Below are 131,041 nucleotides of genomic sequence, written 5' to 3' on the forward strand. Positions count from 1 at the left end.
AGGTGGGGGAGCATCATCCCTGGAGGTGTTCAATAAATGTGGAGATGTGGCACTGAGGGATGTGGTCTGTGGCCAATACTAGTGGTGGGTGGGCAGTTGGGCTAGATGACTTTACAGGTCATTTCCAACTTTAATGACTGCATGATTCTAAGGTGCTTGCAGAACCTCTGGTGCTGCAGTGGTGTAACTTCAACTATGAAGCATGCTGTGGATTGCTCTTACCTATGGTAATAATAGAGGGCAGCAGATTCCTTGTGACAATACTGCATTGGAGGAGAGCATCCCCATGCCATGTTGTCCTCACTGATGAGGATGCTGTGCGGTGGAGGAGGACAAAGATGGGCTGTGTCTACATAGGGTGCTGTTTGTGCTGGGGTCAAAAAGGAGGTGGCTGCCACGACCCTAAGCATACACAGCTTGTGCTGGGCTCATGGGAGAACACATGAGAGGAAAGGTCAGCCTTCAGGCTGTGCCCTGCAACAGAGGGCTTTAGAGCCATAGGTGAGAACTGGGGAGCGTAAGAGGGAGGAAGTGCTGTTCTCTGCAGTGATAGTTACACCTAATTTAGTTTCTAAAAAAAGAAGGCACAAAGACATTAAACCTCTTATCATCCTGATGGAATAAATTGGAGGAAAAAAAAAAAAAACAAACATGGCTATTTGGCAGCAAATAGGTTTATTAACTTCTAAAATGGTGTGTGTTTGAATGTGATAGGGAAAGCAGCATTTGTCAGAGTGTTCGCTGCATCAAAAGATCAATTCTTCCTTTGAACAAACCTGGCTTCCAGATATCACCCACGTTGGGCAGGAGCTGGGCAGGGGGCTGTGAGCTGCTCGCTGTGCAGGAGGACCCATGGGTGGCACAGCTTTGGGTACAGCTGCTCTCCTGGGGCAAGAGGTTGGCTGTTCCCAAATCTCCTTCAGCTCCTTCTGTACTGCAGGGTTCAGGAGTGGAGCCCTATTGAGGTGTCTTCCTCTCTCTGTCCCATCACCCTGCTGCTGGCACAGTGTCCCAAGCCCACAGGGCTTTCCTGGGCACTGCTGCCCTCTCCCACCACAAATAGCACTGTCAATAAACTGGTGATGTTGTAAATATTCTAGGAGAAGCATCAGCTGGCTGCACATTGCAGAAGGCTCTCCATTTCCTCTGCTAATGCTCCACGAGAGGAATATAGTTTTCTGTCATGGAAACCAGCGCTCTGGTTTTTGGTCCTTTTATCTGGGATGGCTCTGGTTTTTCAATTTGCCACTTCCTGTGAGCTGTGTTCTCCCCTGGAAGGAAGCTGCTGAGTCCCACTGGCATGACACCCTGCTTGTGCTAATGATGGGATACGTGAGCTGTATCTCTCCAGATGGGCAAGTGACATCCCACACTGTGTTAACCAGGGATAGGCAGAAATGGGAGAATTTGCTACCTGCTTTCTCCCACCTCCCGGGGAGCACGCAGATACTTGAGGCATCTTTCTAAGCACCTATTGAGCTCCTTGGCTGTCTCGACATCTGCACATCGTCTAACGCAGCACTGTAATGCATAAAGCTGAAATTTCAGCCCCCTGCTCTGAGCTCAGCACAGGAGTGTGGGACACGGGGCTATCTGAAGCATATTGGATCTGCTGCAATTCCTGGTTTCTCCAGGTTATTTCCCTTCTCTGTGCTGCTATTTTCTATTTTATGGTTCATTTCGATGGGTTTTAAGGCACTTGAGGAAGCACTGACTCTTCTGCTCCGTATAGATAGCTCTCTATGGTGATTCTGTAGTGGAGGAAATAAAGGTCCCTAAGTACTTTGCTAGCTCTAAGCCAGTGTTTCAGCTTCTGTCTTTCCATGGCAGCATGTGCTGCTCTTGTGTATCCATACAACAGGGCTGTTGCTCTCCTGGGGAGAGAGTGGTTGTAGTGTGGCTGTACACAAAGGAGGGGAGTTGTGGGGCACTTCTGGCACCTCCAGCTTTGTCCCAAGCCCCACAGGATGGAAGAGCCAGGGCTGGGTGAGCCCTGCACTCAGCTGGAGCTCAGGGAAATTCAAATGGCAGCAGTGCTTGAAGGAGGAAATTGCATTGGAGTGGGTGTAGTCAAACATTTCACATCTGACAGTCCTTTTTCTGCACTGTCAGATATTGGTCTGTAATTAGCACTGGGGTTTCTGGTGCTGAATAAGCAGCTGTTTCTTCAGCAGTGAGGACTGGGATGCTCTATTTTGCTTTTTCAACTATAGCTCAGAAGGCCTGATGGAATGGAATGCTGCTTGTCCCACAGCTCAGCACCCTGTAGGGCTGGGATGGGCTGCTATTCCCATCTCACAGATGTGCAGGCAGGGGGAAGGCAGAATTACATCCCAATCCTATGAATCCCAGGCTTCAATTTCCAGACAGCTTTGTGTGTAACAGGATAAGATCACCCTTTTAGGAGAACTGTTGGAAGATCTGGATTTATCACTTCACTGCTATCCCATTACATCAGCTTTCTTCCCTTTTTGGAGGGGCTGGTGGGCTGTTACAACAAACCAGGGCAAATCCAAAGTGCATCTGCATTCCTGACATCCCATATACACTGCACAGGGATGTCACAGGGACAAAATGCCAGAGTTTGTGTCCACAGTTTTGCAGCAAGCAAGTGGGAGAGGGGGACAGCCATGGTCTTTCTTCTCTGGATTTACACAGGCAGGCACTGGAGCAGTGTCTGGTTTCTGGGGTTTGAAGATTTCTTCCCCTGTTGTCGTGGGAAGGGAAGCAAAGAGCCTTTGAAGGCTCTGAAACCCAAGCAGGGCTGCTGGGGATGGTGGCTGGTGGGCACATTCCTGTAGGGCTGCAGCCCCGGGCTCCATCCCAGCAGGGAAGGGGCTCTCGGAGCAGCGGCTGTGATGCATGCAAAGGGCTCCAGGGAAATGCACACATTTTTTTCCTATGAAAATATTTAAAAAGCATGAGAGAGATGGTCCGGGTGGGAAATACATCCTAACAGATGTGTAATATCATTAAAGCTGACTCTAATATAATCTAAGCCTCAGTTTTGTGTATTAATGCTTTGTTTATCTTTAAGCACAGATGGATATTTTTATTAGCATTACTTTGTTGATGCAGCTTCTAGAAAGGTTAGTCCGGAGGGCAGATGTCTGTGTTACGAGGCAGGCCTCATGCTGGGGTGACTAATCAGAAAGGTGCAGCTTTTCCATGAAATTTCAATTAGGAAATTAAACCTCATAAGCATGGGCAGCCCTGATCTGCTACTTAGCTCACGTGGCCAATTCAGGCAAGAGGGAAAACTCCTTAGGCCCTAGAGCATCCCATAGCTGGAGGGCTTGGCTGGCTCTGCACCCCACAGGGGTTAATTCCATCCCAGCTGCATGGCAATAGGGGGCTGATGGTGAAGTCAAGTGGGTGCTACAGGTGCTGGTGAGCCAGGGATGCTGGTAGCAGGATAGATGTTGTATTTCTGGGCTAATCTTACTGTGTTTTTTTCAGAGTGCAGCTCTGTTGCTGAATGGGGTGGTCTAGGGCTGTATGGGGACTGAGAGGCTTGGTTGAATGTCTGTGCTGGAAGAAGTGAGTCAAACCACTCGTAATCACAGAGCAAACTGGCTTTCTGCATCCAGTTGTCTCTCCATGAAGCAGGCTTCAAAACAAAATGCGGTGAAGACATTCTTATTAGATCCAGACCCTGATTTCTTGCTTGTGATAGAGTCCAGACCCATTACAGTCAATTGGAGGCTGCTCATTAAATTAGACCCTGCAGTGGGAGCCAAGCCCAGTTTCCTTAGAGATTTTGCAGTTCCTGCCTAAAAGGATAACACCTGTTGGGTCTGGGCACCTGCAAGCCCACAGCTCACAGAGCCTGGCATGTGTGCTGGTCCCACACAGTGCCCAGCATGGATGTGATGGAGGAAGTCATCACTACACTGGCTGGGAAGAAGAGGTGGATGTGTCCCATTGCCAAAAGGAATCCCAGGCCTTCTATTTTGACTTTTGCTGAGCAGGGGGAAAAGCAGTGTGGCCTTGAGGCTCCAAACTGAGCTCTTGCTCAGCATGATGGTGGCAGCCAGTGGGACCCCCATCCCCACCCTAACCTGGGACACCCATGTGAACATTCAGAGCATCATAATCCCTTCTGTGTAAAGAACAGAGCTGCTATGAGCACATTCAGAGGCTATAAATTTCACAAGAAACATGTTTCTCCTTACTGTAACTTGCTTAATTGTTAGTGCCTAAATATGACTGGTTTTGAATGCATGGTCCAAAATCAGTAGGAGAAATGCTTATTCACAGTAGTGTCAAGAATCTGGCTCTCTAGATATGGAACAAATAAAAGAGAAGCAAAGAGCCAGGTCTGCAGGCCCCACAGCTCCAGGCAGAGCTGACTGCCTCATTCATTTCAGCTGTGTTCTAGCTCTGCAGCCTACAGATAATATTTTAAGGAAGAATTTTGGAGATAATCAGCCTTGGTTTGAAACACTGCCAAGTGAAAAATCAGTATCTGTTGACTGATGCTGAGAGATGAGATGGAGTGCCATACTGCAGCTTGGAGTGACTTGGGTTGGAAGGGGCCTTAAAGGTCTTTACATCTTAAAGATCTATACAGATCTTTACACCTCTGCCTGGCACGTACCGTAAGAAGTTAAATCCTCCCATTCTGAGGCAAAAATGTATATTTTAAGTTCCTTGTCTTTTCCTCTCACTGCTTTCACGCTAAGCAGCCTGAGCATAGGCAACCTTTACCAGTTCAGCAGTTTCTGTAAAGATACAAACACGCATTAACAGGTGGTGAATGAAGCTAGCTTCCCTCATATGTTTTGCATCAATTTTCATAATCTACTACAAAGCTGTTACAAATGGACCTGCCAAGCCTTGCTGGCACCTTGCAGGATAAATGATGCGGATCGGGGCCGCCCGTGCCCACCGCGCCATCCGTGCGTGTTGTCAGCCCAAGGAACGTCTCTGCAAACATCTGTTGGAGTTTGAGGAGAGATGGCAGAAGGGGGAGGCGAAAGCCCCCGGTAATGGATGTGATTGAAGTTTTTGGGAACTCAGTGGGAGAGAGGAAGTGGGGCAAGGAGGGGAGGGGGGGAATAAGAGAGAGGGAATGTGCTGCCTTGCAGTCACTCATCGCTTGAGCCAGGTGATTATTAATTATCCCCATGCATTGACACAATTTGCTGGTTCTCTGGGTGGGTGGATGCTGTGCTTAGTCATTCTGGCATTTTTAAAGACGAATGAAGAATTATCTGGGATGTAGAGCCAGGAGTGAGAAAGATAAATAACACCAAGAAGCTGATTGCTGCCCGTCTGTCATAAAATTTCATTAGCTCTGACAGTCTGTACAACCTAAGCAACAAATGAATGCTAACAATGCTTCCTCTGTCTGCTCCCACATCTCACTTGTGTTGATCTGCTCAGAGGAAAAGCTGCCCAGACAAACCTCGAGGATGAAGGGACTTCTTGCAGGATTGGGATCGCACATGGAGCAGAACCATGGAGGGGATGCCTCCATTAGAGCTCCTTGCTGAGAGTGTTTCTTGACTGGGAAGGACAGATGCCGATCTGTGCAGTACCCAAGGGGATGGCTTTGCTGCTGGTGAGAACTGTTCAAAGTCTTCCAAGGTGGTTCTTCTGCTGGGGTAACACTTCTTTCCATTAGAAAATAATGGGTGAATGAAGTCAGATGGAGTAATAAGGATCCCTGCAGTACTCAAGTTTTAGGCAGTCTGTTTCCATTCCCTTGATTTGTACCAGTGCTGCTGTTCCAATGTCCTGACCCACATCATTGGCATTTCAGCTGGAAACCAGCAACGGTGGCCTCATGACTTGGCTGAAATATCCCTCAGCTCCTGCCCTGGGCTATCAGAACTGTTCTTCATTTAAGGACATGTAGGCAGCTGAGACAAGTTAGGGTTCTCCCACCTACAGCCATATGCTAGAGCCTCTGCTGCCCTTTTCATCTTTAAGTCGTAGGTAATGAAAATAAATATCATGAGGTCTGTAATAATGACATGGAATGGGATGTTTTGATCATATTAATTGCTCAGGCTGTTGCAATACAGGATCACAAATCAATGTTTCCCCAGTGGCTGTCTCAGACTCCCTGTGCACGTTTAAACAGATGTGACCTTGATGAGGAGAGATACTGGGGGCTTGAGGCAAGCTTGCAAGACAGATGAATGTGCTCTGGCAGATTTATGAGGAGTTATTCCTCAATGCAGAAAAGACTATCTTCTTTCACCTAAATGCTCTTCCAAAAGTGACTTTTCCCGTGTACAAAACACAAGCAATCTGCAAAGCTAGTGACAATGTCAGGAGGTCTTTAAGGAAAAATGTTTCCACGGGGCTGGAGCACAGAGGCAGCAAAGTGAAAACAGAGGTGTGATTCATTCAGAACAAGGTGTCCTCATTCATTTATAGCAGTTTGCTCTCCACGTAAAGGATATCCTGCTCGGACAGTGTGGGCACTTTCTTGTAATCTGTCCCTGCATCACAAGAGATCTTGGATTTCTTCCTGTGTAACTGAGACTCTTTCATTTAGTGTCACCTCCCGTCATGCCAAGAAAACCCACAGCAGCCGGTAGGGTTGAAAGAGGCGTCTGTAAACACATGTTTACTGAGACCACTGGTAAACCAGCCTCTGAGTCATCGCCTCCTCAGGCTGTATGTTTCAATTCTTCCTGGTCTCAGGCAATAACATCAGGCTTTCACTAGTTCCTGATGAAATTAGGGGCTGAATGCCCAAGTACTGTGTGTGTGTGTGTGATGGAGAACAAGATGGAGACAGGAGGTTTGCTTGGGGCTGGAAGAACATGTTTTGCCTCTGAAGCCTTATGAAAACAGCTGAAGTAAATCTGTAAACACTAATAGCAGCTAGGCCTTACAATGATAGGCTTGTTAGCATATTGAAAACCCCTTAATTGGCATCACGGCTGCCAGTCTGTGGGATGTCCAGGGGCCCATGTGGGCCCAAGGGTCTGGAGATAACCTTGTTGAGTTTCAGAGTCCAAGTGCTGAACAGGGCATGTTCTGCCCCATCCAACCTGGAGTTCCTCCCTCTGGGAGTCTTTTGCAGCTGCTTCTCACAGTGCCAGAGAGTTTCCGGATTTAGGCCTGGGATGACTTTGGGATAACCTCCTCAAGGTCAGTATTGACATGTTTTCATTAACATTTGGGATCATCATGACTACCCAGTCTCATTCCCAGCCTGTGGGAGTTATTCCTGTTTGAACCGCAGCATGGAAAAGCATCCCATCCTGACCTCAAAACTTCCAGTGATGGAAAAATCTGCCGTGGCTTTTGCAAGTTTTTCCAAAGATTAATTAGGGTCATGTTATGGTTTAACCCGGCAGGTGGCTGAGCACCACACAACCCTTTGTTTCCCACCTCCCCCCCCAGTGAAATGAGGGAGAGGAATGGGGAAAAACTCCTTCCATGTGATGTCGTATGGTATGGAATATGGAATATACCTTTAGCTAGTTTAGGTCAGTTGTCCTATTTCTGTTCCCTCCAAGCTCCTTGGGCCCTTCACTGCAAATGGCCTTGGCTGTGTACAGCATTGCTTTGCAGCAACTGTAAACATCAGTGTGTTTTCAACATTGTTTTTCTCCTAGGACCAAAACAAGGCATCATACCAGACACTGAAGAACACAGTTCTGTCCCAGCTGAGGGACAGGTCACTGCTAGGGGAAAAATAATTCACCTTGCTTTCAATCTACATTTGTTTAGCTTTGGCTTTCAGACCACCTGAAGAGAGCAGCTCTAAATGTAAGTAAGGGTAAGTGTAGTTGAGTAGATTCTTCCACTACCAAGAGGCTGAAGTGGATCACACTGGTCAGGTGTGAGACACCCAATTAATGTGATGGATAGGGTTATAAAAGGTGAAGCCTCTGCAGGACTAGGTACCCCTGTCAGGGAGGGAAGTGGGGATTTCCTGGCTTGGGGGGCTCTGACACACAGCTTTGGTTGGAAGAGGGCATCTGAGGTGCAGCTGTCATGAAAGAAGGGGGGAGAACTGATTGTCCCAGTGAGGAAGGTAGCAGTGCCTTGTGATGCGTGTTAGGAGGGAGAAAAATGGAGGAGATTAGGATGGAATGCTGCATGTAGGGCAGCCTTTCCCAGGGCTGTTGTGCTACCAATGCGTTTTCAGTTTTGCCTGCAGCTACCAAACTGCCTGGCAGCAGTAGGAAGATGTCTGCAGTTCAGCACTTGAAATCAGGGTACCAAGGGCAGCTGGAGGATTTGCTCTACTCCTCGTCCTGGTTCAGCCCTCCAGGGATCCTGAGCTGCAGAGTGGGATGCGGGGTCCAGGCTGTGGTCAGGAGCTTCATATTCATGTCATACAGACTTGGGAAAACTCCCCAGGCCTACAGGCTGGAAACAAGACCACAAAAAGCTGCGCTGATTTCACATGCAAGGTAGGAGACAGCTTCAGAAGCCTTTCAGTGCAAACCTCTGGTACCGGAGAGCTTGCCTGCACTGAGCTGACCCTAACACCATTCTGTCAAGGTGAAAGAACAAAGGTAAGGCAGAAACACTTCTTTTAGTGTACACTGCTTTAGCAGCACTTCCATTTTAGTGCAAAACAGCCCTGGGTCCCTAAAAATGCAGGATTGGATGAGATGGCTGCATCCAGGTGCTCCACAGCTGCAACCAAAGGGAAGATCTTCCTAACCACATCTGTAATTTGTTGACATATATGTTGCCACTGCAAGAAGCCATATCCCTTCAAAATCCTCTGTCTGATCTTAACTCATCCTGTTTGAATCCTGGGCAGCCCATTCCCTTGATCTGATGGAAGACTTCTCCATGTCCTGATTCCACTGTGCCATGATTAGAAATAGCATGACTACTGCAACAAAGAGCTCAGCAAGAGTCAGAACAACACACTGCATCAGGCAGGGGAATTTCATAAACTCAGCATTTTGTTTTTAAACTGCAACTGTCTCTAATTAACAACTTTTCTGCTCATGAAGGATCCTCAGTCTCTAACTGAGGCTACAAGTTCATCAAGTGAGGGCACTTGGTGCTACAGAAAGTCCTTCCTTACCATCACCACGCCTTGGATTTGTGAAAGTTTAATTATCACAGCAATCATTTGTCCAGTGTTGAAAAGCTGTGAGGACAGAAAGAAAAGTCAATAAGTTTGACCTCACTTCTGGGAGGGAAACTCCTGGGAGTCATTACAAGTCAACTGTGGAAGAATCAACACGCTGGTTTTAATGGATGAGTCTGAAACAAATTCTTTCCAGAGCCAACATTCTTCTGTTCTCCAACCCACACCCGAATGAGCAGAGAACTGAGGCCGTCTTCTGCAGTGAAAGTCCTCCTCCACCTCGGGTGTCTGAGCAGAAAGCAAGAGGAAAAGTGGAAAATAATTTATAGGACCAGAAGGGAAACCGAGTTTGTCAGTATTTCCTCAAGTTGCAAAAGCAGCAGCAATATATTCAAATGTGGTCAGATGTGACACGCTCATTTTTCTCACTTAGGTCCTGGTTCTGGAAAATGTCTCCGCAAAGCACTTCAGTGTGTGCTGATGTTCAGACCTGGGTGCGAACCCCACGCAGCCCAGAGGAACTCAAGCAAGTGCTTACAGATAAGCATGAATGCACTCAAGTGGTGTCCTGATTAGGGCATGTGCTTAAGTGGCTCCTTGAGCTGGAGCCTCTGGCTTTGAACAGGCATTCCCATTCTCTGTGTGTTATGCAGACAGAACTAACTAAACACTCGCTTGTTTTCTATAGCACTGACCATAACCACCTCAAGCACCAGGGCAGCAGACACGAGCAGGAAAATTGACTCTGATCATCCCTTGGGTCGTTTAACTAAAACACACATTTCAGTCGAGCCAAGTGTTCACCAGTGCTTTTCAACTCCCCTGGTGTCAAAACAATTAGCAGATCACAGCAGCACCGACTCGCTGGTGCTCCAGTGGAAGCATCTGGCCAGCACATGGAGACATAATGCCAGCACAGAGTGAGTTCCTCCTGCGATGCTGTTTGGGTGACTCTTCCATCACCAGATGGGTTACACAATTCAGATTTCTTGAAAGCAGATCACTGCTTTAATTCTTGGTTTGTCTAAAAGGAGGTGGATGGTGGCTTTGGGCGCTGTTTGCAGGTAGCTGCATGAGTTCTCACATCTGTGTCTTTAATACAAACTGGAGAATCAGCCTGGAGAAGGGAAGGCTGTGGGGAGAGATGAGAGCAGCCTTTCGATAACTATAGGGGGAATAAAAGAAAGAAGATGATGGATTCTTTAGCTGGGTCTGTTTTGCTGTCTGGGACAAGGGGAAATGTTTTCAAACTAAAACGGGGGATTTAGGCTGGAGATAAGGAGGAAGTTTTTTACGTTAAGGGTGATGAGGCAGTGGCACAGGTTGCTCAGAGAGGTGGTGGTGCCCAATCCCTGCAGACAGCCAAGGTCAGGGGATGGGCTGTGAGCACTGAAGGAGCTGTGGGTGTCCCTGCTTAGTGTAGGGGGTGGGACCAGGTGGCTTTCAGGGGTCCCTTCCAACTCCAACCATTCTGTGGTTCTATGATTCTATTATCTCAAATATGAATCAACATGATTCAAAATGGAACCTGCTAAGAGGCACATAAGCCTACTATTAATGGGTATTCTTCCTAAATCTGAGATTTCCTGCCTATTAATTGTACCCCATCTCACCTTGACAATTCCAGTAGGAATAATTTAAAGAAAATGCTCCTTTGTCTTCAGGTCAGGGGATGAAATCATAGCTATCAGATTGGGAATACGCTGTTGTGTGATAACAGCCTTTGCAAGGCATAACAGTCAGCTCATGTGGGCAGAGTTTGGGGCGCATTAATCCATCTGCCATTTTGAAATACTGCTGGGTGGCTTCAGTTTGTTCTGTCTCCAAAGGGGACACAGCTGCAGGTATCCTCCAGCATCTCCTGCCAAGCAGCCTATGAAAAAAGCTGAGCAGATAGCAACTCTTGTGAAATATATCCTAAAAAGCTGAGCTGCAAATACTTACCCAGCAAGAATTAGACACAGATAGATTGTCAGTTGGTCATAAAGCTCCCATTCAGTCAGAAATGGATTTCATTCATCAAATGCGTTTTTCACATAGTTTGAGATCTGGCTGAAAATGTTCCTTCTCATTTTATTATATGGCATTTATTAACACAGCTATTAGCTATGTTAATGCAACCTCAATGGTATTTTCATTGACTCCTAACAGACACTTATTGTGTATACCACACAGCAAATGTGACCAGAAGGAATCTGACACAACCAACCCTTCCTTTGCAATCAACGTGGGATCCAAAACAAACCTTCGGCGCTCCCGGCATCGCTGCCCAAGGAACCAGGCATCCTGCAAATAAACACTGAATTGCAAATCTGCGGTGAGTGGAGAATAAATCTGCTTCACCTGAAGTGGGGCAGAAAGTAGAGTTCAAGGCTGCTCCTGAATTGGTGGCCATAAGCCAATGCATTTCACGTTGGGGCAGCATAAAATGGTGCAGCTGGTGGGCTGACCCACGAGGTGAGGAGAAGGAGGCCGTATAACTTTTCCTAGAATGCCTGTGCCCTGCTGAATGGCATCCATCGGCATCCATCTGCCTCCATGGCCACTGCTGCACAGAGCCAGGACTGCAGCTTCCAAAGCACGATGCTGATCAACGCTGTTGGTCGGACGTATTCCCACAACCATTTTCAGTGGAGCTTGCTCATTTGCAGTCTGCAAGCTTCCTCGCTTGCCTTTCCATTTACATATTTTCCTGCACTCAAATGGTTTTCCCTTCGTGGTTTTTGTTGCTTTCTCTTCTTCCTGTGCGTGCAGCAGCACACCTTGCTCAGCCCCGCAGCAACAGCATGCCTGTTAGCTGCAGCTCCAAACAGCAAATGAAGGAGGTCATAAAATATGTGCACAGAGGAAATTCATTGCAGCATCGCATGCCAAAACATTTCAGATCTGATGTTGTGGGTGGTTTTTTTGTTGTTTGTTTTGGTTTTGTTTTTGTTATTTTAATTTAGAAAGCCATGCATGCAAGCACTGGAGTGCCATCTTTGCATGAAATTGCTTTTTTTCCCCTCCGTTGTCCTTGTGGTAGAACATCTGTTGTCTTACTGCTGTCCTCCATGGCTTTGGTGCCTCTCAGAGGCACCTGCATTATGCTGATGGAACACTTTCTGATATCTGTCTCTCAGTATTCCTCAGGGTTTGTCACCCATCACTGGGTTATCTCTTTCTGTCCCATTTCGTCATCTCTACACCTTGTCGTTTTGTTGGATGCTCCTGTCTTATCATCAGTGCAATGATGATGGTAGTTAGGAGATGTAAGTTCCTTTCTAGACCTCACAGTTTGAGACAGAAGGTGTTTGCATTATTTCCACTGCCTAGTTTGGCCATTAACTGGGCCAAAGAGTCATTGATGTTGACTCTTCCATGCACTGCACAGCACACGAGGGTGCCATGTGTGACTACTGAGGCAGCTCTAAGCATGAGCGATGCCATTTTCTTATGTATCATCATCTGCACAGAGACCTTCCACGTGTGGAAGAAGAGTTGCTTTTCCCATGCCAAAGATGGGGAAATCTGAGGTGTTGGGAAGACATTTGTCCCATAGTAGCCTTGAAGTTGCTCTGACAGTTGAACTGATCAGAATCCAGTGGCCCTTGTGTTGTTGGTGACGTGTCCCTGTTCTGTCCCCAGTGCCTGCTGTGCCCTCTTGTCACCTTCCCTCCAGAACACTCCACGTTCTGATGCTCTCCCTCCCTGCTGTCACTCCCCTCTGCTCCTGCTTTCAAAGCTGGAGGTTGCACTGTTTATTTTCTGTGGGCACCAGGTCAGATTTATCCCTAACAGAAGGCAACTGTTCCCAGTCCGTCCTTAGGTCTCCCTCTATATCCTGCTTCTGGCTTTCACATTGCTGTTTTCCAGCGTCTCTGTGTTGGGTGAGACTGGGATCTGTCTCGCCCGGCATCCTGTCTGGCACTGGAGGCTTCAGAGCCACAAGAAACCCCAAAACTGCACTGATAGGCTAACAACCCTCTTTGCTAGTGCCTGTACCTGCCTGGTGGCCATGCCCCATTGTGTCACGCAGGAACCAGGGCAATTTTAAATTCTAATCCTTTGGCACAGACGATGCAGCAGTTCTTTGAAAAGATTTACTGCTAATCTCTACGGTGTCTGTGACAAAGGACAGTTTCTCAGCATTACCTCAAATGTTAAAATATTAATGAGGAGAGGGTTTGGTAGCTGGCAAAGGTTCCTTCGCTAGCACTGGAGATGGGCTTAATGATCTCTGTGCCTTTGCTACTGCGAAATGAACACCTTACACAGGAGAGATTAGACAGACCTGACACCTTTAATAAAATATGGCCTGTATTTCTAGAGATGTATTTAAAGTCATTTAAACCCTTTAATGTTTTATGAAATAGCAAAGCTTTGTGTGAATCTATTTAGAATAGTCTTTAAGCGCTGCAGTAGGTTTTATTTCGACCCAGCTCCCATTGGTAACGTGCTCATTCCCTATATCATGTTTATATATATATAATTTTTTTCCACTTAGATGACTTTTTGAAATGAATAAAATGCTCATAAAAGGTGCATGGTTGATGGCACTAGACTGTAGCCGAGAGTTTCGGGCTTCCTATGTGAATCTTAAATCTCTGCTTACAGGCTGGGGCGAGCAGCCTGCTTTCCCACTGCCAGCCTGAGTTGGGACCCGCAAGTGGTGCCTAGGGGGCATGGGGACCTTGTCTGGACAGCTGTTCTTTAGTTACCTTCATGTGGGTTGGAGTTAAGGCAAAGCAGTTGCGATTTTTACAAAACCTACAGAAGCTATCTGGCTTAAGCTGCATTCCCAGAGCTCAAATTGTTCTGCTTAAACAAGGAATATTGTGTGCCCTGTCGTGGGGATCTTCCTCTTCCCTCCAGCAGACTGGGAGCAGAGCGGGTGATGAGGCTGTGGGTGATGGAGCACAATTCCCACGGATGCCCGATCACAATTTAGGGCCTCTGTCTCCACATGAGGGCTCCAGCAAGACCATTAATGCGTGCTCAGGCAAGCTCCTTCACAGTGGGACCAATTCCATCCATTACAGAATATTTTTCCAGGGCCAAGAGGATGCAGCTGGCCCTGCATCCTTCTAGGTAGAGGCGGTGCTATGGCATGGTGCTGATCCCTGGAGCACGCTGCAGAGCTGGGCTGGGGCTGCCCACATCCCCCTTGAGCAGCACGAGCCCTTGGGATGTTGGTGAAGCCACTCTGTTTCCCACACTTCTTTGAAGCTAGATTTGCATTACTTTTGCTTTTGTTCCAGTGCCCAAAGCGAGCCTCTTTTTTTCCTAGTGGGAGCTGAATACAGCATCACAGCCATACTTCTTTCTGGTGGATTGGCTAAGAAGAGAAGCTCTGTACATGGGATTTGATTACACCCAGCCAAGAGCTGAGTTTTGAGGCCTAGGAACCGTAGATGGGCACACAAATAGGTCAAAACCTTGTTTCTTTTTCCCCAGAAGGCACATTTGGTGTCCAGTCTGCAAGCACAGGTGACTTTAAGAGCAACTCCTGCCATTAATGCCCTTCTTGTTTTACTTTTTGTAAAAAGTTACAAGGATTTTTATCTAGGATAAAGAATGTATAAATATAGATGTGCAGATGGGGTTATAGAGAGCTGCTTTATGCAGGCACAGCCTCTCTCTTGGCCACAGCCTTTTGGGCCAGGCACGGTACAGTCTGTGGGTTGTAAACGTCATTGAGTGAGTCAGCAGCTTTCCCCATAAAACCATCTCAAAGCCTTCCCCTGTTGCTGCACATTTAATTTCCCCATTCAGGGGCCAGTGAGAGTAAAGGCAACCTGTGTATGGAAACTTTTAATTAAACTACAAATATAGAGTAGGGTCATTTCTGGTGGAGGTTTAAATAGTCGGTAGGAGAAGTGCTGAGTTGTGGGAGAGGAAGGCAGCGTTTGTATGCAGCCCTGGAATTTGTCCATTCATCACACAGTTGTCCCAGGATCCCAGAATCATTATAGTTGGAAAAGACTTCCAAGATCATCCAGTTCAGTCGCCCACCTATCAGCAGTATTTCCCAATAACCATGTTCCTGAGTACCACATCTACATGTCTTAAACACATCCAGGGACAGTGACTCCACCACCTCCCTGGGCAGCCTTTGCCAGTGCCTGACCACTCTTTCAAAGAAGAAACGTTTCCCAATATCCAACCTGGATTTTCCCTGGTGCAAATTGAGGCCATCACCTTTTGTCCTGTTGCTGTTACTCAGGAGAAGAGGCTGACACCCACCTTGCCGCAACCTCCTGTCAGCGAATTGCAGAGGGCAGTAAGGTCTGCCCCGAGTCTCCTCCTCTCCAACCCCCACAGCTCCCATCAGTCCTCCTCTGTTCGTGAACAGCAGATCTAGTGGAGCATCTTCATCTTCTCTGGTAGGCTCTCTTACCAGCTGAGCCTCATAATCGCCTTCCCCCTTCACACTCAATTTAAAGCTTTCTCAACAAGCCCTGCCACCTCCAAGGCTGGGATCTGTTTTCCTTTTCAGATAGGTGAGACCCATCTTTATCTATTAGGCCAAGCACTGAGTAAACCACCCCAGGATCAAAAAAGCCAAAATTCCTGCCATGGCACCAGCCTCTAAGCCGCATGTTTATCAGACAGGCTTTCCTATTCTCAGTATCCCTCCCTGCCACTGAAGGAACAGAGGAAATACAACCTGTACTCCTGCTCCATCAACTAACCGCCCCAATCCCCTGAAGTCCCTTTTGGTAGTCCTCAAGCTTCTATCAGCTGTTTCATTACTGGCAGCCTGGACTGTTAGTAAGGGGTAATAATCAGAGGGGTTTAAAAATCAGAGGGGTGAACCAGACCCAGTGTCTAGCGAGGCATCAGGCTTTCCTACAGGTAGGTTATGCTGACATATGGGGCCTTCTGTTCCCCTGAGAAGGGAATTGCCTACGACAGTTACCCTTCTTTAATTCTTGGTGGATGCAGTCTTGAGGCACGTAGTTGACTGCCTTGTTCTAAGCAACCTGGGGTGGACCTTCCACGGCAGCTGGAACTGGAGTTGAAGCTGATCCAATGGCATGTCAACATTGGCCGTGCCTCATTAGAAAACAGTTGTAAAAAGTTTTTTAAAAGAGAATTAATTCATCTTGCTTCTTTATTTTCCTACTCTTTGCTTTGGATTTTCATCACCCTTAGTGAGAATTTTAGGGGAAATTGTTTCTGAATGGCTATTTTCCAGGGCAGACAATTTCTCTTTTTTCTGTCTCTGGTGGAAACGTAGGCTATGATTTCTGAAAACAAGTATCCAAATTCTGGCTCCCAAACCCACAGCCTGATATGCAAGTTGAGCAATGGAGTGACATCCAAGGAGCTCAGCTTGTTTGAGTATCACACACTTCTGGAGGTGCATTGCAATGAGCTTTGAAGTCTCCAACCCTAATAGCTCCAGCTCAGCCTCCATGATGCAACAAGCCATTGAGAAATGGATCCATTGAGATTTCCTGCACTTTCCTTCATGACACTGACACTGTGTGGGTAGCGTACACCAGGTCACTATGTGGAGATGGTGCTGGTTTAGTTATCTTCTTTATGTGGGTATATATGGACACACCTATTATAAAATACATCAAAAATTCTGGTGGTGTTAATTTTTGAAATGAACAGTTGCTGTGCCATAAAGAAATGATTGACATTTCCATAGCCCTTCTGGTTACATACCTACATGTTTGAACTCGTTTTTACTTAAGAAAAACACTCCTGTTCCTATTGGAGCAGGCATTAGTATTCTCCAGCTCTGGCCTACAGCTTATCTTGCACTGCAAAGAGGAATTCAGCCGCTATCAGTTTGCAACTGGGATTTCTGTGTGAGCCACGGGACACCTTGGCCTAATTGAAGGTCATAGAGCTGGAAGGCAATTTGGCTAGGAAGGGACAAAATAATTCAGCAGGATGGAGAATGGATCTGAAAGAGAAATCTAAAAGTTAAGCAAACCAGAACCTGTCTTACATTTGGGAAACTCTCACTTTGCTTGAAAATAGAGCCCCTTTCCTGAAGGTAGAATAGCTGATTGTCTGCAGCTCACTGCTATTGCCAGGGATGAACCTGCTGGGGCTGGGGCTGCGATGTGATGGGAAATGCTGTGGATGCTCTGTGTTATCTAGTACAACCTGTTTCAAACCAGGTAGGTCAGGGAGTTTGGCAAACATACCATGTTAGGAAGGACAATCTTTCCAATGCAATCTGTGCCCCCCTGCACTGTTGGAGAGGTTGGGGCTGTCACACAGGGACTCCTGTGTCATGGCAAAACCTGGGGGAGGGCACAGCAATGGGCACCAGGTTGGCAGCAAAGTGTGCTGCGAAGGCAGGCTGTCACTGAGAGAGCTCACAGCTGAGGGTCTGCAGAGTAGAAAATGTAAATAGGGGTGTCCTTTGATGCTGTTGCATGAGGAAATAATCAGTTACTATCACTGTTATTTAATATAGTACCAAACTCTGCACGCCTGGCTGACTCGCTTCTATTCGTGGCGTCTGGAACAGAGGAACAATTTCAAGTGCATGTAAAGGATGGAGGTGGAGAAAGAAAAAGAGCTGAGTTTTAACTCCTTAGAGTAAAAATGAGAGAAGCTTCTCCTCCTGCTTCACCTGACCTGTGCTCCTTTCCAGGTGCCCTGCTGAGCACACCTAGCAGCAGGACAAAGCTGCACCAGTGCAGAAATGCAGTCTCTGGGACCTTCCTTGGTGCTGGGGTATGTCTGCTCTTCTATTTTCTTCTTTGAGACCTTTGAGCCCAAACAGCCCCTTCTGTCCCCTTGAAACACCTTCTGCTCCCTCACTGTGGAGGTGAAGGTCTGCCTTGCTCCTCATGGAGATAAGCATCACTTCAGTTTCTTCGGGATACAGCTGTCTCCACCTGTAGAGCAGTGATAGCAATGTTTCCTTCCCTCTTCAATTCAGGTATCAATGACCTGGACTGTGCCTTATGCTATATGTATAGCACCTAATGCCATCTGATTTGGATCTTGGCTGGCATATATAGGGAACTTAATTCAAATTCTATGGAGTGAGAATAAAAAAAGCCCTGGCCAAAGTCGGAATGTCCCCTCCTCGATACAGCCCATATATACAAAGCTTTGATTTGCAGAGCACTTCACGAGCATTAAATTCTGTTTTAAAACACTGTCATGAAATAGAGTGAAATAAATTGAGAGTTCTTTATTTAGGGAGGGAAAAAGTTTATGATAAAAAGCTGAATTTATAGTTTAGTTCTGAAAAGAACATTTATAAGGATTTTAAAAACTCCAAAAGCTTCCTAAATGCTGTATTAATGAAGGTCCCCTAAGGGACTTAAACTATGCAGTAGCCAAATTCAGGTCAGATAAAGTTGCTCTTAATGACGCAACCCCTTCAAGTTTCCCCAGGTATAAAATATCAGACTTAGACTACACTCATTTTTGCTGCCATAAGGAAGAATTGGTTTGGAAATACCAAAGATGAACTGTTCAGACTGCATGGAAAATTACAGAGGTCTCCTGAAGGTGAATGTGTGACCAAAAAGACCAGGCTACCACCACATATAAATAAGTCATGTTGGCTGTTTTGAAAACAAACAGTGCCTTGACAAACGAATGTAGGACTGGTGAATAAGGGAGGCTGGCCAGGGTGATTCAACTCAGTCCCCATACGGACCAGTAAAAAATACAGATCTGCCTTTATAAAACCTTCTTGTGTTGCTCTTAGCTGCTTGCTGGCACCCCGAGGTGTGGCTGTACCCCCATCTATGTCTCAGAGCTGCAGATAGGGAGATCCTCTGATTATTTGCCCTTAAACCCAGGACATTATATGCATGGGCCAACAGCTTATTGGAGAGAACACAGGATTTTTCACGGTATTTTTGGTGAATCTCAGCAAGTCTCGTCTCCAATCTGTGCTTTATTTCCCTCCTTATCTGCTAGCCTCCATGCTACTGATCTCCTGAAAGGTATGTGCTGTTTCAGAAGCTGTTCCTCCTGTTACAGTCACCAGTGTCTCCATCCAGAAACGTCACCCTATTCGGGTCATATGCAGATGCAGTTTGGGTTCCAGCACATTTTCTCATTCTAGTTACAGTGGACACTAAACCTGTTTGCACCCAGGCTGCATTTTTTTCGAAACAATTTGCAAGCCTGAATAACAAAGCTCCAAATCTTTATGTTTCTTCTTTCTCTTTTTCCTTTTACACGTATGCGGGGCATTTTTTTACCTTCAGTAGCTCCATACACTGCTGTGCAGTTCTTCTCAGCCCAAACATTGTGGTTTATATTTGCTAGAGAGGAGCACAGTGGCTGGAACCCTGTGCTATGAAAGCTTTGTGATCCATCAAGTGGATGGTGTAGGCTGCATCAGCTCCCTCCTTCCCAATTGCAGACAGTAATTCATTTTGGGGATATAGCTCTCAAGAAGCAACTTTTACAGGCTCCTTCTTTGCTTCAGTGGCATACAAACCTCTCATCCTTCTGTTCAGGCTGCACTTTGGCAGGGCTTCTCTCATAGAACAAGGACTGGATGTCCAATATTACTTGTCATGGCACAAAACACGGCTCTTTACACCTCAGAAGAATCATTAAATTACAGACTGGTAGAGCAGCCGGGGACAGAACGTCAGCCTCTATCAGTGAATCAAAGCATTCAGCTGCACTCACTGTCTTACATTTCTTTCCACTGGATCGGGCCAAGCAAAGCCAACGCTAATCGGTTGAGAGAGCTGCAAGTGTTTTGAAATACAGCAGATTAGGGAAAGTCCATGATTTGGGCAGACATGAATTATTGCGTGTAGATATAAATAAATATTGTTCCCAGCTCAGCCTCTGGCTCGTGTCCAACACGCCACAAATTCATCAAAAAATGAATGGGTTTAGTGTGTTAACAAGTGCCTGGCAGACTCTGAAAACTGCCCAGGGGGCACACATGCAGTGTACTTGACCAGCTACCCTCCGCTGCCAAAATTAACCCTTAGAATATGTTTGTGCTGAGCGGAGCCAGCCCACAGAAAAGAATGTGGTGTGTGCTTGGATGGTTGCATGACAGAGCTCAAGAGATGGAAGGTGGGTGTGAGTTATGCACAGCTTTCTTCAGTATCTGTGTGATAGCTGCCAGAATGAAATAAAGAGCCCTAGGTGGAGGAGAGCCCTTACCACAACAGGAACAGCCCACCTTGTTATCTACCGAGCAGCAGGGATGGCTCTGTGATAGCTAAAACTTGACTTTTTAAAACAGCGTTCTGAATTACTGAGGATCTCAAAATGGCTTATCTGTAGGCTGCCTCTTTCATCTCTTGCTATTTTTAATAGCCCATTATGAATCATTTTGATATGTTCATAAATGTTATCCTTTCTGCAAGTTCTTTGCTATGGTTGTCAACTGCTGAGCTAATGTGAGCATGGTTAGTTGGTCTGGGGTGTGAGAGCTTCAGAAAAATATCTGGTTGGCTGCATGATTTATAGCAACTCTGAGTCCCTGAGCATCTTGTCCATAAATAAGGAGAATGGGTGCTCTGCTTTTCTGTAATCAAGACATCCTCTTGCTCTCGCTCTCCTTTGTTTTGTTTAGCTGTAGGAGGTTTCTCTGGGCGTGGTTTGTCTTATGGTGTTTGCAGTCAATAGGACACGTGGTATTTCTCTAAAGAAGAGTTTTGCTGAGTCTTGGCCGCGTTCTGTGATTTAAAGATGGAGACACGCAAGACATGCAAGGCAATCGTTCCTTTTGAGTGAGTTTCCACTGAGTGTCCAAAATGCTGAGAAAGTTTCAGGCCGTGTCTGGGAGCAGCAGGGCTGAGGGCCTTCTTGCATCCCCAGCTTCTCGTGGTGTGGTTCTCATTCGTGACATGATGTCCTTGGAAACTGAACCCATTTGTGCACAAATTTAGAAAAATAAAAGATAAAAATACAAACCCTCCACAGTGAGGGGAAATGCTGGAGTTTCTCACTCTGCACCTGGGAGAGACTCACCTGGCCCAGCACCAGGATGGGCTGTGCTGACATTGAGGGGTATGAAGGAGAATCCCTGTGAGGAAATACTGCTGCCCTACGCCCCAGTGCATCCATTGCCAAGACTGTGATTGTCTGTGCTGGTTTGAGGTGGGCAGAAAGCCCTTCCAGTCAGACACACAGCCATCAGGTACCCTTCTGCCACCATTAAACCTCTCCCTAACCTGACTTTGGGTGTTCTCAGAAACTATAAAAAGAATAATTTATGAAATCCCCAGATCAATTATATAATAGCAGCACTGTGCATAATTACAAGGCTCAGGAGTGCTGTTACCCTTGCAAGTCAGTCATTTGCACTCATGTGTTTGGTGCTGCTATGACAGCAGAAGGCATTTTTGCTGAATCCAACAAATTCTGCTGCAGAACAACTGTCCAAACAAACTAGTGTTAAGTGGCTTGCAATGCTTCTTACATAAAGGCTTGGAATAGTACAGGGCAGAAGGAAGTCATGCAGAACGGGAAATTTGCTGGAAAGCTGTGAAGTCGGTGAGCCAAATAACACGAGGTACTGATCAAGCTGTGCTGATGTTACCAGTGTTCAAGCTATGGACACGTTCTACAAAATGCTAAAACCCCAGTGTGGGCAGGCACGAGGTGCAGGGCAGCTTCAGCCCCAGTGATGCAGCAGGCAGTTCATTAGGGATGCTTGAGTGTTAGCAAGTGGATCTAATCCAGCTTGTGTTTAACGTCATCAAAAGCATTTATTGATTGATATCAGTAAAAGCTGGATCAGGGCTTAAGTTTTTAGATGGAACATAAAGATGTGCAGAAATCCCAGCTGAAGTTTGGCTGAGTTTATTTAAAAGTCCAGAATCCACAAATGACATATAATTATCAAACATAATGTGTAAATATCCTGGCGTGGTTTTGCTGCTTTCTCACACACTGGGTTGGGCAGTAATTCAGACAGCACAAATCATCCCTCCCTGCCTTGGGAATGGCAGATGCCTGCAGGACCCACACTGGTGGGAAGGTTTAGGCAAAGGTGCTTTAGGACAACCATGCTGTTCTGCTGTGCAGTGAGGAAGAGTTGGTCAGGTGTAGAAAAAAGGGTTCACAGCTGCTGCTACAGCGTGGAACATTTCGCAAAGCAAAGCTCATCTCATGGTGGCCATCTCCTGACTCTCCTGGCCCAAGCATCCCTTCTCATCTGGGTAAGGTGGCAACAAACGTGGAGCAAGACTGCATCCAAGAAGCAGTAGAGAATGGGGTGTGTGTTGAGATGTAAAATGAAATCCATTTGCTCCCTCTCATTTTGGAGAAGGAACAGGAAAAATAGCCAGCAAAAGCCATGAAGGTTACACTGAAGTAGCAGTCCATCTAAGTGAGATGTTTTCCAGGAGGCGTAAGAAGCCGTAAGTGGAGAATTTACACCAGTGGAAGCAGAAGTGAAAGATGTGCTGCTTGGGCTTGACAGTGGATAAGTAGGGAAATGCATGGTTAATGGGACTGGTGGAGCCCATCAGTGCAAAAATCTTATTTTGAGGAACAGATGCAATAGCAACCAAATGCGAACAGTAAATCATAAGAACTGCTTCAAGAAGCTGGAGCCCACTGTGACTGAATTAGGACTGTTTGGGCATCGTTTGGAATGAGGATGAAGCTGAAGCTGTTTCCTGGCACTTGGCACACGGGGTTCATAAGCTCAGCCAGCCTCCACGGTGGGATGGCAGGCAGATGGGTGCTGCTGTGTCCCTGAACACGAGCACTGCTGCCAGAGTGCTGCCTACCTGGGCAAAAATGCTGCCAGGAGAAAAAAAATGAGTCAGAAACGGAGTCTTGCAATGTGGGTGCTGCAGGCAGGGGTCTAAACCTTGCCAAGGTAGAAGCTGTAGCGTAATGGGATGAATGGGAGAGCAAAGCACGGCTTGGTGTGAGAAGAAAAGAGTGATGGGCAGATGGACAAGAGGCAGAAATCCTGAACATCTCAGAGCGTACACTGATGAGGCACAGCACTGCATCACTCACAACAAGAGCTGGTGGTAGGCAGAAGCAGAGACACTGGTTGTGATGAGAACACTGAGCTGTGGCGCTGGGAGTCCTGGTGCTGTGCACATAGCGTGCATGGGACCCACGGCCAGGAGCTGCCCCTCCTGCACGGCTACAAGGATAAGGGAATTGTGAGGTGGCAAAAGCATTTGGGGCTGAAAAGCTGCGAGCACGTGCTGATGGGCTTTGTGCAGCTGATGGCCATATCTGCAAAGGGGACACACTGCAGACTGTGTGCTCGCTCCATTTGGCTGTCAGGCTGGAAAGGCCTTCCACAAAACAGTTAATGTGTGCACCGAGCACTTCCTGAGCATTTGCTGAGTATAAGAGATCAGTTATGCAAGCTGTTTCTTTAGTTTTAATCTGATTTCCTCCCTCTGCTCTTAATAAATCTTATTTTTATTAGATCTTCTGAGTCGTGGGCAGCTTGGGAATTTCACATAGATTTTCCAGGAAAAAAAAGACCTCTGAAAGGAGGTATGGGAAAAAAAGAAAAGAAACAGGGTCTCGAGATATTCAGGCTGCAATTCTCAGCTGAAAGAGCACAGGACACAGGTTCTTTACTTTAGAGTGTCATTTTCCGGGCAAAGAGTTGCTGGAAAAACCCATTGTTGATGCTGGCTGAGAACTTTTAAGGGATAAGGGGTATCACTGCTTGTCAGAAACGGCAATGTTTGGGTGAGTTAAGAAGGGATGGCTGACACGATGGGGGACTGCAGGGCGCCGTGCAGCTCCTGTGTGAACACGTGGCTTGTTTTTGCTGCAGAAGTCAGTGAAGAAACATGAGGGAAAATCAGACTGGATGTTAGGAAGAAGTTCTTCACTGTGAGGGTTGTCAGACACTGGGCCAGGCTTCCTAAAGAGGTGGTTGATCATATAATAGATAGATAGAATCATGTAATGGCCTGGGTTGAAAAGAACCTCAGAGATCATCTAGTTTCAAACCCCTTGCTGTGGGCAGGGTCGATGATCCCCATCCCTGTTCCCATCCCCTTTTGGATAATTATCTTAATAATATACTTCAATATACTTTTGGTTTGCCTGAGGAGTTCAGGCAATCGGACGATCTTTGCAGGCTCTTCCTGTGGAACTACTCAATGTTCTGTAGGTCTCAATGTGTCTTAAGGAGTATTTCCCTCAGCACAGTTCGTCCCCATTCACCTCGCTGCTTACTTCCCATTACCCACTCCTCTGCACCAGACTCGATGTCAACTCCAAATTGTATCACAGCTGAATTTACACCACTCGGCAAAGCTCTACCTAAGGAAAGGCTGGAAGTTTTTTTCCTTAGAGGAAGCTATTACAGCTCATAGTCCATTGCAGGTGGTGAGCAGGCTACGCAAGGCTTGCCAAAATCAGCATACCACAGGGTCAGCACGAGGCCACCTTGGACAGCTGGGAAGAGGCAGCAGTTCTGAGCTGCTGATTTCCTATGGTATATTTGAACTCTACTTCGGGAAAGAAACCAGTCTGGCACACCTGTTAGGAAAGGCTACTGAGCCCTCATCTACCAGGCCGACTCTTTCACTTGCTCTTGGAAGCTTCAGCTACACCAAAGCTCTGGGATTGGCCTCTAGCATTGCATGAGTTCTTCTTATCCTTTATTTCTGTGTTCCTAATATATTTTAGTGCATTTTGTATACCATTTCTTATGTTATGTACTGCAACTGGACCCCAAAAAAGCAAATTCAGTGGGGCTCAAGCTCATGGGGATGGAACTGCACTAAGCTACGGCTTCCCACATGGTGTATTACTGAACTCCACAACAGCCACAGCTCTGAAATGATCTGTAAAGGTTACCACAATAACAGCAGGATGCCATCTTATTTATTTTGCACTTGGCTTTTAAAGTTCCCTATCTGAAAGTACATCGAGTCTCTGTGGAGCTCTAACATCAATGCTGCATTCTATGAAGCAAGGAAAATATAATATTTTTACAGTTGGTCCTTAAATCAATTTCTGACAACAAATCAATCTCACAAGAAGCCTTGTTGGTGTTATGAGAAAGAGAAGGAGAGATTTTGAGATTAGGGTATAATAATAGTACGCTGTCTCCATGAATTTGCCCTTTTGTATATCAAACTATTGCATTTTGCTGCCGAGATCTAATTAAGCCCCACCAATCAGATTTATGATAGTGCTAATAGGAAAAAGGATCGTATAATGCTGTTAATATGTGCTCCGTAATTAACATTAATGGGAGTTGCGTGGTTAAACACCCCGTGCATCACCCCGAAAACGAACTTGTAGGTGCAGTGTTGATTTTATAACCTCGTAGAAGCAGCAGTAGATTCCAAGCAATCTTAGCAACTAGCCAAAAAAAAAGTCAGAGACGCCTCGGGAATCACTGCACCAACCAGAGCTCGCCCTGGAGCACTGAGCTGAGGCAGGTTCTCCTCCTGCAGCCTTCTGGTCATCCTGCAGCACTGCTACTGGGGGATGAGACTGTGGGACAAAGTGAGCCCAGTGTGGGTGCTGGAAAGGCCGTCTGTGCTTTCTAACAATCACAGTGCCTGGTGCTTTCTGAAGCATTCAGTATTTCGTGGGGGCAGACTGCAGAATTTAAGACCCAAACTCTTGCTAACAAGACCCAAAGCTTGTTCAGAGTCTTTAGGCTGAAATACAGCTCTGGCATTTGGTTACTTGTGTTCACTAAAAATCTTATTATTTTTTTTTCCCTACGATTAGCTTTAGTGGTTAAACCCAAACGGGTATGTGACATTCGGAGTTCCTTAAATCATCGTTATCGTTTCATAAGGAGGTATTTCTCTGCCTTGAGGCCCACGGATAACATTCTTCTTAATTAGGAAAGTAGTGTTTTACCCCTTCTCTACAGGGGTGCAATTTATTGCCCAAGTGAAAGGCAATGAAAATCATTAAACCTTAAATCTCAGCCCTGACACAGAACCCTTGCCTACTTCAACCTTTTCCTCCGTGACCCGAACTGCCCCAAAACCAACCAGCCATCCCAGCCCTCTATGTAGCCATTGTGCGTGTTTGCTACGTGGTGCTTATTTTGTTTTCGCAGGTGTAAATTTAACTTGAGACCAAATCTCTGAAAGTTACAAAAACTTGAGATGCAAACAGGAGTTGCGAAGTGATATATGCTGAGTGATGAGAACTCAGAGTAAAACAGGATATTAATTGTAAGAAATGTGAAGTCCTAATTTCTCCCCAGCTCCCCAAATAGATTAGAAGTGGAAATAAATGCTTCCAAGTAGGATATTCTTGGTGAATTAGAGTGAGTGTTTTCATTTTATCTTCCTAATAATGATTTAAGATGACTTTTGCATGAATTTAAACACTATAAAGAAATGAAAGCCTGGGGGGAAGACAGTTCTGAGGCAGATTTCCATGTTAAAATATTGAGAACCATTTTCTTAAACATTTCAGTGACTTATTGCCCACATCCCCTGAGCTTGAACTCTTAAGAGAAAACATTTTAAAGCTGTCTGGGGGTGCGATTATGCTTTACAGCTTGAGCAGTCCGAGCTGTTCTCCTCTCTTTCTGGTCAGACTGCAGCAGACGATGCTTCCGCGTGCCTTGCACCAGCTTTCAGCCAGTCAGACCTGCCCTGGGGGGCTCAAAAAGCAAAATGAGTGTTTTCCTCTTGAGGTCAGCAAGCTGAGTCTGCTCAGCGGATCCAGCAAGGATCAGCTCTGCTACAAGGCAAGGCAAAGCAGACTGCGCTGGGGAGCAGCACCCCCTGAAACGTGACCTCCTGCAACACGCAGCTGATTTCAACTCCCCCAAACGTCTTCAGCAGCTGAATACCAGCGTGTTTTGGATGTCCGTTTTAAACACTTGGGTGATGTTGTGAACAAGAACGCGCTCAGCAGCCCAGCTGCGATTCACCTTTATTTTTACTGCACCTCACTCTGGTCGTTCTTTTTCCACGTATGACACGATCCCCCCCCCCACACACACCGGAAGTGCCGACCCGGAAGTCATTTAGAGGTCAGAGCGGGCAACATGGCGGCGCCCAGGCGGTGAGAGGAGAGGGCGGCGGGAGCAGCGCGCGGTCATGAGTGCTGCCCGCTGCTGCAGCCCGCCCCAGGCGCTGGCAGGTACCTCGGGGAGGGCAGAGCTGGGGCCGGTGATGTGGTGGCTCGGGGGCAGTTGGTCGGTGTGTGCTCCCCGGCTGTCCCGGCTCCTGTGAGGTGTCTCAGTGCGGAGCGGCCGGGGCTGATTCTGCCCTTCGGGGTCGTGTCACTGCGTAGCGTTCCTGTGTGAGCCCGTTCTCATCTCTGTGAAGTTAAACGCAGGCTACTAACGTACAGGGCACAGGTCTCGTTGTCAGCGTCCTGCCTTGTGCCTGCTGCTTTCTTTTAACGCTGCTCGTATTTGAGATGGTTGTGGAGTGCAAGAGGAGGAAGACAAGTTTAGCAGTACGTGTTGGGGTGGGGTGGGTAAACTTGAAAGTAAAGCCCCATGGCCTGTGCTTCTAGCTCACCTGTCGGGACTCCTCACATACGTCTCTCCTGTCCCAGTGGCCTGGTTCCCATTTCTTGTGGTGCAGTGTCCCATCGAGTGACATGCTGCAAGCTGAGTTAAAGGTAAGAGGAGAAACTGAAACTTAATGTTCTCTTCATTTCTTTCAGTAGGGATATTTGTCTGGCACTTGAAGAAAGCAGGAATCCGGCAAGTCCCATGCCAGTTTGTGCACCTGTGCCGAGCACCTAGTGACAGACTGATTACATTTCAGTACTTTAACTTTCTCAGACGAATGGTAAGTCATGGAATGTATTTATCCCATATTTCTTATTCTTTAAATATCATAGTATCATAGAATGGGCTTGGGTCAGAAGGAACCTCAAGGATCATCAATCTCCACACCGCCTGCCACAGGCAGGTCCACCAACCTCCACATTTTATACTAGACCAGGCTGCCCAGCTCCCCATCCAACCTGGCCTTGAACGCCTCCAAGGATACAGCATCCACAGCCTCTCTGGGCAGCTGTTCGAGCATCTTACCACTCTCATAGGAAAGAACTTCCCCCTGACATCCAACCTAAATCTTCCCTCCTTCAACTTCAAACCATTTCCCCTTGTCCTGCTGTTATCTACCCTTTCAAAGAGTTGACTGTTTGTACGCTCCCTTTAGGTACTGCAGGCTGCAATGAGGTCACCCCGCAGCCTTCTCCTCTCCAGGCTGAACAAGCCCAGCTCCCTCAGCCTGTCCTCATAGGGGAGGTGCTCCAACCCTCTGATCATCTTTGTGGCTCTCCTTTGGACCCTCTCCAACAGCTCTCTGTCTTTCCTGTACTGGGGGCCCCAAGACCTGGACACAGTACTGCAGATGGGGCCTCACGAGGGATGAGCAGAGAAATTGAATTAATTTCTTATTTGTTAAAATTCTGTTAAGACAATCATTCATTTCTTATAAAGATGTAGAAAGTTGAGTACTTATTTTGGGGGGCTGGGGTTATAACAAACCTACGTGTACCTCTTTGCATATACCTGAATTAATCATTCATAAATCTCTGATGGTTTTAAAAATGCATTAAGAAAAATTTGCTGTTGAAAGCAGAAGGAAAAAGGGAGTTTGTTTAGAAGCAGTTCTTCGAGGTTAAGTAAATGTCATTGAGATAGTTGGGAAATGGAAAGATGCCTTTTTTGTATGTTGTCCAACCTAAGGAACTTTTTTTCTGTCCACAAAATAGGTGTGAAATTCAGGCTATCTCAGTCATGTCATCATAGGAAGTAATAATCATCAGGAAGACTAATGTAGCAGTAATATCGGTGATGATAACAACGTGAAGTTGACAAAAATATCTTAATTAATCATGTTAAAATTTATCATTCTGTCTAGTATGTAACACAGTACAACAAAGACCTCAGCCAGCGAGCGAAACCGAAGTCAGATTCAGTTGTGTCTCCATTCCGTGAGAGTCAACTGGATCAAGAAAGAAAGGTCATACACCAGATTACGCCAGTTTCACCTGTTCATCAACCTTTGTCTGAGTTGAGAGAAATTAAGGCAGCTGCAGAAATTGGAGACCCAGCCACGCCACTAACAGCAGAATCCAAAGAAGAAAGGCAATGGAGAGAAATGAAGCTACGGCTGGATGATCTGCCAGGAATTCTGGCACGTTTGTCCAAAATTAAGCTAACAGGTACTACTGGTTATTTTTTCACTTCTGTCCATCCTCTTCGGTATTTGGAGTTCTCTGCCATGTTAATGGTACTGTGTATGTTTTTCTGTGGTAATTTCCACTTGGATGACACAAAGTACCTGAATCCCATCAAATGTGTGCAGGGAAAAATAATTTAGAGCAAGTATTTCTTTGCCCATTCAATTTATTTACATTGAGGAGGGGCTTGCATTATATCATCAGCTAGCTTTTTGGGATCATAGGTGAATGTTGATTAAAAAAAGAAAATAAGGTAATACTGGATTAGGAAGTGATTTTATAGCACTGCATTGAGATAAGGCTTCTGGAACAGGCTGCCCAGGGACGTGGTGGAGTCTCCTTCTCTGGAGATGTTCCAGACCTGCCTGGATGCCGACCTGTGCAACCTGCTGTAGGGAACCTGCTTTGGCAGGGGGTTGGACTCGATGATCTCTGGAGGTCCCTTCCAACCCCTACAGTTCTGTGATTCTGTGATTCTTTTCTTAAGTTTACCATCCTTCTGTTCTTTTCACTTACCTTCTGTTTTAGTACAGCTAAATATTTATGGCATCATGTCATATTAACAGTACGAAGAAAAGACAATTTGAATAATTTTATAGTTTATAAAGGAAAACATTTGGGTGTGATCAGGTATGTTTTCTGAAATAATGCAAAACTTACCTGTGTAGTCCATAATGGAATTGTACCTTCAAAGCAGCAGTTCTAGCAATTGCCTTGTAGCCTAGCTACGTCTATTTATTCCAACAGCAATACACAATAGCTATAAATGATTTCTTTGCAAAGTGCCAGTGTTGTATGTAGGGGAAGGTAATGATCTGACCAAAGCCTTACATTTTGTCTCTATCAGGGCCAAGAACAGAAATATTGTTAAGTCCCTACTGTGGTGCTGTTTCCAGAGAATGAAATAGATTCTTGATAATAAAGCTGTTATTCTTTGCCATAACGGTTTGTTATAACAAAAATCCTGAATTCAGTTTACTTTCTGAACGTTTTTGTTCTGCTGTGTTTTCACTCTTTGTTTCCCATGGTGAAATTGTACTGATCACACACAGTGTACAATGGCTATTTAAATTTTCCTCTGCTGAGGAAGCCTTCTAGTTCTCAGTGTTGGTGAGACATCTCACCTTTTGGACTTCACTAAACTTTATTAATAGCCTTGGTGATTTCAGATTTAGGCATACAAAACTCCTACTGACACATTCATCAATTCTCAGGATTATTGCACTTCAGGTTTTGCAACAGCTTTGTGATGTGCAGTCAAAATTATTGCCTCTTCTTTCTGCATGTCTAAGTGGAAATCCTAAGTCACAGCTTGAAGCAGTGATTGAGCACCTGGGGGGAAGGCAGGGCCAACCCAAGGGAGCTCAGGTGTGTGCAATGCAGCTGAGTGACTGGAAGGGGTGGAACCAGGATGCAGCCTTTCCCAGACCTCATTTAATGGTTAACAATGCAGGTAAGGGGGTCTTGTTGGAGATCTCTCTGTACCCGAGGCCTTCCAAGGGTAAGCAGCTTCTTTCTTTTATTTCTGTGCCCACAGCTGCTGCATTTGAGCAAGTCCCCACTTGCTGCAGCCTGGGGCCTTGCTGTTTTGCTGTCATTGCTGTACTTTCCATCGTGTTACGGTGTGATACTGGTCTGTCTTCTCCCTACTGGGCTGTTAAATTTTTAGCAGTGTTTTGTTTTTGTAGTGCTTACCACAGATAATACATAAGTGCTTCATGAACAATTAGCTCTTGGCATCTTTTCAATGTGGTGATTTTGTTCAAGTGACTGTTTTATGTGAGCTTGAAGCCTGTGCTAGTTATTGAAGTAGGATTAAATTTAATAAAAAAAAAAAATTGATCCTCAATAATCCAGAATAAAAAGGTAGAATTCTGTGATAGAGCATTTGATTTATATGGGGGCTTAGGAGGAGATGAAAAATCAGCTCTTGTTTTAAATGCTTAAAACATACATTCTTAAACTTGCTGCTATTCCTTAGGGGGAAGCTCTTTGTCACAGGGGTGCTTCTCAGAGCTGGAGTTTCAACAACTGCCCTTAGATGAAAGAATATCTTTTTTTCTGGACTCTTTATGTAACCTCACTGTTGCTACCAAACTTCAGTACAGATTCTAGTAGTTCTTGTTTAAATGCTGAAGACAACGTTGCAGGAAACAGAATGCTGGTCTAAGTTAAAGTGTGGTGTGGTGTTAAAGTGTGGAAAGCTGGGGAAGCTGAAGGTTACAGAATTTCATTTGGTGAAAATCTGTTGTCTTCAGATGTGTGAGGGAGCTGAGGGGATGAGCTTTGCAGCTGTGAAGAAGGTATAAAGATAGAAGAAAAAGTTAATCTCTCTTTATGCTGTGATCTTTGTGTATTTGCAGGGAGACTTCATAGAAATTGGGGAGCATGAAATGAATTTGAATGAAGAGGGGTTTGTAGGAGAAGAGTTCTGTTGGTCCTTTGGGTTGTAGGATAGCGTGGGAGGCAAGAAGGAACAATATTGGGTGTAACGTGTGAAGCTAGAAATGGTTTTAGTTCTTTATCTGAGTTGTGTTATCATGTGGGCAGATCCATGTTCCGTGCAGAGTCTGGTGGCAGCGGTCTTTGGTTTATTTATTCCTTTTATTAAAGAAGAAAATAGATTCTCTGAGGTCACTTTTATTTTTGCAAATGGCACACAACCCAGTTCCCTTCGCCATGGAGCTCTGATAGATCTCATATCCCGTGTGTTGTTTTTGGCGGGCTCTTTATTTATACTCTTTAGAGTATGAAATAACAAAAAAAGCAAACTGCATCATGCTGAAATGGGACTTCCTTGTGCCCCCATCTTTTCCCGCTGCTGAAGTAAAGATCGTGTTTGTTTGTGTTCTGAACTGTAATTCACCTTTGAAAGGAAATGAGCTTAGTTATTACCATACCCTCCTGCCTCATGTAAACTATAGTTCATAGGACTCTGCCATTAGGAACTGCCTTCCCAACAGAGGAAGATTTTTTTTGTTTGTATTCCTTTGCCGTAAGAAATGATTAGGGGACTTTTAATTACTTGTTGTGTAATCTACCTTCTTGGGTTTGGTTTCCATCCTCTCCCATCCTTGCATTCTCTGCTGGCTTAACAGCTGTCTCTTACCATCCTGGCACTGAGAAGTGAATGCATCTGCCTGATAAGTGTTCAGAATTATAAATGTAATTGTTTTCAGCTTTATCACAAAGTTCACGTGGAGCTGAGAAAAGTAGAAAGAAATGTGGCACTGCAGTAATTCTAATCATTCATAATGTGAACACGTTAAGAATTTCAGGCTCTCTCATCCCCTTAAACTTCATGTAGTGTTTTCCCCTGTGGGTTGCAGATGAAAGCTGAAGTGAGCTGTGCAGGGAAGCTAAACTTCAATTTTGAATGTGGGGGAAGTGTGACAAAGGCACAGAGCATGGAGTGCCCTCCTTAGTGAGCTGTGCCTTGTGAACCTCGTTGTTGCTCCTGCACTAAGGGCTGCCTTGCACTTTGCTCTCCTGGTGATGAGGACTGGTTGGCATTACAGCATGTTGTGTAGTGCAGCTCTGAGGAGAGGGTGTGTATCATCAGTCAGTTGTAAACGAAATTGCTGGTTTCTGAACAGCTGTGGTGTTTTTATCTACATTGCAAGCTCATTGTGGGGCTGTCTTTAGCTTCTTTTGGGCTGTGCCTGGGATTGTTGAGTCCTGGCTCTTGCTTCTCATGTGGCTACTGTGATACCAACCTGCAGTTCTTGGTAAATACAGCCTAATACTCCTATGTTTCAGTTGTTTAATTACCTTTATCCCGTATTTTAATATACAGTGAACATTTCACCTCCTAAAACACGTACATTTGCATCTAGTGGCTGTTATACACATTTATGGATTAACGGCTTGCTTTTTACCCAGAGTCCTTCCTCCTAACGTTTTCAGATTTTATAGTATCGCATTGCAAAGCTCTTCTATTTCCTAACTCTTCAAAGCCATTTTAGAAACTTGGTAGTTTTTTTCCCCAAAATACACGTTAACAGTTAATCTGTTAACATATGATGAACACTTCTATTCTGATTACAGAAGCCTTGTTTCATATCTCGCTGACTGGCTTCTGGGCTGGGTTGCTTGCTTTGGTTCTGTGTGCCCAGCATCCGTGAGTACAGAGGCCTCTGAATGACTTCAGGAGGCCACTTAAGCTAGTATTTCCCAGGGCAGGACCAACTTCAGGTGTATCGTTCCTGACTTCATGTTGCTCTGTTCTAAAAACCACCCAGGGCTGGATAATAACCAGCTTTGTCCCTGTCCTTTCTGCTGAAAAGCTTCTTGGCGGATCTAACAGAAGCCCTCTTTTGCTTCCATTTAAGTATGTTACTATTTCTGCAAACACCAAGGAATCTAGAGACTCTCTAAAATTTGTTTTGCTGCGTTGCTCTGACTGAGGATGTGAGATGTTTGGTTGTCTCAGAGAGTTCAACCCATGATCCTATTCATGTTACACAAGAACGATGATCTATACCTCAGGAGAGAGTTCAAAAAGGCAAGCCTTGGGGTGCTCATACCTTGGTAATTCTGGAGTCATTTGTCATCTTTAATAGAGTCGTTCCAGGGTTTACCTCAGATCAGAATGGAACCTGTTGTGCTTTGTCATTGCCTGGGTGCTGTGTGTGCTATGGGCTGACTCGAGGGCTGGTGGAATCAGTGCTCCGAGGAAGCCCACGGATTTGTTTGGTGTTTGTTTTTAAGGCAGAGATTTATGGGTTGTTCTGCTGCTATCTAATCATTGGTAGCTCCTTCCTCAGGAAGGAAGATCTGGATGTTCCCAAATCAGGGGCCAGAATTCCTTGTGAAAAGAGAGTTGGAAGAATCTGTGCTCTTGTTCTCAATCCTTTTTTACATCCGTTTTTAAGAGAACAATCCTATTTTATTTACTAGGAAACAACCAGAGCTTATTAGATGCATTGCTTATGTATGGATCTGTCTGTATAGTAGTAGTGATCCTCCGGCACAGACACACTGAAGTGGAAATGAGGAATGGGGATGTGTGCTCCTGCCTGGCGCTGTGCTCGTTGACACCCTGCTTCATCCCTGCATCCGTCACCTATCTGCAAAATGAAGATGATGGTTATCCAGCTTTGCATAATGATTCTGAGCTTCTCAGCTGAGTTGCTGGGCTGCCAAGTGCTGGAGCATTGATGACTAAATAAGGTGTCTGTGTGTGCATGGGCTGAAAGTCTGCTTGCAGCTGCCCCAGCAAAAAAAAAAAAAATAAAATAAATCATCCATTTGCTTTAGTAGAGTTCCAGAATGTTTCTGCTTCAACTGAGGGCAAAATTCTTTAAATTGTGGTTTTAATACAGCCAGAAACATTGAGAAAGATTTATCAGTGTTCCTTGTATTGATTGTTAGAAGTCTGTTTTTGGTCCTAAATGTATCTTACAGTCCTGTCACAGTAGTTCTCATTCTCTGGTTATTAAAGCAGTAACTATTATCCTATCAAAGAAACAAAGCTTGATAGTGGTATTTTACCGGCAGTTACTACCAAGAAAACTAAAGAAAGAAAAATAAACTATTATTGCAGTTTTTCCATGCATTTTAAAGTTGCTCAACAGTGAGAGCTGATTGCTGTTTGCATTGTGGTATTGCAGCCGAATTTTATACGAGATGATTTGTTTCAAATGAGTGTCCCAAATTTGTTTGCCTCAAGAGTTGGGCTGTCTGTAGTGTGTGGGCTATGGTCTGCAACAAAACATAGATGGGCCTCCTTCTGCCTTTAGCTTCCCTGAAAGCAGTGTGTGACACTTGAGGAATTCCACCAGCTCTTGAGAGGTGCTCCCTTACAGGCAGTGTCCCTTATAGGAGTACCTAAACTCTTGTGATAGAACGAGGGAACTGTGTCTTAAAATAGAAATCCTTTTGCTTTTGTTCTTCCATGTGTGCTGGTGTGTCATCAGTGCAGGGACAGAAGGGAAATCTAAAGCTGAATTGGTTTGCTTTGGTTTTCTTACCCATTTATTTTGGCTTGGCTACTTTTTAATAGGAGGTAAACAAAATACAGTGCAGTGATTTGCGTGCTATAAATACAGAGTTATAAAGGCAGATTACACTGCAATGAAACTGAAAAGGAATGCAAGGAATACAGTGCACTGTAGACCTTTTGAATGTGTTATTGCTGGAAACACCATTATTCACTTTTTTTTTTTTTTTGCACCAGTGCATTAGCATTTTTGTTTTCATTTAAATTGAAGTTGTAGACAAACGTGCCTTGTTAATTGCTGGTGAAGATGTTTAAAAGATGTAAAGTTAGGTTTAGGTTGAGATCATAAGTTTAAATCCTGGCTTCTTTTTGAAGATAATGCCAGCTCTCATCAACAAATCTTGAAAGGATCGATTTCAGCTATTCTATAATAAGGTGAAGTTAATTTGGTCCCTAAAGCACTAAACTAACAGAGATTAAAAAACAAACAGTCAATGACCTCATTCCCTTGATGTGATCTCAGTTAAATATACTTTTCCTTCACCAAGAAAGTAGAAGAGTAAATTATTGCTTCTACAGTAAAGGAAAATAAACTTCTCCATGCAAAGGGACGTTTTCTTATTTGCTTTCAATGTGTTGCATTCAAACTGCAGGGCGATGAGACAAGCAGCAAGTCTTGTGTGCAGAGCACAGCCCTGGCCAGCCAAAGTACCTGTGTGTGAAGATGTGCTGCAGCCTCTTTGTAACAGGATCCCGATACGTTGCTCTGAAATGACGGGCTGAAATTAATCTGGAGAAATCAATTGGGACTTTAATTAGCACTGTAGCTGTGCTGTGTGAGGATCTCTGTGAGGTCAGTGTATGGAAATGTTACACTGACTGTTTGCCAATCTGCTCCACCTTTCCTCTTCAGTAAATGAGTTGGTGTTTTCCCATAATAAATTGGTGTAAAGTGCTCTGCAAGATAAGTTTTAATTAAATTCTTGTCTAGAAGTGGAAGGGTGATTTATTATGCCAAAAGATGAATGCAATCACTCTTAGCAATACAAATGCCACTGTTTTACTCTTCTCTTTTGGGTGTATTTTTTTAAAATTGGTTGTAAACCAATGAGTTTAATATTTTCTTGTATTCTCTGCTATGAAGGATGGGAGTTTAGAAGCTGTGGAAGCAGGATGCTGTTCCTCTGGCTCCTGAAGAATTGGGGTGCAGCACTCAGAAGCAACAGTCCTGTATGTCTGTTAGTCTGCCTGGGGATTACAGGCTCTTCTGTGATTTCACAGCTGCTCAGAGGGATGAGGCTTCATCACAGGTTCGTGGTGGCTTAGGAGCAGCTGAAAGGAGCAGAGGGGAGAGCCAGGTGTGGGGAGGCAAAGCCATGGGCTTTGCTTCTTGTAAGCCTTGCACTTGCAGACAGCTTGTGTAACAGCCATCCTGTGAGTCCGTCACGAGGCTAAGTCGTGTTTATACCAATATTAGATACATTATTATCATAATATTCGACTGCTGATGGATTTTAATAGTTGGAGGAAAGTTTTGATGAGCAGCAAGTCATCTTCAGTGTCGCTTTATGATTAAATCCTAATATTCTTATGTAGGCACAGTTCTGGGAAGCAGTGCTTTGCATGTACATCCTGCTGACAGATCCCTGCCGTGTCATTTACGTTTTCATCTCAAGTAACACTACTCAGCAGTAATCCCAGCATTTTCAGTCAGCAAAGGTTATTTATTTGTCACTTAACTATGGATAAATAGGAGGCTTTGTAAGAATTGGGAAGATGAGAACGTTTGGATTCCTTAATGCATACCTTTAATTTGAGGACTGGAACATAGTTACAAGCAAAATGTTTTTTAACTGCTTTGTTTAATAACTGCATTAATTTTTGATTGTAAGTTTTGAGGTCATAAGCAAGGAATTCAGTAAGTGCTGGCTTTTATAGTACAAGAAGTTTTTCATTTTGTAGCATTTCTTGCCAAATGCAAGTTTTGTATGACCTATTATTTAGGTGATTGCAGTATTAGGACTGAAACCTGGGTAACTTTAAAGATGTTTTTTGCAGTTATGCTGAAGTTATAATTTTGGATGACAAAACTGATCTGGATTTCTGTTAATCCACTGGAATTTGGACTTCTTTAAGTGTTGCTAACTCTGTGTGGTGATGTGGTTGTACCTTGTGTCTGAGGTGGGCATGTCCCATGGAAACAGCAGAGCAAATGCTCACGCAGCGAGGTTACTGAGTGCACCAGGTGTTGTTTACATTTCCCTGTACACTTTTTGGTTTTGTGCTCTGCTTAACAGACTTCTATAATTTGATATAAAATGCATCTCAGCTTGCAGTTTTCCTTACTGTTAGACTTTGCAATGGTAGGTGGGCTACTGGGAAGAAACATACCTCGTGTGTTATATGAGGCAATGCAATCCTATATCAATCCATACAACAAAAAGAACAGTGGTTTTATTCTCACTTCTAATTATATGCTTATGGGTCTGGGTTTCTCATGTCATTGCTGAATGTTCTTCCTCCCATCTTTGCCTTAGCTAAGCAGCATTGGTGTTCACAGTGCTTTGTTCTTGGAGCTGCTTCGATCCAAAAACAAGCAAAAAGTGAATCTGCGCTGGGATTCTTTCAGGACATAAACACCTTAACAGTAGTGGTGTGCGTAAAGGAGATGGTTTCTTGTTGATGCCCTGAACCATGCTCTTGCTTGTGTTGCAGCTCTGGTGGTAAGCACGACGTCTGCTGGCTTTGCCATGGCCCCTGTCCCGTTTGACCTGCCTTGTTTCCTGCTCGCCTCTCTGGGAACTGGCCTGGCTTCCTGCGCTGCCAACTCCATCAATCAGGTCAGTGCCTCGGCCCCTCTGTGAGCTGCTGTGTCCCAGCTTTGGGAACGCTGCCTGGTGGGAGTGAATGGCAGGGTGTGCTGTGCCTTCAGCTGCAGCCCCAGCCCTGGGCTGTTAAAACTGACACCACGAAAGGGCGACGTGTCTGTGAATTCAAGTGGAGTTGCTAGGCACGGTGTGTTTATTCAGAATTGAGTTGATGAGGTTTTAAGCCTCCCAATAACAATGTTTATCTTGATAATACCGTGCATGGATCACTGCAAATGACACAGGAAGAATGGTGTAATTGGAGTATCGGAATAGCCAACAGGGCTCCAGACTGATGGGCTTGGATGCTGCATTGCATGACCTTGTGGGATCTGTCTGAAGGAAGGCTCGGAGCTGCTTGTTCATTGAGTGAGATGTTGGTGGGGTTTGTGCCTGTGTTCAGAAAATTGAATTATAGCTTGGAATCTGGGTGTCTCCTGTGCATCTCTAAAACACATTGAAAGTCTCAGCCTTGGGTAGCTGTGTTATGCTGCAGGTGTTGTAGCTGTCACTGCTTGGCTTCCTTTCATGTGTGGCATCTCTCAGCTCTTCTGCAGCCCAGCTGGGAAGCAGAGTTGCTGTTATGCTCCTCCGAAGCCCCAGAGGAAAGGTGAACTAGTGAACTAGTGCAGAGTGGAGTTACATTTCTTTTGCAGGCCATATTTGTCAGTGACACCTTTGCTAGCGCTTTGTGGGTTCTGCAGTCGTGTGGGGGCTTGAGTGCTGGACTCCTGTGCTGGAGCAGAGTGTGGAGCCTTTGCTATGAGCTGCCTTCTGCAGACGCCCCTCATGGGTTAGCCTCATTGATGCTTAAACCTCATAACATTTCAGGTGAAGGCACCTGTGTGCTCTTTAGGGTTGCTCTTGTAATACACCTCTTGTTCTGACTCAGATAAGCGCAGGTGGTGCTGCTTGTCAGAGTTTAGAATTAGGGAGGGCCACCAGCCTTGTGTCTGTTCATTCTGCAAAATAGGAGAGGTGCTGCATTTTTGTACTGCCCTGGAAATATTTAGATGAAAACACCTAAGTACCCTTAAAAAATGATTTTAAGACTGTTGCACTGTGCTTTATGAAGGATGCATTCGTGCATGTTTCATACAGGGTGATCTGGACAGAAAAGCTGTTATACGCTGAAGTGCTTTGGTATAATTTCAGAGATACGTTTTCTCCCTTTCTGCAGGTTTTTCAATGTTTAAAGATTTGTTTTGAGCCTGTCAATCTTTTGAAATATTTACTGTCATATTCACTATCATATTTACATTCCCTTTTGACCTGGATACTGCTGGACTCAAAAGGGAATCATTTATTGTTCAGACGCTCTTGTGTAATGTGTCATTCTTGAGATTCAGATGCATCTTCCTGCAGACAATATTCATGCACAGAAAATTGGTGTTCCTTCTCTTTGGCTTCCATATGTTGCCTGATGTTGTTTTGCCTTTTTAACCTCTTGCTTTTCAAACTCTTGACATTATTTGTATCAGGAAGCCCATTCTGTAATATGGAGTTTGGGATGGGAAAGGAAAGGTGGAAGTGTGATAGTTTTGTGGCTGGGTCCATAATTTGCTACTTATTCAGTGCCATCTCATTGTGAGGTCAACTGTGTGCTCTGTGCAGGGAGGCTTATTGCAACCTCTTGAAGTGTAAAACTTTTGCACAATTGGGGCTGAGTGTTTTAAATTTGCACCCTTGCCTTTTTTAGTCTTGGCTCTTTAGGCAGGCCTTGAAGGCAGCTACTCTTACTAAGGAAAACAAAGCAGAGTTGGTAACAAAGCAAAAGAAAGCAGCTGTGGTTTATGACCTTGTCTATCAATAGATCCTTTCAGTCGATGATTTTCCCTTTCCTGACGTTGCTATTGGTGCTGTTTGTGTCTGAATGGGCCGGGAATTTAATTTTCAGTAAATACTGTAAGCTGGGGTATGTGTCTTGACCTCTGGGAAGGAGCACGTTTGACTTGGAACTTCCTTTTATTGCTACTTTGCTCTGTCCATTGCTCCCAGCTCACATCCCCTTCCCTGGCAGCTCATGACTCATGTTTCCCTCGCCGCTCCTCGCTGTCCCTCAAGGACCTCTTTATATGATAACCGTCTTTCCGCTTCCCTCACTGCTATAAATCTGTGCATCTTTAAGGGCAACTCGTCTTTCCCACCCCTCATTTCCCTGATAAATCTGCATTCACAATTTACAGTCCCCAAATATGCCGTGGGAAGGCAGCGCGTTGATTATGTCAGATTCCTGCCCGTGATTTAGGACAGGATGTGAAGAACTTGATCCTGTGGAAATGCAATAGAGATTCCATCGTGGATGCGCAGTTCCAAACTTATGAACGTTCCAGTTCTGGGCTTTGTTTTGCTTTTTGCTTTCTCTCCACCACATCGGTGCGGTGTGATGGGAGCTGGGGCTGCCCTGCAGGCTGAGCTGGAGTTGGATGCATGGGGACTGCTGGGGGGGAAGGGGGGCTGCACAGAGAGCAAGAAATCATGGTTTGTGGGTTTTTTTTTTGTTTTTTTTTTTTTAAAGGAAATACTCTAAAATAATCTTTCAATTATCACTTCCCTCTTGATTTGGGGTTGCTGTGTGCCATTCCTTAAACGCTTTTCTTGTCTAACCATAAAAGCTGGAATGCAGCTCCTTAACCCGCCTTCACTGTCCTAATAAGAAGTGGTGGGAGTTGGTGGCACTGTAACAATGGAGAATAATAGAAGTCTGGTTGGGGTAGTTATCAACCAAAGGCATGCGTTTACGTACAAGTTCCTTTCACAAGCCATTACTTCTGGCTGTAGTTTCTGATGCAAGCAGAGGTAATGTGTTTTTATGACACTTGTGTGACACTGGATATCTATTTTAGAAATTTAGTTTTATTTTACAAATGATAGGGAAAGAATTATTTCAAATTATCCTGGAAAATACAGATAAAAAGTACTTGATCTTGGGCTTGCGTTAGCAGAAAGCACGGTGTGTGTTCTACATGAAGTCACTCCAGAGCTTTGTTTACAAAATTCCAAGAGGAGCACCCTGCAGTAAGTCATATTGGACAGTGGGTGAAACAGGCTTGCAGAAGCTGCGATGCATTCTGGTGGTCTGGGTGCATATCAGAGGATCCTTTGGTTATCCTGGAATCAGTGTTGGGTCTTGAGCACGGAGCTGATGTGGGAGTTGATTCCTGCTGGAGGTGCTGAGGGAAAGATGGTGTTTTGTTTCTCTTGTCCTCTCCCAGCAGTTCTGCCTCTGCCTCACTTCTCTCCATCACAATACTTCAGAGCTGTACGTCTCACCTCATCTAGCATTTTAGTGGCATGCTAATCCAGTGGTCCCCAGTTTTCTTCCACATCACACAACACTGTGTTATATCCTTCAGCCCTTCGCTGTTGTACTACAACATGTCACCACGTTTCAGTCCCACCTGCTCAAACTGCTTTCCTCCTCTTCCTTCTTTTTTTTTTTTTTTTTTAATGGCAATCTTTCTTTTTTCCAGCATAGAAGCAACTGGAAATTATTTTGGACAGGTGTTCCCTATTGGTGTTCTTTCTTTTTGAAAGCACTGGTATTTATATAATACAGTGGTTTTAATTTAAGAAATAAAATACTAATTTATTTACCAAGGAATAGCTTGAGACACATTTTCATTCCAACCCCACGGAGTCAGGCAAACGCACTAGAAAATCCCATTATAAGAGACCAGACTTTATTGCAGTTATAGTAAGGAAATGGAATTATGTTTTGGGATTTAATCTAGTAAATGCTGCGTGTTAATCATGAGTAAAACAAATAATTATTCCTAGCTTTCACTTTTTAAAAAATATCTGCTTTCCTGACTCTTTCAGGTACGTACTGGTATAGATGTAGAAGAGGGTATTTCACTTCAACGTTGTTCCACAGAAGTGACAACAAAGAGCAATCAGGACGTTGGTTTTGTGACAGCCTGGTGAACGCTTACCTCATCCTGTGTATTTTTGTGTATTATGCTTCTGCTGTCATTGAAATGGAGTGGGAGAGAAGAATATTAAGTTAGCTGATAATCTGCTGCCGTTTCTTAGCTCTGGGTTGTTCTTTTTTTGATGATTTTTGAAATCTGACTCAAGTTTCAAGGAGTAGAGCCTTACATTTATATTGTGGAGAAAACATGTCACTTTTGAGACTTCTAAGATACTAGCCTCTGATTTATGGGAAAAGAGATAAAACATGAAGAGATGTTTACAGCACAATACATGGCATTAAAATGTTAAAAGAATCACACGCGCGTTTTATATGTCAAGTACATTCTTCTGTAACTGCAGCATGGTTAAAAAGTGGGAGAGAGCTATAAAGATGAAAGCAGGATGTTTAAAATGGTTTGAATTTAGTAACTGAGAGATAAAATGATGTGGTTGGATTTGACTGATAGCGCCTTGGAAAGGAAGCAGGCTGGGGTGGATGTCTGAGCTGAAGCTGGACAGCCAAAAACAAGAACCTGGTTTCTCAGAATGAGAGAACAAATGTGGGGACAGTTCACATCCCTGTCCCTTCAAGGTCTGATCTGATGGCTGCCTTTGGCTTTTGGTGTCAGCCTCTCCTGACAGCTGTGATCCCATAGAAGTGCAGCATCAGTGGGTGGGAAGAACGAGTTCAGCGTTAAAAAATGGAGAAACAATGGATTTGAGTTAGCTGCCAGCTCATGGACCCTGAGTATCATCTTCTGTATTAACTGCCATGAGCATTTGGGTGCTAAGATGGGCACTAGACCAAAACCAAACTAGAGTGGATTTCTATCCTGTCTTTAATCCACTTTCTGTCTCTGCACTGACAGAGGGATAATTGTGGTCTTTGATATTTTACTATTCTGTAATGACTTGATAGACCACTGCTTACACAGCAGCTTAATGAATGCTAGAAAATTAATAAGCTTACTGAAATAAACAATTACTGCCATCTCTTCCAAAGAAAGTTAGCCAGAGTGGATATAGTATATTTTTGTTGTAAAATCACGTGGTGCTGGTTAAGGCACTTCCACTCCTGCTGAAAACGCTCTTTATTTTTGTTATACTTCATAGTCATTTTGTACATTTCTCAAGTTCTGTGAGGGAGTATGGAGGGGGTCCTGCTGGGGTATCCATAATGGATGCATGCAGGTTTGTGCAGTGCTGGCTCCAGGCTGTCATGCTGGACCAGATCACCTCCAGAGGTTCCTTCCCACCTCAGCTATCCTGGCATTTTGTTGTATAAATACAGCAATGCTCTGAAATCCTGCTCCACTGCATGTAGGTGATGCCATGGATAGCTGTAGTTATGGTCTGAAGCCAACACTGTTACAATTGTTCTTACACAAATGGGTCAATCAGAGTACCTGGAGTCAAGGGAGAAACCAGGCAAATTGATCTGTGTCCAGTGAGCAGGTTTTAACCTGATGGCCAAGGAGGAATGTAATCCATCAGAGTCATAATAATGCTCTTGTAGTCCAGTGTTCAGTCAGCAAACTGATGTTTGTTGTGTATCTGCAGTTTTCTGAACTGATATTTAAGGTCCATAATCTAGATGCAAGGAGTAGGAAGAAGTAAGTTGGGGTGGGTTTTTTTTCTTATTATACTTGGAATAAAATTTTATGAAAGAATGCATAGCACTGGTTGTCAGGAATCCAACACCTTGTTCTTCTCCCAAGACAGATTGGCTGTGTTAGCTTGCTTGCTCAGTTGAAAATGTAATTCATTTTTAAAGGCAGAAAAACACCCACGAGGAACTGGTTATCCCAACACCTGTGCTGTCGAGAGGAGGAGGGTGGCTGTAGACGTGCTGCCAGTTTCTAGAGTGAAGAGGAGCCTTCTGCTTATCAACTCCACATTTTGTTTCAGGGCTGTCGAGCACCAACAATTATTTTATGTGCATGAGACACGGTGTCTGAAACAAGTTTCGAGTATTAACTCAACCCTTCTTTCCCCTGTTGCCCCCCAGCCCCATCAAACAGCTTTCATTTGGCACCTGGGAGGTTTGTGTGGTTGGGTCTGGCTGTCCCTGTGAGCACTGGGCTTTTCCACTTGCATCTTCTTTTGTTTATGTGAGCTTTGTAAATATTCTTGATTCAAAGTTTCTCCATCTGAGGGATGTTTATTGCAAGATTTTTGACTGTGGAAGTAAGAATGTTTCACATTGGAGTGTAAGACCCCAAGTAAACTCTTTGCTTCCTGTGGCTGTTAGAAGGGATTTGAAGCGATGTGATGTTACTTGCTGTATTCATTTCAGAGCTGTTGTGGTTTCTGAAGAAATCTACAGAGAAATCTCTTAAAAGGACTGAAGCAGCAGAAGAAAGTAAAGCAAGGTTTAAGCTAATCCCTGTGGCAGGGGGTTTGGAACTTGATGATCCTTGAGGTTCCTTCCAACCCAAGCCATTCTATGATTCTGATGAAGAGAAAATGATGGTTAGACACTTGGATTACTGAAGAAAAGAAAAACAGCAGAAGGCTGACAATTCCCCAGGGCCCGCTCTCTTTATTTCCCTGTGAAGAAATTGAACAGTAAGGAGAGAGCAGCAGTAGTTTTTTTTTTTTCTGTAGCCTCCAAACCAGGTTTTCTTTGTTGTGCCATCGTGCCTAAACTTTTCCTACCAAACACATGCTTTATTAAATGTCTGAGGGCAGGTAGTGAGAACTTTGGATTTATGACAAAACTAGCATTATTAATAAGCTGTCAATCGGGCCCAAGTTAGAGGAGATGACCTTTGGTAGATGCAGATCAACTCTGCTCCACGTTGGTGGTTTTTCCCATTCTTTTCAATGTTTTGTCCACTTTTTTCAAAGCCTTGCAAATTTATTTTGCATCTTCCTCTAGCAGATTATCACAAGGCCATTTCTGAATTAGAGAACTTGTTCTCTATGCCAGAGCTGAGTTCCACGCAGCATATTTGAAAAATCAGGTAGTTGCACGATCGGTTTAAAGAAATGTAGAAGGATCCTATAAAGGCTTTCCAGAGCTTTGAGTTTCCAAATCAAAGCGTTCCTTGCCTGGCTATTAGCACCTTTCTCTGCTCGGTGTGTCCTGGGTGAGCGTTCCCTGGCTCTCCCTGGTTTTAGCCTGAAGTCCATCAGCAGCACCCCTCCCTGTTCATTTGGGATTAACACCTGATGCATCTCTGTCTCCCTCTGAAGTTCCCTTTGTTTTGACTGAGCAGATTGCCTGCAGCAGGCGGCCGGGCCTTTCATCTGCACACCCCCCCTCGCCCCCAGCGATCAAAAGATTGTCAGCAGTGGTTATTAAAACCCGGTGTCTGACTCGGGGTGCGGGGCTGGCCGTGCCGGAGGCAGCTGGGATGTAATTTACAGTATATAATAAATACAGGAGAAGTGCAACGCTGGAAGTCTATCTTGCGCTCTAAAGTGAGCTGATATATGCTGCTTTGATATTTTAACTGCTAGACAGCCTTCATTAGCGGTCATTGAGGATCATAACTTATGGCTCTGCCAGATGATTCATAATTGCAACAGTTAGATCGAGTTAGCGTGGAGGAATCCTTGATATTGAGTGGGAATGGCTGTGCTTGTGGAGATGTATTTCATGAGCAGTGGAAATGACGAGCACTAATGAGAACCAACCTCTGAAGGAACGATAAATTTTAAATGTAGAGATTATCTTTCCAAAGCATAAATTATTTGACCTACAACTGAAACTTGATAAAGGATCTTGGGAAAATGTGATAAATTAATGCATACCATTGTTGGAAGAAATTCTCTCTCCTCATATGCAGATTGCGTGAGTGTGGCACGTGAAGAGGTTTAGGAAGAAACCTCCGTCTTCCCAGGGCCCTGGAGAGGCGGCACTGAGAGCTGCACTGAGAGCCACAGAATCCTTTGAGTTGGAAGGGACCCTTAAAGGTCATATGAAAATAAATAAACCAGGGTTGTTCTTCACTGCTCTTTCCTCCCTCTGTGTGGTAGTGTAAAGCTTCAGATTATCGGGGAGCTTAAATGAAAATGTTTCATTGGGGTTCTTCTCCTTGTTCCATTTTATGTATATCAAAAGGGGAAACCATGAGGAGTGGGCACAGTGAAGGGGCTGCACGTGTGAGGAAGCAGCCCTGCTGTTTGCTTTCTCCTCTGCTGAATTTGCCCTTTCCTACGGCAGGCTTTGGTGATGCATGTGGTGCAAGGGTGGATGTAAGAAAAACTCCTGTCCCACCTGATGATGGGAGCACTGGGGGGATATTTGCAGAAGCCACTTCTGTGCATAAATGAATCCCTGAGGTGTTGTGAGACCATGGAAAGTTTGGTCTCGTTAGCACCGTACCGAAACGCTCTCTGAAAATACTGGAGGTGAATGAAGGTATGGGGAAGGAAAGAATTTGCCAAATGATTAATTGTCAGGAGTACTTCAGTGGTGTGGGGTTACCTTTAGATCCAATGCCAGCTATCCCCTGGAAACTCTGATTGCAGGCAGAACAAAGGAATTTCAAAGGGCTGAAATGATGGAATGTGGAGAGAGCACTAGACAAAAGGGAAAGCGTGGTACTTAACAAGATTTATCTGGCTTTTTGATCCATAGGGGCAATGCCTTTCTAAGCTGAGAGAGAGAAAAGGGAAAATAACTCGTCAATATGTTTTTTTTCATCTGTATTAAATGTTTTTGACGTTTTCCAAATCAATAAAAGTCTCTTTAGTCATGCAACTATAAAGTTCTATAACCTGGTTAGATAATTATTGAAATGTCATCATCTTTTTATGATTTAAATGGTGCATATTTGCCTTGCTTATTGCCTGGAGCCAGGCTGCTGCCAGGCCCAGCAGTGGCTGTGCAGCACTGTGTGTGCATGTGGAGGTATGGCTCACAAGGGTTAGGGCTGATTGTTTCCTGGTTCCCTGAGCCAGCCAGCCAGTGCCGGATCTTTAGGGAGCAGCTCAGTGAAATGCTAACCCAGAGCATTCTGACAGTCCCTTTCCTTTTGAATGATTTTAGGCTTTTCCCTTGAAATTTCTGTGCTTGAGAAATACTATGTAAATAATGGGAATTCAGATTCTGCTTTGTCTTCATACTGTTGCATTTGATTTCTGTCCAGCGGAACAGAGTAAAAGTCCCTTTTCTTTAATTTTAAGTGACCCCTTCTGCTGCTCACACCGAGTTTTGCTCTGTGCACATTGCACCATCTGCCCTGTTTAGCCCCTGGCTGAGGGTAGCAGGGCAGGATGCAGGACGTGCTTTGCAGTTGGCAGGGGCAGGTAGGGCTGCGGCGAGCACTCACTGCATCCTCACTTATATGGGCTACAAGGCATTAATTTACCTGATGTGGCTCTTGCTTTTTTTTTTTTTTTTTTCCTTAAGTGTGATTTTGAAACAAAGTTTTGAACAAACTTGATTCTGCCTGAGCAGAAATATTTTTTTTCCTCTTTTCCAGGCAAGTGGGTGTCCTCAGGAGCCATCTCTTTCTCTCTTGTAGGTGAGGATGTTGGCATGCACCTCTTCCAGTAGAGAGTGAAGAAGCAGTTGCTGTGGGTGTTCCCCATGGAAGTGGTTGAGTTTCAGTAGGGGTCTGATGTAAATGTAAGTCTATGTAGGGCATGCTTGGGTGAGTGTCTGCAACTCATGCAGTCACTAGCATCAGAAAGACTGAAGGCTGCATAGCATGAAATGCTTAATGATTTCACCTCTTCTTTCCTTTTGCATTAGTTTTTTTGTTGTTGTTCAATTTATAGAAAGTTTAACTTTCTGGTACCTTGGCACAGTTACTGCAGTGACATAATTCTTTTGATTTTTTTTCCTTCAAACTCTATAGGTGGTTTGTTGGAAAAGCACCTCTAGGTTTGTCAGGGTAGCAGGTCTGAGAGCCTGCTGAACCTCACTCCTTCACAGGGGGGGCACCAATAGATGCGTTTGCTTCCATTTCTGAGAACTCCCTGTCATATATAATAGCAGTCATCTGCTCTTGTGTCACTACTGTGGCATTTCTGTTTCTGAGGGCCCCGTGGCAGCTCTTGCAAGCAGCCTGCAGGTCTAGATAATGAAACAAACAGATGATCCTTTGCTTCGTGTCTGTACTTAGCAAGTTCTTGGTGGTAGCACAGAGTTTTGTTGTTTTCTCATTGCAGTGGTATCTTTTGAGCCCCCAGCGGTTTTGGAGCTTAAGATAATGATGTGTGTCCTACAGAGTTTGCAGTCTGAGTCTTTCCTGCTGCAGAATAGGAACAAGTGTGTGCCTGCCTTTAAGAAAGGAAACCACTTCTCTGAGTCATGAACTTCAGCATTTCAGAGGAGGTTGGAGAGTAAGTTGATTGGCCTGCAGAAATCAAAGAAGGTGGTTGTTGTCATAAGGGTTGTAATCTGGAGCAGAAACAAGCTGAGTGAAGCATGTTAGAACTCAGGACCCATCTGTCTTTCTTTTGTATGTGGTGGCACTGAACCTCGGAGGGGTGATGGAAGTATTTAGTGATGGATTTGGCAAAGCTCTTGTTTGTTGGTCAAGCTATTTGCTACTGTCAACCTAGAATCCACTAGAAAGCAGCATGTGCCACATCCTAGAAGAAGAAAGAGATGTTGAGAGTTGATTTAAGCTGATAGAAGTTCTTATTCTTAGAATGCTTTGTAATTTTTCCCTGCTCACAAGTTGGGTTGGAGATTGCTCTAGGCACCAGCAAGGTAAGGTACTTGCTTCTTGGAAGCCTGCCTACTCTATTCAAGAAGTTTCCAATATGTCATCTGCCTAATTTATGATGGGAAGAGCTAACGTGGCATGTGCCATACTGATGTTGCCAGCTCCTGGGGCGTCTGTCAGTTATCCTGAAGGATCTTTTCCGCCCACAATTGCTGACGGTTGGGTTTTTTTCTTTTGAGATTTCTCCTGCTGTAGGTAGGTGCACATCTGACATGTTCCTTGTATCTCTGCTGCTCTGTGGTGCCTGGGACTCCGCTGGGGAAGGACTGTCCCCGTTACACCAAAGCCATCAGCAGTCTCCCCAGTGGGATTATAACACTGGTATGAATAGAAAGCTGTAGTAAAATTCTTTAAAACGTTTTTATTTGTAGTGTCGAATAGCCATTTACCACTAAGTGACTTTTTAAGAGGATTCTAAGCGTAAGCTGTTTAATGAAGGAGTAAACCACAGCTCTGGGCAGTAATCCATTTCTTCTGGGTTTTATGACATCTGTATGGAAACTGAAGGGTGAGGTTGGTTTTCAATACCAAAATCGTTAGGTGCATCATTCAGATTAAAAAGCACAAGGCATGTTGAAAGCATCATTAAACTAGGATGAGAAATAAAATGGGACACGTGCGTGGAAATATAAAAGTTGTAGCAGCTTAATAATATAAGCTCTGACTTGAAACCAAACACCCTGGCAGATCTCTGAGGTTTGGTATTCTCAGGTCACTGGGAAGGCTAACTCTGTCTGGATCTGTGTAGATTATGTAAATTTTTGAAGGAAAACAGACTTCTCAAAGATGAAAATCTGTCCCCATAATCTTCCTTTTAAGACTTGTTTCTTATTACAGTCAAGATTTATGCTGATGCTCCTAACGGAGACATGACAATCCGTTTTAACTTCAGAGAGCGTCGTAAAGGTGATGGCATTTGAAAGCAAGTTGAGTAGATTCAGCTTCGAACTCGTTTTTATGTTCTGAAATTAGATGCTTTTTAAAATAATGATCTTTTACAAGGTGCATTAAGACTAAGAATGTCTTGTGTTTATTAAAGGGCAATAAAACCCAAATATTATCTTTGAAGGGCATCCTTTGTAAAAATGTTTGTCTGGGGCGGTCTTAGCAAGTAACTGAAGAAGTTGGGATGAAGTTAAGGTTTTTGTTGTCATTTTTGGTAGCTTTCTCAGCTGCCTGCCTGCTCCCCATCCCCATCTGGGACCGGGGTTTTCTCACCCTGAGGAATCTTTCCCTTAGCTCGTGGGTAAGGAGCAGAGCAGTGTCTGGAAGGGACGCACGCAGAGCATCGTCTAGCAGAGTTTCACCTGTAATGTGGGAGCTGGGAGCCATGATCTGTGCATCGGACTTACATTCCTCATCCTTGAGTAAAGTCTGCAGGGTAAGGATTGCTCCTGGTGGAAACCATTCATGCCTCCTCTGTGAGGGAATGGCCAACTTAACTCCCTCCTGACTTGGGTGTTTCTAAAGTTTCTTTTGAAGTGGGGCCAAGAAGTGATGCAGATGTCTAGGAGCAGGGCAGTTTTTGTAGGCAGAGTTAAAATACTTTATTGGGAGTACTGCTGGAGTTAGAGAAAAAGGATAACCTATAAAGCACAAACTTTCTTCAAGCCATCATGCAGCAGTGGTTATGAAACTCACGTTAACTACAGACCAGGTAGTGGACTCTGAGAACTGGATTTATGCCAGGATTTTGTAAGGGTAAATCAATGCTGTAATTGCTTTCCAGTTTGGCTAAGGAGGTGGCAGTGAGGCAGAAAGTGATGAAGGTCAATCAAAGTGGAGGAGGCATTTAAAAAATGGTTGAGCACTTGAAAGCAAGGATGAGGGCTCCCAGCAGAAGGCCGTTTGAAATGGGCAGAAGCAGCCAGCTCCTCACCCAGTGCTCCTTCACTGCGGGACTCTGTGCTGCAGGAGTTTGGTGGTGGAAGCTTTGCTGCTGCTCCTCATTTCTTTTGCATCCTTGGGATTTGCTTTGTTTCTTCTCCAGTTTCATTTTGGCTACAAACAGAACGGCATTTAGACATACAACCAAACGTGAGATTTTTAACAAAATACTGCTGAAACTTAAAGGAGCTGCACAGTAAATGACTTTCTTATCCAGAAATCCACCATTTGGTTTCAGTTGACCTCCAAAAGCTGCTTTGCTTCTGCTGCTGTTGTTGCTAACCTTTTGTGCTTGGAGAGATGTAATCTTTCTTTTTGAGTCTGGATTTCATTGCAAGTGCTTGCGTGTTTTTTTTGCCTCGTGTGCTGCAGGTTGTACATCTGCCACTTTTGTAGCTAAAAAACAAAGGCAAGGAAGGCTGATTTTAAGTATTTATCCCAAAGAGAGAAATAAAGGAAACAGCGATGCTCTTAACTGCTTTGGGTTGAAATATGTTTATCACAAATAGCTCTTTGCACTGCTAGGGAACGTGAAGAAGTAGCGCTTGGGGATGCTGATGGCAGCTCTGCTCTGTTTCACCGGGATCTGGAGCAGAACGTTGAGTCCAAACGGCTGCTCACATCCAAGCAGACTGTCTCCCTGTGTTCCGTTTAGCTTTCCCAGCTGCCTCCAGGAAGGTTCCTCCATCGGGGCCGCGGTTGCAGAGTATTTCCTTCACCCGTTCTCCCCACGCAGCAGTTCCTGTATGTCTGCTGGTTCTCTGCAGGTACACGTTTCCATGTCTAAGTGTGGCTGCCCCTGCACATGTTATCCCAGGCACTCTCTATTTCTTCTGCCTTCAGATTTGCAGCCCCAGAGCAGAAGACATTTTCTTCTGTGCTTCCAGAACTGCTTCATCAGATACCTTTATTATTTTTTAAATGCTGGTTAAGTGTGACTGTACCTCTGTGCGTGACACTCGGTGTATTTCAGAGCACCATTAATTGTGATAATGTAGCATACTGCTCTTCTTTGTGAAATTCAACTCTTTTTAACATCACCACCTTCAAAGACAATAAAAATTCCAGCCTGCATTTATCTATTCCCATGTGAGGAGTTACTGCAGTGTATATTGTATCATTCCATGTGAAATTCTTCTCCTTAATAGTCTCATTTATACACAGTTGTCTGAGGTCAGTTTTCCATTTTGCAGTTGTCAAACAGCTGTCAAATTAAGAGACCAGATCCCAAAGTTCATTTACATTTTATGCCATTCTTTGAGTGCCTGTTTCGTATCTTAATATAACTAATGATTTATCTACCTAACTTGCTCTTCTTTCTGCACTTGTTTTTCGCAGATGTTCACATCCTCTTGCTCTCCAAGACCCGTCTTTAAAACAAAACTTCTGTACCGTGCTGAGGTTGTTTTGTTTGAGGCTTCTCAAGGCAGACAGGGCTGCATATCTTCAGTGCAGGCAATGGGAATGAAAGCAGTTTAAATTCGGCCTCGGATCCTCATTTGAATTCCAAACTGAAAAACAGCGCAGCACAAAACGTGTTGGTAGGCATTAAAGAAGGGAAAACTCTCAATTGCACTGGGCAATCACTGGTTAATAATTGGCCTGGCTATTGATCCCACCCTTCAACTTTTGATTTTCTTTTTTTCTTGAGTGGAAAACTGCAGTATAAAGGGGCTGTGTTCACAAGTCGTCTTTGTAGTAAAAATGTATTCATTTTTCATCCTCCGGAATATCAAAGGCAATCACAGTAGTGAGAACACAGGGAATAAATTGAATGCTGTTTGTGGTTTTGTAGCACGATGATGCTTACGTAGCTGAGTTCCAAGTGTAAATTTATACAGTGAAGAGTTAGGGGTTGTTTTTTTCATTATTTTTTTTTTCCCATCAGCGTAAGGATCAAAGGAATATCTCTATACATGCCATTGATGTCTTACTACAAAGTGCTTAAATAGCCTGAGGTAACCATCTACTTTATAAAAATTCCTTACAGACAGGTAGGACCCTTGGGTGTTAAATGTACACTTTTGAGTTGGGTGTATTTTCAGGGAAGGAAGGAGAGAGAGATACTGTTACAAGCCCAGCAGTTCTCTCTAACACTGAGCTTTCAAAGGCTCTTTAAGAAGTAGCCTTAAATTATGGTCACTGGGGGAAGTTTGTCTGGGTCCACCGTGCCAGAAAACGTCTCTGTGCCATTTCAACGTCATTCACTAACCAGTTCAAGAAGTGTAACTTAATTAACCCTTTGCAGGTTTTAGAGGGAAAAAAAAATCTGGTTTATACATATATATATCCGTGCCCTCTTTTATGTTTGGGAAAGGGAAGTTTAAAGACTATTGACTCCCTTTTTGCGAGTCGCCTAAAGACCTTTCGCTTTGCTCTGTACGGGGAAACAATATCCCCACTATTTGCTGCATTTCATAGGCATTTCATAGGCAATTATTAGTCTTTTCAGTTGATGGGATCCGCATTGGGATTGTAATAAAACACAAGTCAATGTGAAATTGGATGCAGACTAGGAGAGCAGATAAAACCAAGTGAAAATTAATGACAGATGTAAAAGTTATTGGTAATAACGTAGTCATCTTTTTACAGTCTTTTTCCAAACTATTTTTTATATTTCAGCAGATGTCATCTGAAATCTTCAGAGTAAATCATCTCTTTGATTTCGATTATGATCTTGAATACTGAAAGTAGCTTAATTGTGATGGGTTCTGACTTATTTACGAATCCGTTTCTCCATTTGAGGGCAGGCTGTGCAGCACATAGATTCCAGACTGCTGAACTGTTCCAAGATTAGGATAAGTGTGCATTTCTATCAGCCTGTTTCTAGGGCTTGAGCTGCTCCTACTTAAACTCCAGGGACGTCCCTGAGCAGAGGATCTGCCCTTGTTGCAAGTGGGAATGGGATACAGTGGGGTTTTGCTCAGTGTTCCTGAAGGAGAATTTGGGAAAGCTTCTGAGTGCTTGCTCAGGGATGGGTTTGGACAGCACTGGTAGAAGCAATGGAAAAAAAGCCTTTCTTGCTTGTTTTAAACCAAAGCAAGCTTTGTTTGTATGGCTGTCTTACACAAGAGTGGCCATCTCAGGTCAGGCTGTCAGACACAAGGGTTCTCTACAAAAGGATTCTTGCAAGACAAACTGTTCCTTTCATCTATTTTGTACCTGATCACTACATCTGCTGATTTCCAGTTTCAGCACTGGCAGAGGCAATGACCAGTCGTTTCCCTGTTGCTTTTCCACTCTGCTTGTTTTATAGACATCTCTCACTATCCAGGCTGAGTAAAGCTGCTCCTCACGGTGCTCCAGTGTGGAGCTGCTCTGTACTTCTGACTGCCTTTGTGCTTTTTTTTAGCCAGGCTTGGGAGCTTTTTGAGGAAAAAAGAACCAGCCTGCATTGTGCACTGAGGGTATAGGTAGGGACTTGCACAGCAGCAGTGTGCATGCAGGGCAGCATCCCTTCTTCAGCAGGCACGTGCATGTACCTGCATGCACACACACTGCTGGTGGGTAGGACTGGGAACAGCAGATTTGATTAATCGAGTTCTTAATGTAATTAAAATTAGATGAGAGCTCTTGGGACAGTAATCAATCACAGCAATCAGCTATCTGGTACGCTGTCTCTAGCTTTTATTTTCTTCTAAAAACAATTCCTGAATAGGGGCAGACAGAGCTGTCTGTTACTGCCATGCTGTGTCATTTATGAAGGAAAATGGCTCAGAGCTCACTGCAGCCACACTGAGAAAAGCAAGGAGCATCAATTGCAAGGGATGCCACAGCTGTGTCACCCAGGACAGGAGCTGCCCTGTTCCTTGTCAAGCTGCTGGACAGGTTGCTTGGTAAGGGCTCTGTTTCCAGCCTTTCCTATGATTTTTTTTTTTTCACATGGGTCCCAGCTGGGCAGGTTGGAAACCTCCTTTGGAGGGCCTTGAATTCCATATGCATTGCACAGCCATTTAGGAAGGCTGTGCATGCCTGTGGTTTTTGCATTAGGAACCGTGTATTTTGAAGTTAGCTGGGAGTTGCACACGAAGCTACCCCACGTTCCTGGTGCAGTAACATTGCTCAGGGCTCTGATCTGCAGGGACCTCTGGAGCTGGAACTGAGTATTCCTATGTTATCACTGAGCTTTTTCTCGTTTGCTTTCAAGGAGCAGAAGTGGCTCCTTTCCCTGCATGGCCCAGCAGTGGCATCTGTTTCAGATCTAGAGGCTCACTGGTGTGCTCAGAAGCATGTCTCTTTTCTCCCCCCTCCAAACTATATCATTTGCTCCAATAAAACACATTCTCTCAGCAAATCTTTTCCCTTAGGGGTCACTAAAGCAGACAAGAAATTTAGAAAAGAAGTTTAGAAATGCAGCATAGCTACATTCTGCTGTGCTGATGAACCCACAAGATGTCATTTAGCGTGTTCATATTCACAATAGCCCTTTCTCTTTCTGTTCTACCCAAATGGACCTAAAATCCAAGCTGAATTTGCTCTGTGTCACTGCTCTGGTGAGCCAAAGGAGCAGCCACTCTGTGGGGAGGAAGCATCCATTGGTGGCTGGCTGAAGGTTGTCAGAGCCAAAATAACGAATGCATCCAAAAAGTTACACAGGTTCAATAGGCTGGCTTTGTTTGCTGTGGTTAATTACTGAAATTAAAGCTGGTAGCGAGGCAGGGCGTTTTTCCCTGTGATCTGTATAGTTTGGCACTGGAAAACATGGAAATACATAACACAAACAAGACGCTGATAAAGTTATTTTTACACAGATCATAAAAATGAAAGAACAATTTATATTAAAAGGTATAAATTAAGAGTATTTATATGTTACTTTTATGCCATATTAGGTGGAATTTTAATGCAAATGGTTTATTTCAAGGGAACTGTGAAATTGATGAATAAATCTACTCTGTTCCAGTGCTAAACATTGAAATGTAATCTCCTGCGGTCCTCCATCCCCCCAGCCAGTGTCCTTGTGCTCGCTGTAGGATGTAGGTGCTACTAATGTGTGTAACAGGTGCATGTAATTTGACTGCTGAACTAGTCAAAATACCTTTAATCAGTTCATATTAAGTCAAACCATATGGGGCCATGGCTACTTTTCCTGCACTACCCAGGCAGCCGCCAGCGGAGCCTTTGTGGATCAGGCTGCTGCAGCACCCGGCAGCGGGATGTGGGAAATGCCCAGTTGCTGGATTTTAATCTTTCCCCCTCCAAAGTAACAGCTGCAGGTGGTACAAGTGCATGAGGGTCAGTTTGGGAGATTGCAGGGCGGTGTGCTTGCCCCTGTGCCCTAAAGCGTAGGGAACGTTTGTGGGGCTGAGGAGGTTTAAAGATGCTTCTGCAGCAGCCTGGGTTGGAGAAGTACTCTGAGCGTGGATGCAGGGAGCAGGGCTGGTGGGCAGCTTTCAGCACTGCATCTTCTGTGATATCTGAAAACAGATGCAGTGAAAACAAAGCAGAGAGAATGGAAATGCTCAGCATACAGCGTTTTTCTGCTTTGGTCAAGCTAAACACATTTGAAAATGTATAGCAACTAGAGAGCAGCTTCACTGCTGTCCAAGGAAATGGTTTTATCCGTGTGAACTGCAATTCCTTTCGTATTCTGGAATAACAGTTTTACCAAAGAGCACTTGAACGAGGACAGAGAAAGCTTTGCTGGAGGGCTGGCGCAGCATCCAGCAGCACCGGCATCACAGCTGAGCAGTGAGCATCCCTGTGTGCCTCCTCCTTGGAGATATCCACTTCAGCTTGATGGTGAGTGTTTGATTTTTCAGACTGGGGGCAGAGCTGCCACAGGGGCTCCTTACTGGGTGCAACACATTGCTCTTATGGCGTAGCATGGGGTGTAGCATCCTGCCCCAAATTCCAAAGCCAACTTTGGAAGCTTTTACTTGTCTTGTATTAAAGCAATTTGGAGTGTCGTGTTTTCCCTTTGAAGCTTAATTTCAAGTTCATCAGTTGTACCAGTGGCCTTCATTTCCACAGAGCACAGCTTCAGAAATCAGATGATAAATTGACTCCTGAGACGTTGCTAGGATTTGGTTTTTGTAGCTAACCTTAATTAACATCCAGCTTCATCTGTGGAGTCTGCTTGGCAGTGGCTCACATGGAGGTGCATGGGGAAAAAATGTCCCTTTGACAAATACTTGAAATAGCCCTGGTATGGAGCATGCTATTAAATCCCAAAATACTGTCAAAATTATTTTCAAGGCAAATTCTGAGTGTTTTTTTAACCTGTTTCTTATTTCAAATCGTTCATTGAACAACCAGTTCGGTCGTTCTTCTAATACAGCATGATAAACAAATGTTAATTGCTGTTATTAAAGTATTTTTTAAGAGAACTAGCTTGGGAAGTTAGGAGAAAATGTTTTAGATGGCATTTTGGGGCTAGGCAAAGCTTAACAGACTGTGAACTGCAAAATATTTTTGGTGCAAGTTGTGTAACAGGAAAGAAAGAAATGTTGCTGGTAATAGTAAAGCAAAAAACACAAGCAAACAAAACCCAAGCAAACAGAACAAGGGGAAACAACCAGGACATGTTTCACTGGTTCCCTATCGTAGATCCTTTGGTTTGTGCAGCAAAAACTCCATCCCACTGTAACCCTGCGCTCCTCCCTCTGTGGAATTCTTTTGTCTCCAGAATTCTGTTTTACATTTTGTTTCTCTGCAGATTTACGTTTGACAAGGCATAGAAACGTGATGCAAACTTTGCTAAATCAATCTGTACAGACCTCAGTGACACATGGGGTCCCATTGGTGAGCCCTCCTCGCCACTGCCGCTTTCCCAGCCTATGCGATGTGCAATGCAGACGCAGGGACCAGTCTGGCTTTTCCCTTTTTTTTTTTCTTTTTTTCCCCCACATTCCTGTGAAAACATTGTTTCTCTAAGTTAGCCATGTGCTAACCTCAAAAATGTTAGTTTTATGGGTAGCGTTGCCCTCATAAAACAAAAATGAATGGATAACGCTTTAAAGAAGCCTGCGTAGGAAAAGGAGTTTGAAATAACATTCTGTTCTGGCTTTCCCGACTAATTTAAACTACTGTTATATTTTTGGTTAAAGGTTAATGTTCCCTTAATTGGCCTTTTAGCTGTACATCTGGGCTGGCAGTGGGGCTGCGTTGTGCTGCGTGCCCTTGGAGTGCATTTTCCTGCTCCTCTCGGGGGATGCTGTGCTCTAGGAGCAGTGCTCTCCCCGTGCTGTTCTACCCGTGCTGTTCTCCCCGTGCCTCCAGCAGTGGAGTTTCACTGCTTCTGTGGCTTTATGCTGAGAAACGGGAGTGTTTGGAGGTCGGGGTTACCTGGGAAGGTAAATTGTTGCATCAGTTGTGGTTTGGGGAGAGGAGGGAGTTAATGAGCTCCTTTGATTGATGAGCAAAATGCAAATGTTAATAAAATAGAGAAAGCATTGTTTGGCTATTTCATAGACTCATAGAATCACCAAGGTTGGGAAAGACCTCTAAGGTCACCCAATCCAACCATCCACCTACCACCTATATTTCCCACTAACCCACATCCCTCAGTGCTACGTCTAAATGGTTCTCAAGCACCTCCAGGGACTCTGAGTCCACCACCTCTGTGGGCAGCTGTGCCACTGCGTCTTTCTTCTTAAGAATCTTCCAACACATCCCTGTGTTCTGGTCCCAGCAGGGAGCAGAGCCGTGCTGCAGGGCACAGGATGCCCCATATGGGACTTTTGCTGTAACTCTGTCATGCCCAACTTTGTAGCTGACTTAATGCTATTTATCTGCTGCAGAATTATAATCTCCCTGTAACGTAATTAAAACATGAATTAAATCATTTGTTCAAGAGGATGGAAAACTTCAGGAAACTCTGTGGTAATTGCTAGAAATGGAGCTTTTAATTATATATTATATAAAAAAAGCACTTTGTGGTGCGTGTGTTTTTACACTTGCTGAATGCCAGGCTCCTCCTTGTTTTAAGGACCTGAGCAGTTCTGCTTTATCTCACAAATTTAGTATTTGTTTTACACAGTCATTGTCCCCCCCCATTTGTTATCTGAGTGATGATGCATTTAGTGTTGACAACACAGGGTCCTGTAAAATAAGCACTTCTCTGTAACGCGGTTATTGACTGAGGACAGCAAATGGAAGAGATGCTTGGAAAAACCCTTCCAGCCTCGTTCTTGGAGCATGGACTTCTCCCTCTGCCTGTGAGCTCCTTTGTGCATATGCAGGATGTTCCTATTGCAGCAGGAATACAGCACGCACAGGGCTGCAGCCTTGCATGTGTGCTCTGCCCACAGCACGGCGTGCCTGGCAGCAGTGCTTTGTTACCAATGCACTACTGTGTAGTGTAGTGCCTGCAGTGCCAGAACAGCTTGCAGGAAGCCACATGAAAGTTCTCTCCTCCTTCCCACGAGTGTTCTTAATTTATCCTGAAGTCGCTTTTCTAATGGTGGGCTCAGACTTCAGCGCCGTGTGTGGGTTTTAAATTATGGCAGCAAACCACAAAGACAAAAAGCCCACAGCCCAGATTTTGCAGTTCCTGCATGTAAATCTGCCCGGCTTCCCCCCTTTCTGCTGTGGAGAACGTTAAAAGGATTCTGTCAAAATAACTTAGGATCAAGATCTAGATTGGGGAAAGTGGTAGTGTGAGGAATGATTTCTCGAGTACTTTGGAAGTCATGGTTAATAGGATGTTATAAGATGCTGCTTTTCCTCGTGCTGCCTATTCCAGCATTGCCTTTGCACTTGGGCTCTGCAGGGCAGAGCTGCTCTGTGCCCTCCAGTGCTGCACTGCAGCCTCCAAGTGCAGAGGTGGTCGGCATCAGCCCTTAGTGCAAGGCAGCAGCGGCACCGCAATGCATTTCCAACATTATATTGCACCAGCATGCATTGCTTGCAAGATATATTCTTAAAATTGTGTTCTAATTTATAGAAGCACCCATCCTCACACATGGTAACATTTTCTCATTTTTCTAAGTTTTGACTGTTATATTAAACAGGATATTGTGCATTACGTAGCAGTCTGTACTTTTCCTGAGAGCCAGCAATTTAGGTGGGATTTCTGTGCCAGCTTTGGTTAACTTTGAGCACTGTTAGCATGTGGTTTGCAGTCTGCTGGGAGGCAATAAAGCTGCAAAACCTTAAATAAATGGTAGCTGCAATACAGGACAAAGTGCACAACTTAAAATTAACACCACCAATTATCAGCTTGAGAAGAGAAAGATCCATGTGCTGATTCATTACAAAGTCTACTTTCCTTAGAGAGAGAAAGTGTTTCATTGCAAATACCTCAGTATTTGTGGTGTAGCTGCCAGGTGCTCACTGGGATCACTGTTATTCACATGGCAGCTGGGTCAGCCCTTCACGTTTCTGTACAACGTTGGTGGTGCAGGACAGAAGGCTGCTTTGTTTGCATCCTTATTAAGTGCTTTTCTAATATCTGTCTGTTTTGTTAAGTCCTTCGGAGTTTTAATTTGCAAATATTTAGGGGTTCAGTCACTGAAGAACAGATGAGGAACTCTGTAAATGGTTGAAGGGGGGATTTATGTGTGGATCTGTGTGTGCGTATGCTGAGGGTGGATCTCTGCCCCATGGCCCATCCCTGCTTCTCTGTGTGGCTCGTGAGGTAGGGAGCTTCGTTCTTATTTCAGATCATAGAGTGGTTTGAGTTGGAAGGGACCCTCAGGGGCCATCTGGTCCTCTGCACTGAACGTTGCACACTGCATTTTGGTCAGGTTGTTCAGAGCCTGATTCAGGCTAAGGATGCCTTGACAACAAATCTCACCGACTACTTTGCAGTTCAAAGTAGCCATTACCGTGGGTTTGTTTCTTCCCTCTTTCCCCTTCTTTTCACCTGTTGCCCGATGTCTCTGGGACGGCCTCTGGCATGCTGCCTTTGAGCAGGTCTGCTCCAGGAGGGTTCCTGCACCCAGCCAAGGGCTCTGCAGGCAGAGGGATGTGAAGGGACACGTCTTGCACCCACGGAGCAGAAACCCCTTTGTCTGCTGTGCTGTGACACAGCAAAGTAAACCAGGATATGGGAGAACATTCCTGAGAAGCTCCCTATGAAACAGTGAGGTTAAGGTTAATTAACTTTTTATTTTTTATTTTTTTTCCTTCAAAATGCAAAGAACTTTCAAACAAAGCTCACTTCTTGGCAAGGCTGCATTACTCCACAGAGGTTTTCTTTTCCCTTGATGGCTTTTTTTTTTTCCTGTTTTTTTTATAAAGCTTTGTGTATTTAGACTGAAATTTCATGTTAGGAACAAATATTCCTAAGAATTAACTTCATAGAAGAAAAGAAAGGTGTGGGTATGCATTACTTCTTTAAAAGGGTGACACGGTCACATTTTAATTAATATGGAAGGTGCATCTGGTAACTTACAAACCCGCACTGGGACTTTGCATTGTGATATCTTTCAAATAAAGAGCGACATGGAGTCCTTGTCCCTTATGATCATTCGTTTGCAGAGCCTGGCTGTGTGCTAGGAGGGGCAGCTCTGCAGCCTCGTGATGAAAGATGTTAAGAATTGATGTTTTAACCTAAAGCACGCCAGAGAGCACAGAAAATGGGGATCACAGCATCACGGTGTGGTTTGACCCCAGATGTGTTCTCCTCCTCCTCCTCCACAACGCACCTCTGTGCCGTCTCAGGTCTGAGTGCTTTAACAACAGCTGCTCTGCCTTTGTCCTGCAGCTGCTCTCCTGCTCTGCCCTAACGAGGGTTTATTGGCCCCTTCTTGCAGTAATTCACAGATGACATTCAGTGGAGGCATTCGAGTAATTCAGCTATTCAACAATATTTGTTAATCACCGAAATCTGGCTCTTTACAATCAATCCTCTTATCCTTTGCTTTCTGCTGGATTGATGGAGCTGTTACTTCGGGACCTGAATCTCGGGACTTATCTCCTGTGCAGACAGGTGATTGATTTGGGGCATTAGGCATTCGCTCAGCTTCTATAAACATTTGCCTTTTCCTACGCCTCCTTTGAAGAGACCCAAAGCCTTTGCAAACAGGTTTGTTGCCTCAAAAGTTACCAAAACATTTCTGTTTTGACGTCATATTTGTAAAGGTGGCTGCTTTGCTGCGCGGTGTGATGTTTTCCCTATATGCACACAACTCGTCCTACTCACAGGAGAGAGAACGACGTGTGCATCAAGGAGAAAAATAGGTCCCGTGTGTCAGAGCTGTCAGGAATGTTTTCTTCCACTACGTTGCTTTGCTTTCGTTCTACCTCCAGCAACTTTGCAGTTTTTGCTCCTTGTTATCCGCTGCCTGTCAAATGTCACCATCTCTAATGCTTCCTTCTCAAGGCTGCAGCGATGCCGCGAAGCTTTTGGGCAGATTTCTCAGCACTTGTGTACTGCTCTGAGAAATGTGCACTGCAATTGAGAATTTCAGCTTGAATAGTAAGGAGACAAGTGGGTAATGTAAGCAAGCATGGCATTATTTTAATAATTTGGACTTTCCATTTCTGCTGTTGTGCACCTTCCCGATGTCTGCTTGACACCGAATGTGCGCGGCGGAGCTTCTCTTCCCTGTCTCCTTTGTTTAAAAATGTGACACACAAAAATCTGAGCTATAAATAAAAATCATCTTCCCTAGAATGTTTTAAAAGCTATTTCAAACGTGAATATAAATAAAAACCGAGCTGGTGTTTATTCAGCATCTTTGCCCTCATAAGAACATTAGGGGTCTTTCCAGATAGTAATGTATTTATGTAGGCAGGCGAGAGATAACTTGGAAAAGAAATATTTGGCTTACTCAGGATCTAGATTCAGTAGGAAAAATGGAGCTTGACAGACAAAGAGAAATGCGTCCCTGTGAGGGGAGGTCCAGTGAGTGCATTTTGTAACACACAATGCTTTCAGTATATTTCTGAAATGAAGGTGAATTGGTGTAAGGGAACGTTTTCCATCTGTTGTCAGTTTTCCACATTTTGCCCAATGCTTGCATTAATCTGGTTGACACAACTTTTCGTATTTTTCCTCCCTCTTGCTTCCCTTGCTTTGCTTTTTCTTTGTTTTGCTTTCTCGTGCTTTCCTTTGGGAAAACATGTAGCAGGGCTGGTTTAAAACACGAGTAGTTCTGTTGCTGGTGTTAGTTCTATAGCTTTGCTTGTTCTCCCCCCACTCTGCCTTTCCTGGAGGCTGACCTTGTTCAGCACAGCGGAGCAGTTCCTTTTACACGTCCTTTTGTCTGTTTTTGCCAGTCTGATGGCAGATTTTGGGAGGTGTTTGGTGGCCCTGTAAGCTCTGCTGTCCTTTGGCTGAGGCTGTGATTGCTGGCAGAGAGGTGGAACCACTGAATGCGCAGTGAAATCTGCTGCTGGGCTGGGGAGGAATTGTTCTCAGTGAAAAGGTACCATAAAAAGCCATGATAGAATCATAGAACCACAGCATGGCTTGGGTTGTAAGGGAGCTGAAAGCTCACAGGCTCCAGCCGTGCCGTGGGCTGGTTGCTGTGCACCAAATCAGCTCCTTAATAGTGTTGCACACATTGGGCTCTAGATTTTTGGGGATGGTGCATCAGCTATTGCTTGCTGAAAATCTCCCGCATTTGAAGCACTGTGTTAGTATGGGTCAGCCCTGCTTTTTATGTCTGTTTTGACAGTCGGCTTTAACACTCGCTCCCTGGTGTCCCAAAGCGTGGCTGTAAGGTCTGGGGAGCGCTCACTGCACAGCAGTGGCACGGGGCTGGTGCCCATTCTTACAAATAAACTGCTGCTGGGTGAATGGCACCCAGTCACTTCTGAGCTTTGGTGAGGCAGTGATGTTGGTGCTGCTTTGCACTGTGTGGGCAGTCAGGATTCGTGGATGAGGTGCAGCTCTGTGGGCAGTAAGCAGAGCAAGTGGCAGAAAGTGTGCTCTAGGCAGCAGGGTGGCCAAAGGGAATCGAGCTAAGGGCAAAATCGATACAGTTTCTAACCCTTAATCACTGCCTGGGAGGGTGAGGGGTCACCCCCTCTGTCACAGCACTAATTGATACAGAGCAAGGCTGCATTAAGGTTTTGCAAGCAAGCTGGATTACGGCAAAGTAAATCTAAGACGAGGTTTGATGGAAACACAGCGGTTTCATAGAAGTGGTTGGGTGATGGATTTGGAGCAGTTTGTGTTTGGGATGCTCTGCACACAGCCTCCATGTCTGCCCATCCCTAAGCTACCGAGTCCACTCAGCATGGGTGGATACTCAAAACTCATGTAAGAAATGGGATAACAAAAATATGGCTAAATCTATCTTCCCCATCTGAGTGGTGGGAGGTGGTCTCAGCCAGCTCTCTCCAGCAGAACGCTTTTGGGTTTTAATTTATGTATCTCAGAGCAAAGCCTGCAGCAGAGTCACTCGGCAGAGCTCTCCCCTTGGTCTGTGTTGCTGCTGCACTCAGGATGTGGCTTAAGAAATTCTAGGGGGAATGCATGGGTGCCTGTACTGTGCTCTTGTGCTAACGGATCTTGGAAAAACAAAAGCAATTGAATGCAGAGAAACGATCAAGCGACGAGCAAAACTTTTAACTGGGAGGAAAATCACCGCAGCTCTTTCTCTTAAACAGTGATTAAAAGCTGGGAGCAATTTAATTGCAAGATTTGGGTCCTTACAATTTATAAAGCCTCTTTAGAGCAACATTAGAGTTTTTGTTTCCTGCAGTTGAATCGTTCATCATGTAGCTTTAGATTAGTTAAATCAATATCTGAAATCCTATATTGCTGTGTAATTTAATTAGAATGATAAATAATTGGATCTAAATTATCGTTCATTATCAGTGCATTAAAGTATATGCACACATGAAGAAAAAAATTAACCGCACTTGTGAAATGCTGGCGATCTTTTAAGTAAACCAACCCCATCCTGTTTAGAAAGAGCTCTGGGAATTCAATTAGCTAATTTTGCTCTGTCTCTTCTCTGTCAGCAGCTCGCAGCGTTTTACGAAAAGAAAAAAAAAAAGTGAAAATCTCCTGTTCCTGTTAACATCTGCCACTTAACGCCGCGCATGTTCTGCTGTGTTATAAATAATGGATTCTATCTGTGTGTTTTTATTTCCCTGCAGCAGTTGGATGCGGTGGGCTGCGCTGGGGAGGTGCGATGTGGGGCTGAGCTGGGGAGGGGGTTTCCAGGTTTGTAGTGGTATCCCAGTCAGAAGGAGCCCGCAGGAGTCTTCTGCTCGAGTCCTGTTGACTCCGAGTTCCTTATCGAAGGTAAAACGCTGCTGCTGTTCCTCGTTGTGCATCGTTCCCCTGGCGATCCATAGCTGGTTACTGAAGGAATCGGCTCCTCGGTGAAGAAGCTGCAGTTGTTGTCTGATATTTATTGCAGCGATCAGATCTTTTTGTGGGGCCGTTCCACGTTTAACCTAATTGCTTTTAGTTGGAAGCCCAAGGCTTTACGTTAATAACGGTGCCTACAGATGAAAAATTTCATTCATCCTTTTCCCTTGGCTCATAAAGCTATTTCAGAAACCACAAAGAGTTGGCTGAGAACTCCCCCGTGATAAAATTCATTGTGAGATTAGAGAATTTATCCAAATCTACATGTTGATTTTTAATACCAGTAAATTAGATCCATCTTTTTGTATTCACAGAGAGCTCTCCCTGTGCAGCCCGTGCTGTAAATCACTTGCAGCCCGTCTGGCCAACACCTGATTGCACATGCTGTCACCAGGAAGGTTTCAGCACCGCTCTTTATTATTTAATGATTGAAATGCTTTTTTTTTTTTGCTTTTTTTTTTTTTTTTTTACCTGCTCCCAAGAGCCCAAAGATTTACAGCCCTGCAGGGACCCACAGAGCTGCAATATTTCCTTTCATGGTCTCTCCGACTCCAATTGCCGAAGTTGCGTGCAGGGCAGCCCGCGTCCTTCCCTCCTCCTCCACCTTCCTGTTCGGAGCCATCAGATAACCGTGGTTTGTTCCCCTGTGCTCTCACATGGCACTCTGCAGCTCCAGGTTCTCAGCCGACCAGATTCTCTGTCAGTTCTCACGTGCTCCTTGTTTGGGAAAACAACCGGATTTGGTTAAGATTTGCTTTCCCTCCTTATCCAAAAATCTTTGTTTCCTGTTGCAGAAACAAGGAGAGATGTGGCTGCGGCGTCCTTAAAAAATGTGGTGGGATGAAAATAAATAGTCTTTATCTATGAGATTCCTTAGTGTGCTATATTGGAAATCTATGAGGTTTTCTTCATTGCAGTTGGAAATCAGGAATCTGATGAGCAGGCTAATAGCAGCGTTTTATTATGGCCTTTAAAGACGCACGGCGCTTTGCTTGCAGACATCTTCTGCATTTCAATCAGACAGTGGTGCTCTTCCCTGTGTATAATTTCTGCAGTGAATATGCTGGAAGTATTTAATGTGCTGAAATCCCGTTATTTAGCTTCTGGATGCAGTCATCAGAGATTTTAGCAGTATTTGGAAGATTCACGTTGCTTAAGATCGTGCGCTCCTTGGCTTTTAGAAAGTCTCCCAAAATGAGAAAAAATAAAAAGTAATGAAGAAAATGTTGAAAAAGAAGAGAAGTAATGTGAACTTTGATGTTCAATTTTGAGATTACCTCTGGGAATGAGGCGTCGCTTCTGGGGAAGCCTTTGGAGATGGATAACATTGCTCAGACCGGAGCCTCTCACAGGAGGCACGTTAGGAAAGAAGTGCAAGAGGAATCCTGGTTTTGGCTGAGCAGTGGGTGAGGCTGTCCTAGAATGGCGTTAATTACACTTTAAGTAGTTGAATGCTACACACGTTGCCCTGAAACTGATTTCAGTTTCCATGCATATAGGGCTGTATAGTGCTACATTACGGACAAAAGATATGCTTTATTCTGGAATAATAATAATAATAATATCAAATCGTATGTAATATGGTTTTCTGAAGGGATGAGATGTCGCAAAAAGGTAATTGTGAATTCCATCAGTTTTTTCCTTCTGCATCATAAAAAATCTATTGCTGCTATTTCTCACCACTTTGTGGTTAAATTTTCAGCCCTTTCAGCAGTAGCTCACCTAATCCCCATTTATTTGTATTATTTTAACATTGTAAACCTTCTGACTATGTCCCCCCGGCTCTGACCCTCTGCTCCTATGGAGCAGGAGAGCTGAGATCCCAAATGTTGCTTTTGGTAATGGCGTGACATTAAAGTGTAACTCACTGATGAGTTTCTATACTTTGTTACATGAACATGTAGGACTTAATGTATTTTCTCCCGAGGGATTTTTCCCACTGCTTATAAATAAAAGCATCACTACTCGGTACGGAATCACCTCCTCATAGCTTTTATGGATTTAATTGCATTTGAGGGCTTCATTTGGATTAAAAGCTCCTGGTTCCCGTGCTTGTGGTGTGCAGAAGGGTTCCCAGCATGGAGCTGTGCCTGCTGCTGGCTGCTGCATGCAGTGCTTGCAACCAAGCATGCGGCATGGGAGCTGCATGGGAGCTGCGTTGTGTCTGAGCACTGTTTAAAATACTGCAGGAGGCAATAGCTGGAACCTCGGGTGGAAAAACCAGTGCCCTCTGCCTTCAGAACTTTGTTTGTTTTGCTTGGGGAATGGCAGGAAGAGAACTGCACCCGATGGCTTCAGGCTGTCGGGATTTGTTTAAGTAAATGTGAAATGTAATTGCAGCAGCTCCCTCCCTCCCAGAGACTGGATTCAGGTTTTTGTTGTTTTTAAGCTTTTCCTTCCCAACCCACTAGGACTACCAGAGAAGCTTTGTGCTGCTGCACCAATGTTGCTGGGATCCTCAGTGAAGGGGAAGCCCAAAGCTCAGGTGATGTCTGACATTCTCGCTTTTGGATATTGGTTTTACGGCAGTCAGTTACCAACGGAGCAGAAAATAGGGGTTTTGGACTAAGCGTTTGTTGCTGTTTTGTTGTTCTTTGTGGGTTTATTTTGCTCTGTGCAGGATGAAAAGCATGGCAGAGATTTTCCTTCCTGCGTGCTCAGCATTCAGAAGCATCTCAGTTCGATTTCCTCCGCTCATGCCCCACTGTTGCTCAAAGCCTTCTTCATTTTCAAAGCGTTTCCCTTTGCGTTTTGCTCTTGCATTTTTTTTATTTTTTGTTTTGATCGCATTTCACCCCTTATGTTCTGGGAAGTTTCCCATTCCCATAGCCTGCCACGTTCTCTCCCTTTCCCCCTTCTCTCTCTGGTTCCCCTGCAAGCTCTTTTTTTACATTCCCGTTCTGAGTGAGCTGTGCCCCCAGCACTGCCTGCTCATTGCAGTGCCATCAGGCACCACTGGCACCACCTTCCATGTTGCCAAAAAACTTAAGAACTCAAGAAAAAACGAAGGGAAAAGAAAATGCAATTTGCATTGACGTTGCATTAAGAGCTGTCCTGCCACAGGACATCAATTCCTTAAGACACATTCATCCTGCTTCCCTTCCAATGGGAAGTGAGCTCCTATGCAAGCAGTCCTATTTTTAATGGGGGCGTTCATAGCTCTGTTAGCCTCTGGGAAGGCCAGGCTGGGGATGGCTGCCTGCAGATGACACGGAGCTCTGTGAGGACAGGGCTGCTTGCTGCTGATCCCTGCCCATCGCAGCGGAACACAAAAGCCCCAACTCCTCCAGCCTTGAAGGAGGCTCATCTTGCAGATGGAAATCTCAATTTAAAACGTTCCCAGTGCACAGTCATGCGCTTTCGCTAGCAAACGGGCACTTCAGAGAGTGTTTTTCCTCCCTGCGTGCCCCAAAGAGGCACGGCAGTTGCTGATGATAAACCCAACAGGTGCCCAGGCTGCCGGGTACGGGGCCAGTTGGCCGCCTGCCTGCAGCACACAGTGGCTGCATTGTGTCCATCGGTTTTGGTGTGCTTCCACGGCCACAACAGGGATGGAATAGCCCAGTTGAAATACATACTTCAACTCCTGGGGGATTAAGTGCGTTTCCTTTGCTTTACAGTTCAGAATTTTACAGTTTCTTTGTTTGGGGGTTCTCAGATTGCTTAATGATTTTTTTTTTTTCCACCGTTTTGCCCAGATGTGTATAATAGTAGTATTTGAACCTTAGTAGGTTTGCCAATTTTATTAGTCGACATATGGTATATCCTTTTATTTTTGTCTAGTATATCACTCTTTTGCTAAGAAATCCCTCGGTACCCACTTTTTTCTTATTATTCTTCAATTCTGAGCATCGTAACTCTGCTGTACTCCAAAATTCAGCTTTTTGGTGGTGATTCTAGGAGACAAAATATCAGATGTTTCGATTCTGTCTGAGAAGTATTGTTTAAGCTGTCGCTTACTGAAGTATTACCATAGATTAAGGTTGAAACAACCCCTTCCCCAGCTCCCATGTAGCCTACGGCTTTCAGGCATGGAAGAAGCAGCATGTGAGGGTGCTTTGGATGAAAGACACGGTGCTGCAGATGTGTCTCTGGCACAAAGCTCAGCCTGTGCTGCTGGTGCTGGGGAGCCCAAAAATCCCAGCCGAGACCCTCATGGATCTACAAGGCCAATGCTGCCAGCTTGGCTTCTTGCAGAGATTTGGGCATCCCTGCTCTGTTCCACCTCCAAACCCTTCCTGAAGCCCCCAGAGCAGCAGAGAGGTCGGGTGGGACTCACAGGCATGGTTGTTTTGCCGTAAGGTGGAAATGCATCCTTCACTCTGAGCATCGTGTACCCACTGTTAAACTCTTCAGGAGTACGTAATATTCCCCTATCCAACCCCCTGTGTGGGTTGTCCTTGACTGTTTATCATGTATTTATAGTGACCAACATTTGCAAAGAATGTGAGCAGAAATTGTTTTCCTGGTAGGCTTGGGAGTGAATTCTTTGGCGGTTTACATCTCTATAACTCAATTAAATGGCATTAGGATAGATTTACATCAGCTGAGTTCTCAGCCTGGAGTCCAAATATAATTCTGAATAATGATGGTTTTACAAGTGATTTTTTTCTCTTTATAAAATTTTATTGGTGTTTGCTTCGCAGCGGTTTCTTAAGCTTTGCTTCCCCCGTAGTAAAGTCTGCATGTAGGAGAGTTCAGAAGGATATTTTGTCTGTGAGTGACTCAGAGAGCCTCGGAATAATCTGTAAGCTGCTGAGACTATCCCCAATGTACCATTTGCATGATAAGTCTTGTACCAGCTTCCCATCTCAATTGTAAAGACACAAATTGTTCAAATTCTGTCATTTGTTTCCCACGCAATGGGAATGAGCACGGCTTTCTGCTGGCAAACATTTTGCTAATGCATGTGTCTGGGTTTGGGAAATACGCCTTGCTGTGCGATGCTAATTGCAGTTAATAATAATAACCTCTCAGGTAATCTTCTATATAATGGGGAGTGAAAAGAATTTCCTTACAACGTGGCTGATATTCACAGTGCAGTGTTTTATGGCTGCTGTGTTTCTTGAGGAAAAGGCTGGGCTTCTGTCACAGAGGGCTCGGTGTGGTACGATGCACTGTTCTCCAATTAATACAAAACCAGGCAGAAGTGCTTTGCTGAGTTTTGTCACTAGAAATGTTATCCACACCACTGACATCCATGCATTTCGTGAAGGTTGGAAGAATCCACTAAGGACCATCAAGCCCAGCCCCAACCCATCCCACCGTGCTCGCTGCCTGCATCCCTCAGTGCCACATCTCCATGGTCCCCAGGGCCAGAGGGCCTGCAGCGTGCAATCATCGCTATCCACAGGCTGGCTGAGCTTTTTTTTGTCTGCTTACCTTGGGTTATCCTACTGATACACCTATTGGTGTCTTCCACAGGAGACATCCAGTATTATTTTCACAAAATCATAGAGCATCCCAAGCTGAAAGGGCCCCATACGGGTCATTGAATCCAACCCCTGGCCCCACGCAGCACCACTCAAACCCAAACCCCGTGTCTGAGAGCAGTGCCCAAATGCTCTTTGAGCTCCAGAACAATGTTTCTAAAATCAGAAGTCATTCTGCTTAATAGAGTTATATAGCTTACGCTGTTGGGATTTTAATTAGAAGCGATAGTGGCTGCCTTTGGTGCAGACACAGCGTGGTTTGCAGTCGGCTGAATTTTGGCTTTTTGTGTCTGCAAGTTGAAACCTGTAGAGCAGCTCAGCGAGTCGCCCAGCAGGAGACGTTCAGCTCCTGCCTGGATGCTGCCAGTAGCGTGTGGTTCATCTCTGATAAATGGGAGGGTTTGGTAATGGCAGTGCTCGGCGCTCACTTCCCTGGGACAGGTCTGGAAGGATTGCTTTCCTCTGCTGAGAACGCCTTTAGAGAAGAGCTTTCATCCTGGCACGGACAATTTTTCTCAATTTTTTCATATTTCTCTGTGAGAATTGCTAGCCCTGCCTGTCAGTTTCTATAGTTTATAGATAAATGCTTGAAGATACATCTTCAGTCCGCAATCCCATGTTTATAGGAGGGGGGGTAAGGCTGTGAGACTGGAATAATTCGAACCCACGCTGCCCCCCCCGGGCTGGTTTTACAGCACACATCGCAAATTGCCCACAGAATTTATGTCTCCCTCAATCCCACTTTGCTTCTCATTTTCAGTAAATTTCACACCCGTCGCAGCTTCCCCAAAGATCGTTCAGCAATGGACGTTTATGGGAGCATTCACAAAAGGAATTGCAAAGTTGCAAGTTGCTGGAAATGCCTTCAGATTGGCCGTGATTCAGTGCACTGTCAGCAGCTGGCCTTTGATTTGCACGCACAGTCACATCCCACCTCTGTGTGTGTGCATTTACGTGTGGGTATTTACATGTGGGGCTGCCCCAATGGTGACAAGTCACGAGAAATAGAGTCTTTCATGAAGCTTTCCAAGCTGGGAGGCATGGAGGATTTCCAGCCACAAGCAGGATCCTTGAGAGGCACTGAATTTAGATTGCAGTTGCTCTTGTCCTGAATGACTTTTGGATTTAAATAGGTGAGCGTGGGAACCAAGGAGAGAACGTGGAGACGTCAGGTGACCTCTGCATCGTGGGCTGTAGGACCTGACCTGGGTTAACAGCCAGGTTTTGCTTTCTCATTCTTCGTATTATCCACTCTTGAATCAAGCCTGAAGGTAGAAAGAGCTGGAATGGTAAAAAAAAGACATGTTTTCTTCATCAGAGCATGACTGTGCAGTAGTGTGAAGAAGGCAAATGCACGGCAGCTGCGCAGAACTGCTCTGTGCCATGACAGGGGTGAATGCAGGGAGGAGAGCATGCATTTAAACCTGAGAACGGTGCTGGGAAATAAAGAAATGGGCGTAAATCGGCTGTGAGTAACTGTAAGGTGGAAATGAGATGGATGTTTTCAACCACTGTGAGGTTCTAGCAATTAATAGAAGGGTAATCCCTTTTCTACAGTGTGGTTGCCTACATGTCAGAGGCAGCTCAGCTCCAGCTGCACAGAGGGAATTCCTTCAGCAAGGGGTGAGGGACTTCTTGACTTCTCCAGGTTTGCACTGTGTTTAAAGCAAAAAGTGCCTTTAAAGCCTGACCCTTGTCCTTGTATTTTGATGAAACTATGAGCGTCATGTAACAGATTTTTCTTTGCTTGTTTCTTCAATGATTTCTCATTCCATTTGGACTCTTATTTTCTTTTTTTTCCTACGGAAGGCTCTGTCTGAATTGAAAAGGTGGTATTTTTGCATTGTGCAGAGCAGCAGCTTGTCCAGCCAGCAGCAGCCTGTCACCTTTCTGCATCCTAAAGAGCCGATGGCTGTGCCTGGACCCGATCTGTTCCCTTTATAAAGGCAATGGAGAGCTGGCAGAGCTGCCCTGAGACCTGTTCTCTGCTGGTGCAGCTGTGCTCTTCTTCCAGGAGAACCCCATTGCTAAATTCAAGGAACCTCGAAGCCTGGCTCCTGCTCTGACAGCTGCACCGTGGCCTCTCTGCTGCTGGGAGGGCTCTGCACGCTTGCTGGTGCCACCACATTTTTAATTGCAATTGCAGCCTATTAGTTTAAGATCATTAATCAGAGCTAGAGCTTTCCGCTGCCTTTTATTTCTCATTCCACGTTGTCTGTGATAGTTATAGGTGTGATGTGCTGGGCATTCTGCTTGCTGACACGCACGCAGTGTCCCTTTCCCAGGGGACACTTCTCTGAAATCTGCATTTCTCTCTGCAGCCTGACAGGCTGCTGCTGTAGCCACAAAGTGACTTTTAATCCTTTCTATTTCTCAATGCGAAAACTTTTTTATTATTTTCCAAGGTGAGGATGACATAAATGTAAAAGTGCCTCCTGTTACTTGATATTTAATTATGAAAGCATCCGCTGGAAAAATAGCATGGGCCTGGTGTAATCAGCGCTGCCACAGACCTGCTAATCTTTTCATTTGGTCTAGACATCAAGGATGCTTTGTGCTGAGCTGGCTCTGCCCTGATAATCTCAGACCTTCTGGACTGCAAGTTTCGGGACTCTTTATGAAGGGGAAAAACTCCTCCATAAGCCCCTTTGCTGTACGTGTTCCTCTTTCGGCTGATAAATGCCTATTTGATTAGTTCATGGAAAAGGTATTTGGGTGAACCTGACCGCGGAGGCAGCTCGGCTCCGTGCGAGTGCCTTGATGTCTGGGAGCTGGGAGCCCCTGTGTGCTCCCAACCACAGCCCGGCTGCTGGGGCTGCGGCTCTGAGCTCTGACAGCTCTGCTCAAACATCCCTTCCCTTTGCCATGCCACTTTATTAAAGGTATTCTTTAATTTTGCTCTTAAAGAGATCCCCGTTCCTTGGCAGTGGATCAGAAAGCGATGGACGCCTTTCCTTCTGCTTTTGGATGCATCTTCTGTTTTTCTCCTCCTCTTTGTTAATTTCAATAATCCTCCTCGTTATCTGTTTTTAATCAGTTCAAAGATGATAAACTCTAAAATAATGGCTAACAGAGTGCTTTCCCCAGCCTACACATTCGTCGAGCACTTTCAGTCTGCAGCAGGGTTTCTGTACCGACTTTAATTAAGGAGCGGGTGGGAGGGCAGCAGGGAGAAGAAGGGAATTCCCTTCACCTGGAAAATGCATTGGGAAAGTCATTCTGGGTCAAAACAAAGAAATCCCGTCTCTCAACAGTGGCCAAAACCGATTGCCTGAGGAGGAGTGGAAGAGTATAAATGAGGTTTTATATTTTTTATGGACTGGTTGCTTTTTGGGGTTTTTTTTGTTCTTTGCATGGAAAAAAAGCAACAGATTTTATCTGCCCAGGAATGACTCCAGTGCTGCCTGAACTCTACTGCTGTCTGGTCTGGCACACTGCAGGGTCTCACTGAGGATCATGCTTGGAAACCAGGATAGCCCTGCTGCTGGGATGGGTGGAGCAGCCCCAGTGTGGTGCTCCGGACCAAGCAGGGTGAGGCCCAGCTCTCCTCATCACTGCCATCTCCATAGAAATAGGTGGTTGTGGCACGATGGAAATGCAAACCAAGGGGGTGAAGAGCAGTAACTCCTTTTCCTGGATGGCATTGCTGTGGATGATGCTGTGTGAGGTGGCTCCAGACTACTCTGAAGCTGTATGAGAAAGGAGTCTAGAAAGTGAGCAGCTGAGATGGAGATGCATTGCTGGTTCCATTTGAGCACTGCATCCAGGCGTGGGGCCCCCAGCACAAGAAAGACACTGAGCTCTTGGAGCGGGTCCAGAGGAGGGCACTAAGATGATCAGAAGGCTGGAGCAGCTCTGCCGTGAGGAAAGGTTGAGGGAACTGGGCTTGTTTTGCTTGGAGAAGAGAAGGCTGCAGGGAGACCTCATTGTGGCCTTCTAGAACTTGAAGGGAGCTTAGAAACAGGAGGGGGAATGGCTGTTTGTGAGGGTGGGTGGTGGAAGGACAAGGGGAAATGGTTTTAAACTGAGACAGGGGAGGTTTACGTTGGATATTAGGAGGAAGTTTTTCACACAGAGGGCGGTGAGGCACTGTTCACAGGTTGCCCAAGGAGGCTGTGGATGCCCCATCCCTGCAGGCATTCAAGGCCAGGCTGGATGTGGCTCTGGGCAGCCTGGGCTGCTGGGAGTTGAAACTAGATGATCATTGTGGTCCTTTTCAACCCAGGCGGTCCTGTTATTTTCTCTTGGTTTTCCCTTGTTCTTTCATGTCCTTTGGTACTGATGCTGGGTGATAGCAGCAGTGAAGCAGTGTGTGATGGTTGCAGAGCTGCAGAGAAGATAAGAGTGCTGGCAGCAAACATCTCCAGCCTTCCTGATGCATTTTCTGTTCATCCTCACCATAGAATAATGTCTTTCATAAAATGAAGAAATTTTTTCTTATTATTTGTGGGAATAAAAGGCAGGAAGACAAAGCAAAATACAATTATCAGATTGCTTTTTTTTTGGCTTCGTCACATTTTAAACAACTAACACAGGGAAAATTTAAACATGTTTTAAATATGTTTGTTGTTAATTCCTCCAAATTTCATGGCAACACCCCAGGGGTGGGCTCAGAGCTGACCAGGTTTTCCCCTAACTTTGCGCTGTTTGCAGGCCTCCGTGCCTCTTGTCTGTAGCTTATCAGATCACGGTGCCAGATTATCTCTCTGCCAGCTTTGAGAAGCTGCACTCAGTTGTCAGCAGCTTGTCTGCTAATAGGCACAACTGTTCTCCATCAAGGCTGCTTGAGCAAAGCATCTGGAAATGTGGAAATTCAGAGGAAATCTCACTGGTTCAACCCAATGGAGAAAACCCATGCAGCTTTGGAGGACGGACTGCCAAACTATAAATATTTATATAGTAAATGCATATGCTTGTGTGGAAACGAAGTGCTTCCAACCATGTGAGCAATCCTCCAAACCTGTTTTGTGTACGTTTCAGTGCAGAAAATACCTCTCCAAGTTTTATGTGTATGAATGGATGTTTAGACAGGAGTTGCCAAGGAGCACCAAGGAGGTGATGCGCAGCTGCTTCTCTCTGCAGCAAGGCACTTGCATTCAGTTTCTTTCACCTGATTACTGTTCTTTTATATATATTTTTTTATTTTTATTTTTTGGGTGGGAGCACACGTGATATGTTTTGCACTTATTTCTGCAGCCACATATGTGGTTGTTTTGCATAATGTTTGGGGTTTTTTTGTCCATTTTTTATACAGTGAAACTAAGGGTTTCACCTGCACTTTCCATCGGTCTGTTTAAACAAGAACTGAGACAGCAAAGCAAAAATGGTATTTACTAAGTAACACAGCTTGTGTGTTTAAGTAACTTGTATAACCAATTAGATTTCATTTTGTTGTTAATACTCATTGAATCCAAGAACGGCCTGGGTTGAAAAGGACCACAATGATTGTCTCATTCCAACCCCCTGCTGTGTGCAGGTCCGCAACCAGCAGCCCAGGCTGCCCAGAGCCACATCCAGCCTGGCCTTGAATGCCTGCAGGGATGGGGCATCCACAGCCTCCTTGGGCAACCTGTTCCAGTGCCTCACCACCCTCTGTGTGAAAAACTTCCTCCTCATATCCAACGTAAACCTCCCCTGTCTCAGTTTAAAACCATTCCCCCTTGTCCCATCATTATCCACCCTTGTATACAGCCATTCCCCTTTCTGTATATATGCACCCCTCAAGTATTGGAAGGCCACAGCTCCTGTCACAAGGATTAACTGAGTAGATGGGCTGAGTACCAACTTCTACCAGCAGAACTCTTGGTAGGATGCCTGTGCTCAGCTATCCGTGATTTTCAGTGTCTGCTTTCATATCTGTCTCTTTTTTTTTTGTCCAGTACAGCACAAGTCATTGTAACCGTGTGCTTTTTTCAGTTTCATTTCATGCTTCCTCTATAAATCTTCGTTCATAAGAGGCATTACGAAACGTTGCAATTCATTTCAGCACTTCGTGTTTAATGATGATCACATAAGCACATGTTGGGACCTGTCAGTGCAGGAACTGCGCTGTGATGAAATGGTGGCATGCATTTAAGGACAGGGCTACCTAGGGAAATCCGTTTGGATTTTAGTAGGACGTCGATTTGAAAGCAGATTTATTTTCCTCAGAATTGTTTTCTTTTATCACTACTTTTATTTTGCAGTGAGAACTTGTTGCAAATTTGGTTTTGAGTGGCAGAGTTGGTGTATGTCAAGTAGAGATGCTTTCTCCATGGAAGAATTTTGAATGGAGTCCAAAAGCAGATGTTTCAACAGATTATATATTATCTTTGTTGTAGTAATACTACAGTGTTCATTTAGTTCCAGTTTGTAATGATTTATTTTAGATTCTGAGAGTTTCCATGAGAATTCTTGGTGACTTTCTGTGGTTTTTAATGTTTTTATGCTTGCCCAAAGGTACTCTTGGGTGGATGGCATCATACCTGATCATCCCTGGGCTCTGGGACAAGCAAGTTCTTTATCTTACATTTGCCAGCAGTGGAAGCTGGGCCTTGTGCTGGATCTATCTTTTGTCTTCTCATGTATATGTTCCTATTTTCCTGGTTTTGCTGGAAGATCAGACACTGTGATGTGCTTCCATTACCACACAAAGACTTCCCATGCTTCTGGATTTAGATCCACGGAAAATAAAAGCAGTGTCCACGAGGCAGAGCCTGACTTCAACCCCCTGTGAAGACCCTCATCAGTTCTGCTGTGACTGCATGCACCCAAAGGAATGAGGCACAGGGCTGATTTCTTTCTCCTGTAGCAGTCAGGAAGCATCGTATGAACTAACACTTAACAAACATGTGTCCCATTGGAGGCACCTGGACGACAAAACTGCCACGAGCAGCATTTGCATGTCAGTATTAAAAAGGCGCTCCAAGTGCGTGGCTGCTTTGGGTGACATCCATGGTGACACCCACAGTGTGTGCAAGGCTGTTGGGCAGGCAGGAAGCTCTCCTTTACTCACCGTTTTGCCAAAGGATTGACAAATGATTTTCCATGAGCCCCATTCATTCTGCCACGCTGACGTTTCTGTGCCATTGCAGTCCTTATTGTTGTTCTTTTGTTTAAAGAGTGGCCTACTGAAACAGAGAGGGCCATGCTGCCCTATTTTTGTTTAAACTCCTACAGCATTTCAAAGGCTCGCTGTCATAAAATAAATAAATTTAAGCAAGCAAATAGGTCATTATGCTTTAAAAAGCCACGGGAGGTAATGCTGATTTGGTGTCTTAATTGGTTTCCAAGCTAAAATTAATAGTGTGTGGAATCCCTCTTAGTAACATGACTCAGAACTATTTATTTTTCAACTCCTCTTTTAACTCCAGCTGAGATTGATGGGCATGTTATCTTAGCGTTTGAGAGATGCAAGCAGTATTGGAATGACAAACATTTCTTGACAGCTTTAGAAAGATGGATGATGTGATGCCCTGCAACAGGTTGGGCTGTTTGTGCTTTCTGATGGGTCCTGATGGGGCTGTTGCCTCACTTTCCATCTTAATGAAGGTGAGACCTGTTTATTGGTCTGGGGTGTCTTTGTAACTTGGATTCTCCATGCAGAGGTTTGTCATCCAGCCCTTAACAGAAGGGCATAATGATGGCCACCCTCATTTAATGGTCCCTGCTTGTGGTGATGTTCTATAAGAAGAAAAAACTACTGCATTTTACCTGCAAAACTGGAGCTAATTAAATGCATCTTATACATCTGTTATTTGATTGTTTCTGTGTTTGGCAGTTGTGCATATTCTGCACAAAAACGTGGTGTTTTGAAGATAGAGCCCTTACCCAACTACTTTGCTCTGGGTAAAACCCCTCGGCTGGAACAGAAACTCCATCTAGGTTTGTAGGCAGCTCTCAGTGCCTTTTGATCAGCAGAACTGGGATGGCTTTGTGAAGGAGCCCGTGGTCTGCGAAATCAGAAGGAAATAATGGCTGTAATAAGGATACTGATAGCTGCCTGTTAAGTTCCATGCAGATGGGAGAGGGGATGGCTATTTGTCTTAATTTGCTTTATTGCCAAGCTGCTTTTAAATAAACCCAGTGCCATACAAATGTAGGTAGTGTAGCACCCATCAGTGTGCCTTTGATAAGTCTTTCAACATTCTCAGCTCTTCCTAATCAAAGAAATGAGCGCCTTTTGGAGCCGAGTTCTCTTGCCAGTTAAATGTAAGTCTTCCAATCCCCTGCAGATATTTCTTGCTTCTTTTTTTTTTTCAGACATCTGAACAACGGCCGAAGTTGTTAAATTTCTGTCTGTGTAAAAGAGATGCTTCTTTCTCCATAGTCTCAGTAGATTGCCGAAATGCTCCATGTGTAAGAACGTGACTTGCAGCTCTTGCCCTTCTCAGCTCCCCCTGACATCAGCTCTTCAGTACCTCACTGAATTAAATCTCAGGGGATGATTTTATTAATATTAAGAGGCCTGAGCTGCTGGTGCGTCCAGCAGATCGCTTCTGTGACAGTTGGGCAAAGTTATCAGGCTGTTCTGCTAGTCAGTGTTGATGCCGTTTTACACCCTTGTTCACACTTAGAATCTTGAGCCCAGATTTTGTTCCTTGTTTTTTGGTGTGGGATTTTTTGTGTTTTTTCTTTTTATTTCCCTTTCTTAATTCTGGTGGGCTTTTGAGGCTTTTTTCCAGGAGCTGAGGGCTCTTCTGCCAAATGCCGACAAACCAAAGCAAATTAGTTTTTCTCAGGTGTCAGCAAGTGCAAGGAAGAAAGTAATTTTGTATTTCCAAACCTTAAGAAGTGTTTAAGAGTAATTAAACTGCATGTATGCAAATAAATACATAACCTTTCTGTGGCCCAAAGCAAGCAAGCCTGCTGCTTGTGTACAGTGCTACTTTTGTCTGTATTGTAAGAAAGAAAGCCATGAGCAGTGAAAATGAATGCATCTATGCATGATATAAGAGCCCACTTTATGGATTACTATTCGGGTGCCTGGCAGGAAGCACATTGTGGTGGATTAGTATTCTTATCGTCAGAGTGACAAATTATAAAGAGCTGATTAAAATGACCTGGATCCTGGACACATGGGTAGGCAATGGGAGATGTGTGGGAATGATTTAAAGCTCACCTTTACACTTCTGTGCTCTGATCTCCTGGGAGAAAACAGAGCAGCAGCGACGCTACTTTGTTTTATCGCTCTCTGTAGTAGAGTCCCAGGGGACCAAAAAGCGGCTGACAGCGATGCTGTGGAGGGCTCAGGATCCCTGTGGTGGGTTCCTAGAGAGCAGTAAAGGCTTCACATCTTGGCCAGGCGCTGGGGAAGCTGCTGCCTGTTGGCTCTCAGTTGCCATCTGGAGGATGCTCGTGCCTCCCGGCTCAGCGTTATGCACATCTCCCACTTGCATTGGGCAGCAGAAATACTGCCCTAAGAGTTCCTGAGGAACAGCTTTCTTCCACCACAGGAATTTGTCTAAGCCATTTTCAGTATCGGGTTTTATCTGCAGTGTTGCTCAAAGCAGCTGCATTGTGTCCAGAGGACCCGGTCTGGTGTATTTTAGGACACAGAGTAACTTAAACCAGATACCGACCTTGTGCAATTCCTATCTTCAGCAAAGAGATTGTTGTGTGCAGTTGTGTTTGTTTTTTAAATTACATGTTGTCCTCGTGGCACGCTGGTGTCACGACAAACGTGATTTAATGCCAAGGAATCTCTTTGAGAGCGTGGCGTTGCAAAGGGATTTGGGGTGTGTTTTGGTAAGCACAAAAGTGGTGTTTTTCTTCAACTTGGCAGTTGTTCCTAAAATGCACAGGAATAAAATAGTTCTTGAAGATCAGAAAACATGTACCTCTACTTCAAGTAGGCATCAACTTGTAGTTCATCATTTATACACAAATCCTGTGCATGGGTAGGTGGTTGACTTTGGGTGACTGCAGTCCAAGTGTTGAATTTTGTACAAATAGGTTGTTTTGTCTTGTTATTCCAGGGAAATGCAGTGTAATATGCTGCCTCATAGCCTTATCCCAAGCCTGGGTAGAGAGGACTGTGTAAAGCTTAAAGGAGAGAGAATGCCTAGAGTAACCAAATGCACTGGAAAGGATCAGGAAACGATCCAGGCAGAAAGGAACAGGAAAGGAAATGTGTCCAGGTTGGGTCACTGTTGGATCAGTACAAGGGAAGGACATGAGGTGGAGGAAAGATTTAGATTGGATGTCAGGGGGAAGTTCTTTGCTACGAGAGTGGTGAGGTGCTGGAACAGCTGCCCAGAGGGGCTGCGAATGTCCCATCCGTCCCTGGAGGTGTTCAAGGTCAGGTTGGATGGAGCCCTGGGCAGCCTGGGCTGGTATTAAATGGGGAGGTTGGTGCCCTGTGTGTGGCAGGGGAGGTGGAGGTTCATGGTCCTTGAGGTCCCTTCCAACCCTGGCCATTCTGTGATTCTGAGGTGGAGCTCAGAGCTGTGAGACACATTTATAGCCATTTGGGTTTTAAGGTGCAGAGGAAGAGCACAATGGTGCCCAGGTCCATGCCCAAAAGATGGGGTGGGAAGGCGTTCACAGCACCTGGAAATGGCTGCTTTTGGCTCAGGGAGCCCAGGGGTGGTGACAGACAGGTCTGAAGTTATTCACACGACTGAAGACCGCATGTTGCCCTTAATAACGTTTTCCTACTTCATGGTCACGACTGTGCCAATCCTTGGCCATTGCAGTGGGATCTGCATGGGCAAGGAGGCACACTGCTGTCTGGACCGTGTCACTGACACTCCTGAGTGTTAGCACAGCCATGCTCTATTCCAGCTCCTTGTAACAGCACTTGTGATAGCACCAGAGGACTTTGTTTGGCAAAAGTGTTGATGAAGAGGCCGTCAAGCCACAAGCCTTTAATGACTTGGTTTTCTTGGTCTCTAATGGGGTTTGGATGAGCTGACAACAAATACAGAGTGGACACATCTCCCTGCTGCCCTGGTCAGCTGGGGGGAAGATAGATGTCACTCCTGGAGGCACATTGGGTGGGTTTGGGGTTTCCCTTTATTTTGGAGCACGGTGCCTGGAGCGGCTGGGCTGGCATCTCAGCTCATTTCATGGGCACTGAAACGAGTTCCCAGCATACCATGGGAACTCATGACACTCTCTGGTTAATTGTACTCAGTGTTTAAGCACAAAAACCTGTAAGATTTCTCAGGGCAGGGGACGGATATCCCTGAGGACCCTCAGAAAGTCCCATGCTTGTAAGTGGCCAGAGAAATAGCAGCACGGTCTCTCCTGAGCGCCTAAAAGCCAAGCCTGCGCAGCATGTCATTAATCTTCCAGGACAAATAAGTGCTAATTGAAGTCTGCGAGTCTTTGCATTCTCAGCCTTGAAAATATGTTTCTGAAGTGACAGATCTCCACACTTTCTCTGCAATTACCTCCTGTCCTCTTCCCTGCAGATAGCAATGGGCTGCTATGAGGAACGCGTCTTCAAAACAAGCAGCGTGGCAGCTGCTTTACCTAGCAGCTTTCCTTGGCTTCACTGGAGAGTGACAGCGTGGGGTTTAGCTGTCCTTCTCTACCTGTAGGTAACATTGTTCAGGCTTGCATCAGTCTTGTTTTTAATTAGAATCTTCTTTGAAATGGAAAATATTAAAGCAGGTCTATAGCTAGGCTGGGAAGTGCAGAGCCAGAGGGTTTTCAGATACTACTTAAAAAAAAAAAAAAAAAAAAAGACAAAAAGAAAGAAAAAAAGCCATTTCTAATCCTTAAAATATTTGGCTTGCTTTATTTTCATATCTTGAAGACAAACAGGTGCTGCGTGCCCTTTATGATTCTCAAATATACAATCTCCAAGCCAGCAATCTCTAAAGCCTTCCCTTGTTTGTACAATTAGGGTGGGATTTTCAGAATCACTCAGTATTGGTCTGCCTGTGCTCTCATTGAAGTCAAACTGCCATTGACTTCAGTGAGAATAGTGTTAGATCAGTGCATGAGTGCTTTTGAAAATCCTTCCCTTGCGTGTGTTTTTTTTAGGCACATCTGTGTACAATTGAATAAAAAGACCTTTGTAATATACTTTAATTATTCTTTGTTGTTTTCATATAAAAGTGATTGAAAGGAAACCAGGAGAAAACCTATAATAATAATCTCGACTTTGATCTTATTTACCATAAATTATATGTTGTGTTTTTCTTTGCTTTTCATGTAATTATATGTTACTTTATCACAATATGAGATAAATCACTGGAAGCACATGGAGTAGAAATAACCAGATAGTATGGAGGGGAAGAGGGCTCAAAGGAGGAGCTGGAGCAAGAGGTTTTGCTGAGGAGAGGCTTTGCCACCGCTGTCCCAATATCTCGGTCTCACCCTTCAGGTCATGGGTTTGGAAATGGGTGGGTTTGCACTGTGGAGCAGGAGGTGGCGTCCCTGCAGTGATATCCCCGTGTTCTGCTCCCCTGCTGTGCCACCACTTGGCCCAAACTGCCCTGTGCTGTTTTGAGAGCTTGGGAGAGGAAGAAATCCGTCCTGAGAGCTGTTCTGCTGCTGAGCCACCTGCAGGCTGCTCAGATTAAAGGTACGAGGAGCCAGGGGCAAAGCACGCCTTGTCTGGTGCCTCACTTAAGTCCCCAAAGTCAAGAGGGATGACTTTAAGCACGCCTGCTTGCACTGCAACTCAATCTGCCTTGCTTTAATTGCAGTGTATCCATAAGCTGTTTGCATTCGGTAGACGCTTAGATCTGGGGTGAGACCCTGGGAGCAGCACATCGTTTGGAGTGCTTAGAATCAGGCTGTAGGTTTTGTGCTCTGTGAGAGCACAGGGCCTTAAACAGGGCCTTAAACCTCCTCTATGGTCTGTGTTGGTCAGGAGCCTGTGGATGGGGTGGGAGGGCTCTCTGGGTCCTGCCCAGCCCTGGCACTGGTATTGCAGCAGGGAGATCCCCAGTTGCCACAGATTAAACTGTTTTGTAATAGCAAGGTTACACTCTGGCTTTAGACTCATGAGATTATCAGTTCTGATGTAAACGTGTGTTTAGAGTTATAGGGAAACGTGATGTCAATACATGGAGGCCAGTTGCCCCTCCAGCATCTGCTGTTGCAGCACATGACCCAACTCAGAGCTGGCTCTGGGTGCTCAGCTTCCAGCAGAGTGGATAGGAAAAGCTCACTGGCCTCCATGTGAGCCATCCATTTGATAAAGTATACGACATGTTGTTCCTCGTAATGTGCTCTATTTATGTTTGTGTGTTAACAGGAATCAGGGTATTGAATTGTCATAATTCAGGAGCTGAAATTGTTCCCGCAGGAATGACCACAGAAGGCAAACAGCTCGTGCTCAGACTTTTCCATCCCTAATTAATTGCAAATAGTCAGGCCACTCAATCTGAGAACTTAATAGGTGGTGGCTGTATTTAACTGCAAATCAAGTGCTCGGTGATGGTGCGGAAGGAGTGAGCTTGGGAGTCCTGCTCGAGTCTAAATTATGTAATTAATGTGTGTCCCAGTCAGTGCTGCGGGCTGCTATTGCCAGGAGGAAGCCTGAAGAAATGAAGCAGTCTGCAATGTTTCACTTAGAAACATAGAGGAAACCAATATGAAGCAGCTAAAGACAAAAAGCACGGCTGTAAATAACTGTAAGCAGTAGTGTGGCAGCTAATCTAAGATTTGTTAGATGTTTAAGATATCATTACTGTATATTAACTAGATGAGATCTACACAGAGAGTCTGGTGAGTCTGCCAGAGAAATAAACCACAAAGTGTAGCTGATTTATTTTTTTCCGACGTTGTGTCTTGAATCTTCATACACACTGATAAAAATTTAGGATGGGGTCTGGAGAACCATTGCCAAGTTTTGTCACTCAGGGTTCGTAGCTGCTGTAGGTTTAACCCTCCTGCTGCCCTTTGGTGGCTGCCTTCCCAAAAACCTATGGGAGAGAATTCTGCCTTGTCTGTCTGGGCTGATGCATTCAGGCTTCCAAGGAAAAAGCATCTTGAGAGCTTCTGAAATATTTATTTATCCAGGATTCGTGCTGCTGAGTTCACTGTTTGCTGAAGCAGGCGGTGCTGTGCTGGCCTGGCATGACGTAGTATGTTTGAGTTCACTCTTTCATTCCTGTGGCCATGATGTTTTAAATGCACATCTTTACATCTTCCTGGAATATCAGGGGAAATAATTCCAAGTGGAGAGGGCATTTTATCAAACATCTGGGAACAAAATGTAGCAGGTTTGATCCATGGCATCTTGCTGACATGCAATCACAGCTTGCTCAGTGAAAGAATCCGGGCCATTACAAATAAAAGGATTTTTCTTAGCTGCTGTTCAATGAGATATGTAATTTTTTGCGTGTAGTTGACATAACAGATTGTTCAGATTGTCAGATTTAGAAAAGCAAAGGAGTTCAGACCTAAGCCATGCAGCAGTCTTAATTCTGGAAGCAGACAGCAGAAGTCTGTGTACAGCAGGGACTGATGCTTTGGGACTGCCTCACTCAGAGCGAAGTTTCTTGGTCTAAATATGTTCTATCTACTTCTATCTAACTACTACATAAAATATGCAGCAATGTGTCATAAGCTGATTCTGTTTTGTCACATCATACCGAATGCATACCTTTCAGTTCTCTCAGCAGTGTTGAGCATCCAACTGTTCTTCATTTCTGCCTTCTTATGTTTCAGTTGGAGTTTAAAACTTCCACGTTATTGCAGTTTTACCCATCACACACTGAACGCCTTCAGCTGTGAGTATTTAAGAGCCAGGATCTCTGTGCGTGCCCAAGTTTCAGCTGGACGTCAGCTCTGGGCGGTCAGTGCAAATACAAAATAAGGGAGGTTTGTGCCAACAAAACGAAACAAAACTGCACACAGCCCAAAATATTTTCGGAAGAGAAAGAAAAGAGTTTGACTCTGTAGAATTTTCCCTTGCATTGCTCTACCAGTTTGATGTCAGATGATATTTTTTCTTCGTTTAGCATAATTGTGTCTGAAATGTAACAGTGAAACAACCCATTAGCAAAATGCTGAGCTGTCAGAAGCAATCACTGCCTTCCAATCCAGACAGAGTGCTTTCACTTCCCTGGGTGTACTTGTTGCCATTTTGTACAGAGGGTCTTTGTGAGACCCCCAGCACTCACACCGTGCTGCTGCAGCGATGCAAAGCCGACCCACACCTCAAAGCTGCTGTGCATTGCTGCCTTGGGGCTCGGTGCTGCTGGGCTGGGCAGCTCACAGCAGGGATGTTCTGGGACTTTCATGGCCAACGGGGTACCAGTGGTATCCCCTCGCCTCCTCCTCTTCCTTTCTCCATCTCATTTGTTCCCAAATTTGGGCACTTTCAGGAGCATCTCAAAATACGAAGGCGATGCCCACTGCTGAACCCTTTGGCTTTAGGGCACGCTGTTGGCAAGTTGTATTCAAGCTGAAAAACTGTATCACGTGGGTCTGAGCACTCACACAGGTAGGATTTTCCTATGACCTCAGTGTGGGGAATGGTAGAGCTGTCAGGAATACAGCTGAAGATCTCTCCTTCGGTGCTGCCCTTACAAAAACCTTTATGATTTCCTTTAATCCCATCATTTCTTCACAGCAATACTTTTTTGTGTGGATAAATGTGGGAGATGCTTTGACTTTTGTGATATACGAATGAAACAAAATCCATAAGCATTTCATTTTTTACACAGATTTTGGCACTGTCAGAGCCAGGATGTTTGCAAACTTTGTCTTTTGTCGTGTGAAAGGATGCATCAGCTTGATGAAGTGACATAGATCTCATACAGCAGTCACCTTAAATCCATCTGCAGTCTGACTGCTCAGCATGTCGTCGTTCTGATGCCTTGAAATCCTGATCTGTTGTGCTGCTTTTCCTACACGTTCACTGTAATTGGGTTCCTACCCCAAAACCTCAGACATAACGTCAGTAGAAGATATCCTTTCTATAAATACATATTGCGCTGCTTATAAATAGCTTTTGGTGAATCTCTGAAGTATGGTGGGGTTTATATTTATATTATATATATATATATATATATATATATCAGTTTTTATTGCTATTTTGTCCATGTAAAACGAAAGGGCTTTGTGCTGCTGCACGGAAAACCACACTCAGCTTTTCCAGTGCCATTTTCTGTGAAGCAGCTCTACAGAAGCCTGCAGGAATTCGTGGTGTGCTGATAGTGCTGCCTCAGTGTTCCCACAGGCGGTGTTTAAAGTCAGATTGGGTTGTGCTGTTAAATAACAGCAGATGCTGTGCTCGCTGCCTGCTGCCCAAGAGAGGAGCTCAGTGCAGTTTGGGTGGCATTTCACGGGAGCTGATTGGTTTTGGGGTGGGTTACAGGTTCTCGGATGTTAGATCTTAAAAAACGGCATCTGTCTTTAAAATATCAGAAGCACAACATTGGTGAGGGCTGTTTGGCTTAGTATAAAACCGGGGGCAGAGCTGTGTGTTGTGCATGTGTGTATTTAGCAGTGTGTATGAAGGCCCTGTCAAACCTCGAGGACTTGGAATCAGCCTCTGCTTCAAAGAAGGAACTTCTGGGGACTTCAGCAAACTATTTTTGTCCTCCAGGTGATTTTCTTTCTAAAGGGATGCCAGAAGTATTACTGCAGACTATCAAAGCTCCATAAAAGGAGTTTGCCATTTCAGTTGCATTTCTGAACCTTCAGAAACGAGAGATGAAAGCACGTGCAGATGCAGACACGGCATTCCACGCGTGGCATGGTTTCCGGATCCTTTCATTTTGATTCTTCCCTTTCTTTTTTTTTTCATTACAGTTCTTTGAGGTTCCATTTGACTCGAATATGAACAGGACAAAAAACAGACCCCTGGTGCGCGGACAGATCAGGTAAGGCTGCACACACCTGCTGCAGCTAATGAGCATTGGGTCTTAATATTGCTTTTATCTGTCTCCAAGTGTCTCTCTTGCTCTCTTCAGATGAGCAAAAATAGCAATTTGCAGACAAAAGAAACGCATCTCTCTGTTCTTTCATACTGTTTCATGTTTGTGACTTTCATGTGAGGTGTTTGGGTAATCAGCTGTCCTCTGCAATCCCAAATTCCTCAAGAAAGCAAACCTCCACTCCTCTTGTGTACTCCTGCACGTGCGACCAGACTCCGCACAGTGCAGCAGGGTGTCATTATGTTTCCTTGAAGGTTTGCATTGGATTATAACAAAAAATATTCTAAACTTCCCATCTTGAGAGGAACACGAGATGGTGAGCTGTTCCTATCCTTCCACTGTATCTGTTAGACCACATGCATTTGCCTCAGTCTCCTGGGATGTCATTTCCCGAGCAGTTCTAGAAACCATCCCATAGAGGTGCTGCTAAAAATTACCTGCATCAAAATCTTCCTTTTTTTTTCAGTGGTTTTATAGGGCACTGTGCTGTCTTTGCCTTTTCTACAGGTAAAGCTGGAATGAGAACTCAGATTGATGTCATCTAAGAAAGTCTTGTACAAGTGTCATCGTTTAGCTTCTCATCACCTGTATCTAAATCCAGGAGTGCTGTATTTGCGTAGAGTTTCCCTTAAAAAGATCCTGCAGTCACTCTGTGTTCTGTATTACGTATCAGTTCAGCTTCTCAAAGGCTGTTTCCCAGCTAAAAAAGCAAAGTGAAAAAGAACATCAACAAAAACTGTAACTTATTTGCAAACTAAAACTGAGGGCCCAATTCATAAATGATTCAACAAACAATTTTAGTATTGCGTTTCCATGATTTGTGCCAAGGATTATTTATAACAAAATTCTGTTTTCCCTTAGGCTTCTGCGAACAGTTGGTCCTATTTATTTCTGTGTTTTATCCATCACCTTTGGAAGACTGAAAAAAATGGTGATGGATGAAATTACAAGAAAATTGAGACAAAATAGTCAAGTGAACCTTGAGGGTAAATTCGCTCTCACTGTACATAGTTAGAGAGCTTCAATAAACTCGTTCTGGTTTGTTCTCGGAGATGGTGCTAATTACAGATGAGCTGAGTTAATTTTATTTAAAAACATATTTTAGGGACGACTGCAGTGAGGACGTCTGTTGTGCATGCAGAGCGTCCTCCTCAGCTGTGCAGCTCAGGGGCATTGCTCCATGCAGCACCAGGCAGAGCGCTGGCTTCCCCTGCAGCCACTCAGAATCACAGAATCATAGAATGGCCTGGGTTGAAAAGGACCATAATGTTCATCCGGTTCCAACCCCCTGCTGTGTGCTGGTCACCAACCAGCAGCCCAGGCTGCCCAGAGCCACATCCAGCCTGGCCTTGAATGCCTGCAGGGATGCTTTCTTAGGGAGAAAGGTGATGGGGGATTTTTTCCCTTTTCTTGGGGCATAGTCTACTTGCATTGCTTGCGGTGATTCTGCCAGGAAACCTTCTGACAACTCTTGATTTAGAGAAAGCAATTAGCTGTAGAACTTTCCTGCATCTTTAGATGAACTTTGCAGTCTCCCAACTGCATCACAGATTGACAAAACCATACTTAACGTATTTTCTGCTTTCCCCCTTTCATATTTACTTTCACCACAAAATGGTAATGCTGGGGACTTCATGTAATCACTCGTCAATCTATCTACCTGACTGTCAACAGCTAATTTAAAGTTCTTTAAAGTGTCACTTACCTTGAATAATGCCGACCTAATTCCCTGGAGACTTCTGAGCATGCAGACCATGACTGGCGTTATTTCTTCTGCAGTGTGCCAGAAGAGAGTAATCCAGTGCAAGTGATGTAAGCTTGTTATTTTTTGCCACGTATTTCCTGGTGTTCCTTGAACTCCTTCAATTCTGGTTGGTTAAATAAGACCTTTAAATGATTATCCTCATATAAGTGAAGAACAGAATGGACAGAGATGTAGGTAAGAGAATGGTGGCAGGATCATGCCAGTTTTTGTGCAGTCCAGTGCTGAGCTTGAGACCCCTTTTGAAGAGTGAGGAGTCCTTCACTCTGCCTAGTTCTGATTCACTGCACCTCTTTGGAAAGGCTTCCAGTAGTGGTTTTGGTGTGAACCTATGCCCAGTGAGAAGCTGCACTGGGACCAGGGGCTTCTTTTGTAGGCAACACTCAGATTTTCAGAACTTGGGCCAAAATCAAGCTGGTAACCCTCAGCATGGGGTCCTGAGTGACCCTGAGTCATCCAGCCCCTGGATGAGCTCGTGTCTTCCTTTCCACTAAGCTAACTCATGGAACTGGCTCATTAGATGTGTCATTCTGTAGCAGGGAAATTGCTCCCATGTGTTTGGCTTTGTGGCCCTCATTTGCAGCTTCAGCAAAGTTTAGATGGGCTTAGTTAGGTTTAAGAGAAGCTGCCATATAACTAAATCATAAAGCCATTACAGTTGGAAAAGACCACTAAGATCATCATGTCCAACCGTCAGCCCATCCCCACCAACGTTGCCCAGTGACCACATCCTTCAGTGCAGCATCTCCAAGGCTCTTGAACACCTCCAAGGATGGTGAATCCACCACCACCCTGGGCAGCTGTGCCACTGCATCACTGCTCTTTCAGAGAATAATTTTTTCCCAATATCCAACCTGAACCCATGGCACAACTTAAGGCCATCACCTCTCATCCTATTGCTGTTACCTGGGAGCAGAGGCCAATCCCTACCTCATCACAACCTCCTGTCAGGGAGTTGGAGAGAGCAACGAGATCTCCCTTGAGCCTTCTCTTCTGCAGACCATTGGGAACAGCCCCAGTTCCCTCACCCACTCCTCCTAAAACTTGTGCTCCTGATTTGTAAAGTTTCTTCCCTCCCTTTCTGTCTGAAACCTTTAGTTTGAGAAAACAAACCAAACCAAACCTACCTTGGCAACACTTTTTTGTGCTCATTTTACCTGCATACATATTCATGGAGTTCAAAGGTTCCACAGCTGATCCTCTTCTGCAATTTGCTGAGGGCTGGCAGTGTCCTTCAGCATCACTGAGGAACCTGAGCACGCTTCGAGGAAGCAGGGCTGTGCTGCAGGGTGTCTGTGTCACCACAGCCTCTGGGGATCAAGGGGGTATTTCCATCAGGCAGCTTTAGCTGAACTGTCACACCAGGCAACAGCACCCTGCAAGCCAGGAGCAGGTTCTGCAGAGTCCTCGGGAAGGATGCAGGTTGGGAAAGTAATTATTTTCTGTCCTTTATGAAGCCCCCCTATATATATTGCATCAACTTGATGGCTGAAATAGTTACCCAGGCACTCGGTGCTCCTGCTATAAAACCCTTTGGCCTGGCTCTGACAGCAGGCAAAGCATACAGGCAGGGATGCTGATGGGCCTTGCAGGGCTGGGCTCTCCTGTGCATTTGGGAGGAGTGCACACACCTTTCTGCCCACCCCAACTCCACTGCCAGTGCCCCTTGGGAAAATTCTGACACTCTTGCTAGGTCTGTGACAAACAGCACCTGATAGTTCATTGACTTCTTGCTTTCCAGCATCCTACTTAATTTGTAGGGCTCTGAAAAAATTCCCCTCTGAGCAATGAGACGTAACCATCCTTATTCTCTATTCAGAGAATAATCAGAGACATCCTGTTGCAAAAATAACACGGGTAGACCCAAACACAGCATGCCACTAAACACCATCCATCATTCCAGCCTGCCCACACGTCCCCTCCCCTCCTCTGACCCTCGACTCTTGTTTGGAAATGCAGACAGCTTCAGACGTTCCTCCTCCTTTGGCCGCAGTGTTAAACTCATCAGGCAGGCTGTTTGTGTTTTGCATTGGAACAACAGCTGATATTATTTTTCCTGCTATGGGTTGTTTTTATGCTCTTGACGAGAAAGAAGTCGCTGTGCTCACGCAACCTTAGATTGGACTGAAATGGCAGCAGCTTTTTCTAGTTTCCTGTTGGGTATGATTTATTCCCTTGCTTCTTACAGTAATGGATTTAATTTTCCCGCAGATTAATTTAAATAAATCTCCAGTATTAGCTGCAGTAGCTGAGTGAGCTTAGCCTCTACTATGACAAGTGTCCTGCTCCATTACATTGTACAGAATGACAGCTTTGATTGCAGTTTGACACGGAGCTGCATGCAGACTTGTTAAAAAGCATCTGTTTTTATGAACTTACAGTGCTGCTGGATCTGCTGTGCTAAGTGCTCATAAAAACTTAATAGTTGTACAGGAATAGTTTTTCATCTTAAAAACAAAAAGAAAAAGAAAAAGAAGAGGGGGGAAATTTCCATGTCCAGCATCAAACAGCATGTTCTAAATAGCTGACTAATTCACAACCATGTCAACACCGCTCCGTTCTGCCCCTGCAGCATTTTGCAGCCATTCCCCACACCCGTTCCTACAGCCTTTCCTTGGGACCGAGGCCATGATTTCTCTCTTGGTTCACCTCTGGGCTGCTGTCACCCAGGCTGTGCTGGCAGCACCAGAGTTGTTCAGGCTGTAGGGACCTCAGGAGAGCAGAGTCATAGAATGATAGAATGGCCTGGGTTGAAAAGGACCACAATGCTCATCCAGTTCCAACCCCCTGCTATGTGCAGGGTCACCAGAGCCACATCCAGCCTTGCCTTGAATGCCTCCAGGGATGGGGCATCCACAGCCTCCTTGGGCAGCCTGTTCTCAGGAGTCCCATCTCCTGCTCCTTGCAGGGACAGCTGGGAGGTTGCTCCAGGTTTTATTCAGTCCTGTCCAAAAACTCTTCAATATGTGACTAACATGCTGTGGTATTTAACCGTATTCTCCTTATGCAAAATATTTGCTCTCTCAAGTTGCTTTTCCTTGTGCAATTAAGAAGCTTAAGTCTATTAACTTGGCAGAAGGCACAACACAGACAATGCCTCAGATGCTTCAAAAGAAATAAATCTTCATGTTGTTTGGTAAATATTTTTTTCCTGGAATCCCATTAACTTCCTCACTGAGCAATGAACAAGGAGCTGTGTTCTGTATATGAACTTCCCAGTTCTTATGGCCTCTCTTAATTATTATAGCAATTAATGGAGACTTTAATGCTTTTCCCACTTGTTGACATTTCTGAGTGCAGTGTTGACTTTGGTCAGTTCAGCTCTAAGATAAACTCCTGAAGAATCAGACCAAAAAGAGCCCCAGCGTCAGTAATATTTCTTGCTGATGGCTTATGTTTATGAGCTGTGGTGACAACTGCAAATACAACTTGAAGCTTCATTATCTGATAGGAAATTGCAGCATGTCAGGCTTTCCTATTGACTCAGAAACTCATCGAGCCTCAGGACCAGATCAGTCTTGCAAAGCGTGAGGCTGAGTTCTCCTTCCCTCGCATGGAGCAGACCTACTGCTGCTACAGCAAAAGCACTCCGTGCTGAGAAAGTGCATTAAAAAGAATAGAAAAAAAATCTCCCATAATCACTGTTGGTAACTCGGGGTAATTAGCTTGATTCTTTGTTTGCAAACACGAATGCAAATCAGGAACGTCTCCGCTGGAATTGGTGCAGTTCCACTGATGTGAGAGGAAATCCATGAGTGCTGTGCTGAGACCTGCACGCAGCACACACACAGCCCTGGGGCTTAAAGCAGTGGTTTGAAATCTCCCCGAGGCTTTCAGCACAACTTTGGTTCCCATTTAGAGATCAGCCCCTGCTGAGCTGCTTGGGCTGCTCCCTTGGGTGGTCATTTCAGACGGGTTTTCCTCGTATTTAAGTTAAAACAAATAAAACAAAAACTCCATAAATCTACAGTTCTTCAAGGGAAATGGTTGTAAGAGCTCCAATGCTCACTCCCCGCGGGGAAACATTCCGATATTTTGTTTAGAAAATACCTCGTTTTAAAGGGACTGCCCTGAGATGGTTCCGAATGATAAAAATGTTTCTTTTTTCAGTGGGAGGCTTTCCTCTTGTTTAAACAGGGCACGATTCAAAGCAGACACCATCACAGCAGCCTTTCCAAGCATTTTTTTTATCCTGCGTGTAGTCAACCTTTTTTATTTGGAAACAAGTAAATGCATTCCATCGCCACCGCCACCCTCCTGGCTGCCTTGTTTATTTTCATCCTGTTTTCCAGAAGCTGTCATTGACTGTGTTTGGTAAACAAGAAATGAAAAAGGCAGCTTTATGCTTGTGACATGTGCAAGTAGAAGTGTACACGGTGTGTTTGGAGCAGCATGGTATTCTCTTTATTTCTGGCGTGGCCACATCATGGAGAGGTGGGGGGAGAAACCTCGAGGCTAAAACATAGTTTGATGAGAATAGAACCCACATCAAAGGGTGGACTAATGGAATGATATAATGCTTACTGTGTCACTTTCCCAAGGGGGATATGGATGGCAGCACTTATATTTCAATTATCTGTTCACTGCCTGCATGGGATGTTGATTAAATGGTTCTGGGGTATTAGAGTCCTTTTGTAGAGCTGGCGGGAAAGCGGCGATACCGCACATTATCCTTAGATCAAAATGTGTATTAGCAGGAAATCATACAGCTCTAACTACATCTCTGTTTTGTTTCTTAAGGCAGTAAGGAGGGTGGTTTTACTGACGAACATCGCGTTGCAGCTGCAGCGAAGGACCCCCAGCTCCTGGTGCAATCCTCTGCCCCAGCAGCCCTGCACTCAGCGCGGGCATTCCTTTGTAGGCAGCTCTGTTTGCTCAGTATAAATCCCGCGGAAACACTTGACCCCTCACGCCTTGCTGCCTTTCAGTTCAGCTGAGCGGCCTTCACCCACCAAATTATTTATCAGAATCCTTAATTGCGCGCGGAGCAGTTGATAAATCGGCGGACATTGTGCCCTGCCGCCCGTTAGGAAGCATCCCAGATGCTCATGTATAAACCAGGAGTCACGGTGCATTTGGCTAAATAGCTGCTCCATCTGCTCGCAGGGAGCGCTGCTAATGGAGATGTCTTATCCCCCGTGTCAGCTCCTCGCTGAGGGGCAGAGCCCTGCTTTGTGCCCCTGCCGTCCGCTGGGATGGCCATTGATTTTTACTTTTCCTTTTGTAAGGAATGTGTGAGGAGTGGTTTTCTTGGGAGGCGACGTTAAAATGTTTCCTCTCACGCCGCACAAACAAAGCGAAATGAAGTTTAACGCCCAGGATCCCATCTCTGACTCATCCACAGTTTTTTCCTCGTGGCTGTCAAACATTTCAGGTTCGTGTTTGTAAATTTTGGCTTAATGCAGTCAGAATCCCCGCACTTTGTTCCCTCTATTAGTATTAAACCTTATCTGGTTTAACCACAACAGCATCATTATTCACGGGGTGCCAAGTGTCGGAGGAAATGTCACTGCTCAACAAGTCCATTACAGAGCTGCCTCTGATTAGGAGCTGCTATACCCTGAGATCTGTTTACAGTAAGTCGTGTTAGAAGTGCATTTCCTTCTGTGAAGGACAGAGTTTATCATGTCTTACACAAGTTATAATTTACACGTTATCGACTTTGCAAGCCAGATATAAAAGAGGTTTTTCTTACAATTTAATTAGCTTCTCTAGCACAGATGCTTGCTCTTTAGTCTTTATTACCAGAAAAGTGGCATTCCTGAGGTTAAGATATGCAGGGAACTTCTTTGATTTGTTTTATTTAAACTTTTTTGCTGGGGTCCTGGAATCACAGGATTAATGTTCTAAATCATATTACAAAGGAGCATGAGCCACAGTGACTCACAGTGCTGCTGTGTGTGACAGTGTTACGATTGTGCTCTTTGGGGGCACATAGGGGTGTGGGTTTATTTTATCTGAATGTTTGTAAAATCTAACTCCAGATGCCAAAATAATAATGCAGGAATCCCAAAATGTGATCATTCCCATCCTTTCTCCCATGGAAAGCAGCAGCTTTGCCTTGGTGCCTGGTAGTTGTTGGGCATGGTAATGCTCCTTGTTGAGAAGATGCTTGCAGGCTGCCTTTACTGCTGGTTCAGCTTTCTTCTATAGTTGAGATTTTGGCTTAAGGTTCTTTTCCCAAAAGCATTATGCGTGCAGTTGTACTGCAAGGAAGAGGAGCTCAACCTCCGAGCTTGTTAAGCAGCAGAAATGAAGGCTCTGAGGGTTCTGTTCTCGGTGGATAACGTTGGGGCTGTTTCACCTGCCCTGAAGCACCATCCGTGCATCATGTCCAGTGTTCCCAGCACTCTTGGAGAGTTCGTTCGTGCTCCTTTCCCTCGGTGCCTGCCGTGTCAGTCACTCATTTCAGTTCTCTTACATTGTGTAGTACACGGCTTTTTCTTGTGGACCGCTGAGACGTGCTTTGCTGCCATATTTTACATTCTCAGTGCCATCGATCCTAGCAGAATTTCAGATTAGTTTAAGAATATATCTAGATTATCACTAGCAAAGAACGGGTAGCTTGGAAGGGTATCTACAGGTTTTGCTTTTGAAACACTGAATTAGTAACTTGGAAAATAGTTCTCCATTATAGCAGTGGCTTGCAGACTGTGCAGTGCTCCTGTTCCTGGGACCTTCTGCTGACAGTGGCTGTTCTTGGGGTTTATTTTTTTTATTTGCAAGAGCAGGTTCCTTGTTCTCTGCTCTTAACGTCAAAGATAGTTAAAAAACAAAAAAGCTTACAGGCTGGTTTTAGAGGGCACTGTTGAACCCAAAGTGGTAGAACAAAGCCTGTGGAGAGGCAGCTGCACCCAAATGTGGTTTAGGAGCACGTTCTGTGCTTAGTCCTCCCTATATCCTATCATCTGCTGGACTTTTCTTCATGCTGCTGTTAAATCTATGGAGTTAAGCATTACTACGTTTGAACGTAACCAAGCAGTGTTATTGGCGTGTTCAGCGGTGACGTGAGCTGTATGTGCCAGTGCTAAAGGTGGAAGTGCTTGGCAATGGTGGGTATGTCAGAACCATGGCATTTAGCAGCAGCATGCAGTGAAATACAAAAATACGATGAAAAAACTCTTAACATAATTTGTCCTGCTTGAGCACATGGTTTTTGTTCATCTTGGTCCAACATGTCCATCTGATCTAGTGTTTGGCAGCCCTGCCCATGGCTGTTTGCAGCTCGGTGATCTTTAAGGTCCACTCCAACTTAAACCATTCTATGGTTTTTCTGCTGGTCATTTACCCTCTGGATCTCCCTCGTGAATGTTTTGCAGTAGCCTTCCCTGGATTTTCTACAGCATTAGCGCTGTGGACATCTCTCTCTTAGGATAACTTCTACACTTGCACAATATTTCTATTTTCACAGAAGAAAATATTTCTATTTCCATAGAAGAAATTTCACCTGTCAGGGGATACGGAGCAAATACTTAAAGCGATCCAAACATCAGCTGCGTGCTCATAGAGACAGTTGCAGATAGGAAGGTAGGATCTTAAAACTGCAATTTGGTGGTCTGAGCTGCTCGCTTACTCTTCCACATCATGATGTCTGCAGCATGGATCCTCCTCCTGCTGCCGTCCACTGCTTCTTGCCCTGATGTCTCTGGATGTGGTGCATAACTTCCTTCCTTCATTTTCATTGCTCCCAGCAACATGTTTAGAGTCAGTGATCCTTTTTTGAAGATCATGTTGATTCATACTCTAGAGCTCCAATTTTTTTCCATCTCAATGAGATGGAGAACTGACCTGAGACTTCTTTACTCGCTGCCTTCTAAGCATTGGCTGCAGGCTAAGCAGCAGCATGTGTTAGATTTAATCACTCTAAATCACAGAAAAATGTTTCTGGAGAGAACATATTATCCAGTCTGTTTGTCAGCTGGCCTCTGGTTCTTACAGAGAGAGAGAACTGAGATTTTGAAATAAAATGAATGGATCACTTAACTGCCATGCTGTAAGGTTAGGTTTGTTAGGTTAAAGAGGAGGATTTAGTTTAAATATTATGGGGGACATTTTTCAAATTTACTGTGGGTTTGTCTTGTAAGCACTTTAACAAAATATTTACATTTTTGTGACTGCAGGGAAGCTGTGAATATTATTATTCACCCCTTCACTCCTACCTAACAGAGACATATAACAAGGAGCGTGCTGACGCTCGGCAGGGTTGCTCGGGGTTGTTATGGTTAGTGTTCTGCTGTGTATAGCAAACGTAACGAGAGCATAAACATTGGAGAAGTAGGGCTTCTTTTCATTTTTATTTTTATTTTTTTTTTACCTTGAAGTGATGGAACCCAATTGGTGTTTCTGCTTCATACCAAAGGGCGGCATAAAACGTTTTATTTCTGTCTGACCGCGCTGTTAATAAGCTGCAAGTGCTCCCAGGCTGTGTTAGGCTATTTCATCCCATAGCTGTGGCTGCTATGGTTCCATCCTTCAGCCGAGTCTCAAACCTTGGATCAACGGAGGAGCAGATCCCAGCATCACTTCCATGGAGCTGGCTGATGGAACGGGCAGGAGGTGCTCAGAAGGCTCACAGGTGCCCAGTGGAACTTCAGTTTCTCTTATTTTAAGCTGAACTGAGCTCCCTCTCGTTAGCACAAACATAGCATCTTTGTGGAAACTTCCAGTGAAATCCATTGAACCGGTTTTGATTTATGCGAGCGTAAAAAAGAGAGATGTGTCCTTCAAGATGAAATGATTCTTCTAAATTAGCCCTGTTTGTTTATGATAGTTCTAAAGTCCCCGACATTGGCAAGGGAGACTGAACATCTGCAGCTCAGATTCTTGAGGAGCGAGGGAAACTAATTGCCTCCAATTTGGTTAAAATACAGTGTCAATTACTCCTTTGAACAACAGTGATACACAGCCTTGACAGTGAGGCTTGGGCTCCATGCATGGGTTGTTTCTTCACTGGAAGAGAAACGAATTGACATAGACATGGGGTATTTTATCCTCGTTTGTATTTATTTACACTAAGTAAGCTTCTGAACGAGTATATTGGATAGCAAAGCCAGAGCTTGCTTGGCAGTTTAGTGCCCAAACTCCCGAGAGCAGCTCCCTGACAGCACCCAGCCAGCAATGCTGTTCATCCATCGCTGAACTCTGTGAGTGCCTGGCATTGCTGGGGATATCCAGAGATTGCTCAGTGCTGGATCTGCCCCCTGGCCCTACTGCTCTTCCCTGTGTCCTGCCAACCACCTCCACGATGGCAAAGTCAGGTCTCAGTGCCTTTGGATGGGCAGCTCTCATCGAAGAGAGGTGCACCGTAGGCACTGCGTGTGGAGTTCAGGGCTGTAAACCCTCCAGCAGGAGACAGTGCTTGATGGCAGTCAGAGCCCCTGACATAGTGCTGCCCCAAACCCTGCTCGTCAGGCTTTTGGAAGCACCCCCTCTCAGACTATTTCTTCTTCCGCTCAGATTTTGTATTAGAAGTCATTCTTAGAACGTTTCATATATTTGTATGTTTATTTATTTGTTTAGATGTGGAGAACAATACAGTCCAGTAGGAGGTTATCAGCATCTCTCTTACGGTTACCCCTAAAAACTGCATTGCAAAAAGCCGGTCACAAAAACATTAGCAGGCAGAATTGCAACAAGTGGCTCCCCACTATCTTAACAACTGTGGTAGTGTCATACTCACCTAAAGGGAAATGGATATCAAATACACCTTGCAGTGCGTGTAGAATGTGGTGTGCTGCAGAAACACAGCTTTTGGGATGAGATGCCTGCTGGGAATTTGTTCACAATGCAGACCAGAGCTTGAATCGCTGGCAGAATGAAGATCTCTCTTCTCTGCTAGTTAAGATTTAACACTGAGTAATTCATTAAGGGAATAAAAAATGAGATTTGACAATGCTCCCATTCATTTGCTCCTCCTAAAGGACATCTTGTCAATCATTGGTGGTAAATGATAGACAAGTCCATATTCTGGTGCTTGGAGCCGAGAGGAAAAAAATCAAATTCCCAATTAAAAAGTTTCGTGTTTTAATTTTAAAATAAATCATCCTCCAGCCCTCGTCATGAGTCACAAACTTTCTTCCATGACGGAGACAGGACAGATGGGTGCATATGAGCACCTCCATCAGGAGGTCTGGGGGCTTTTCATGCTCTTCAGCCACAGCGTATCCACAGAGGGTGGTTTGGGAAGGGGAGCAGGTCACGGGTGTTCGGCGAAGCCGATGCTGAATCAAATCTACATGAAAGAAGAAAGGAGTCTAGCAAGAGATCAGTGTACAGCTATTTTTTAGTTGGAAAGAAATACTGTTCCTCGAAACGAATCAAATCGGTAATTGAAAGCTATCGCTGCATATAAAAATATTGTGTTAGTCATGCTTCAGGCACCGTATGAAATAAAGATGTGCTGTCTCAAGGCTGCACTGATTGGGGTCGTGCTGCACTACTTTGATTCAGGCTCTCAGGTCCGAGTGTGGATGTTCTGTCAGGTGCATCCCCCCGTCTGTCTGAAGGGCTCTTCTGGAATTTAATACCTTTTGCAGAGAAATTAAAATCATTTTAGAAAAATCACCACTCATTCATTCATGATGAAGCTACTGAGCCAGGCAGTGTTGTTCCAGTTTCAGTTTCCATTAGCTTTGTTGTTATGACTATATAACTTTTACAGCTGACAATGGTCGTGAATATGGTTTTTATTACTAAATATATAAATATGCAGCCTGAAAGGATTTGTGTGGAAAGTTAAAATTCAATTTCGCTGTTGGTAGATTGCCATCATTCAGTTGTCTGCCATGATTACTAATTGGGTTTGAAAGATCTGTTCCTTGCTTTGAGCTTCGAAGCCGTCGGAGCGGTTTTTTTAGCCGCCCATCACAATCATCTCAGGGAAGCTACCGTTGCTATTCGGGGCAAAATGTGCCTTTTGCAGCTTTCTGGCTCATTTTTTGCCATCAGCTGAGTGCCAGGAGGCTGCCCCGCTTCTGGCTGCAGGCATCTGGGGAAGCAGGGCTGGAAACTGTGCAAACACAGCCCAGATGTGTGCTGGAAAAAGACGGACTTCCCTCCCCATTACCTAAGTCAGAGGAGCAGGAAGGCTTCTATACGGTCATATGTTGTTGCAGTGCGTAACATCCTCGGCTCCTTGCTTCCCTTCCAAGTGAGGTGGGATTGCTTGTGGCTCAGTGGCCTTCCTGAATCTTCTTGGAAGGTCTCAAAGAGTTTTCAAGGAGGGTTCGGCAGTTCTGATCCTTCAAGAAATAAATAAAAAGTAAGAAGCTGCAGGCTGAGGGAGGTGGCCCAGACATAGCTCAGCTCCCTGTGGCAGTTGTGGTGATCCCACCCTGGCACTGGTGTTTTAGGACTGGTTTTTGGCAGTCCTTCGTGTTGTCTGGCCACAGGAGCTGAGAAGATGCCAAGAGACGAGCAGAAGCGCAGAGGTGGTGGTTTTCTGAATGGACCAGGTACATTGGGACTGGGGAGTTCTGTGGATCCTCCTCTCGTGGAGTCAGCTTTCATGGCTGTAGGAATGGCCAAAGGGACGTGACTTCAGTTCGTATAACCTCTTGTTTCTGTTGGAAAATGCAAAAACCTCAGCCCAGTGCTTTTGTCTGAGCTTGTAATTGGCTTCAGAAGCCTGAATAGCTTCTTGCTGACCTGGAAAAAGTTGGGAAGAGGGGCTTCCTCTGTCAGCCGGGCTGGCGAGGAGTCTGGGCACATTTTTAGTGCCTACCTATTCCAGAAATAATAAGTAGCTTATGATGCTTACTCCTCAAATCTGATTTTAATTATGGCTTTGGGGCAGCATTCTTGCACTGGACTTCTGTCTCAGATTGAGATGGCAGAATGGAGCCGCTGGGATGCGGACCGGGCTGGTATTGCTCTGCCAAAGGCTCCCTTAGAGCCCCACTATTTTCAGTCCAGGCTGGTTCTGGCTATTCCTCCTCTTTTTGTAGAAAATTGTTTTAACACTCTTTGCAGCTGAAATCTTCGTCCAAAGTAGCAATATTGAGGTTGGTCTGAGGCATCAGTCTCACCTTACAGCCTCGTTTCCCTCTCCCGACGGAGGGTGATGCAGTCAGTGGGGCATTTGTTCCCCGCATCCCATTCCTCACCATCCCCTCCTGCTGGTTTTGGGTCTTCATCCTGCACTGGGCAGAATGGTCTTGTGGCTCCAGGGGCTGTTATCAATAATAATAAGGTCTGATACAAAATACTCAACTGAGCATGTAAACATTTCAGGCTGCTGAGGTGTTCTGTGCATGCTGCACTAAACAAAAGGGCACTGTTGTTGTTTTGTGTGATCTGTTGGGTTTTTTTTTCCACTTTGCCATTTTGGAGTGGATGATGTTTCCATAAAAGGTTTTTGACAGACAGGAAGAAGAGAGGATTTGTTTTATTACCTTCTGTATTAGGCTTTGAATCTAATTTTCGAACATAAGCTCTTCTGCTTCACCTGAAAAATAGGCAGGCAGTCTTAAATGGACACTTAGACTCAAGCTTTCACTTTAATGTAAATATGTTCTGCGTGCCCAATTTCCCATTAACGCAAGGTCACAAATTAAGTTTCTTGTGTATTTACACAACATCTGAACATGAATTGCATGCAACTGCTGGTTGCTTGAATGCACCTCTTCAGAATGCATGGCATGGCTGTGCTGGTATCTGAGTGCCAGTGTATTCACAGAGCCACGTCCAAGTGTTGGATGCTGATACTGGATTTTGTCATATTTCTGAAGGCTGATGTGTACTGAGAGGAAATTTTATGGAGTTTGTGGTTTTTAACACCGTTGTTTTAAAATTCGTTATCTCCTTTTTAATATGCTTTTTTAATTTGTGGTCCTATCAGTGCTTTGATGGCCATCTTCCCAACATGTTTTGCCAAAGGCAGCATGGGAGAGCATGCACAGTAGTGAAGCTATTGATCTTTGTACGCATTAAGCTTGCTAATGCTGCTGTGAAATAAGTAAGATAATACGTTAATTTTATAGATGGGCAAATGCTTTAATTTGTTTTCCCCTTTCCATTTTTCCAAGTAACACCGAGAGTCAATAAGTACTGTTAGCCATGACTCTGGAGCCTATTAAATAATCATGCTTCACACACACGTGTGTGAGATCATTAGATACGTGCAACCAGCTCATCTGTAAGTGTCACCTGGATCCAAAGATGCTGCTATTGCTCGTGGATCACAGCAGGATGCGGTGCTGCCCACGTCACCATCAGCAGTGTGATGGGTGGGGGTCCTCTGGGCACCATTACTGGGATGGGTTCATCGTGGGTGAGCCGAGCAGGGGAGGCATCTCAGCACATTTTCCTCGGATCCGGTGGGGTTTGGCTGTTCGGTGCTCCAGCTGAAGTTCTCTCAGGAGCTTTTAGCTGAATGTCAGTGTCTCTGAGCAGCATTATTGGACATTTGCATTCTCAATGAAGGAGAGAAGAGGGATGGGGCAGAACCACCGGTTTTTGGTTTTCCTGGAGGAGGTGTCGTATGTGGTGACATACGTGGGTATTTTAGCGTTGAAATGTGCAGAGAACTCATTTGGCACTTGTAGTATTTTTCCAGAGTCTGATTTTAATCAGTCAAATAACTGAAACCAACTCCTCCCAAGAATCCATCATAAAACCCAGTTTCTTACTCAATATGTTTGCTTTCCCAGCTAGCTGCTTGGCCAATTTTCCAATGGAAGATTGCCTTTTTTTTCCCATGGGAGTGATTCCCTCAGCATAAGTGAACGCCCAAGTGAAATGAGGCTTATGTACCAGCGTCTGTCATCAGCCTGCACTTACTGGAGGGGTTGGTTTAGGGATGAAGGAAACCAGCAGAGACCCCGTAGCCCATTCTCAGTGCCACATGAGAATTCCCCGGTACCTGGGAGGACTTTGTGGACCTTACGTGGTGTCAGAGCTGGTGACAGCTCACCATCACAGCCCTCCTCCTGCTGCACACCGGGATCCTCATCCCCTCAGTCACGAAAGTGATAAAAACTGCTGCAGTAATTGAAAACTCTCTGTCTTTTCCTCAAATATCGCCTCTTTCCCCATGAGGCGTCTCTTATACATCTCCCAGTCTTTATCAATACGATGTATTTATGGGAGAGTGAGCTGAATTCTGCCTCATGTATCACCAAGAAAGCAAGGTCCTAATTTCTGAGTGTGTTGTCTTTGTAATGCCAAGGAGTTTTATGGGGCAGAAATAACAAAGCTGAATCATCAGATCACAGTTGGAGTTTCTGATCTCAGTTGGAGTTTCTGGTGCAGGCCCTTGTCAGTCAGACAATTACTCTTTGAGAAGGATTTTACAGTTCCTTGGTTTTAAGGAAACACGGGAGAGAAGTAGAAAATAGGATACTTTCAAGGTGTCTAAAAACTGCATGTGAAGAACGGCCATCGTTGACCTGATGCCCTCCCCTGAGATCATGAGCAATGTACAGACACTGAACACAAAAATCAAACTGCCTTCAGGAGCCTCCTTCTGAAAAGAACCAAAAATTAAGAAATGAGAAACAAAAAATGAGGTTTGTTTACAAGGAGGTGAACCACTTTTTGGGGATCTTGTCACTTCACTCCCCATTCTGCTAAAGCCACTTCTTGTAAAGGTATTTTCCTGCTCCATCAGTCAGATCCTGCGGAGCTGCTGGTGCTGCAGGAAAGCAGTGCTTGAGGTGAGCATGGGAAGCTTGGTGCTCCCTGCTTCTGCTCCCATCTCCTGAGCAAGGGATGAAGGAAATGCTGAATTTCTCACCAAATGCTGTGGGTTCCCCATCCCTACAGGTGCCCAAGGCCAGGCTGGATGGGATCTGGGCAGCCTGATCTGGTGGGAGGCAACCAGCCCATTGCAGGGGTTGGAACTGGATGATCCTTAAGGTCCTTTCCAACCCAACCATTCTGTGATTCTGTGGTTCTGATTGAATTCTGGGTGTCAGCCCTTCAGCACCAGCTCTGGATGCACGCTGGGCCTTTCATCTGGAGGAACGCAGCCGAGTCTTCACTCTCGATTAGTGAGAAGAGAGCTCACGCGTTGGCTCAAACCGAGTCCTCATTGAGGACGTGCACCCCATGGGAGTGCCTGGTTCTGAGGGTCCCGCTGGTCTTTTGTCACCTCCAGTGCATGCATTGTGCCAGTCTGGTGCTCAGCTGTACGTCTGGCTCTATTTTATTCAACAATCAGTCAGGATGGATTTGTTTAACCAAAACCAGTCAGGCTTTCACTGTAGAGGGGCAGCACGCAGAAGGAGTGGTGTTTGCAGTCAGTGCTGAGACACCTCACCGTGCAGATTGCGTTGTGTTGCCTTTGCATAGCAGAGCACTGCTAGCTGCAAACCCAAAGGGCACAGCACCTCCCGGCTCCCTTTGCAGCACGTTCTCAAACCATAGGCCTTGATTTGTTGTTGGGCAGCCAGGCAGCACCCTGCTCCATCTGTTCCTGCCTGGAACCTCCCCGCAGCCAGCACCAGGGTGTTGGTGTGCTCCATTACCTGTGTTGGGATGTATTGACTCAGTCAGTTTAATTTAAATCGGAGGCAGATTTTTGGTGTGAGATTTGCTCGCTGTAGTTCTTGTGGTTATTTAGGATTTGCATACTGGTTTGATGGAGGTTTTAAAAAGGTAGGTTTTTTTTGGTTGATAAAACTCCCATAAAATTCATCCCCACCAGCAAATTCTCCTTATGAGGCTGGAGCAGTGCATGCAACATATATTTTAGGATTAAAGATTTGGCCAGAGGGCAGAGTGATGGTAGAATACAAAGGGTGCATAGTTTTAAATGAGACAAAATGTGTAAAGCTAAAGTTCACACGCAGACATTTGCTGCGAGCATTTATTTTCTGCTCTTTCACGTATGACTGAAAGCGTGTATTTAATACAGCTCAGTTAATGGCATTTTTCTCCCTACCAGAGCTCTCCCACACCTTTCAGTATCTAAAGGGGGGCTGTAAGAAAGAAGGGGACAGACTCTTAAGCAGAGTCTGATGTGACAGGATAAAGAGAAATGGTTTCATTTAGGTTGGATATACACTATGGGTGGTGAGGCAGTGGCACAGGTTGCCCAGAGAGGCGGTGGTGCCCCATCCCTGCAGACAGCCAAGGTCAGGGGCTGGGCTGTGAGCACTGATGGAGCTGTGGGTGCCCCTGCTCAGTGCAGGGGATGGGACCAGATGGCTTTTAAGAGTCCCTTCCAACTCCAACCATTCTGTGATTCCATAATTATTTCTCTCGGTGGCATTTTGTTCTCATCCCACTTTACCAGATACCCCTGAACAAATGCATGCAGAGATCTCCACCAGCAGCAAATGTGTTGACCTGATGCAAAGGAACACAAAGCTTCCTCCGTGTTGTGCCATGGTGCTTGCTGCCTGCGAATGTGGTTTTGGTAGCCAAACAAAAAAATCCTTGTTCGTTGTGTTTGGATGTTTATTGTGGAACTTATTAGCAGTTTACACAGCTTCAACCACTTTCTTACAGATTTTAACAGGAGCTTCCAACTTTCCCTGAGCTTGTAGAGCTCTTGCATGGTAAAAATCAACAGAAATAATTAGCATCTTTTTTCTGTTTTCTATTGGCTCTTTCAGGCAAGCCTGAAATATCTTTGGTTAATTCCACACTGAGAAGATAAGATTTAATTTTGGTTTTGTTACCAGAATGGCTTTGCTGTGCTACCACTGCCTAGCACAGTCTGTAAGCTAAATGGCAACACAGAGAATTCAGTCATTTTCAGTAAAGCCAAAAATTACTTTGTTTCTGTTAGCATAATTTCAAAATGATTGAATGTGCTCCTTTCCTCTTAAATGCTTCCTCATTTTGTGTCTAACTCTGTTGTATTTCAGCCAAAGAGCCCCTTGGAAAATTGCAATCAGTTACAAATCTGGCAGGCTACGACCATTCTCATTCGCTCTGAACACTGAGTGCCATTTCCAGAGGTCAGAATTTACTAAGATTACAATAAAAGAAAATGATCTGCTGGAAGCACCGATTGCGTTGACCTCCATAGCTTAAACTTATTTGGCAAACACAGCAGTGAGGAGCATAAGAATAACCTCTCATGGCAAATCTGTGGTGCCTGGTCTAATGGGGGGCAACCAGCACAGGGCAGAGGACTGGAACTGGGTGGGCTTTCAGGTCCCCTCCAACCCAACCATTCCATGATTCTGTGACTCTACAAAGGTGGTCTTAGCATTTTAGAAAGGCTCGTCCTACAATGGGGCCAGATGTGAGAATCTCAAGCAACAAAAATCGATAAAAAATAACAAAAATCCAATGTTAGCTTTCTAGGGCAGTAGGAAGAAGTGCAAAGGGAGAGAGGCAGTCATTACCCTCTAATGCAGCCCCTTCTCTCCTCCCACAGCCCCCTGCTCGCTGTATGCTTTGCAGCATCTTGTGGCGTGCCAGGCATCGCCCTGCTGACCATGGGGGTCAACCCCCTCACCGGTGCTCTCGGGGCATTCAACATCTTCCTGTACACCTGCTGTTACACACCCATGAAGAGAATGAGCATCGCCAACACTTGGGTGGGAGCCGTCGTCGGAGCCATTCCCCCTGTCATGGGCTGGACTGCAGCGACTGGAAGTCTTGATGCTGGTAAGTGGAAAATCCATGTTGACATCTCGGGGAATCGGTTGTTAGTTTTGCCTTTGGGACAGCTAAAAATACCAGAACAAAAGGCAGTGTGTAATGGTTTTTCTTAAGCTCTGCTCTTTCTGCTTGTCGGCCTGGTGGTGCTTCAGAATTACAGCTATTATGGTGCAAGTATGAGAAAATACTGTTACGTCACAGTAGTGTGACCACTGAAGAAGTAGGCATGATGGTATCAATCCTTTCACGGGGACATTTAAGGGCATACAGGAGATAATAAGAGAATATGTCCTAAACAGTGTGCATTTAGAACATATTAAAAAGAATATTAAGAAAGCAGTGTGGTTCACGCGAAAGAAAATACTGATCCCATTCATCCATCTCAATGTGGTGCCCAAACTGGAGTATGCTCTCTTGATTTCTGATTATGGAAATCAACTTATGATTCTGTGGCCTCCCCCAGGGCCAGGAGAAACCTATATGGATAGGGACAGCAACTGCAACAGTGTCATCAATAACACAGAGACTTTTCCTTAAAATAAAGGAATAAAATATATTATCTTTAAGAATATACCAAGATCACTGATGGCCTCCCAAGCCGCGAGCCGTGCTCAGCACCGCAGTGGGTGCCGGCCTAGCGCCGCCTCTTGGGGGACGGGGGCAAATCCGGGGGGCAGCTGCTGGCCCTCCTCCTCGGGGGGCGTCGGGGCCCCCCAGGCTGGTGGTCCGTGCCCTGGGCGGAGGGGGCCGCTGCCGCCGCCTGCCCCGGCTGCTCCTGCGGCTCCTGCGGGGACACGGGGGCGGCGGGTCGGGGCTCGGGCCCCCCGTGAGGGACGCCAGGGAGCCGCTCGGCGCCGGGGCTTGCAGGGCTGGTGGAGCGGCTCGGGCCGGGGGCAGGAGGCTCCTACGGGGAGGTGGCGGGGCTGGGGGTGGCCGCGGGGCCGTCCTGCCCTCCTGTTTCATGGGCAGCCTGGTTGTCCTGCTGCCGGCGGAGCTCTGGGCCATACAGGGCCGTAACGGTGTCGATGAGCCCCGCCACGAACGCCTCTGTGCGGTCTTCCAGGTACGACTCCAAGTTCAGGCTCAGGGTGTCCTCGTCGAGCCCGTACACACACAGGAGGTACATGATATCAGTCTGCGCCGCAGCCACTGTCCACCACTCCTCTCCGATGATGTCCTCGAGCTCCTGCTGGATCCACCGGAGCAGCGGTTCGAGGTCCCCCGGATCTCCTCGGAAGAAGTCCGCCCAGGTCTCGTCTGGGAAGCTGTGCTCGGGAGCCTCGAGCTGCGGCTCTGCAGAGCCCTGCTCCTCCTCCTGCTCGTCCTCGGAGCGCCCTGCAGGCTGCGGGATGGGGCACGCGAGGAAATCCTCCTCCGCCTGCACCGCGTACCGGACGGCCTCGATGTTCTCCTTGCACACGGCACAGGTGCGATGCTGCTTCGCCCAGCGCAGCGCACAGCCCAAGCAGAGCTGGTGCCGGCAGGGCGTCACGTAGGCCGCCTCGGCCCGGTTCCGCCCACAGACGGGGCAGGTCCGGTCCGAGGGCAGCTCCATGGCCCCGGGCGTGCGGTGGGCCGGGGAGAGCCGAGCCGGGAAAGCCGCTCCCCTCGGCGGCGCCGCGGCGGGCCGGAGCCGTCAGAGCTGCGAAAGAGAAGAGGCCGCGGTCACTCGCCGTCCCCGGGCGGCGGCGGCGACGCCCCGCTCCCTCCGCACGAAGCCCCGGCCCCGCTCCCCGCCGCCCGCCCCGGGGCCGCGTCCCCGCACCGCTCACCTCCGCTGCCGCGAGCGCACCCCGCGGGGCCCCGGCCCAAACCGAGTCTCTCGTTCGCGCCTCCGAGTCTCGCTGCCGCGCTCGACCGGAGTCCGGGCACGAGTGATGCTGGGCTCTGCCGCGCCCCGGGTTCTGCAGGGAGGCTCCGTGAGCTCACAGCCATCTCCGCTGCTGTCACAGCCCCTTGGCCGGTGAGCTCACAGCGCAGGGCTGCGTGCCTTTGGGCACCGGGCTGGGCCTGCATCGTTATCACCCCTCATCGTTCACCGACTGCCCTTTGTGATGGTGATAGATGAGGGAAAATAAAAATAGCACACATTTCCAATCTCCACATTAATCCTTCTTTTCTGTACTGTTTTAGAGAGTCACTTTTTGTCCTGTTCTGGTTCTCATGCAATACCAGCTGGTGGCAGCGTCTTTGTCTGGGTTCATGTCTGTACCAGATGCTCACAGCACAGGCTGTTTGCTCATGCTTTCCTGTGCAACCTGCAGTAGGGAACCTGTATTAGTGGGGCTGCACTGGGGGATCTGAGAATCCTTCCAGCCTCTGCAGTTCTGGGATTCTGTGTTATAATTTCGGTATTAAACCCCTACACAGTTAGATCTGACTTTTGAGCTGGGAGCTTTCAGATGGAAAAGTCCCAGATGTGTTTACTACTGTCTTTCCACAAGCCAGAAAATATCCTAGGAAGATTAATTTATTGATTTTTTTTTTAAATTGGCCACTTTTAGGCTCTTAAGTTATAAATGTTCCTTTCCCTCACTCCTTGAAAAGCAAACAAGAATTTCTATTTTAGTAACTGTGAAACTTTTTTTTACATCTCTCATAAAACACTGATCTCTTCAGCAGCAACTCTGACACAATTAGGGCTTGTTTGTCCTGCCAGCTATGAACTTAAGAGTCAAAGTGGCTCTGCATAGTTATATTCTGAAGAAGCTCATAAAGTTCAATTAGCAAGTTTGTTAAGAATTTTTTTTTTAGCGCACATTCATCCCACAGCGTGGCATTGAATAATTCTTCCACCAACACAGCTTTTACCCAGAAGTTATCTGTGCAAAATCCGTAGCACTCCATTCTTCATTTACACTGCACACTGGGTATAAGTGTCAGACTGAGCAGGCTTTGGCTACAACTCTTCTGATACTGCTCGAATCCAGAGCTGGGATGAAGGGTTTTGTTTGTTGTTTTTTTTCAGTTGTATGTCACTTCTATACAAACATTTGCCTCTGAAGGTAGACTTTTTAATAGACTGATAGAGTCACCAAGGTTGGAAAAGATCTCCAAGGGCATCCAGTCCAACCATCCCCCTATCACCAGTGTTCCCCTCTAAACTGTGTCCTTCAGGACAGCATGGAAATGTTTGTTGGCTGTTGGTGAGTCCACCACCCCTGGAGGTGTTCAGGAAACGTTTAGAGGTGATCCTGAGGGACACAGTAATATTTAGACATATATATTTAGCCTTATAAGTGATATGGATGTGCCTGGTAGTGTCCTGTTAAGGAGTGCATAACAAACATCACTAGAAGCTTTGTACTTCTGCAGAGTGAGTGATTCAGAAACATCAAGCACATGTTTACACTGAAGGACACTGTGGCTGCCATGGCTTAGAGCCTCAGTCCGGGGGGTTGGCCTGGTGCTGTGGGGCTGATGCTTTAGGATGCTTCAGCTGCACCACAGGGAGCTGCCCTGGGCACCTCTCCATGGGGCACTGCTGGAAAGGCTGTCAGAGTTCCAATTGCCATATCCCTTTTGAAACAGCAGCTAAACTGCAGCCGGAGCCCACCGCATTAAAGGAGACGGGCACTGGTTTTCATTATCTTTAATGATCTTCTATCATCAAGTTATAACTTGCGCTTCTAGACCTATTTCTCAACGAGCTACGCTGTCTCTGTGCTGCAGGCTGCAGAGAGTCCATGTCTTTCTATCTGCTATCTCTTCCTATCTAATTTGCAATTAATTTTAGACTGTGGGCACACTTCCCTCTGCCAGCTCTGGCAGGGATGCAGTCGGTGGAAGATGAACTACACCAAAGCAGGCTTTGCCAGACCACGATGTGCTGGTGCATAACTGCTGCTGCTGTGGCTGTTCTGGGCAGCTGAAACGTTCCACAGCCACCTCCCAGTGGGTGCCAGCAGGGCAGGGCAGTTTGTCTGACAGTGCTAGAAGACCTATTGAGTTGATGCAGCCTTTGTAATGAAGCAGATCTGGGAACAGTCTTGAAAATGGTGACCCGAATGTCATATTTTAGTGCATTTCAATTTAAATATATATATATATATATATATATATAGAATTAAGGGGAAAAAAAGCTGTAAACAATTTGCAGTGTTAAGCATTTTGCTACTAAAAAAGAATTTAGCAGTTGGAAGAATCCATCCCACCTGGAGCACAAATGTGCATCATCATGTGCATGGTGCAGGCCAACACGCCATTGTCGAGCTCATTAATAAAGGGTAATTAGCTCGGAGCCTTAACCTCGTTTTAGTTGTAGGTGTGAAAATGCATTTACACCTCGTTTAAAAAAAAGAAAAGAAAGAAAAAAACGATTATTCAACTCAATAACAAAGAGGAAGGTGGAAGAAGGGAGTTAGAAAACTGAGAAGGCTCTCACCATGTAAGTGGGAGAAGGAGAGCTCTCGACACCTAACCGGGCCCTTTCCGGGTGACATTTTATGATGGATTTTCTCTCCTTGTAATCTCACAGCAGCCACACTGTTGCACATGCTGCTGGCTGTAGCATTTATGTGCCGAGCTTCCCTTACCGTGCCCTCAAGGCTGTGGATGTGCTGCCAGCGGGTTCGCAGTGCCATGAGATGCCCTCACTCAGCTGGTAGAGCTGAAGGCGATTCCCAGTTTCTAATTCGAGACGTAACAAGGAAATCTCTCTGATTTGAGCTGCACTCTCTTGTCATTTGTCTTCATTTCATTTATAACTCTCTTATCCCGAAGAGTAATTCCTCGACAGATAAGCAAAAAAATTGCATCTTTGCAGATAAAAATCTGTGAGCTTCTATTTCCAATGACACGAATGCATGTTTATATCTCTTATGCTACAGATTTGCACCTCTTACGGCGGTTCCCAGTTGTGCTTGCTTCCATCTGTGCCCCTGATAGGTCTTTAATTGTATGCTCTTAAGTCTGATTGAGCATCCTGCCCCCCACCCTGGATTTCATGGCAATGCAATTTAGGGAAAACCTCACATTTCAAAAGAGAAAGATAAGGTTATCTCTGGGAATTCTTTGTTGTGGGTTTGGAGTGGGTTTTCTTTTCTTTTTTTGGTTCCTTTTTTTTTTTTTATGGCAGCTGTTTGAAACCGATGAAAGATCAGGAATGTTCACATTTCCTCGCTGAGTGCAGGTGAGATGGTCAGAGGTGTGTGATAAGCGTCATTTATCACACAGATATCACTGCCACATCTCTGGTGTGTTTATGCAGAACTTGACTGCCCGCCTGCGAGCTGCAGTAACACGTTGGCTTCCTTGAAAGCAGGCTTCATTGCTCCTCTGTGGCACAATTTATTTACAAAGATATTTGTTTTTCTGTTAAATCTCTCTCTCAAAGCAGTTCTCCCCGTTTTACAAAGGAATGCCGTGCAGGAAAATAATGCCATTCTCTTAAAGCCTGAAGTTGTGGCATAAAGACAGGGAAAAAAGACGTAGCTCAGCAGTGCTGTTGTGTGCGAGGTCCGTGCTCCCAGCTCTGCTCTCTGTGCCATGCTGCTGTTGAGCCTGGGCGTGTTTGGTAGTGCAGATGTCTTTAGGAAGTAGCACAGCTATTTATTTTGGCATGCAAGCAGGCACACGTCTGTATGCTGTAAGCGACTCTCGTGTTGCTGTTCTTCCTCCCCAGCCTAATTCTGCTGCTCGCTCCTTAGCAGTGCTTGTTGTTCATCTCAACTTGTTACTTTCAGTTAGCAAATGAACAAATCTGCAGGAAGCCTATCCGAGCACCACAGCCCATATCTTGCCATGTACGTTTTGTGCTTCTGCTCACCATCCCTGATGGCTGAGCCCAGCTCAGTGCCTTGGGGCAGAGCTCAGTGCCATCACGTAAGCCACCCAGATAGATGGAAGTGACAAGCAGGGGTCCTCCACATAATGTGCTTATCAGTTAAGGGGATTTATTCTGAGTAGGTGGCGGTGGCATAGCAGATAGCAGCCTTGACAGTGCAGCAGACATTACAGACCCGCGGTGGCCTGGAGCCATAGGTATTACTGCACCAAAGAGTGTTTATCTCAAGAGACCATTTAGTTTATCTCAGATGCTCCACTTCTGATCTCGTTTTCCTGAAAGACATCTTGTACTGATTTTCATTCATTTTGAGAAATTTAAATAATTCCCGAGGCTATGGAATTTATAGGCTGCGTATCAATTGTAATCATGTGGAGGCTGATTTTTAAATTGCCTTTACTTTGTAATTCAAATTATGTTGTATGGTAGACATTAATTATGTCAGCCAACATCTATTTACAAATGGGGATTTGAAATGGGCAGTTCTTATCAGCTAGTGACATTTGGCAGATGGATATTTTCAGGCGCAAAAAGAAAAGGAAAATAGGAGAGGGGGGAGGCCTTGGTCCAACCTGTCGGTGCCCGGGCTCCCCCATACCTTCCCTGCTGTAGCACTTGTCTGCCAGGAAGAAAGGAAAGCAACAGCTTAATTGCATGCAAAATGAGCTCGGAGAACTGGCTGTCCCATCCCCTCTCTCCGAGCTGTGAGTGTTCGCAGCCCCCAGCTCCAGCCCTCAGCCCCCCCTGCAGCTCACCGAGGTTTTGCTTCTCAGATGAAAGACGACAGGATTTGCGGTCCTCTCCGGAGGAAGCAGAGATATTCATGTCATCGACATCTGAGATTTGGAAGCTGGGGCCCAGGAGTGTGCTTTGTGTGGGTAAAAAGTGCAAAAAGTGGGGTGGAGGGACAATGCCGGTTAGCAGCTGGTCTGAATTTAGTACAAAAGCTAGGGAGCTGGGGTTTTTTTTGTTGTTGGTTTTTTTTTTTTCCCCCTCTCTCCAGCTTCAAAAGAAACAAAAGAAGTGGCAGCTCCAGCAGTGGGACACCTGGGGGAGCAGCCCCAAGAGTTCAGAGGCAGTGCACCAGCACTGCATCCCAGTGCTGCATCCCAGCCCTGTGCGCTGTGCTTGGGGCAGCTGGGGTGACTGGACTGCATGGCCAGCCTGTGGACACGGGGCACACATGGTGCCCAAAGGTGTACCCACACTGGGGCCCTGGGTGACACACAGGAGCCCCTGTGCATCCATCAAGTTTTCCATCCTCTGCTGCACGTGGTCCTTTGGTGAATACTTCTTGAACGTATCTGCAGAAATGAACTCTCTGGTAATTTCATCTTACCCAACAGGCCCACATGTTTTATGATGTGTGTTGCTGGGGTAGCAGAGACAAGTTATGCACTGCAGCATTGCTTTTCGCAACCGTGGCTGTATAATGGAAGGCGTTTCCCTGTAATGCTGTCAGCAGTCATAACCTGTTCTTATGTGTTGTGTTGCACAAAAGGCGTGTGTGTCTGTGTGCATCTGCATGCAATAGCTGTGTCTTTGTGCAGTTCCTGCATGCAGGCAGCTCTTTTTCTCCCCATGGCAGCACACCTGAGGTCACCTGGTTTCCTCCCACTAAAGCCAGGAGCATTTCAGGAGGTGAGGAACCCCATTCCCTCTTTGTGGTGGGCACGGAGATGCTCTTTTTGTTCGCTCACAGTGTGCATACCCACCATCCCTCCCCTTTAAGTGCTCCCGTGGAGAAGTCCATTGCAGCTCCGCAAACGTCCCGTTCCACTCATCCTTTGTGCCACCCTTCCAAAGAAGCAGCTATACAAACCCATGACCGTGAGCCTTTCAGCACTGCAGTGTGTTCCCCGTGCACAACCTTGGCGGCACACAATGCCGGGCAGGAGCGCAGTGCCCATAGCCACACTGAGTGCCATTGTCAGCAGCACTGAGACCTTGGGCGAGGCTTTCCTAGCAATGCTTTGATCCTTTTTTCTTCTCAAGGCTGCCAAGCCACTCACATGTCACCCCACACAAGCAGTAACATATGCTTTGTTTTCCTGGGGAGGCAGAAGTGCCAGTTGTTGTCTTGCTTCGCTGCTAATATAGGAAATGCTGCAGTGGTAAAACACGGGGGAATTTCTATTGGCTTTGTTAAGGTTGGTGAACAGATAATTCCCAAATGCCTTTGTGTTTGAGAATGCTTCATAATCACAAATTAAGATGTAAATTCTATAATGCTAATCTCACTGCTGCTCTCAAAGACAACGGTAAGAATGAAATAGCAGGTAACGTGTTTCCTGGGGGAGATTTTATCAGGGCAGCGTCTTGAATGCGTGTAATCTGAGGCCAATTGGTTTACCCTAGTGGTTATTTCCCGTCACTGAAACAAGTTGAAAGAAAGAACCTAATTACCACGAGTTCCAACCCTCCTGCACAAGCAGAGATTGCAACCCCTGTGTTGTCAGGCTGTCTTTGTGCAGCAGGGCAGTATTGCTGCATGCTCTAAACCATGCTGAGCATTGGCACCGAGTGCCCCAAAGAGCCCTTTGGGTGTTTAACGTGGCATGGCATCTGCCATGTGCAGCGAGGTCGTGTTGAGACTTCAAAGCTTTCCTTACACCCGTAATTGCTGCATAGTTAGAGATCTCCAGGGAGGGCTGCTGTGCTAGACCTGTTGTGAATGTGCACAAAAGACAGAAAATAAGAGCTTTGGGGATGTGTCAAGTAATGTTTTTTGCTCGTGTAACATCGTGTAAAAGTCAGGCAGGGCCACAGAGAAACATTTTGCACTGGTTACGTTAAATTTCCTGTAGAAAAGGTGAAAAACACAGTTGGAGACAGCGTGCTTACTATGAGCAGGTGGATACAGCTGGCCCGCTTCAAGCCTCGGAGCTCTAATCTACCTTGTCTGGATTAAAGAGCAGCAATTTGTTCGACGTCCTTTAACAGAGGTGCACCAGTTGGGTGCTCTCGATGCTGTGTGGCTGTTTCCTGCCTACGGTCCATTTAGAGGCGAAGCTCCCAGGGCCTTCCACTGCTGACAGGAGCCAAACCCGAGCAGTTTCCCGGGACAAAAGGCCGGTGCTTCCTTCTAATAAGGCAGCTACCGAGGTCTGGAAATAATTTTAAAATTCCTTCACATTATTCAAGGCAGAAGAATTACTAAAATTGTGCTTTAAGCAAAACAGCATTCTTAGGTTGCCAAGGCAGTAAACACCAGCTTTGGGAAATGCAGTAAGATTTCAACATCTGTTTTGGAGCTGATATTTTAACCATTCTGTGTTTATTTTAATGCTGGGTTGGCCACTTCCCAGTCCTACATGCACTGCACTGAGGAAAAGACAGAATTGTGAGTCCATTCCTGAAAGGATGCTCTGCATCAGTTCTCCCATTCTTTATTTTTGCTTTGTTTTGCTTTGTTTTGTTTTACTGATGAAGTATCTGAATGTTTGTCTTGTCTGGAGCTTGCAAGCAATAGCAGAGCTTTGCAGATCGTAACGGAACGCACTGTGCGTGCTGCATGGAGCAGCAAGAAGGATAAGAAGGCAATCAGCTGGTGGTCCCTGGTGCTTTTAGGAACACAATGTCAGTGCAGCAGCAGCCTTGCAGATAACCTTGGCTGTGTTTGCCCCACTTGTGCAGGCGGCTACCAGGCTGGGCACCAGGCTGCAACCTCTCACCCTATTTGGCTCTGGACCTCTCCTGCCCTGCAACAATTCACCTTCAAATAGCTGTGGAGAATTTCAATGGGATTGTGCTTTATTTATAGTAGCAAATGGAACTAATTCAGCTGTGGGTGAAATCATCACTGCTGCTCCATGCGTTGGCTGGAAGGCATCGGCAGCACGAAGGAGCCTTGTTTCACTCAGGAGAGTGGCATCTTCAGCATGGGATGCTCACACAGTAACCAGGTGTTACTTCTGCCCTGGAGTGGATGAGGAAGTAGGCTTTCAGTCCTCAGGTTGTGTTATATGAATGAAACAGTTTATGCAGAGCATGTTTCCAGCAAGATTCCTCTTGGCACTGTTAGCTCAACAGGCAAAAGAGTTTGCTGTATCTTGAGCAGACAATGTGTAGACTCGACTGGACAACGTATCCTTTACAGGACATGTGTAGCTGGGGACATCCAGCACGTGAGATGATCATGAACTGCTTCCAAAGGAATATCTGAATCAGAGTTTAGAGGTACTGAAGGGCCTTGACACCGTGAAGAGCATAACTTCAGAGGAGGGTGCTTCTTGCTTGTGTAATTCTACAAATCAGACTGCCAGCTGCTTTGGTCTGAAAGCCCAGCATCACTGGTTGCTTGTGGAAGTCTCGTCTCGCTGTTATTTCCAAGGCTTACTCAGATTCGTTGAACCTTAAAATGTCTTGCCAAGCAGTTTCCGAATGTCTGTGGAATTTATTGTCTTTGTTTGTTTTAGAAAAAAAGTGCAATTTATACAGCTCCAGTATTTTGCTAGATAAAAATATATTTACAGAAAGAAATAACCGTTTTCCACCTTCTTCAACTCCAGCTGACATTTTGGCTTTATCTTAGATATTAAAATAAAAACCTCAGCTTGTTCTTGTTTATTAAAAAAAAAAAAAAAAAAAAAAAAAACTTATTTTCTTTTTTTTTATAAAAAAAAAAAAAAAAAAAAAAAAAGATCTATTATTACTATTTAGCTTAACCTTAACATTCATGATAAATGGTAAAGGCTGTTCCTTGACGCTGCATATGGTCTAGGGACATGCCTGGTTCACTGCAGGACTGACTTCCGAGATGATTTAAGCTGGTACGAAGCAATTAAGCAATTGGAACTCAATGTGAAAACACTCAATGCCTGTTCTGCACCCAGCAGTGAAAGGATACTGGACAGCTGGGTCCTGTTTCTCTAAATAGACTTGATTTGTTTTCAGAGATCCAACAGGACACCTCTGCCAAGTGACCAGGATTTATCGGTGCCTGCTTGCAGCGATCCCAGGCTCTCACCAGGAGAAGCATAGAGTTTGGAAGCGGCACTATTCAAAATGTGGCCAAGAAGTCATCCGAGAGCCAGGCACTTGTATTCCTATGGTGTATAAACACTCTGTGAAGGGCTGGAGGATGCTCCTCGTGCTCCATGCTGACTGGCATCAGGGAGCGCAGGTGCTTCACGTGCCATGAAGGAGCCTGTGGAGCTCAAGGATGCAAACTCTGGGTGGAAATGCAGAGCTGAGGTTTTCCCAGCTCTTTGTGTATCGCTTGGGAACGACCTCGTCTGTTCTTCACTTAATTATAAACTGTGTGAAGAAAAAGATTTGCATTGATTAAACTGACTTTCAAGCTGTTGGGAACTACGCAGAATAAACAGAGCAGACTGCAGTGCTTGGAACCAGGTGATTCTCCAGAGTACGTCTATAGTATTGCTTAAAAACACCGCTGACCTAATTATGACATAGTTAACATGCATCTAGTAATTAGCCAGTATTATAGTGTCTGCTCTGGGCTTGACAGGACTCCTTCCTGGGGCTCATTTGGTGCTGGATCATCCCTCACCATGTGCTGTGCTTTGCAAGTTATCGGCCTTATGTGACACTTGAAAATCTCCAACAACCTGGCGATCCCATCCGGGCAGGGAGATGGCAGGATGTCCAGGGCATGTGGGAAATAGCAAAGAACCAGGCCGGTTACAGTCCTCATAATGGGCTATTAAATTGTTTTACTGTTCAGCTTCTCTGTAAAATATCAATTATCTCAATGGTTGTAATGTAATCAAAGCAATTACATTCCAAAGGCTCGCATGTGAAAACCAGAGCTTTGTAAATGGGAACCCAGCCCCAAGTAGTTCAGTCGGTCTGGTTGTGTTTAAAAATTTCTCCAGATGACTATTTTTCGTTTTTTTTTTTTTTCTAATGGCGTTACAATTTGAGAACTGTTACAGGTTTTTGTGTGTGTTTGAGGTTTAGGGTGTGTTTGGAGCTTGGCTGCAGACAACGTCTGAACAACGGAACAAGCGCAGCTACTTGTGCCAGGCAGAAAGCAGGCAGGGCCGCGGCCGTGGGAAGCAGGGGCAGCCCTGCTGTGAGTCCTGGCCCCAGCTCCAGCCACTTGCATTTCCTCTACTGGTGGATAATTGTGACTTGCTGTTCCCAGTGCTATGAAAGCCTTGGTTAAGTTGCATTTCCATTGATCGGAAGAGAGCCTACTCCATTCGGTTTCAGTGGAACTGAGTTAAGCCTTGTTTTGTCAGGGACTGAACTACTCTTGTTGCCACTGGCCATAATCTTCTGAAATGAAAAAATCAGGTAATTTTGGGGTGTGTGATTTTGAACCATCATACAAAGTTCTGATACAGAGAAGTTGCTGAGTTCCATCCCTGAAAGTAAGACTTTAAGCAGAATTTGCACATCTTTGGGGCCACGGTCCAAGAAGTTTAGGATGATGAGAACTAGGCATGCCCAGCCCCAAGGAAGCCAGAACAGCAGGGTAGCAGACATGAAGCACAGAGCAGATCAGAGGAGGTGGTGCTCGGTCTTGTTACAGCCCAAGCAGATGCTGGGGAAGAAGTGAGCATTTTGGGAAGAGGTGAAGGACATTAGCAAGAGATAAATGTTGCTATTTTTGTCAAATTATTAAGAAAATGGTAGATTCTTGGCTCTAACGGGGAGGTAATTTCCCTAGAGTGAACTCACGGAGGCAGGAAGATGCAACAGAAGTGTTAATGCGGGAATGAAATGCTTGGGAACTGGGAAACAAAAAGGAAATCCAGGAATGCTCCTAATGTGTATCAGTTGTGGGGGATTTTTGCATCTGCAGACAAAAATAGTGAGCAGTTGGGAGTGAGGGCCTCCCTGAAGCTCACTGAAGTCAGCATGAACTGTTTTTGCCTCCATCAGCCCTGTGCTTATTGAGCCCTGTGTCCTGAGGAGAGCAGGGACAATGTGGAAAATGTCACGTGTTCGTTGCTTCTTTTTAAACACAAAAGGTAAATGATCAAATTGCTTAGAAGACACTGAAATTGCTTTGAAGGACAGTTCTCCATCTGCTGTCACATCACTTGTTCCAGTTCTGCTGGCCCTGAGGTCCATGAGCAGCCAATCTCCTCCCCTCGTGCGATGGACCAACGGGCAGCCAGGGTGCTGGTGGTTCCCCAGTTCCCTGCAGGACATCCCTGCTTTCCTTGAACAGGGCCCTGTTTCTGGTCACTGTTACAGATGGGACACAGATGGTCTGCCCGTTGGCTTTCTCTGAATGCACAACTTGAGAGCATGGTATTGGAAGCCAGGGGCTGCCAAAAGTCTCTTGCCCAGCTTTGCTTCACTGGCCTTTACAGGTAGAGACAATTAGCAGTGATTCATTAGGAAGGAGCAAGTTAAATATTTAAAAAGTAGAAGAGCCACCATCTGCACCCCTATGTAAGAGCTGCTCAAAGCAGAGCATGCCTTGTTTGGCAGAGCAAGCCTTGTCTTCTGCACAGAGCAGTGCAGCAGGTTCGTAGCACTGCTGTTGTGACAAATAAGCCCCGTGCTGCTGAGTTCTTGGTGCACCACTTCCAGTGGCCCGGCTGGACCCTCTAACGCCTCTTTCCTTCTCTCTTTCCCACTGCAGGTGCTTTGCTGCTGGGAGGTATCCTCTATTCCTGGCAGTTCCCTCATTTCAACGCGCTGAGCTGGGGGCTGCGGGAGGATTACTCACGTGGAGGATACTGCATGATGTCTGTGACCCACCCGGCGCTGTGCAGGCGGGTGGCTCTGCGTCACTGCGTGGCCTTAATTGGACTCTGCACGGTGGCTCCCATCCTCGACATCACCACGTGGACTTTCCCCATCATTTCACTCCCTCTTAACCTGTACATCTCCTACCTCGGCTTTCGGTTCTACAGGGATGCAGACCGCAGCAGCTCCAGGAAGCTCTTCTTCTGCAGCCTCTGGCATTTGCCCCTGCTGCTGCTGGTCATGTTCTCCTGCAAGAAGTCTCTCCTGGAGAAGGAAGAGCAAGGTGATGCACTCAGTGGAAGTCATGGGAGGGCTATGGAAATTAGATTGCCTTAAATGTCAATTACTTGTCATCCTCATGACACATCAGGTAGTATATTTTAGAAATTACGAGGGGGAAACCTGTGGGATCTGTTAGGAGAAGAATCATTTGTGCCTAGTGACCACTTCATGTGATAATTTTCTACTTTCTTCTTAAAGGGAATAGACACGAGAGCTTCGGGCTTTCATTTGCCACAGGCCCATTCACTCATCACAGGTTCCACTGCAGCCTGTGCCAGAAGCACATCGCTTTCAGATGGCCTTTCAAAGTCCCTGTGGGTCCTGGGTCCTCCTGTAACATGTCACAAGCGCACACACACTTGGCAAAGAAGTCAGGAAGCGACAAATGAATGATTTGCCACCCCTGTCCCACGCACCCTTCCTAGATTAGGCTTTAAGGCTCACGGTGGGTTAGGTGAGCTGGTTTTGTCTCGTTCCCTGCTGTCCCTGCTCTGTTGTTATGCAGAAGCCTTCATCTTCTGAGGCTTTTCTCAAGCTTATCATTCACCCCAGTAGATTTGTAGCTTTCATACCGTTTTCACGAGGCTTTCACAATGCTAAAGGAGTTAGGAGAGCTGCCTTTCAGCACACTACACATCAGCATTTACGCAGGCTCCCAATGATCACTGCTCTGTAGCACACACTGGAACACTCTCATAGCCATTTCACTGTACATCCATCACAGCACATTCCCATCACTAAGGTTTGAGCCCTGTGTGGCAAAGCTTCAGCTGACAAAAAAAAAACTACTATTGCTTTGGAAAGGTATTGGAAAAGGTGAGGGCCAGGCCCCGGAATCTGGTCTGTATGAGGCTTTTCTCTGCTGATGTGCCTTGTGCTGCCCATTCAGGCTGTGTCTCCAGGTGAGCTCTGGGCATCAACAATTGGAACTGGGTTTGGTGTCACACCTCTGTGGTTCACAGAGGTCTCACCTGGGGTTTGTCATCAGGAAGGAAACACTTTAGAGAAAAAAAACTTTAGGATTTGTACCTAATATCATAATGTTCACATTGCTGATGCAGCTGGTGTCTCTCCAAAGAAACCCAAGGGGATTGGTCTTATTAGGAAAACACATCATCTTCGTTAGCTGACAAATGAAATGCATTTCTGGCCATGATTTGATGTGGTTGTGCTGCCCATCCAGGGCTGTGCCAGACCTCAGTGTGCCTGGATGCCCAGCACCCAACCTCTGCTCTGTTGTACTGGTTTAAATCCAGGGTGGCACCGTTAAGCCCACGTACTGCTGGCAGAGGTGCTGGCATAGCAGGGCCACCTGTCCTACAGGCATTGGATTGAGTTCCCTGTCTCTGTGCAGCTCCATTGTTCTGAGTCACTGGGTGGAACACTTTGTGGGAATATCTCAATACTGTACAACTGTGCAGCTACTTCATTCGTTTTCAAAATGCATTCAGGTGTTCTCTGCAATAAAGTGCATACTGTACAGGAAGAGAGGAGTGCTTGGAAGTTGTTTGTTTTAAACAGTTTGGGTGTAATTGAAGTTCTGGTGCTGCTCATCGCAGAGGTATTTTACAATAGTTTTGTGGCATTTCTCCCTGCAACAATATTCTTCTTGATCCTTAAGGGCGAGGACAGCTTGCAAAATGGTGGTTTGTTGTGCAAAAAGCACGCTGAAAGCAGGTTGTGTGTGAGTGGAAAGAGTTTGTGCAAAGCCAAAGAATTTGGTGAACCTTTAGCTGGAAGAGGAACCTGAAAATAGCAGACAGCTCACAAAAGCCACGGATTTGGCTGCCAGAGGCAGAAAGTGAGGCTGAAGCTGTGGTTTTCTCCTAGGTCATGGTCAGCCCAGCCTCGGGATGGCCTGTGAGGTTGGAGTGCTGTCCTGCCAGGCTCAGCTGTGATTAAAGGGCCTGACGACGTGCCTGTGGTTCGGTTTTGAAGAGTGGCCATCTTCTTTTTTTGGGCCAAAATGTGTAATATTCACAGGTTTGGGGTCAGATGGGAGCTTTGTAATCATTGCTGACTGTCTGCAAAATGCAGGTCACAGAATTGCACCATCACCATTGCCTGGGCAGCTTGGCCTGCAGGGAGGGCCTGTTGCTAGAATGAGTGAATCTGCAATTTGAAGGTAAAAATACCCTCTTTTTGGAGGGGAGACTTGAACGAAATGCTTTCTTTCAGCTCAGTGTATATGCTGCTGCATAAACTTTAGCAATGAAAACTTTGCTGCTGGTAGCTGCAATGATGGCCCATCTGGGTGATGCTGTTACAGCATTTTGCAAAGGAAATCCCTCACTGGCAGCACTGCATGTCCAGAAGCTTGTGCTGAGGCTTATAGGAGGATCTGGGCAGTGGCTTGAGGTGCAGCTTGCTTCAATTTGCTCTTTAAACCTTTTGTGTGACTCCAAGCATGGTTTTGTGGATGAAGCGGTAGCCCTGGAGGTTGGAGCAATCTTCTTTCTTTCCAGATCTCTGCTTAAGAAATGCAGTCCATCTGTAAAATGGGGATGATGATGTTTTGCCTGGCTGGACGAGCTCACCTTTCTGTCAGTCCCTTTCCCATTATCTCCTACAGCCCTTAAGGATGCGCTGGCGTTTAAGCATCATTACGATGGCTGGCTCTTACAGCTCCTGCTCCTTGTGTTGATCTTCAGCAAATCATTTAATCTTGGAACAATTCCTGCCTGGCAGGATGGGGAAGGCTCAGCTGTGTGACTGCCGCTGCCTCAAGCAGCCAGGCTGTTGCATGGATCCACGCTGTGCCTGTGGTAACCCCATGTGATGGACATCCCATAAAACAGCCTCACTGGTGACTTTGTTCCTGCAGGAATGAGGAAACCTGATGGGGTTTGAAACCATTTCCCCTTGTCCTATCAGCATCCCAGAGCCACAGACTGCCCTCACACACCCATGTGTTGGACAGAGCTGGCACGAGCAGCCCATCAGCTTTGCCTTGCTTGCTTTTCACCTCCTCTGGTTTTCTGCTCCCAGAATGAACTGTTTGCACTGAAGATTTTCCAGCCCTGGTCATTGCCTCGGGCTGGTTTGAAGCTCACAGTGTTTCGAAAGGCACAGTTGGATTGTTTCACAGAGCAGGGTTGGCAGAGCAAGGAGCTTTCCCACAACGTGGCGATGTTTTTCCTCCTGCTCCTAACCAACTCTGGCACCTCCAGGCCTTGGAACAAGAACTGAGGCTCTGGCAGTGGGTTCACTGGTTTTGGGTCGGTGTGTTGAACTGCTCTGTGCAGAACCACGTGTTCAGAGCCTCTGAAAGGTCACTGGTGGCACACACTGCTGCAAGGAGCTGGGGCCTTTCTGCAGCACTGCTCAATGGTGAGGTCCATTCTGGCCACCCTTCATGTTTTCAGTGCTTTCTATTGTAACTACGGTGTGCCTTGGATATGAGTTATGTGCTACAAAATCCACTGCTCGTACCAGTATAAACTGCAGCGGGAGCCAGGCTGCCTTTTCCTTAAACAGAAACACAGACTTTGGGGAATGGCCCCAAGTGACTGAAAACAGAATCAGAGAATCATTAAGGTTGGAAAAGCCCACTCAAATTATCAAATCCAACTGCCAACCCATCAATACTGCGCACTGCCCTCATCTCTCAGTGCCGCATCTCCGTGGCTCTGGAACACCTCCAGGGATGGTGACTCCCCTGAGCGGCTGTGCCAGTGGGTCACCGTTCGTTCGGAGAATAAATTTGTCCTAATATCCAACCTGAAAGGTCCTTCTCTACACTGGAAGCCTGCCCAGCTGCCCTGCATCCTCGTCCAGCAGGAAGAAGAAAGAGGGAAAATGGAGTCCCTGGGCTGGGGAAAGGGTAGGGAGCAGAGTGTGGTGCCTGGGTGGGATGGAGATATGGGGAGGGTTCGGCTGTGAGTTGTCTTCTGTTGATGGGACTCAGCTTTGCTTTCTGAGCTCCCAAGGGCTTTTGGGACACACTGCCATGAGCAGCCCCTGTGTTACCCTACTGCCAAGGAGCACAGGAGGGAAACTGAGGCAGGCTGGGGGCAGCAGGATGCTGGGGCCACGCAGTCACCGTGGGGCAAAGGGAGGAATGGTGATTAGGTTCTCAGCTGCTCAACCTATTCCAAAGCAGGGAGAATCCACCAAGTCTACAGCTCTGACCCGGGAGCTGCCAGGCCACCAGCCCTTGGAATGCTTTGTGTATGGCGGGGGTAGCAGGAAGGCCATGCTGATGGATGGACAGACAGGTGGACAGGCAACCTGCTGCTCACCAGGGTGCAAGGCTGCACCTGACCTGGCCATGATGGCACTGAACTCCCTCTGTTGACTTCTCCTGAAGTTGCACCCCATAATCCAGTTGCTATCCTGTATCTGGTAATAAATAGCACCTTTGGTAAATGCTTTTAGTCCTTCCTAAACCACAGACCCGACTGATTATTGCTGCTTTTGTAGCCTGAACAGAGCTGGGTTTATTTATAATTGCACCCTGCTGGTGTGCTCATAATGATTTTCCCTGCTGCATCCCATGCGGTCCTGTGCTACAAAACCGCGTTTTCATAGTAGCTGTTGTTGGTTTTAATCACTTGGTTTTGGGATGATATATTAATAGCAGTATCTGTGTGAGGCTTTAAAGTGCTTTCTTTTCCAAAACATTTACAACAAAAGCTGAGCGTTAGCCCCAATAAAACGTGTGTTTCCTTTGGCTCCGTTCTTCAGCGATGAATCCAATGGAGTGAGCGCTCAGCAGAGTTCATCCCAGCGCCTCCCGTCCTGAGCAGCCCCCAGATCAGACCCAAATGTGTCATTCTAAGGTACCTGAGGCTCCAGAAGCGCAGTGCTTGGCTCGGTTGGAGCCTGGAGTTGCCCACGTATCAGCTGCATAAGGCCATGCTGACCCAAAGTCTTACGGTGCAGATGTTGGTTCACACCTTGCAATTCTAAAACCCGACGGTTTGTTACAGTGGCCGTTCACAGAGGGCAGTGGTGATGAAGCTGGCTTGATGCACTCGGGAAGAGCAACCACTGCCTACATCAGAAATAAATGCAGAATAACCCATCCCCTTCCTGACCCCTGGAAGCGCTCCCTTCGAGCAGGACACCTGCCTGCAGGCTGGAGACCAACAAAAATCCACCCCAAAAAGCACTTTTGCATGAATGAAATGAAACATTGAAGCGACCGAGGCCACTGCTGATGGCATTCAGGACCCCACAGCCCTCCCCGGGGCCGCGGCTGCGTGTCAGCCCCATGTGGGTCATTGATGGGCACGACAGGAGACGTGAAAGCATCTGCTGGGTCCCTGCCTGAGCCTTTCAGTACAGTTACTCCCCTTGCTAATAATTGTCTGTGTTCTGTCATCTAGAAAGGGACTTTGTGTGCCTCCCAGGTATTCTAATGCTAATTTGTTTAGTTAAAAAGGAGAAGAGGCTAAACAGATGTGAACCATTTGGTTAGGTTGTAGTTCATTTGTTAGGAAGTGCAAAGGATTCTTGGCAGGATATTAAATATTACCTTGGCTGCTCACAAACACTTCATATTTCAAGAGAGGAAGGGAGGTAGGGACTGCACTCCATAAATCAGCCTTTTCAAAGAGACAGAAAAAGGCAAACATTTGATAAATCTGTGTCATTATACTTAGAGATCAAAGGGGGTTTTACATATGTATTTATGCAACTGGCAACCTAGGAGACAATAATAACAAACACAGATCTCTGACAGCTTTACAAAAATAAAAATTAGCCGGTTCTAATCTGTAATTATCTGTGCGAGGCAGGAGGCTGCGAGCAGCGGAGCTTCGAGTCGCTGATGCTGAGATGAGGAGCGAATGTGAAGTCGTTAATAAACACAGAGGGAGCGCGGTGTGCAGAGGCTACGGGAGCAGCGGGGGGGGAGCTGGGCGCGTCCCCATCCACGGCCCTGGGCTTCGTTCGGCCCGCAGCAGGCAGTGCTGATCGGATCCAGGCTGCCAGGGGAAGCGGTGTTTCCTGATGCGCTGATTGCCTTCGTGACTTTCCAGCATGATCTGCAGGAATCGGCCTGAGGATCTGTGGTGATAGGAAGGTGCCCAGCCCTGCTCTGTCTTTTGCTTGTCTGTGAGTTACGGGTGCACCTCCATAGCTCCCGTGGCCCATCCTCACCCCAGCGAGTCTGAGATTAAGCCAACTCCTCTGGTGCAGCCTCGTAACTACAGGAGCCAACTGCCCAGAGAGGAAAGGGAGACCTGGAGAGAGATTTGTGCCCTGCAGGACAAAGAGGAGCACTAGCATGTTTCTGTAGTGCAGGGCAGAGCTTAGCAGAGGGATTGAAACAGAAGCAGTGAGGGCCGTCGCATCGCTCTGACAGAGAGGATAAATCCAGTTGCAGGAAAAGAACTCCAAGGGCAAAGCAACGCAGCCACAGAAATTAGAGATGGAGAAGTAGCATTATGTCATCTCGCCTTTCCTTCTGGCCAGTCGCTGGGCTGATTTCCTATTCTCTTGTGCTGTTTGAAAATGACTTCAGCAACTTGGTTTCTGCTTGTTCCCGTGGGGAACTTCCACAGCCTATAGATTTCCCTGGTAGGAAACTCTTCTTGACAGTCAGGCTCTATTTTCCTTTGCTCGATTCCATCACATCACTCCTACTTACGCCTCCTTGGAGCACCCTAAACGCTCTTCCCCACTGAAGTCGGTGGAGTTATGCGAGCAGTAAATTCGGCCCGTGGCACTTGGAGAAATAGATATTAAAGCCCCAGGGACAAATTAGGGGGTGAGCGGAGGGAGGGCAGTGGGGGAAAGGAAATGGTTTCAGGTTGAGAGAAACAAGATCTCCTCTTACATCTGTACAGAGGCGCTGCCCACTGCCCAGCTCTGTACTGGGGTGCACAGCCCCAAGCACCACTGTGGCTGAGACACATCTGAGAGCTGTGACACCTGGTGTGGGTGTGCAGGGACTGCATGAGGCCCCGGGCACCTCTTGGGATGTGCAGTGGCTGCTGGACCAGAGATCTGATCCTGGGATCCTGCCTGTGCCTCCCTGGGGTAATGTTTTTCAGGAGTAAAATGCCCTTAGCCCTCTCTGCTGGCTGTTACCTCACTGTCATGGCATCAGTATGAGTGCAGCAGATGTGTGTGGTGGTGGGCTTGCTGTGGGATAACAGCAGAGGCAGCTGCCAATGGATGCACTGAGTTTGTTCTTCCTCAGTCCTCAGCTCCCTTCTTGCCTCAAAATCACAGCGGTGCAGCATCACCCAGCACCACCTGCACATGTGGCAGAGGAGGGGATGACTCTGAGGACCCCCTAGGGTGGAGCAAATGGAGTAAACGTACACAGGAATTCTCTCCTCTGGGACTGTGCACAGGGGCAAGGATGGAGGAAATGGACAAATGAGGGACATCAGCATGCTGTGACAGACCAGTAAGGACAAAAGCATCATAGGCAGACACACATCTGAGTATGAAATAGCATGCAGAAGCCCCAGGCCAAACACTGCAGCTCAATGTGCTGCAGGTGCTGTATGTTCCCGCAGAGCAGGAGGCTTTGGCTGGCCACCTCCTCTCTGACCAGGTCTCTGCGTGACACAGCACTCCTGGGTGACACAGCCCAAGGATCTTCCCATGAATACACACCTGCTGAACATCATTAAATGGGAGATGGCTTTTTCAGACCACATCAGAAAAATGGCATCTTGCTAGAGCAGAACCAGGAGCACCCAGCCCTGATTTTGGGTGCCTGCCCCAAGCAGGACCAGCTGCTCCTTGCAGATCTTACAAAGAGCTGTGTGAGCCCTACGAGTCTCCATACTTCAGAAATAAAGGTAAACAAAACACTTTGCATTTCAGAACCATCGGACAGGTAACTTTCACCAAAAGAACGGATTTTCTAACTGGGGAAAGCAAAGCACCAAGAAGCTCCACCAAAGGCCCAGAGGATGGGAGATAGGAGATGCTGCGCAGAGTAATCCTCCAAGGAGGTGCTGGAAGCATGAGCACGAGCACTGCATCCCCACACTTCAGTTTGTGCCTTTCCTCCCCAGTGCTGCTCCATGGAGCTGCCCCCCCTCTGCCCAGAGCCCTCAGTGACAACTCTCCCCTTTGCCACTTGTAAGGAGAAAACTCCCAAAGCCCAACTGCAGAAGATACAATTACAGTAAAACCTATCTTGGGGCTATTTTGCTTAAAAAGCCAATCCAACTTTTACAAGCTACAGCTGACATATATTAAGAGCTTAAACCAAACTTTCTATGACATTTTGTTGATGTTATCCCGGCTGGTGCTGGTAGACATAAGGAACAATGAGAATTACTCCATCTGAAGGGTTTTCCTCTTTCCTCGTGGGTGTCACAGCGAGCTGTGCAAGAACTCAGGGTGGGGAGGTGGGCACAGCCACGATGTCACCTGCTGAGCAGCCACTGCTTTATGAGCTTTATGTGGCCAGCTCCTGTTTAATTCTGCTCCCAGTCACCAGTCTGGGTCAGCCTGCAGAGCTTCACCAACGCACCGAGGGAAACTGGAAAGTGATTCCTCCTGTGTCACATCCCTGCTTGCTTCACATCCCCTTTCTGCACCATAGATAGCCCAGCAACGCCATCTATTTTAGCTCACAGCAGAGAAGTGCTTTGCAGTGCTTTGCTGTTTGACTCCGTAGCTGCAGCACAGATGCTCTCCACAAGCAGATGTGCTCCCAACGCTTGCTTTGCCAGCTCCTGGTCCCAGGCAGGATGGTGCTCCTGGCACTGGCACTGATGGGTCCGGAATGCTCTTAGCTCTGCTGTTACCTTCTGGGTGACTTTTGGGAAAGTCACACCCTCCTCAGGGTTTTATTTCCCACCAGTTTAGTTTGTGTGTAACTCTGTAGCAGGGATTGTTTCAAAAAATGATGGCACAACACCCAGCGTGGTGGGAGCAATCCACTCTTCATGCATCTGAGATATGAAGAAGTCTACATTGTGATGTCTCTTCTGACACACATGAAAATCAAAGTCCTTGGTGGGGAGATTTGCCTTTTGTACTGCAACACGTTGGCATCAAAATTAAGAAAAGGCAGAGGTTCCATTAAAGCAACAGTGCTCTGGGGGTGGGTCCATCTAGTCCAGTGTTCTCTGCACTTTCAGTAACGACGTGGTAGAAGAGCCATACGTGTGCACTGAAGCTACCAGGCTGGGTGTTTGCTGGAGGGATGTTGGGTAAGGAACATCTGTGGAGCGTGAAAAATTCTTTTGGGATCCTTGGAAAGGACTGGCATGAGCTGGTCCTGCAGGAGAAGCTCACAGAGCTGCCAGCATCTCCTCTGCCAGCATGAAAGCAAATTCTGCTTTCATAGGCTGCTGCCCTGCATTTGCTTGCTGTCTTATTCCTGGTATAATAGATAGTGTCAAACCTTGCCAGGTGTTGGTGCAAAGGCAGATTTCATAAAATACAGTGGTGCAGAGCATGGCTCATCACACAGCTAACAGATAGAACCATAGAATCACAGCGTGCTTGGGTTGGGAGGGACCTCACAGCCCCCCAGCCCCACTCCTGCCCTGGACTGGCTGCCCCCCCAAATTAGGCTGCCCAGAGCCCACCCACGGCCTCGGGCACCTCCAGGGATGGGGCACCCACAGCTCTGGGCAGCAGTGCCAGGACCTCACCATCCTCTGAGTGAAGAATTTTCTCATCGCACTGCACCTCAGTTCCCTCTATCGATTGACAGGTACTTCCCAATGCTTTGGGGAGCAGCAGGCACTGACTGGGATGTCCACAGCACCACAACATCCCCGTGCCCAAGCCTTGTGGATGCAGCACCAAGGCAGCGTGGTGAACAGAGAGTGAGGAGCTCAAGATGTGGGGTTAGATGATGGTTGGACTTGACCTCAAGGATCTTTTCCAATCTAAATGATCCTGATTCTGTCCTTCTGCAATCCTATCATTCTGTGATGGTACAAATCCCACCCTGCCTGTGACCTGCAGGAGAACACGCTGCCTTCCTGCTGCATCCAGCAGGACTGTGCCTCTCCATGGAACGGCTGCATCCTCAGCTAACAGAGACACTGTGGGAGCTGAGGGTAACGTGGGCTGACAGGTATAATCTGGAATTGCATTATCTTGTCTTACGACCCTTTTTTCTGTGTCTGTACAGCAGGGAGACCTCTGAACCGTCGTCATTGCTCTAGCAATTAAGCTTACTATTTTGCCATTAAATCTGGTTTGGGGATAAGGGTGGGTCTGGTTCACATTCCTGAGTGAGAGCCCTGGGGGACGATGAAGCCACGGAGGGGGGAATCGGGGGGGGGAATCGGGGGGGGACCCTCCCACACGTGAGCTTACAGCATCCCGAAAGCCCTCCGACTTCGGGCCTCATCCTGACCGGTGGTTTTACATCCCCAGAACAGCGGCTGGATTGGCGGCACTGAGGATCCCTGCAAATCCCACCCACCCCAACATAGCGGGGAAGCGAGGCGGTCCCCGTTTGTCCCCGCGCTGTCCCGGCTGACGATCGGCCGTTCTGCGCGCGTCCTCCGAGGCTTCTTTAATCGCTGCGTTCTCAGCACAGCCGGAGTGATGCGATATTTTGGGAGAGGTGTTTCAGATGACAGCACTCACGGCTGTGAAGCGTCGCTAAACGGCCTCGAGAGCCCCAGAGCCGGCAGTGCCGCGGTTCGGTTGGACACGCGGTTTGCACGGGGCGCTGCGTTGGTTCAGCCCCGCGGGGCTTCGCACGGAGCCGCCCCGCCTGTGCCCGCACTGTCCCGCCGCGGGACGAGCGGTCCAGGACCCCATTCCCGCGGTCGGGGCCGCCTGCTCCACCTCGGACCTCGCCCGTCTCGACAGCGTGCCGCCCTGTCGCGACACGGCCCGGTACGCCGCACCGCGCGCCGCGAGGCTCGGGCCGCTCCCGGCCCTGCCGGGCGCTCAGCCAATCGGCGCCGCTCCTCACCGCCCACCTCGCCGGCGCTCCGCCCCCTCGGCCCACCCTCTCTCCTCATAGGCTGCGGTCGGGCTCATTATGCGGCGTGATGCGGAGCTGATTGGGTATCGGCGCTGCCCGTCGGCCGGCTTCGCTCTCCGCCCCCGCCGCTGCCTTTGCCTGCGCCGCCCGCGGCGGCGGCGGGGAGAGCGGCGCTGGGCGGGCAGCGGCCGGGGGCCGAGGGGCGGGCGGCGGCC

The 131,041-nt window shown here is 45.9% G+C and overlaps 1 protein-coding gene across 2 annotated transcripts; it reads left to right on the top strand.

Moving 5' to 3' along the window:
- The first annotated feature begins 26,946 nt into the window (after positions 1-26,946).
- Positions 26,947-121,436, top strand: LOC122186829 (protoheme IX farnesyltransferase, mitochondrial). 2 transcript variants are annotated; one of them, XM_042883780.1, is made up of 7 exons: positions 26,947-27,046; positions 27,581-27,708; positions 28,792-29,095; positions 37,770-37,894; positions 86,764-86,834; positions 105,983-106,215; positions 119,562-121,436. In XM_042883780.1, exons 1-7 carry the CDS (start codon positions 27,004-27,006, stop codon positions 120,002-120,004), a joined length of 1,347 nt encoding a protein of 448 aa, XP_042739714.1. In that variant the 5' UTR covers positions 26,947-27,003; the 3' UTR covers positions 120,005-121,436. The 2 variants fall into 2 exon arrangements, with proteins under 2 accessions (XP_042739714.1, XP_042739715.1); XM_042883781.1 differs by having other exon boundaries at positions 27,584-27,708.
- Positions 121,437-131,041: the final 9,605 nt, after the last annotated feature.

The sequence above is a fragment of the Lagopus leucura genome, unplaced genomic scaffold, assembly GCF_019238085.1.
Source record: "Lagopus leucura isolate 7727_CA_CO unplaced genomic scaffold, USGS_WTPT01 Super-Scaffold_100040, whole genome shotgun sequence".
Lineage (NCBI taxonomy): Eukaryota > Metazoa > Chordata > Aves > Galliformes > Phasianidae > Lagopus > Lagopus leucura.

Bases quoted from the DNA above. Each gene is read 5' to 3' on its own strand.
- LOC122186829 (XM_042883780.1), top strand. From the start codon at position 27,004: ATGAGTGCTGCCCGCTGCTGCAGCCCGCCCCAGGCGCTGGCAG. The intron at 29,096-37,769 runs GTACTACTGGTT...CTTGTGTTGCAG, and splicing joins GTCCAAAATTAAGCTAACAG to CTCTGGTGGTAAGCACGACG. The intron at 106,216-119,561 runs GTAAGTGGAAAA...TTCCCACTGCAG, and splicing joins GACTGGAAGTCTTGATGCTG to GTGCTTTGCTGCTGGGAGGT.